Source organism: Rhinolophus hipposideros (assembly GCF_964194185.1).
Source record: "Rhinolophus hipposideros genome assembly, chromosome: 1".
In the NCBI taxonomy this organism is placed as follows: domain Eukaryota; kingdom Metazoa; phylum Chordata; class Mammalia; order Chiroptera; family Rhinolophidae; genus Rhinolophus; species Rhinolophus hipposideros.
In genome coordinates this window covers 3,359,337-3,503,515 of record NC_138047.1, presented here as the reverse complement: position 1 = coordinate 3,503,515, position 144,179 = coordinate 3,359,337, and the positions used below count along the sequence as shown (strand labels likewise).

Genomic DNA, 144,179 nt, shown 5'->3' with positions numbered 1-144,179 from the left:
GCCTGGTGCAGTCCGTGCACACCCGCTAACATGTCCTCTGACTGGGACGTGGCTTTGCAGCCTCATTCTGCAGACCAGGCCAGAAACGACCAATGATCCTGCAAGTCTCTGGGGCACGCAGCTTGAAAAACCACAGAATCCAGGTCTTCTAAACCAGACCTAAGACTGCAGATGGTCATTTCTGGCCACTTTGCACACCAACCAAATGATGGCAAACAATGACTATTCCTGACATCCACCAAATGCCCAGCAGTGTGCACGCATGTCCACGGAGCAAGAAGCAACCCAGGTCTGAGCAGTGACATCGACACAGGGACACCTGTCAGCCACAACCAGGCCGCCACCAGGAGACAGCAACACTCAGGTAAGTAGGTGGCAAGTGTTCCTGCTAGAGCTCCTTCCGCACATGCAGACGGCTGCCTTCCGCGGACCACTCACTGCAGCTGAAACCTCTGCCTCTCCTTACTGGGAAGTCTGCTTTCCACCTGTGGCTACCACCACACACGCACCGACCCAGACACACATCTGGAACCCAAATGACTGGCTACTTCTGTCCTGAGAAACCTGACAGACAAACTATGATCAAAGCTGAATTTGAATCCTCTCCTTTTCTGAAGCCATATAAAGATTTTGGGCAAAATATTATTTCTTTTATCATTAAGTACATAGGAGTGGCAGCCTGAACATCAGATTTATTCCCTTTCTCTCTCATTCAATAGCACCCAGCAAAAAAACTTGGTTCGTATTTGTCAAATATCTGAGTTAATGTGCTGCTGGGACTAAGGTTACTCCTTATGAAATGCCTTACAAATCTGATGATAAGCAGAATGGAATTTAACTGAGATAATTTTTAAAAATTACTATGCCTCACTCTTCAAATAGTTTTCCATTGGAAAACTATGAAGAGATTTATTGGATTTTTTAGACCACCATATTTCTTTCCCTGATGTGAAACTTCCTGGCACGTTCCTGCCCTTGCACTGTTTCTGAGTATGGTCATGCACGGCTTAGCCAAGGGGACATGTTCTGAGAAGGCGTCAGAGTCGGCGAGTGAAAACACTGAGTGCGCTGCACAAACGCCCATGGCCCAGCCCACGGCACACATGCACTACACGTCCACACAGCGCGTCACTGGACTGAGCACTGCAGGCAACTGTACACATGGAAGTACGCATGTGTTTACACAAATCTAAACAGAAAAGGTACACTACAAATATGCTATAAAAGATGACAAACAGCACACCGTGAGTGGAGCCTGCAGGACTAGAAACTGCTCTGGGTGAGTCAGTGAGTGAGTGCGACAGGCTGACGGCCTGGGACACGCTGTGCACAACTGTAGCTTTATCACACTGCACACTTAGGCTGCATCGACTGATAACACAAAACAAGATGGAAGCAATCACAGAAGAAATTATGCTATCAAGTGATTCCAAAGGGAGAACACAGTGATGGATAAGGAGTGCTAAGGACACAGTCCTATCTGCCACCCCCATCTGCCAGCAGTGGGAGCCAGTTACAGTCCTTCCAATGTCAGACACAAACATTTCACAATAGCCTAATCAACATTGGATACTTCTACTTTTAAATCTTTGCTAATCTAGTAAGAAAAAAATCATATTAATCATTGTTTTAAATTTTACTTCCTGCACTACCATGTTTCCCCGAAAATGAGACCTAGCCGGACAAAGCTCTAATGAATCTTTTGGAGCAAAAATTAACATAAGACTAGGTATTTTGTATTGTATTATATGTATTGTATTGTATTGTACTGTCCTGTACTGTACTATTATATTATATTATATTATATTATATTATATTATATTATATTATATTATAAAGACTGGGTCTTATAGTAAAATAAGAACAGGTTTTATATTAATTTTTGTTCCAAAGCTGTGTTAGAGCTGATGGTCTGGCTGGGTCTGATTTTCGGGAACACACGGTACCAGTGAGGTATATCTGATCTCTATATGTATATTGGCTATTTGTATTCATCTGTGAATGACCTCTTCATATAGTTTTCCAATTTGTCTACTGGTTTTTTTAAAAAAGATGGTAAAATATTTTTTGAGAAAAGCAAGGACTCAATTTTCCTTCCTTAGACCACTGTCTTAATTTATAAGGGTGAAATGGAGGCTAAAACAATTTCTCGGGTAATTCAAGCAAATAAAATCTTCACTTTGCCTTCAATTATCTGGCTATTCCACAGGCAAATTTTGGTATGAATTATCTCTTTAATTTCTTTAGTTCTCTGCTTTATTTTGTAGCTTCAGTCAAAAAAAGTTAGATTATTTCCATTGTACTTTGAAGAATGTAGAAATAAAATATCGCTTCACTTTGTCCTTAACAAAACCAAAATCTAACACTAGACATTAATTCCGCTTTCCTATTTTCAGTAGGTGTTTCTAACAAAGCCTTTCTTACTGTTTTTACCTAAATCTTCCAAGGCCTCATATTAAGCATGTTCTTTTTGGCCACTTTGGCTGAACTAATGAGTCAAGATGGAGAAAGAAAAATGGGTCTCCACTTAGCTGTTCCGAATGGCTCCTGCAAACTAACTATCCCCTCATCTTTCGGGAGGTCCAGCATGACACGGGGGGAGGAGTACAGGGCCAGGAGTGAGGGCCCAGGGGGTGTCAGCAGAGGGCAGGAAGCAAAAATACAGGACATTCCAGGAAGAAGGGAAATACAAATAATAAAAGATACAACTATTACTTCCAGAGGCTACAATTTTTCCTCTAGAAATGAAAAAATCAAATTAAAAAATTAAAATAAATTTTTGGGGGAAATGATTGCATGTAAAATTATTTGCATGTGATTATTTGCATGTGGGGGAAGTGATTGCATGTAAAATTTGATAACATGCTTATAAACTAGCAATGACTAATTAGAAAACATGGAAAGAGAGAGAGGGAGCATGTACAAGCATGCTACCATTCTTAACGGGACCTAAAAATATAAAACGTCTGAAATTTTTAAAGAAAAAGGGGAATAGCACGTGTGACAGAAACTATGAAGCATTTTTATGAGATAAGGATGGCCTTCTGTTTCTAATAATGACTAACAAAACCCTATCAGGCCACAGGCCTGCAGGAAACAAATGTAATCCCAGACACCTGACAAAAGCAGCCGTCTGCAGGATCCCAGATGAGAGGAAACCTGTGGAGTCTCGGGGAGTCCACACCAGAGGACACTTGTACGAGCCACTGCCTATCTCTGTGGTATAGTGCAGGCCCCAAGGTGCTCATAGACACGTGGCCTGCACAATCCAGGGGATCCCCAAATCCTGTTCGTGTGTGTTTCTGAACTACACATATGTGGGATGGACTCTAAGAATATCTGCTAAAGAGAGAAGATCTGAACTGACACTATTTCTGTAGCCCAAAAAGATAACTGCCTGCTAAAAACTGAGGAACGACCACCGCCAGAGAAAAGGAACAGAATCCTAAGTCTTTATAACTTAACATTTCAAATGTGCAGGATATACAAAATTACCTCACAGGCAAACCGACCAACTCCAGGGAAATGGCACCCATCTCCAGAGAAAAGAAAATCAACTGACAGAAAGCCTGAGATGACTCAGACGTTGGAACTAACAGGCAAAGATTTTAACTGATGACTTTAAATATCCTCAGTGAAATAAAGTATGTTCACGGATAAATAAAAGGACAAGAAAAAGAGAACCAAAAGAAATTTCCAAAATCAAAAAACTTAATATCTGAAACAAAATATTTACTGGGTGGACTTAATAGCCAAACGGAATGACAGAAGAAAGAACACATAACCTTGAAGATCAATAAATAGAAATGAGATAGCGAGAAGTTTAGAGAACATAGGTCAAGAAAAGATCAAATCCTGAGCGACCTACTGGGTGACATCAAACAATCTTTACATATGTGTAATGAAGAACAAAAAGGGGGGAAGAAAGAATGGGACAGAAAAAGCATTTGAAGAAATAATGGCTGAAATTTTTCACCTTATGAAAGATAAAACTTGACAGATTCAAGATGCTCAATAAACACGGAACTAGATGGATAAAAAAAGGTACCCATCATGCGCAAACTTCCACAGAAGACTAAACTTGAGAGGAACAAGAGAAACACATTAAATGCTTATATTAGAGAAAAAAAATGTTCTTAAATGGATAATCAAAGCTTACACCTTAAGAAATGAGAGAGAGGGGGCCGGCCCTGTGGCTCAGGCGGTTAGAGCTCCATGCTCCTAACTCCGAAGGCTGCTGGTTCGATTCCCACATGGGCCAGTGGGCTCTCAACCACAAAGTTGCCAGTTCAATTCCTTGAGTCCTGCAAGGCATGGTGAGCTGCGCCCTCCACAACTAAGACTGAAAGGACAACAACTTGACTTGGGAAAAAAGTCCTGGAAGTACACACTGTTCCCCAATAAAGTCCTGCTCCTCCTCCCCCCAAAAAAAATCTTAAAAAAAGAGAGAGAGAGGGAGAGAGAGAGAGCGCAAAAATAACCCAAAGGAAGTAGAAGGGAGAAAATAAAAAGATAAGAGCAGAAAACAGTGACACTGAAAACAAAGTCAGCATGAAATATCAGTAAACTCAAAAGCTGGTTCTTTGAAATAATCAATAAAATTCATAAACCTCCAGCCAATGGACAAAGATAACAGAGAGAAAGCACATGTTATGTCTTATGTGTCATTTGAAAAAACACATAAATGGGGAAAAAAGCAATAGGTTGTTTTCTTAAGTAACCACAATTACATACTATTGGGGTTGAGGGGTCCACTGGGCACTCCCCAGCTTCTCACAGCCATGGACTCAGAATGACCACCACCACCCTCATTTTGTCCCATGTTGATTTCCACATGCTTTTTATCAGAATCTGCACCTTTAAACTGGCTTAATAAAGTTATATCACTTATAGGAATGTAGTGTAGCCTGACGTTGAAACCATGATCTACCTCAAGTTCGAGGTCTGTGCAGTGTCTGATGGAATATCAGGTCACAATGTATTTCCCTCTAAACCTGAAAAATCTTGCTACACCCTATGATTTTCCTGCAACACCCGGGGAGCCCTAAGAACCACAGATTTCATCAATAAGTAAATAGAACCAACTGTTAAAAAATTTTCCCACAAAGAAAACATCATCAAATATATAGTAATGGAAGGCGAACTGACTCTGGGTGGTGAGCACACAATGGGATTTATAGATGATGTAATACAGAAATGTACACCTGAAATCTATGTAATTTCACTAACAATTGTCACCCCAATAAATTAAAAAAAAAAGAAAAAAAAAGAAAACATCAGAGCCACGAACATTTATCAACAGATTCTCCTAAACATACAAGGAAAGGTTCGTTCCAAACTTACACAAACTCTTCCAGGAAACAGAATAAAAGGGAGTATTCCCAACTTAGTTTATGAAGCTAATTTAATTTTAGTACCAAAAGAAAAAAACCTGTTTGGGTTGTGTATTGATGTATAACAAACTACTCGAAAACTTAGTGGCTTAAAAATCAAACCTTCATTCTCTCCCATTTGTCTATGATTCACGGCAGGTCCTTCTACTCCATGTGGCTCAGCTGGGCTGGCATGTCCCAGATGGCTTCCCATACATGCAGCGCCTGGGTGGTGGCAGCAGGAAGTCTGCGTTCAGCTAGAATGCACAGTCTACATGCATGGTCTCCAAACTTCCGCTGGACCACACGGCCTCTCTAGGTGGTTCCTCCAGCCTGAGGGCTCTCAAAGGTGCGAACACTGAACCTACCAGGCCTTTTCTAAGATGAATGCCCAGAACCAGCACAGCATTAATTCTGCTACATTCCAGTATCGAAACTGAGCTGCGCGACCCTTCTGCATGTGGAGGGGAAGGGCCCACACGGGACGTGAATTCTGAATGCCCCGGTTTGTCTCTGAAGACGAGCCACCTCATCATTATGCACACAGGCAGGATCCGAACAAACTGCAGCCACAGAACCCAGCACAACTTACACTGACACTAAGACTGCAAATTGGTTTGACACAGAAAATCAATCAATGTAATTCACCGTCTTTAAAGTTAACTGAGAGAAATCTCATATGATTATTTCAATAAATGAATAAATACAGTATTTAATAAAACTCAACACCCATTTATGATAAAAACTCTTAGCAAATATGGAATAAATGAGAGCTTCCTTTACACGGTAAAGAGTGTAATTTGAAATCTGTCCCATGTGTTTTTAAGAACTGAATCTGTACAAATTATTGATTAATTGCAATCAAGCTTGAAGTGAGAAAACTAGGCAAAGTTCTTGAAACTTTCTCCTTACCAAAAGGCTACAAATCTCCTTAAAGACAAGTGAGATTACAGAAAATACATTTTCTCCAAACAAGCAATTAGTGTGTATAGCACAAAGGTTATTATATTCCACAGGAAATTAAGTATGACACAAAAAGGTACTTCTAGGGAATAAATTCTCCCAGTTACTAGAACAGGTATAAATGTTAACACTAAAGGGCCTTGACCCCAACTTAAGATTTATATTCTCTTACAAATTCAATGCAATCAATATCAATATACCAATGATGCCTTCTGCAGAAATAGAAAAGTCCATCCCAAAGTTTATATGGAATGTCAAGGGGCCTCAATGGCCAAAACAACCTTGAAAAAGCAGAATAAAGTTGAGGGCCTCACACTTCCTGATGAGGCTTCAAAACTTACTATGAAACTACAGTAATCAAAACAGTGTGGCACTGGCAAAAAACAGATAGATAAAACGAAGGAATAAAGAGCCCAAAAATACACCCTTGCATATATGGTCAAATGATTTTCAACAACGGCACCAAGACCATTCAGTGGGGAAAGGAGAGTCTTTTCAACAAATGGTGCTGAAACATATGCAAAAGAATGAAGTGGGACCTTAACATATACCATGTACAAAATTAACCAAAAACGGGTCAAAAACCTAAGTGGAAGAGTTAAAACTATAAAATTCTTAGAAGAAAACATAGGGAGAAAGGGTCATGATTCTGGATTTGGCTGATTCTTGGATATGGTAAACTTTATGTTATATGAATTACACCACAATTTTTTAAAACTAAAAACTAAAGACTTTCATTCCTGGTATCTGCAAATGTCTCATAAGTACATGCGAACTTTATCCCTGATTTCCTCTCCTATTGAGTCAAGAGTCCTCATATTCCCAAAGTTCCTTCTAACAAATGCTAGCAAGAGGCTCCTAAACTCTGGCATACACTTAGTGTTTCTGGGCCAGGCTAAATCTAAGCATGTAGGACTTGTTGGAAAAGTGACTTACTGAATCAAAACATACGGGGTTTACAACTTTATTTCCGCAGTATCTCTGAAAAACTCAGCAAACTTCATAATGAATGAAGTAATGGTGAAAGCATTCCCTTAAAAAATCAGAAATAAGACAGATGACTGCTAGCTCTGCCTCTATCCAACATCGTTGAGGCCCTCACACTAAATAAAAAGCAATACAAAGGAAAACATTGTAAAAGAAAAACAAATCGTCATTGCTCATAGCTGTTACAGTGGTCTTCAAAATGGCCCTGAAAATACAGAGACACAGCATTAAAATTTGGGAGAATATTTGACAAAGTTGCTAGACATAAAATCAATGTGCAAAACTCAATTGCATTTCTATATACTAACAATATGTAGAAAATGTAACTTATTTAAAATGCCATTTATAATAGCAACTAAGAAAAAGTTACTAGCCCCCAGCACTGACAATCTTCAACCTCTGTCTGTTGGCGAAATCTGCTCTTTGGCTTTGGTGTTGGGTGTGGGAAGGCCCAGTGTCTAAGTTGATGTCATTTCTTGTATCCCTGAGCCTCTGCACCACCATACGACTGCAGTAACAAGCAAAGCATGTTACTAGATCTTATTGCTAGCACTTAAATATTAATATTTACTTTATGAACATAGGTGCACATTCTACATGTAACTTGGCAGGAAAATCTTAAGTTCTTTCCATGTGAAGTGTTGGTTACAGTGTAACTGTATATTACTGCAGAAATAAAATTCTGCAATAATTAATGAAAAATGTAGAAAAAATGTAAAAAAAATGATTAAGAGCTTCCAAATAGCTGAATAAGTAAGGGAAAAGACTTCAACCTTATAAGAATGTTAAGAGAATGCATTAGCTAGATAAATTTAGGATGAACATTATGTCATTTTTGAACCAAGAAACATTCCTCACACTATGTAATTATATAAGCACAATACTAAGAATTAGATTATGTAATTATTCTAGTCATCATAGAATTGTTTGGTATACTAGCACTCACATTAAACAAAATAATTTTTAAAACCTGCATTTAATGTTTAGTTACTTAATTTCATTTAATGAGATCTTTGAGAAAAAGTATTATTTGGGACTTCTTATCCCTCGAAGATAAATTAAAAGTGTACTGTCATGTTGGAAACTTCAAAATGTCTCTAGGGAGAAAAGATCCAGTCCATAAATACATGAAAAAACAAAAAGATGAAAGTTTAGAAAAGAAAACTGTATCACTCAAGCATCTCGCTTTGCCCTGCACCTCACTGGAAAGTGAGGGCACTGCAGACGTGCAGTCCCGCAGAAGCAGTAAGAGCTGTCCGCTGAGAACCAATGGCTTCTGCATTATAATATCAAACTTAAAATTTTGATACTAAAATTTGAGTATCAAAATTGAAATTTTTTCATAACAAATTTTTCTTATAAAATTTTACATTTATGCAATGTGCTTCTGACATTTAGTTTTCTGATATTCAGCTTTAGCTAAATACCTGTTTTGGCACTTGGTTATTTGGCAAAAATGTTTTCAATGTACTTCTAGTAAACTTTGAATATATGTAAAAATTATTTGCAAGACCATCACAAAGAAAATTTTGAAACTTATTTGAAAACCATTAAAAACTACTTTATGAAAAAATACTTTAAAATAGAGGAATATATCCATGGCTAGTAATACTCAAGATCATAATGATGTTATTTTCCCCAAAACTAATACATAGATCCAAAATAATTTTAATCAAAATCCCAAGAGGGATTTTTGTGGAATTTGATGAGTTAATTACAAAATTTCTGTGGAAGGGCAAAGAGCCAAGAATATCTCACCACTCCTGAAGGAGAGCACCGTGGGGACTTGCCCAATGGCTAGACTTCTAAAGTGATACTAATTAGCCCCGCATGGTACTACTGGTTCATGGATGGACCAACGGAACACATAAGAGAGCTCAGAAATAGACCTGTTCATATTTGTAAATTTAATTTTCATAATTTTTGTAACTTGTAAATATGAATACCTATTGAGTGGGATAAAATGTGAAATCATCTGAGATTAAAAAAATTCAGAAATTAATTTAATTGACATATTAAAGAACATACCCTAAGGGAGGAAGACTTCTAAATACTAGCCCTTCACCCCCTACATAATTGGGAAGTTGACTTTTTTTTAATCATTGATTTACCCTCTGAGGTTACTGTCCCACAAGTAAAATGCTCCCACTCACACTTTTAGGAATCCTAATAACTCTGTGTTATCAAAATACTACAGCAAACAGAACAGACCCTCTTCTGCTTGTGTTTTAAGTGGTCAAACTATTAGTAGGATTGTGGATTTGTTCTGGCTATCCTTAACAACAGGGTCATGGTAGAATTTGAAGCTAAAGCTAGGCACAGCAACCTTTTCTATGATGAGAGAGTAAAACTATCCAGCAAATCAGTCAAAGCTTTAAAAATTCCACAAAAATGATGACTCATTACATGTCTCTAATACTGTATCATCTCTAAAGAGGTGAATTTTGAGAGATCTCAGTTCATTAGTTAAACTATTTTTATAATAATAAAAATATTATTTTTATTGACTCTATTTTTATAATAATCCTTCCCATTTCCATTTCCACGCTACACTTACACAGCCGACCCACTCTGCAAGTACTTGTTTCTACGTTCTCTGCCGTTGTTCTCCAGATAGGCACACTACTTATGTCTCTCTTCCAGGTATGACTTTAAATTCCTCAAGCACAGAGACATGACCTCTATTTTTTTTGTACACAGTGGATGCAATGTCTAGGACAGCATTTGGAGTGGAGTCGACTCTACAGAGAAGTTTGGAGAAAAAATCAGAATCAGAGAAAGGGCAGAAATAGGTAAGGGAGGTGGCTAGAGCAGGGTGTGTATATATAAAGAGGTGAGAGACGGTCTCAAGACTTTAATGACATGGAAACCTATTTATGGTATAATATTAAATGACAAAAATTAGATTATAAATAGTATGTGAAACATCTTTCTTTTTGTTAAGAAACACAGTATATATACACGTACACACTCACATACATACACATATACTCATAGGACTCTATTAGAAAGATATACCATAATGTTAGTAATTTTTTATGGTGTATGATTTTTATTTTTTGTGTGTGTCTACTTGCAATTTCTAAATTTTCTAAAATAAATATATCATTTTTGTATTTAAGAAAAATTACTTTAAAAAATAAAACTAAGTTTTTCACTTCTGGCTGCAAGGGAGTAACCAGTCTCCAGACTTGTCTTTCTGTTGTAACAGCTAGAAAATTAGACGTAATATTTTAAACAAACCATCTGCAAAATAGTCACAGTATGTAATATTGTGGGTTTTTTTCCCAAGTCAAGTTGTTGTCCTTTCTATCTTAGTTGTGAAGGGTGCCGTTCAGCTTCAAGTTGTTGTCCTTTCAGTCTTGGTTGTGGAGGGCACAGCTCAGCTCCAGGTCCAGTTGCCGTTGCTAGCTGCAGGGGGCGCAGCCCACCATCCCTTACAGGAATCGAGGAATGGAAATGGCAACCTTGTGGTTGAGAGGATGCGCTCCAACCAACTGAGCCATCCGGGAGGCAGCTCAGCTCAAGGTGCCGTGTTCAATCTTAGTTGCAGGGGGTGGAGCCCACCATCCCTTGCAGAAGTTGAGGAGTCGAACTGGCAACCTTGTGATTGAGAGCCCACTGACCCATGTGGGAATCGAACATGCAGCCTTCAGAGTTAGGAGCATGGAGCTCTAACCGCCTGAGCCACAGGGCCGGCCCTGTAATATTGTTTTTTGATGTTGAACAACAAAGAAGACTGTGACCCATAAGATAATGAAAACAACGGAGATGAGTCCTTTAAGCAACCTAGACTCTGCCTGAAGGTACAAGTAGGGAAAACTGGGCCAAGAGCTTTCACTGAGTGGAGGAGGCAGAGATTGGAGCATGTAGAGGCTGAATACAGAAGAGGAAGAAGTGATACAGGCAAAGACCTCAAAAATCTGCATAAGAGTTCTCTTGAACGTCCAGCTCGAAACCATTTGCTTATGATCAAGATAAAACTTCTTAGTTTGCAAAGAGTAAATCCTAGGGGATGAAGAAGTACCGGGGAGCTATAAGCAGAGCAATTTCCAGAGCTCACACAGGGCTAGAAACAGCTCACATTCCCTACAGTCAGGCTGGAGAGACCTTGTTGAATGCATGGGCCATCAGTAGATTGCCTTAGTAGGGAAGCTAAAGTAGTCCCACAGGCAAGACTAACCTAGACATGCCTTTAAACAGCTTTAAAACAGACCCCGAAATAATCAAACAGGAATGAGAATAGCTCCAATATTTTTTTAAGGAATACAACAAAATCTAGTAAATGACCAGCTAAAATTCACAATGGCTGGCATCCAATAAAAAATTACTAGATATGCACTAAAGCAAGAAAATGTGAAACATAATCAAAAGTCTGTCAATAGAAACAGACCTAGAAATGACAGAGATAATGAAATTATCACACAAAAACATAATTATAAATATGTTCAATATGCTCAAGAATGCAATGGAACATATAAACCAAATGAGAAGAGAGATAGAAGATAGAAACAAATGGAAATTCTAGAGATGAAAAATTTTCATCTAGAGATGAAAATTTAGCCGTTTATAATAGCTAAAATATAATCTCTTTTAATGAGCTCTTCCCAGGGCCCTCTGGGGCATGCATGCTTGCACCTTTGTGCAGATGAGAATGGCCAGGGCCCACTCCCGAAACACCAGAATTGTGTAAGTGCAAGTCATGGGAGACTCTCACTACCAGGACGGCATCTCCAGCAGCCGCAGCGCCCGGCCTGGATCCCTGAGACCCAGGACAGCTGATAGTGAGAGTCCTGAGCAGTTCAGGTGGGACCTGCTGTGCCAGACACGGGTGTGCTTGGTAGGCCCTTCCTACCACCCTTCCACCTACAGTTTCTCCTGGCATCTGCTCTTCATTTTAACAGTGAGCATGTGTTACTGTTTTTATAGTGCAAGAATACACACTCCAGAAAATTTACCATCTTAAGCACTGCATGTACGCAGTTCCGTGGTATCAGGTACAGTCACCACCACCATCACCACCGTCCACCCACAGAATGTTCTCATCTTCCCAAACTCTGTCCCTGTCAAACCTCAACTCCCCAGTCCCCCTCCCCTAGCACCCATCGCTCCACTTTCTACCCCTATGAATGTGACCACCCAGGATACCAAACTCTGTCCCTGTCAAACCTCAATTCCCCAGTCCCCCTCCCCTAGCACCCATCGCTCCACTTTCTACCCCTATGAATGTGACCACCCAGGATACCAAACTCTGTCCCTGTCAAACCTCAACTCCCCAGTCCCCCTCCCCTAGCACCCATCGCTCCACTTTCTACCCCTATGAATGTGACCACCCAGGATACCAAACTCTGTCCCTGTCAAACCTCAACTCCCCAGTCCTCCTCCCCTAGCACCCATCGCTCCACTTTCTACCCCTATGAATGTGACCACCCAGGATACCTCATAGAAGTGTAATCACAGTGTTTGTCCCTTTGGTCATGGCTGGTTTATTTCACTCAGCATAATGTCCTCCAGGTCCATTCACGTTGCAGCGTGTTTAGGGCTGAATAGCATCCCGTTGTACGGACAGACCACATTGCGTTTCCCATTCATCAGCAGGCACTTGGGTTGTGGTACTTTTTTGATAAATAAAAATTATTTTCATCTTGAAACCCACATTCCATGAAGCTTGTCCCTGAGAAACTCCTTTCAGGAGTTCAGGTCAAACACTGGCTCTGAAAAGCCTGGATCCTTGACCGGTGATGGGATGTTTGACATGATGTCTGGGAAAGCGTTCTCTCTGTGAACCTGCACAAACACGCAGCTCTGGACAGCGAGCTTTTGTCACTTTTTCGTGTGCACAAGAGTGTGCGCTCTGGGCGTGTCTCCATCTGCGACATGCAGGCCAGGACCCCACAGTATTTCCTGGTCCAGTGTGAAAACGCAGTCCCTCATTCAATGGCAGGGAAAAAGTGCTGAGAAAACTGCATTGAAAGCTTTTTCTTTCTTCCATCACTTTCTCAACTCTTCATATTTTTTATTTCCCATTGTTCTGAGAAAATCTAGGAATTTCAATTAGCACGAATTTTACGATTCATTTTTATATCGTGTGATGCAGGTTTAAATGCAAATATCAGAGCATTTAGCTTGTATGCAGACGCGCACACTGAAATGACACAGTAGTGAGCTGGCTTGACCCTGGTGATGCCACAATCAGTCGTGGAGACAAAACAGCCGTGGGAGAGGGGACAGAGGGGCAGGTCCGTGCTGCACTCTCCCATCACACTTTACAGACACAAACGGGAACACAGTATTGTGTGATTGAGGACGTGCAGATGGCAACTCCAGCTGGGCTATGCAGCTTGAGTCCAGGCTCAGTGATGCTGCAGCTGCTGGATGAGCCTGCCGCCCCGGCCTCCTCGGCAGAACTGCTTGCATGGCGGCCTCTGCTCAGCAGCAGGGGTCATGCCCTTGACCCTGACCTCTCTCGCAGGCCTCCCCCAGACCCAGGTCCTGTCAGCTGGGCCAGGCAGGGGTCCCAGCCTCTCCTGTCAGTCCGCACACAGGGCTCCAGGACTGCCATCAGCACAGCTCCCTCCTCTGCCTGGTGTTGCACCCTGGAGGTACCCACAAATGTTCACTGTGACCCACGAGGAGTGCAGGTGGCAAGCAAAAGCTTCTGTCGGTTGAGCAAGTTCCCTCTCGTTCATGACAGCCCTGCATGTGACCCAGGCCTCCCCAATTTGTTCCCTGCCTCCCTCCTTCCAAAACAGGAGTCAAGGCAGCTGCTGGCTATGGGTGTCTGGAACCATCCAGAACCGCCTTCTCTCTCCAAGTTTAGCGGTGATAATGTCTCTAAAAATTGCTGCAAAGGGGCACTGCTTTCTCTGCAACATTCATACAGGTGAACCCCTCTGTCTGCACTGTTGGCTTCAAACAAAACCTTGGCTAAGAGTATGGTAGGGCCTACAATGAAGCTGGTGGCTGGCAGAGCATATCCCACCTCCAACACGTTTCCTGTTTTACACCCAGTTCACTTTCACTGTGATTCATTCTCTTTTTACTTTACGTATTGTTCTTTTCTTTGCCCCCCCACCCCATTTTTAAGCCTTTGTCAGTCTACTTGTGTAGGACACAGCTCCCTGGCCCAGCTGGTGTTAGGAGCCTTGCCGCCGCCCCCTCCTCGCCCCGCTCTATCCCCTGCTGAGGCAGTGGGTCTCCAGTCATAGGTTGGCAGCTCACAGCAGCTCACAGTGGCTCTCGTTGGCTGCCGGCTGCATGGTAGCACACACAGCAGCTCACAGCAGCTCACACCGAGCTCCGTCTGCTCACCGCAGCCCAGCTCCAGGGAGAGACACTGTTCACACCGTCTTCGCTGTAGAGGGCACAGCTCACTGGCCCATTTGGGAATCGAACCAGTGGCCTTCAGCATTAGGAGCATGGTGCTCCAACCACCAGAGCCACCGGGCTTCCCGTCTTTACATATTTCAATGTCCACATTATAGCAGCATTTATCTGTATGTGGAGTGAGAAGGTGGACAAACTCCAACCTAATTCCAGTGTAGCTGCCCCATATTCTGCCCCCTGGCCCGCACCCCCGCAAGACTCGGAGTACCATCTCATTGACCACCTGGACAGTCAGAACCAGAAGGGGTGCACTTAGCCCGCAAAAGCTCACAGTGCCACGCAATAAATAGACACGTGTCTGCTCTGCGTGAAACAGAAGGTGGGGTGGCCGTCACACCACTCCTTTCTCGCCCCTTGTACCACCAGGCAGGCGGGGAGAGTGGCCTTTTACACCTGCAGGGCTGTTCTCATGAGAGGCAGAGCAGATCACCACCCTGCCGAGGGGTTTTCACAGGGTCACAGGTGCACTGCTACCTGGGGAAGGACAGACAGGAGAGAGCAGAGCACACTGCACAGTATGCACAGAACACTGAGAAAAATCACCTGCCTAGTTCTGCTTACAGGATTTAGGAGATGGGAATTGAAATTTTGATTTTCTAAAAGAGCAGACTCACTATAGATGGGGTGAAAAGGCAGATTAAATGGGCTGGGGGCAGGTGCCAAGTTGGGTGACAAGGCGGCTGACCCATCACAGTGCTATCCAGATTTACACACGTGGACAACGTGTGGTGAGGCGTCTTGGGGAGACTCGGGGTAAACTAGAGACTTTGGTAGCATGATGTGGAGCTCAGCAAAAAAAAAAAAGTTAATTTTCTTTGTAATTATGTAGTCATGGTAAGAAAAACACTGATTTTGCATAAAGCTTCCAAATGAAATATTTTCCAAAGATCTTACTGTGCAAACTTGCTTTAGAAAACATAACTTCTGTACATCAGGATGTATCCTTAAAATGGCCACATGTAATTGCTCTACAAGACTTTCTAACAATGCATTTTCAACTCTACAAACCCACTAGCAATGAGGAAGTGCTCAGAGAGGGGACAAAAAGAATTTACAGCCACTTTAAAAGTTGGGATTTTATCTAAGATTTTTGTACCCCCACCTTTCCTTTTCCTGTCATGTGGGCATTTCTTTTTTTAATTTTTAAAAACTGTTATGTAAGAACATTTAACATAAGACCTGCCCTCTCAACAGATCTGAAGTGCACATACCGTGTTGTCACCTACATGCATGACATGTGAGGACATCAGAGCCCTGTAACTATTGATGGAGATGCAAACTGTAGCCTTTTCTTAGGACAATTCGAATAGATCTGGGAACCAAACTTTGTCTCAGCATGGAAGGCATCATTTGCAATGTGCCTGTACATTGCAATGTACGGCAGCTGGCTGGGATACTGACAGAGTAGGTAGATACAAATGAGCAGGAGAGACTTAGCCTCGGTTAGAAAGCCCCTCGCGGCAGCTCCTGCTTGGGTAAAGACCCCTTGCAGCTGTCCAGCAGGACTCCAGACTCACACATACCCCTAAGAGATGTGTTTACACAGGCCCGTAAATCGAAATGCATTGCTAAATGCCACAGAAGGGAGGTCTAGGCACCTCAGGAGGAGAAGGAGAGGTAAGAGAAAAGAGAGGGGTTTGTTGTGACTATACCCACGCACCCGGAAGGAGGGGACCAAGCCAGGTGTGCTCAGGTCAGGTGATGGGACAACACCCCTCGAGCCCTCAGGGTGGGAACTGAGAACACCCCCTGGAGCTCCTCAGGATGGGACAGGGAGAAGAGATAAGAGAAGGGGGAGAATTCTACCCATAGAAGTAGAAGCCTTCACACAATGTAAGAAGTGGCTGCTTCCCTCTCTTGGGTCAACCTGCTCTATGTCTCAGAGCATACTATCTTTTACTAATAAATTTCTTATTGTCTTATTGCAACACAAAACTCTCTTTTTTTTTTTTTTTTTCAAAGATTTTACTGGGGAAGGGGAACAGTGTTTACTTTCAGGACTTTTTTTTTCCAAGTCAAGTTGTTGTCCTTTCAATCTTAGTTGTGGAGGGTGCTGTTCAGCTTCAAGTTGTTGTCTTTCAGTCTTAGTTGTGGAGGGCGCAGCTCAGCTCCAGGTCCAGTTGCGGTTGCTAGTTGCAGGGGGCGCAGCCCACCGTCCCTTGCGAGAGTCGAACTAGCAACCTTGTGGTTGAGAGGATGTGCTCCAACCAACTGAGCCATCAGGGAGCTCAGCGGCAGCTCAGCTCAAGGTGCCGTGTTCCATCTTAGTTGCAGAGGGCGGACCTACCACCCCTTGCAGGAGTCGAACCAGCAACCTTGTGGTTGAGAGACCACTGGACCACGTGGGAATCGAACCGGCAGCCTTCGGAGTTAGGAGCACAGAGCTCTAACCTCTTGAGCCACCCGGCCAGCCCCAAAACTCTCTCTTTTGATTGAATTCATTCCTTTAGGAAGACAAAAAGCTGGGTTAACGTCATTTCCCAGTAACAGTACTGAAGGGCCGCCAGCTGCAGGGGGAAGGAGTAAGACGAAAATACGCAGGCTGCCTGCCTCCTGCCCCGCCCACGGCTCGCTGTGCACCTGGGACATGAGCTCTTGGCAGCTCCATGGGTCCTCGTCCATGCTCTGCCCAGGTGCCAAGCAACCAGTAGCCTCTGGGCTGTGCTGCTCACACGAAGACTGACAAAGCCCCCTGTCACTCAGCTGCGCACTGCCCACCCGGCCAGGTCCCCATCAGGCCCCACGTGTCAGAGGCAGGTCCGGCCAGTGAGGCCCCGCCCATGGCTCTGGCTGTCCTCCCTCGGCACTTGTCCACCTACACAGGTGGGCCGAGCAAGGTCCGAGCGGGGAGACACCCTGGTAGTGACAGCAGGTGGGGTGGGAGAAGAAGACACCTGGGTGACAGACTCAGGGACTATGAAGGGAAGGTCAGGACTGAGTCGTCATCACAGCAGGGCGTGTACACGCAACATGGCGGTCTGGAGTGAGGGCTATCAGTGCAAAACACTTCGTTTCTGAGACTTTTACAAAATAATATGAATGATCTCACTAATAATTTTATACTGATTCCATGCTGAAACGATATCATGGATGTGGTATTTACGTAAAATATTTTATTAGAGTTAATCTTACCTGTTTCTTTTTACTCCCTAAATGTGGCTGCTAGGAAATCAAAAATAACCTGAGGGGTACGTTGTGACTATAGCCACGCACCCGGAAGGAGGGGACCAAGCCAGGTATGCTCAGGTGAGGCGATGGGAGAACACCCCCTGGCGCCCCTCAGGCTGGGAACTGAAGCCGTTCAGAGGGCTCAGGATGATAACAATCTCCGAAAAGCTCCTGGCCCACTGAAGAGACTAACTCTGACAAGATTCAGCTTAGAGACACAGGCATGTTTCTGCACTGAGCCAACCCTACTGCACAAATGTGGAGGTCCTTATGATGGGCTCCCTCCCAACCCTGAAAGTCAGTGTTCTGGGAGAAGGGGCCTGCCTGGGAAAGGGTGCTGCCCACCCATCACAGCCCCTCACATGCCGATCTCTGACCACAAGCAGCGCAGGGCCCTCTTCAGGGGTCTGGGGAGGTCCTGACAATCTCTCTTTTGGTGAGTGACCCCACCCCAGTCCCAGCGCTGCCCACACTCGGGCACCAGTGACAGGTTGTGCCATCTCAGGTTCAGGGCCCTGAGCGGCTTCCAGGGGGCAGGGGCTGTTGGGGGCTCTGGGGATTGAAGCCCCCAATCCTGCCCCTGCCCATCAGAGCAGATCACAGAGCAACGACTTCATCAGACGAGGCTGAGACAGGAGAAGGCTGGTCCCGTGCCTGCGGGCTGAGATACACATCTGTAGACCCACCAACCTTGGCCCTTCAAGGGAGTCTGCTGGGTGCTGGGTGGTGGTACCCAGGTTAGGGAGCTCTGGGGAGTCTGCAGACTGCGCTCAGTGCGGAGGTGACCTTCACTCACAACCGTTGCTCCCTTTGCCTGCGACCATGGGGGCAGGGAACACCTCTGGCTTCCAGCCAGCAGCTGTAGGTGGGAGGCTCTTCTGTGGACAAAAGCTCATCTGCAGTCCCTTCATTTCAGAAGACTGCTTTTTCCTCTAGGGCCAAGTTACTCAGTTTTGGAAAGTAGAGCAGGGGTTGCCTGTTTGAAATGCCCAAGTACTGAGGATGAAGAGAAACAAAATGAATGGAGCTGTCCCCAAGAAACAGAAGGGAAAATGCTACCTGGTGCTCGAGGAGGGCTGTCACGGGTGTGGGCTCTTTCACCTAAAACAGAAGGTAGAGCCCAGGCTGCTCAAGTCCCAAGGGAGGGGGGTAGGAGGAGGGAGAGAAACCAGCTCCCCCACCGGTGCTCCCCCACCTCTCTGTGCTTGTGAATCACAGGCACACCTGGCCACACTGCAGAGTCTCACCTGGTCAACGGCAGTGGGGCCAGGCATTTCTCACAACTCCAGGTGACGGGCATGCTGCTGAGGGGACCACACTCTGGGAAGCAAGAGCATCTCACGGACTCTGTCCTCTAGCTGCCGGAGGGAGTCTCAGACCTGAGCTAGGACATTCAAGAATAGTGAGGAGGCTGGAAATTCTGCACCATCCTCTAAAGTTATTATTTCCCTCCAGTGCTTTGGTGCCCTGGGGCAGTACCCCGGCACCCATCTTAATTCTGGCTCCATAGGAGGTTTCGGTGGAGTTTGCTGACGCTAAAGCTCTTTCTGAAATGTTTGCCTGGAGGCCTGAATTTAAATTTACATTACTGCTTGGGAGGATAGCTAGAGTGGCCCTGTGTGGCTTTCCCACATCCCTGAGACTAATCCACAGGCAGGAACAATTCTCTGTGTATTTCAAGTCAACAAGAAACTCGAGTCACACACAGTAAGCGATTTAGTCTACTGAACTTTTTCATTTGCAAAATAATTCATGGAAACCTAGTCCTGAGCTTCACCCAGGAGAAATGAAATAAAGGCCCAAGTCAGAGCCCCGCCTGCTGCCTCTGGGTGGCGCTGTGGAGCTCCACCTTTCATGCGGGTCTAGTGCCTGTGGGGTCTTATCCCATCAGAAAGCATCATTCACCAATACACAGCCTGACCGGAAAGTGCATGCGCCAACCGCACTCTCCAATCAACTTCCGTTTCAAAATCACAGTCAAATACTGTCCTGAGAGGTTTAGCGGGAAGCATTTTATCAAGAAAAAGGTTATGAAGGGACAAGCTGAAAGCACAATAAGGAAACCCTTTGCTGTGCTTTGAGAATTTCTAGATACTTTTGCAATTCCAGGATCTTCCATCCATCATTGGCCTCCAGTCCTGCTGCTTTCCATTAGATAGGGAGTCAGCCGCAAGGTTCCCCCTAATTTATAAATCGGGACCAATGCTGGCCAACAGAGGCTGGGTGCTACCGTGTTTCCCTGAAAATAAGACGTAGCTGGACCATCACTCTAATGCATCTTTTGGAGCAAAATTAATATAAGACCCGGCCTTATGTCACTATAACATAAGACCGGGTCTTGTGATATGATATGATATATGATGATATGATATGAGTATAATATAATACCAAGTCTTACATTAACTTTTGCTCCAAAAGACGCCTTAGAGCTGATGATCCGGCGAGGTCTTATTTTCAGGGAAACATGGTACAGCAGGTTCCAGAGGGAACATGAGTGAAGTGAGGTCGTGTCAGGCAGAATGCAAGTGCCGTTAGAGGTGCTGCAGGTACTGAACATTCACTGTCCTTCCTCTTTAGGAATTCACTGGCTCAGCAATCTCCCAAATGTCAGTCTCACGTGTGCATGCGTGTATCATTCGTTCAGCCAATATCTTGAGTGACTTCAATGGAGCAGAGACCGGACACGGTGCTGGGCAGACGCTGCTGTACACAGCAGACACGGCCCCTTCCTCACACCTGGCTCTCAGTCAGCGGTGGCTGGTATCCAGACATGTCCCCTAATGAACTTGCTTGGTGTGTGTGCCACCTTTTGTTCCCTCTCCTTGAAGCAGGGTTGGCTCTACAACACCAGCAGAATGTGACGGAAACTTCCAGAAGCATTAGAAGCCCTGCGGCTGCCATCCTGCCCTCTAGGGGTTCTATTGTTGATACAGGAGAGCACCCCCACCGCCACTACAGAAATTTTAAGTCTCCTTTTCCCTAGTTTTTTTAGCTCCTTAGTCCTTGGTCTTAATCACTTTTTGAATCAGTTTCTTAAACTAAAGACTGCCCCCAGCCTGAATCGTAGAATGTCTCCCCCCTCCCCTCAGATAACTACCCAGAAGCCTGTGATTTAAGCTTGTTGATTGTAATCACTGTGGCCCAGCATTCTCCCCAGGCCATTCCACACCCAACGCCCAGGTGAACAATGCTACCCGAAATGAAGCTAAATGGACTTGGAGTCCTGCTCGTGGGGCCAGCGCTTTTCATCTATTAACCAAATTGATCTCTCCTCATCTAGGGGCCATCAGGATACAAGTGAGGCCCCAGAAAGGCTTCCACTGCACCCGACCAAGGAGGCCAAGGCGGCCTTCCAGGCGATGCCGAGACCCCTTCCTCTCATCTGAGAACAGATAGGGCAGGAGTTCCGGGGTTCCCCGATAGGCAGGGACAACGGCCACATTCAGCAGGAAGCAGATGCAGAAGGAAGAGGTCTCCTGTCCCTCAACTTCCCACAGAGATTCATGAGGATCACGCCTCTCAGGGGAAATGAGGCAGGCAGTTAAGAGATAGGAATGGGGTGTCCAGACATTCCTGCATGTTCAGCACTGGCTACTGAAAGCGACCGCCCAGAGACCTCCCAGAAACCTCCCCTCTACACCCAAACTTTTCCCTTATCTACCATAACCATTAACCACTATGAGGGCACTAGAAGACACTAACCACCTAACTAGACGAGCCCGGTCACCCACACCTATGCAGTAAAGGCCACAATGACCTTCATTTCACCTGTGCCTCGTTACACCATCATTATAATATCATACACATGTCCAGAAGTTCATTAATATCATTATAACAGACTGCATTCTGGGAAGGAACATGTGCATTGAAAAGATGAGGTAATAGCTCTTGTCAATCACAGGTGTCAGTCAAGTAGTCTCACGCACGGAGAGGAAGAGCCCATTCTAGAGAAGAGAAAATAAAACCACCAAGGCCCCGTTAGTTGGGGCCCTTGAGCCATCCTCCTGTGCTCGGGCCCACTCCTATCTTTTTGGAGTGTACTTTGGCTTCTAATAAACTGCTCTGTGACCACTGTATTTCTGTGTCTCGTTCAATTCTTTGCTCGAGACATCAAGAACCTGGACACCGTGCCGAGAAAGGCCCACTCTCCAGAAACACGGTGGTGAAGGCAGTTCCCACACACCAGGTCTGACCGCCTCAGGACTGCCATGCTGTGGGGAAGCCCAAGCTAGCTAGCTATGTCAGGAGACAGCGCTGAGAAAGAGGGTGCTGCCCTCTCCATGCTCCAGCCAACCCAGCCCTGTGGGGGAAGAAGACATCTTGCACATTCCTGCCCCAGTGGAGGTCACGTGGAGGTAAAGGAACCAGCTCCAGTGGAGCCAACTCAGCCAGCCCTGGAGTCCAAGCTGCCCCAACTGAGACTGCTCTGCCCAAATTCCTGACCCACAAAATCACGGGCAAAATAAAACGAACGCATTTTATGCCACTCAGTCTTGGAGGTTGTGCAACAATAGTAATCAGAGCAAGTCTGGTGGTGGAAATGAAGAAAACTAGTCATACAAACCAATGGAAGGTGGTGATTGCACCAAATAAGTGAAAGAGCAGAAGATGGTTCTCTGGGCACAAGAAAAAACCACAAAGATTTCCCTAGGCAGAGAAGTCAGGGCAGACTTCCTCAAAGAAGTGATGTGTGACATGAAATCTGAAACCAGCAGAGGGCTGGCTGGGTACAGAAGCAGGAGCAAGGCTTCAGCTGCCCGCCCACCTATGAGCCGGCAACTTGTGAGAGGCTCAGTGAGACAATGTCTGAAAAAAAGCCTGACGTTTTCTTCCTGGCTCAGGGGTAGCTCCCTGTAGATGCCAGTGGAATTGTGACCTTAGAAAGGGCGGGGTTCGGGGGACACAGGGAGAAGCCACAGGAAGGCCTGGGACCAGCATGGCCAGGGTAGTTAGTGCCCACACTGCTCTGTGAGGCCCTTTGTCCCATGTGAAGAGGTAGCTGAGTCAGGGCAGAAGCCCTCTGGTTGCCCAGTGGGTGTTGGGGTAAACCTGTTCTCGGTCATCAAGAGTCTGTGGGGGGTGAGGTGACACTGTAGCTGTAGTGTTGGTGGGGGGCCCCAAAGTCCAGCTGTAAGGTCACCCCAAGGGCAGGGCCAGGCACAACTCTGACCAGGAGCCCTAACTTCTGAATGTGAACCGTTTCTTTGATTTTTGGCTCCTTCCCAATGCAGCGCCTCTGGCGTAAAGGTGCCATTTGTACTTCACATCTACGAAGACAGTCTGTGGTCCTGGCTAAGTGCCCTGAGCTGCTGTTCATCTTGCCAAGATGAGCCTTCCGGAAGCAGCCTGGGAACCTGCATTTCAATGAGCTCTCCAGGGGACTCCAGGGCGTTGCCGATGAGAAGGCCTGGCCTGAACTCAGTTTTCTGCCTTCAACTTACTTCCAAGGCAGCAGCTGTCAATCCCAGACACAGGCCATGAGACCCTTCTGTGCTGCAGCCAGAACGGTTCCAAAAGGTTCACCCTCTCTGAGAAATCAGAGCAGTCAAACCCCACTGAGCTCGCCTGAGTACCTGGGCGAAGCCCACAGAAGGCCCAACCCGGGACGGGCAGCTCACTGCTGGGTGACTGATGAGTCAGGTGCAATGCGACTCATTTCAGCCATCAGCAGCTGCTTTCCACAGCTGGCAGGCAGCCAGGGTTGCACTCAGAGCCCGCACCGTCTACTGTCACCGTCCAGGGCTGCCAGGAGGGCGGAAGCCACAAAGCGGGTTTGTTGTGTGGAAGGCAGTCCTCAGGGTGGGCGCTGGTGCCCCATAGAACTGGGCCACCCAGCGCCCGTGTGCTGACCTGTGGCACGCAGACAGGGCCCATCACACTCTTCCTCCCATTTCCCGTCCTTCTGAGCTTTTGCTCTTTTGTTTATTCTCACAGTGGCTGATGTGTCCCTGGTATTTCAAGCATTACCACCTCGGTGTATTCTAAAGACTGTTGTCAGCACTCACCCTCTTCTTGTGGCCCCGATAGGAAGAGAATGCCAGTCTGACCTGAGGCTGTTGAGACAGCTGAATGGTACGGACTGGACACCTGTGGCCACCGGGGTCCTGCCTGTGCTGGCATCTCCCTCAGGTCCCCTGAGACCTGGCCTGGGGCTGCAGGGGTGCTCCTGCATGGAGTTGTGGGCAATGCCCTAGATTCCTGTCCCAGGGAACCCCTGGACCTGCCCACGCTGTGCAATGCTGGACAAGGCACCTGTGGTCTATTGTCACCCTCCCTGTTCCCTCCTCAACCAGCTCTTCTGGGACCACCTCCCAAATAAACTACTTGCACTTGCCTCCAACCTCAGCTCTGCTTGGGAGGAGCCCCAGCCTAAGTCATACCTCTCATGGGCTCCTGACAGAAGCAAGCAGTTTGAAGAGCCCAGGATTTGCCTGACCCAGTGAGGAGCAGTGAGGAGCAGGCAGGCTGCACAGCCATGGGGCTGATGGGGAGGGTCCCTCTTGCCTGGGGAAAGGTGAGCAAACTCCTCCCTCCTGGGAGGCAGAGGTCGTTGATTTCCCCTCTCAGGGCCCCCGGAGCAGGAATAACTCAGACGTGGCATCAGACTCCCGCTCCATCCCCAGCGCAGCAGGATGAGTCATTCCTTCCTCCTCCACAGGAACAAACCCACCAAATGCCGCCTTACCCACTGAATCAGTGCCCAGAAGTGCCATTTTTAGAACCTCGCTGAGGGCGCAATGCCAGCGAGTCAGAACTTCTGTACTGAAGTTTGCAGGAGGCATAAAGGAAGCAAAGGAGACATGCGATGGGACAATGGGCCCTGTTGCCCCGCCTCCTGAGAGAGGTGACCCAGCCCACAAGGGCGGTGTGCGCAGGACAGGCCAGGTCCACAGGAAGGGCCTGCAGGAGCCTGGCTCTGTCTGTCTTTGCCTCAGCTGACACATAAGCCAACGTGGCCACTTCGGTGCAGCCTGAGAATTGGGCTGGGGGACAATGCTCAGAGAAGGGGGGGGGGGTGTCTGGTCTCCTCTCAGAGAATCATGGGGGGGGGAGGACAAGACATGGGTGGGGCTGGGCCTGGGCTGCGTGGCCCAGGGCAGATCACTCCCTCATGGCGCTGAGCTCCCACACTGAAGCCAGGAGACCTTGCTCCCCACATACACGCGGGGTGGGGGGTAGATGGATCGAATCCCTCTGGATCCTGGCATTTTCCTGCATGATCTCCTCAGTCCTTTCCAAAGACCCAACAGGTAGGTTCAATTTCCCCCATCTGTCATCTGAGTAAACAGGCAGAGACGTCAGGTAACATGCTCATCACACAGCTACTAACCGACACCAGAATTCAAACCCACGCAGCCCCTCGCCTCCACAGGCCAGCCAGGAGCTGGGACAGGACACCTGTGTCCCCAACACTGGCCACTGTCCAAGTCCCCTGCCCAGCATGAGGCAGAGCTGGTGCTGCTGGGCCCAGACTGCGAGCTCTGTGAGCTCTGCTTGCCATGCTGAGAGAGGGGAAGCAGCTCAGGGCGGACCTGGGGTGCACTGGGAGCCCCCCAGCCTCAGACTGTCCTGGGAAGGAGTGCCCCTCTTCTCCTCGGCTGCAGCCCAGGTCTGCACATCACAGTGCTTTGACCCTGACATGCAGTGAGCACCGAAGGTCCTCAAATGTGGTGTGCACGGCGCCCTGGAAGCTATCCCCAAAGTAGCCCCACTCAGTGTAACGTCTCTTCTCAAAAACGTTTTACTGGAGAAATAAAACGGGAAGCACTATAAACGTGGATCCCCTCACATTTCATCTTTCTCTTTCACACACCCGCACCCACATATGCGCATGTGTACACACACAAAACACATCCAGATGTATGCACATACTCAAATATGCACACACACACATACACAAATACGTGCACATGTCCACACACATGCACGACATACACAAACAGGTTCACACACAGAGATACACACGTGCACATACACCTGCACGCACTCACACGTATACACACACATGCACGGATGTGCACACATGAACGTGTAGGCACGCTGCTTTCCCTACAGAGCAAACTATGTCTGCCCATAACAGCCCTCACCGGCACACAATGGCTCTTCATTTCCTACCTGGGAATTTCTACACAGGCTGGTCCTGCCTGGAGCCGATGGGAAGCAGTCTGGACACCTCTCGGGCCCCACACTGCCCCAGCCCGTCTCAGCAGAGCTACACTTTGGCTGGCAAGGGGACACCTCCGTTAGCCATGAGCCTGTGGTTTTAGACAATCCTCAGCCATGGAGAGCAACCCCAAACACACGGACCCAGTAAAGACCTATGCTGGGGGGGGGGCACTGGCCACAGGCTGCAGGCTCTTGAGAAAATGAGAGGCACTGTACGTGTAAAACACACTGGTTCACTAAGATGAGTGTGAAGAAAAGAACGCAACAGACTGCACTGATAAATGTTACATGGGTAAATAAAATGTTAAAATGAGTATACCTGTATACTTTGTAAAAAATGTGGCTACTGGGAAATTTGAAATAACATCAGTGCCTTCCATTCCATTTCTACTGGACAGTGCTGGTCTAGAGTCTGGGAAATACCACACAGAGGCCTGGTGCTGGCAGGAGGGTGGCGCTGGCCCTACCCGCCTGTGCCATCACACAGCCACAGTGGGTGTCAACACACTGCGGGTAACATTCTCAATGGGGCGATGGCAGGTCCTGCCCAGTCAGCCCGGTCCGTCCCCAATTCTCAGACTAGACTCACAGAATTATTGTTGGCGCTAGAAGGAACCTTAGAGCGCCAGTCGCTGGAGCGGGGTTGTGGGTCCCACCCCCCTTTCTGCAGCAACACCATCAGGCTGGCTGCGGCGCCCAAAGTGCGCTGGGAGGCCATGTCGCTGCTCCCACCGCCCCTGAAAGCAGCCCACGATGCCTCCTCCATCATCAGGCGCCGGAGGAGAGTCCTGTGCGCACAGGTGTGTCACACCGGGGACGCAGCATCCGGCAGCAAACCGCTTCCCAGGCCCGGCGCATCGCAGAACAGAAGGAGCCGAATCACTCCCGCGGCTCTGTGAGGCCCCTTAGTCACCATCCCTGCAGCCCACGTCTGCAGAGAGAGGACTGGAGCAGAGCAGGAGGAAGCCGGGAGCTGCCGCAGGATGACAGTGACAGCGCCTGCACCTGCCGACCGGCCTCCTGCCAGAAGCGAGACTGCAGCCTTGGCTCCGCCCAGCCCCATGTCAGCCCGCACGCTGCCTCCTTCCTACGTGCACTGTCCGTGACCCAGCGCCGCGGCTTCCGGAATCACAAGGGTGCGTGTCAGAGTTTCATTTGCCAGTCACTGCTGCAGGGCCTGGGAGAAACCATTGGCATTCGCGCCCTGGCTGCAACTCCTCTGCTTACCACGCAGCACTGTATCTTCTGTGTTTCTTCTAATCTTTCGGAAATTGACCCTGAATTTTTTCAGAGTTGCAACTGTTTGACTTAATTGCACGAGAGTGTCTTTTTCCCCCCGCGCATTGAAGGTCAGAGAATCACCCGATTACATATAACTGGGCACCAAGGGGTTTTATTTCTTGGTGTTTCGTTGCCGATTCCTTTTCTTCTCGTTTTATATTATTTACTCAGACGACTAGCTTTAATGTGCACCCGGAGAGTAACTGGCAAAACATTAGAGGAATTCATAGCCCAATAAATAGGGAAATGGTGCTGTTCGTGCTTGAAAGCTACTGCATTCAGGTGGCGCACCTCCAGGAAATGCAGCTGCCGCTCTGAGCACACCGCGCACGGAAGTGCACACCCATCGCTGGGTTTCCTACCAGCTTCTGCTTCCTTCCAATTAGAGAAATCCACAAGGAAGCTGCGGCCAAGCGAGGCGTGCATTGGGTCCCGTCACTGTAGCGCCTGTCTGGGCCATCATTTGTGCTATCAAAAGCGTCCGCGGGAGCCCATTTTAAGACTGTTTCCGTAAGGCTCCCAAGAGCAAAATTCGCAACTGCTCCCTAGCCCCGCCCCCAGCCCCAGCCCCGTCCCAGTCCCGCCGCAGCCCCCGCCCCAGCCCCGCCCCACCCCCCGCCCCAGCCCCGCCCCCAGCCCCAGCCCCGCCCCCCAGCCCCGTCCCAGCCACGCCGCAGCCCCGCCGCAGCCCCAGCCTGTTCCTCATTGAGAGGCAAGAATGTTCATTTCCATCACCCGCCACGGGCATCATTTCTGAGCGCGCTGTCGCCATAAGGAGGCCAGGTTTCTGAGATGCCTCAGACGCAAAAGCCACCGTGTGCTGCCAGGACTGCCCAGTTATGCAGAACTTTACCCTCCTTCCCACATAAAATGAGCCTCCGCTCCACTCTCTGCTGAGGCTGATCCCAGAACAATGATGGGCACAGGTGACCCAGCTGATAGCAGATACCCCCACCATGCCTCCCCCCAACCCATGTATTTGAATTTATGGGTGGTCTTTGAAATTTCAGAGCACAAAAGGTGACACCAGAGAGCAGCAGGTGGCCTGGGCCCAGGCAGCAGACCTTGGTTTCGGTCAACAGGCGAGGGAGGGAGGTGGCCTGCTAATGCAGCTGGGTGGCCTGCTCTGGGGGGCTCTCCCCGAGCCCGGGCCATCCTTACCAAGGCGGCATGCACCCCAGTGTTGCCATCCACCTCTCGAGCTGCAGGCCACGAACCAGCTCACAGCTCTGTCTCACTGTGCCTGAGGACCCAGGAGCCAGAGAGCGAGTCACGGGGCCTGGGGAGGAAGACTCCAAGTCCACTTTGAGGCGGACAACAGGGCGACAAAGCCAGCTAGAGTCAGGGCTGGGCTCACTCCTACTGCTTACAAGGAAGAAGCCTCCATTTTAGGAGAGGAAAATGTAGGGGAAAAGGTTCAGGTAAAAATATGTCACCAACATTTCCAGGCAAAGTCTGCCAGTTTCACAAGATAAGGAGACAGGAAGAGCCGGCTCCCCTGGATGTCCCCAGACCCAGCGCGGCCCATAGCTGCTCCCCTGGGGCCACCTCAGGACCTGACCAGTCCTGCTTAGAAACCATGTACACCCCAGAAATTGGCCTTGAAACAGGACAGGGAGCTGTCCAACCAGCCCCTGGCCCAGGGCACAGAAGTGCTGAGGGGCTGTCCGCCCAGAGGCCTAAGCACTGATGGAGCCCGATCCTGTAAGGACAAAGCTGAGATTTGATTTCATCTCCATGGGGACAGGCCCTGGCTGCAGCTTCAGAGTCTCTCTGCCGCCCTCTAGTGACAGAACTGGGGCGCAGACTGGAGACACATACTTTCCCTTTTATGGAGTGAAGACTGGCCAGCTTGGCTGGGTCCAGCAGATGCTGATGTCACAAGGGGTAGTGCATGACGGACTGAGCCCGGGAGGAGAAATGTGGGCACCCTTCTTCCGGCCAGCGCAGGAACAAATATTGATTGGTCCATGTGACAGGGACGGATGTTGGCTTGAGTCTGAAGCCACAGACTGCTTAGGTACAGGCGGTGCCCATGCAGGTAAACTGCCGTGGGGGCAATGAGTCCTGCTGGCCCTCCTTCCACGGGGCCTCCCTTCCATCTGATGCTCCCCTCCCTTTGCAGAGGCTAATCAGGGTTGCCTGCCGCCCTGGCGTCACCCTTACTGCCCTGTCCTCAGGGGGATCAGTGCACCGGCCTCCAAACCTGCCAGCAGCCCACGGAGGATTACAGGCCTCCAGATCATCTCAGACAGTCAGTGTGTGTGTGCCTCACACATCATTTAGAAGATCGGATCAGGAATAAACAGAACTCTGGGCAGACCGATAGGCAGTAAAGACATTGAAGCAGGAATCAAAAACCTTCGACAAAGAAAAGCCCAGGACCAGACAACTTTACTGCGAATTCTACCACAAACATTTAAAGAACTATGTGTGACAACTATACTTTAATTAAGAATTTTAAAAATTTTAAAAAGAAATAACACCAATCCTCCTCAAACTCCCCCAAAAATAGAAGAGGAGGGAGCACTTAAAAACTCATTTTACAAAGCCAGCATTATCCTGACACCCAATCCAGACAAGGACACCACAGGGAAAGAAAATTACAGACCAATATCCCTGATAAGCATAGATGCAAAAGTCCTCAACAAAATATTAGCAAACAGAATTCAGCAATACACTGAAAAGATCATACACCATGACCAAGTGGGATTCATTCTATGGTGCAAGTATGGCTCAACACATGCAAATCGATCAATGTGGTATGATACATCACATAAACAAAATGAAGGATGAAAGTCATATGAACATCAATATATTCAGAAAAGCATTTGACAAAATCCAACATCCATTCATGATAAAAACACTAGACAAAGTGGGCAAAGAGGGAACTAACCTCAACATAGTAAAGGTCACATATGACAAGCCCACAGCTAGCATTAAAGTCAACGGTGAAAAGTTGACAGCTTTTCCTCTAAAATGAAGACCAAGACAAGGTTGCCCACTTTCACCACTTTTATGCAAACATAGTACTGGAAGCTCTCACCACAGCAGTCAGACAAGGAAAAGAAATAAAAGGCATCCAAATTGGAAAGGAAGAAGTAAAAATGTCACTATTTGCAGATGACTTGATACTATATAGAGAGAACACCAAAGATTTCACAAAAAAACAAACAAAAAACTATTAGAACTGATGAATGAATTCAGTAAAGTTGCAGGACACAAAATCAATGTACAATTAGCAGTTTTGTTTCTATACACTAGTAGCAATCTATCATAAATAGAAATTAAGAAAACATTCTCATTTCAATTGCATCAAACACCTTAAAATATCTATGAATAAATTTAAAAAAGGAATTGAAAGATCTGTACAGTGAAAATTATATGACATTGATGAAAAAAACTAAACAAATAGAAAGCTATTCTGTGCTCATGGATAGGAAGAATTAACATCATTAAAATGTCCATGCTACCTAAAGCAATCTATAGATTCAACGCAATCCCTATCAAAATACCAATGGAATTTTTCACAAAAATAGAACAATCTAAAATGTATATGGTACCACAAGGCACTGAATAACCAAAGCAATTTTGAGCAAGAAGAACAAAGCTGGAGATATCACACTACTTGATTTCAAACTATACTAAAGGCTACAGTCATCCAAACAGATTGGTATCAGCAGAAAACAGACACACAGATCAATGGAATAGAAAAGAGCCCAGAAATAAACCCACACATATATGGTCGATTAATTTCTGACAAAAGAGCCAAGAATAAGGAAAGGACAGTGATTTCAACAAATGCTGTTGGGGAACTGGACAACCAAAATTACAAGACTGAAACTGAACCACTATCTTATACCATACACAAAAATTAACTCAATGAGTCAAGGACTTGAAGGTAAGGCCTGAAACCATAAAACTCCTGGAAGAAAACATAAACAGGAGGCTCACTGACATCAGTCTTGGTGATGATTTTTTGGATTTGACACCAATAGCATAGGTAACAAAACCAAAAATAAACAAGTGGGACTGCATAAAGCTAAAAAGCTTTTGTACAGCAAAGGAAACCATCAATAAAATGAAAAGACAAAGTATGATATGGGAGAAAATATCTGCAAATCATATATCCAATAAAGGGTTAGTATCCAAAATATATAAATAACTCCTACAACTCAACAGCAAAACAACAATCCTATTTAAAAATGGGCAAAAGATCTGACTAGACATTTTTCCAAAGAAGACATACAGATGACCAATAGGTATAGGAAACATTGCTCAACCTCACTAACCATCAGAGAAATGCAAATAAAAACCACAATGAGATACCACCTCACCCCAATCAGAATGGCTATCATCAATAAATCAACAAACAACAAGTGCTGGCGCAGATGTGGAGAAAAGGGAACCCTTATGCACTGTTGGTGGGATTGCAGATTGGTGCAGCCACTATGGAAAACAGTATGGAGGTATCTCAAAAATTTAAAATAGACCTACTTTATGACCCAGCAATTCCACTCCTGCGTATTTATGTGAAGGAAAGAAAAACACTAACTTAAAAAGATATCTGAACCCCTATGTTATTGCAGCATTTTCCACAATAGCCAAGATATTGGAAGCAACCTGCATCAATAGCTGAATGAATAAAGTGGTACATACATGCAATGGAGTATTACTCAGCCATAGAAAGAATGAAATCCTGTTATTTGTGACAACGTGGATGGACCTAGACAGCATTGTGCTGAGTGAAATAAGACAAACACTGTAGGACCTCATTTATATGTGAAATCTGAAGGAAAAAAAACTGAACCCATAGCTACAGAGAACAGATTGGTAGTTGCCAGCGGGAGAAATAGGTGAAGGATTCAAAACAAAATAAGTCCTGAGGACATAAGACACAACACGGTGAATACGGTTAACACTACTATACCATCGTCCGCGGAGGACACGGTTCAAGTCCCCCAGTGTATACCTGAAACCACGAATAACACTAACCCTGTATATTCTGTTTTTATCTATACGCATTTCTATACTACTGCCTTTTCACTTACAGGAAGTACTTAATGGCTTCTCTTGGGTGTATCCGAATCAGCGTCACCACTCTTGCACTTTGGGGCCATTATGAAGTAAAATAGGGGTGCCTTGAACAAGAGCTCTCTGATAGATAGCACCACAGTTGATGTCATGACTGAGAGGGCTATGAAGTGAGCAATGGGTGGGAGCGTCCACGGCGTGAGACGCTGGCGGCAGGGATGAGGCACCCCCCAAGCTGGATGGGGTGGGGGAGTGCAAGATAGTATAACGCTACTTAGAATGGCACACGATTTAAAACTGAGGAATTGGTTACTTCTGACATTTTCCATTTAATATTTCTGGACTGCAGTTCCCGAAGCCACAGAAACTGAAACCTCAGACGAGGGGGCTGTTGTATTGTACATGTACAGTGAGGCCTCAGTCACCGAGCTCGATCGGTCCCGGAAACTCACGTTACGTGAAACAACATAAGGTAGCCCGGTTTCCCCCAGGTAACGGACAGGAACACAAGTCCCCACGACATTATGTCACAGAACCATCAGCAAACGTCTAAATAGAGACCCAAACACTTCTACTGGTAAACACTGAAGTAAACCTCAGCTGCCCATACATTTAAGGGAGACGACTAAAAACAAGTAAGATCGTCATTTCCCACCTGCTCCTCCCAGCACAAGGTCAAGGGTGCCGGAGCCGTCATCGGGGGCTCAGGGTGCAGATGGGACCCAGCCTGGACAGGAAGGGACGCCCGTCCACCGCAGGGCCGCTCACACCCACACTCACTACACGGGTCAATGCAGACACCTGTTCACCTCACGCGCACGTCTAGGGGACGTGGGAGGACCCCGGGGTCCCCAGAGAAAACCCCCACAGACACCCCACACAGTGGCCCCCGACGGGAAGCAGTTCTTATCGTGAAACCACGATGAACAAAACGAAGTCACTCAGGGATTTGAAAGCTGTTAAGACAACTGTGTGTGACTATGTGAGGTGACGGAAGATGACTAGACTTGTCAGTTATATCCCACAACGTTCACAAACGTGGAATCATTCCGTCACACGCAACGGTAACACTCATCACTTGTGACTGAGAAAAGGAACCCTTTGGTTCCACCTCTTAGGAAACGGAGGGTCCCTGGGAGCACCCACCGCCGCCACGACCGCCGGGCCTGCGCCAGCCCCCATCACATGCAGGGCCTGCCCCACTGAGGACACGTGACTTCCGGTCGGGCTGGTCGCCCCCTTCCCCCTCTCGCCGCTGCCACCCCTAGGGCTCCCGAAACGACGCCATTGCGCCTGTCCCTCAGGCCGGTGCTTCACCGAATCCCCACAAAGATGGCCCCTCACCTGCCGCGACGGAGCCCGCGCCGGCCTGCTTGTTCCTGACGGGAAGGCTCGGGACACGCGGTCGCCTGTCTGTCTGTTGGCAGCTGTTTGTGTTGTTGACGGTCCAGACAGCAGGTTTGGGAGCTCCAGGCTGCAGGGCCCTGGCCTGGGGACCCGCCGCGACAAGGACTGGACTCGACGTGCGAGTGCGGCCCTGAAGGAGCGAAGGCTGCGGACACAGCCCACTGACCGCCAGGACCCGGCTGACCCGCCTCTGCGGGCCTCAAGCCGCTCAGCGCGCGCGGGAAACCTGTGCGCCTGCGTGCGCGCCTATGTCCTGCGTGCGCGTGCGTGTGCGCTCGCGAACACGTGCCCTGCGTGTGCGTGCGTGCGCAGCGACTGTAGCCGTCTCGGACGGACTTGGGCGGGGCGGAGGGGGCTCACAACTGCGTTTCACCGTGCGGTGCGGGACGGCAAGCCCGGATGCCCGTCTTCACCCGCTGGGGTTCGCAGCGAGTCGGGCGGCCCGCAGCCCGAGCTCCCGCAGCAGCCCAGGTGGTCCGACGGAACTGGCCTCGGAGAGCCCCAGCGCTGTGCCACCCTGCGACAAACGGAGCAGCGTGGTCCCGGGAGGACAGGGCAGCAATGGGCACGCGGCTCCTTGGAAGGCCGCTGTGGCACCCTAGTTTCAGGGCATGGCCCATCCACTGGCATAATCGACATGAAAACATAGAAGCATGCTTTAAATATTTAGAAACTATTTTAAACATTTAAAAACTGTTTTTTACATATTCGCTGTCGAAGGGCGCTGCAACAAGGGCCCAAAATCCAGGTCGCTCTATCAAGTTGAGTGAGGGTTACTGCGTGATGACAGCCTATATTTTCATGGGTTTCTGGTGCATGAAAACCCTCCAAAGAGGGCCGGCCGGGTGGCTCAGGCGGTTAGAGCTCCGTGCTCCTAACTCCCAAGGCTGCCGGTTCAATTCCCACATGGGCCAGTGGGCTCTCAACCACAAGGTTGCCGGTTCGATTCCTTGAGTCCCCCAAGGGATGGTGGGCAATGCCCCCTGCAACTAAGACTGAGAGGATAACAACTTGACTTGGAAAAAAGTCCTGGAAGTACTCACTGTTCCCCAACAAAGTCCTGCTCCCTTCCCCAATAAAATCTTGGGGGGGGAGGAGTGGAAAAACTCCAGAGAAATGGATAGATGGGGTGAGATGGGCTGGAAACCAGGAGAGAAACCATGTGACACAGTTGACACAGAAGTTTAGAAACTGAGCTAAAATCTGGTGTTTGTGCTTGGCTCCCTGGCTCTCTATAGTACTTTCATTTCCTTAAAGTAAATGAGTCTGAGAGCAAAACCAGTGCAAGCCACACCCTTCACATTTTAAACTGGTTTTGAATATTTTTAACATTCAAAGCTGACAGGGAGGCTCCTGAGAGAGAAGATGTGCCAGATACTCTCGGGGTAGGGCCACAGGCTAAGCAGTGTCACCAGCTGTCTGCATGGACGAGCCTTTTCATTTTCTAGTGGGCTTGTTTGATCCTGTGAAATGGGTAGGGGTGGCTGCTTAGGTTCAGTTTAAAGACAAATTCGCAAAGGCTCAGTGGGATAAGACTTGTCCCAAATCTTACTCAGCAACGGACCACAATCAGTGGTGGGGCTGGGGTCTGAACCAGCAGTGATGGCTGAAGGAAACGAAGTTCAATACACAAAAGCTAATTGTTTCCATACACTAGCGATAAATAAGAAATTGAAAAGATGTCTCATCGACAATAGCTTTGAAATATGAAATGTTGAGGGATAAATTTAATAGAAGATGCACAGGACCTTGCATTAAAGTTACGAAACTTCACTGAGAGAAATTAAGGAGACCTCAGTAACCCGTCAGGAAACTCAGTAATAACACGAAAACAGCACAGCTCACCACCGGCCACCGGGGACCCTGGGACAATCAACTTGTCCCAACTTGAGGCCTGCTGGGGCTTAGCTACAGGCCCCCAGCCCATGACAGCGTGGGCCTCTGGGAGCAGTGCTCCCTAATGTTAGGTAAATCATATGAAATCGCTGACATTCGACCAGTTTTTACTTCCAAAAATGGCCATTTCAGACGGTTTAACCAAATATAACTCAAAGAATGTATACATGTGACCAGGACTTGGGTGTGCAGACATGTGTGAGCTGCAAGGGACAGCGGTGGCTATAATTATTCCATAGGGGTAGCTGAGAAAAAGGCAGTAAGAATGAGAGCTGTGAGCCTATCATCTGAAATGGGGCTGCAGTGGCCCCAGGATCTCATCAACCACTGTGTTTGCCAGGAGACCTCATGGGGGAGGCAGGAGGCAGGGACTTGGGTCCCTTCCAAAACACCCATCAACCTGTCTAAATAAGCTGGTTCTCTTCCATATCGAGAACAACATAAAGCTTTTTGGGATGAAATTGACGAGGTTTTCACTATAGGAGGAAGAGAGACTAAGAGTGCCAAGGCATTATTTACAGCAGCAATCCTGAGTCAAAAACAAGTGTGAGAAGCTTGTAAAACCAATTTGAGCAGAGCAGGCAGGAGAAGTCCCTGGTGACACCAGCTCCCGCCCAAGGATAGGGCTGTGCCTGCAGACCCTTCCTGCTCCCTGGAAGCACTGCTGCAGAGGCACTGGGCTTCCGTTGTTTTGTGTAAATGTCAATGTGAGCTGTGGGTAGCCTACGCCCATGCCCTGTGGCTACTTGACTTGTGACAGCAGGAGATGGCACCCTGAAGCAGCAGGTATTGTGAGAAAAACAAAGCCACTGCCCCAGCCAGGGTCTGTCTCCGGCTGGGCTGTCCTCAGCGGCTATTACTGCCCAAAGGACACTGGCTATCGGCCTGAGTTTAAAAGGAAAGAGATCAGAACAGTCCTCCTGGGCAGTGTGGAGGCCAAGAAAGGGCCCCTTTGTGATGCCTGGACATGGTGAAACATTAACGGCTTTACACAACAGTGGCTGGCACCGGGTTTTGGAAGACAGAGCTGTGGCCTGGACCCGGAGACTCTGCTCCCTCCCAACCCTGACGACTATTCTCTAGGAGGAAATATTGGGCATATTTAGAACTGGTCTCATCAAGGACACCTTGATACTCCAGGTTGCCAAATCCAAGGGACACACACTGCTCCAGCCTTTCAGGGCCTCAGAGAGTCCCCTCACGCCACTCCCCTCTGCTTTCCCACTGGCTGGCCTGCCAGCCTTTCTCTGGATCTTTCCTCTGTCTTCTCTCCTCCCTCCTTGGAGCTCTGAGTTAAGGTACCACTTGTCTGTTGGACACCATATTCCACTGTGCTTGCAGGGGCCTCACAAAGTTAAACGATCCAGGACAGAACTCTTGTGCCCCACTCTATCCAGCGTGTTCCATCCACTCTTCCTCCTCTCAGTGATGTATCACCAGCGGTGCACTAATGTGCTTCAGCCAGGAACTTGTGGATTTACAGGGGGGACACAATGAACCTGACAAGCTCAGCGACTAAAAGTAACCACCCAGGATGGTGTGACAATAAATTCCTAACCGGGCAGGCCATAGCGGGGAGTCACACCCCAGGCCTGCGGCTTCTTTAGCAAAGGTCAGTCTCTACCTTAAGGAGCCCTGTGCACTGTTCTTGTAAATCTAGGATAACCTACCTCCGAAACGTCCAAGTAATTTTCTCTCCCAACCCCTCTGGGCACAGCCTCGGCACCAGAGGAGACCACAGAGCCCGTCACTGTTTTTTTGTCCCTCGAAGTGCTTGAATGTTAATTACTAGCCACCCGGCACCCACCCGTGTAAAAGAAGTGTGCACCTCTCGGATCCTCGATATTTCCCTGCTTTGCTCTCTGGGGCCTCCTTCATCTGCCCCCAGTGAATTTCATGTACCTTCTTTATACCGTCTCCTTCGATTCTAAACATATGAAACAAGCTGCAAAACTGCTCTTCCCCGGAGCAGCTGCTCAGTCCTTTAAGATGTTGCTTCCTGGAAATTGTGCTCAGTTTGCTCAAATGAAGTCATAAATTTTTACAGGTTTGCACAAAGTGAATTTACCTTTGATGACTTCCTTCCCTCCTATCTCTACGCAGTCCATCTGTCACCCAGAGGCTGTCCTTGAGCGACGGCAGAGAGTCCGGCCACGCGTCTCCACTCCTGACCCCTCCCCTCCATTCCACTTCCTAAGAGGCAGCAAAAATGACCTTCTTATAACATAAGTCGCTTCATTCAACATTTATTCACAAAACCTTTTAAAGGACTTTTTAAACAGTTCCAGGCCCTGGGGAAACAGCACAAAGTATACCCCCCAAGACCCCTCTGTGCCCTAATGGAGTGTGCATTTGAGGGGAGGTCAGCTGACTGCAAACAAGACACACGGATACATCCTGTCAGATGGTGGCTGGGACAGAGGAAAATGCAGCAGGAAGGGTGGGCGGGTGGGACCGGATCAGGGAGGCTGGGTAGAAATGAGCCTCTGCTGTCACACAGGTAACTGCAGGACTGTGCGAGGGGCGCAGGGCTGAGGCCCAGCACTAGTCCGGTCATGCCGGTCATTGCAGGAAGTGGGCCCTTGGGTGGTTCTGAACAGGGCTGAGGTCACAGGGCACTTTGGCAGCTGTGTGAGAAAGTACGGGAAGGCCAAGCATAAGAGCCACAGTCACTGCATTGATCCAGAGGCAGGTCCTGATGTGGGGGAGAAAGCAGTCAAGGGGGAGGCTCTGGTTTGGGGCCCATGGAGTGACCGGTGGGGCTGCCACCGCCTGAAGAAAACACACTAACACACAGTCAGAAATCCAGCTGTGTCATCTTTTAGACGTCCACGCACTAACAGCGAGCTCACAGTTCAAGGGAGAAGTCGGGGTCACGTGGAACTTTAGTGGTCTTCAGTGTGCAAGTAACAGTGTTTGGGACAACTGCTGAATCATCAATACATGAATGAGTTCTGAGATGCCCATTGTGGGCTGGGCCGCCCTCCAGAGACAGGGAGACAGAGGCATATATGCACCCAAGGCCCGTGGAGTTCAAGGCCAAAAGCAAGTAAACAGATGAGATGAAATACAAAATCAAATTGGACAGAATGAGGTGACTGGATGGACTCAGGTTCAGGCTCTGTGAAGGGCCCAGAAGTGAACTGGGTCCAAGGGGCAGGAGGAGCAGTCACTGAGGAGGGAGGGCGGTTCCAGGCTCAGGAAGTACCCAGGTGGGGCAGCTGGTGTGAGGGGAGCAGGCAGAGGCCCACTGCATGGAGTCATGCCAGCCACAAACTTGGGAAGCTCACGGCGAGGGGCCCGAGGCTACCTTAAACCAGGGAGCACCAGGGAACGCCAGGGAGTGCCATGTAATGCCAGGGAGTGCCAGGGAGCGCCAGGGAACACCAGGGAGTGCCAGGGAACGCCAGGGAGTGCCAGGGAATGCCAAGAGGGTCCCTCCGGCCTGTGTGGAGGAGCGGAGAGTGACGGGATTGGTTGGTGGCAGCCAGTGAGGAGGTGCTCATCTGGTGACCATGGCCAGGCAGGGTGACGAGAGGGTTGGGGCATCTAATGAAGGAAGAGGTGATAGGAGTGTTGATAAATTAGACATGGGGAAGAGGAAATGGGGAGGTACTGGTGCCAGCTGAGGGTGTCTTGTGGAAACAACGGGTGCACTCTGGGTGTAGTGAGTCTGAGATACAGACCAAATTCAGATGGCTACGTCACGTGGGCAGTCAGGTACACCGCCCTGGACTCAGGGCTGCCTACGTTGGGATAGCCACAGCGTCCAGTGGCGAGCTGGTGGTCACCGCCCTCTTCCTAACCAAGTCCCAATGTGTCCAGTGCCCACGCCTCCCTGGCCCTATCTCAGACCTAACCAGTCCAGAAGGCTGTCACTGGTTCCAGAATAGACATGGGTCCCACTCTAACCATGAGATGTGAATTTACTGGTGGCTTGGCATAATCCTAACTGCCACACAGAAATCCCCTCCTCTCGCTGGATGTTATTTAGCATGGCTACATGCAGCACCCTGCTCCGTCTGAAGACGAAACTGACCCTAAGGTGGCAGCATGGATGCCTGGGGACATGTTGAGGTTCCCCTTCAGTGACATACGTTTTGTTGTTGCTGACCCGAGGGGCTGTGGAATTAACTTGCATTTTGAAGAGGACTGGTCAGGGAACTGCAGGAGACTGCCCTGGAGGAGTGCGCAGACAGAAAGGAAGGGATGTCTTGGCCGGCCGCTGGCCCAAAGACAGAAAGCATATGGTGACAAGCTGTGCACCGCCCCCAAACAGGCCCGACCAGTGGACGCACACAAGTGCATCCACGTTGAGCCTACCGTGTTTCCCCAAAAATAAGACGTAGCTGGACCATCAACTCTAATGCGTCTTTTGAAGCAAAAATTAATATAAGACCCGGTCTTATTTTACTATAATGTAAGGTCGGGTATAATATAACATAACATACATAACAATAGTATAATATAAATACTAGGTCTTATATTAATTTTTGCTCCAAAAGATGCATTAGAGCTGATGGTCCAGCTACGTCTTATTTTCGGGGAAACACGGTACACCAGCCAATGCCCACGTATGACTATCATTTTAAACCAGTGACTTTGGGGGTGGTTATGTGGAATAGCAATGAACACATCCCCCTATTTGTCCCCAAATCTCCTAGGCCAGCACTGCACGTGGAGCATACATGCTCAATAAATATTCCATTAACTTAACAAATATTTATTGAGCAGCTACTATGTCACAGGACACAATGGTGATCCAGATGGACTTAACTAAGTCTGCCTTCATGGAGCACATTTAATCATCACTGGCAAGTCTGCAAATGCTGGGTGTGTGGCACTTCCGGTGTCAGCAAGGAAACAGAGCCGTAGACAGGACAGCACGAGAGCGTACATGGAGATGCACTGTACATGGCAGTGCTGAGTCACAAGAACGGCACATCACACATCAGGGGAAACAAGGAACTAATTAGCACGAGACATGGGAAAAAGGAACTTTCTATATGACAAAAAGTAAAGTCGTGCTCTTACTTCAGACCATCGGCGCACATACACATCAAGCAATTCCAGATGGACTGACGACATATACACATGAAAGATTATCTTTATGACTCTGGAGTAGGGAAAGACTTCAAACACAAGACCAAGACACTCAAACCAGAAAAGAGAAGACTGACAAATTTAACTACATAATAACTAAAAACTGTAAGATACTCTAAAATAAAGTTAGGGTAACTGGTAGAGACTGAGAGAAAATATTTGTAACATATATAACAGACAAAGAATAGCCGGAACAGATAAAGAATACAGTAAGAAAACGATAACTTTGTAGAGAAATGAGAAAAGGATATGAACAGGCAATTCATAGAAAACCAGTCAACTCACAACTAACTGGACCATCTGTCCACTAAATCAGTAACATTAGTAAGAAGCGTCATCCACGTCCAGCCTGTTACTACTGCTCGTGTCACCATTATTCAGGGATAAGTCAATGACTTGGGTTTTGAGGCTCACCTCTGGTCTGAAATTCACAGGTCCCCAATACCAACTGTGAGCGACTTTATGGAGACATCTCCTGAGACGTGGCCCTTTAACACAAGAGACGAGAAGCTGACGCAGGGGTGGAGACCTCTGTGGTAACTCGGGTGTACCGACGGCTGGCTCCGTCAGGAGTACGCACTGCTGTTCCTGCTGCTCTGAGGACATAAATATCAAGCTGACCAGGGAGAACCCTCACACTACGGACAAGACACACAGGCCCCGAGAAGCCTCGTGACCGACACACAGGTTGGAGGAGACACGGATTTCATTCTCATGTACACGACAGGAGCAAAAAATTGTTTTTTAAAAAGATGCATTCTTGAAGAAAACTTTAATTTAAAAAAATCAAAAGAAAAACTGAACAGTGCCTAAATCTTTATTTTTCATAACCTACATTTTTTTCAAATTAGACAGTTTTACACTGAATGACACAAAAGGAAACTTAAATTACCAATAGTTTACACATAAGCTTGATTCCAGTCTTAATGAACAAAACAGAACAGAAACAACAGCCCTCAAGAAAGCGTGCACGCCACACCCCGCGCTGTGAACTGGCAGCTGCCGGCTCTCCCTCGGTCTCCGATTGTCTGCTGCTCTGGGACCCAGCCCACGGCTCACACCTTCCTCAACTGCCGGCCTCAGGACAAACGACTACAGCTGGTGACAAACCATTGCTGCTGTAGTCGCATCAATGCGACTACAGGAGGGCCTGATCACAAACATCATGACACTAAGTCTTAAAAAGTAACTACGCTACCTGCACCTCATGTCTGGAGAAACGGGGCCAGATTCCTACATTTCCAAACGGTAAGCATCGTCACACAGTTGTACAAGTTAAAATGGCATTTGTGACTGCTGTATCTGATTCTACACCTCGAAGGACTGCTGGGGGAAAGGAAAGAGTGACATTTTAAAAAATGTACAAAAGCCACATACTACTGCTGCGTGTGACAGAGCTGCCATCTGTGTCACAGCTTCCTATTGTGCCAACCCCCATTCTTGTCTGTGAATGGAAACCTCAGAGTAGTATCAGAAAGGTGGTTTTTTGGACATTAGACAGCTATTTGGCATATCCCCTTTGCTTAATTAAAAAGGATACTGTAAGACTCACGCCAGGGCAAGGTTCTGAATGCTAGGCTGGGGCTGCAGGAGCCCTCAGGGAACAAGCTGGTCAGCGGGAGCTCTAGCTGCCCAGCACGCCCCCGCCTAAGGGAAAGAGCTTTGTCCTTCAGTGACCTGGGATGACAGAGGCGACAACATCCACTCCCCCCACCAGCAAACGTTGCGGCCCTAAGGAGTTCCTAGGCTCAGAGCATGTCTCTCCCACTCTTTACAGTGCTCACTAGTTTGGGTGGGAGAGGTGATTGTTTCTTCCTTTTGCCGGCTGTCTCCCTCGCAGGCTTCTGCGGACGGACCGTGGCGCTGTGTGCACTTGGAGGTGAGCACTTGGCTGCGCTGGGCTGAGCCCTCCCCGCAGGGTGACTTTCAGTAGTAGCTTATTTCTCACTTCCCCTGAGGATCCTGCCAATTCCTGCCTTCAGCTATACTCCGCACCCCTCACACCAGCTCTGATTAGCACATATTTACATACTTGAAGGAAGAGCGTGAACACATCAGAGGCTTTCATGAGACTGTCTGTTCCCCTTTTGCAGCAGCAAAGAGGCAGAATCAGTTCAACACACCAGTTTAAGAGGGAAAAAAACCCCAACAAATTAAAATGATACTCAAACCACAACATTTAGTTTATCTACATTCAGGTCAATAGCAACATTTATAATATATCGATATTTTGTATCAGATTTTCTCTTTAGGGTACCTTTAATATGTTCTCAGTATTTACAACTGTACAGGCGAAGCACACTCTCCCAAGTGCACACATTTAACAGCATGGACCATCTGCATCCCAGGATTTCCAACAAGCTGAGAAAAGGTCAGCTGTGTGAGATCGTCAGCTGTACTGCAAGCACGCCGCTAGTTCTCGGGTGCCCGCCGAGGAACTGTGACCCACTCACGCCAACCCAGGGCCGGTCTCCAGAGCTCTACGCTGTCTTATACAAAAGTTAAGGCAAAGTCATTTTCAAGTTTAAATAAAATTCAAGTCTTTAAATATTGGATGGAAATAATTTTTTTAAAAAAACCCTCAGTCTTGTTAAATAACATTTTGTGGAATAAACTGTATGGTTACATGTAGCATGAAATATCCTTATTTTAGTGGCTGCTGCTTATTACACTCAAAGGAGAAATTTAGGCATTTTAAAAGAAAATAATTTATATTTACCTTTATCACAAACCGCTAGCTTTAGAGCAGGCGTGTTCAGAGTGCAGCACTTCCAGGAGGGGCCGCCGAGACCCTGACCTTGGAGGTCCGGAGCGGGAATTCTCATCTCCCCCACTACCGGGCACCCAAATCATTCTCCCACAGTCAGGGGATGTCTGCACCACTCCACTGCCGACGCAGGGCGCAGAGGTTCGGGAAGGTGCCCAGGGGAGCCGGCTAACACAGGGGAGATGCAGGAGGGGGGCGGGCCCCCAGCCCTCCCGCCAGCTCGCGGAGCAAGACAACACCAGGGTACAATTTTGGGGTCACATGTCAGTGGACGACACAGTTTATGTTCTCATTTAAGTTCTATTCACAATGTGCTTTGAATTTATCTTACACAATAGCCACTTGAGAAAGGAGTGAGGAGCTGGTTACTCGCTTGCAGTGCATCAAAACAAGGTTTCGGGCTCTCGTGGAGCTCTCTGACCAGTAGATCAAAGGCAGTTGCACTCTTTATAAAAAGCTACCATCACCTGATTCTGAATGACAGTCACACTCGGGGCCAGGGTGCACCTGATCTGGCTGTCCCCTCTCCAGGCTGCACCCCACAATATCACCTCGTGCCCTCATCCCACAGTCCTCGGCCTCGCCATCAGGCTGCACATCGTTAGAGATATGCACTTGCTAACCAGGTATTTTAAAAAATGAAGTAGCACAGTTCCACTTAATTTAGAAAAACTCACTATTTATAGCTTGCATTCATAACCACATGGAGGCATAATAAAAAATATCAATTTGTTAGGATAAATGCATTTTCTATCCTGAAAAAAAATCAGACTTATGCATCACCTCCAGTTAAGCACCAACCTAAAATAAGGTTTATATTAATTAAATCCTGAAAAATAGATTTTTTTTCCAAGGGGGGGGGGAATCCGACTCATAGAAGTGACTTGCAGGCATCTCAGAGCCTCGTCTACACTGCAAGCTCCTAACCAGCGGCTCATTCTCGGCGCCGAGGGGGACGGTGCTCAGCTGTGGTGACCTCAGCTCCTCGCAGCCCCAGACCTGGCCGCTTACTGCGGGGACCTGGGTGGCGTGCTCTGTTCTCTGTGTGGACGCTTCCCTACAGACGGGCCCGGCAGCCTCCTCTGGTCTCTGGGTGGCCCCGGGCTGGCCTTGGTGGCAGGGGGCTCTTTCTCAGAGAGCTGCTTTTCTCCCTTCCCACAACCGACAGCGTTTGGCTTTTGTTCTTTCGGGGGCTGCAATGGGGAGGATGGAGGTTCTCTACTGGTCCTCTGGCAAATCTCCGCATAGCTGGGTTTTCGCAGTTCCTGGAAAAGACACAGTTCTGGGATTACAGGCAAAACATGATGTCCCAGCGGCAATGGATGAAAATACCGCTGTCATACAGTAAAGGTAACACACATTTCCAGCTACAACCAAAGTTCCACATTCAGAAGCATTTTTAAATACTTCATAAATTTCAACAGTGCAGTTTCCCCTGCAGCATAACTTCCCTCCCAAGAAACTCTAAAAAGATCTTGTAAACAGAAGTAAGACCAGGAGAGGAACTGGTATGTGGAGTGCTGACCGAACTCCTCGAAACTTGACGTGTCCGAACACTGTGGAGGCCCTGGGGATGCCTGAGGAGGCTGGGGCCCCAGGAGGCAGCCGGGAGCAACACGGCTCGCGGCAGGGCCCAGCCATCGCTGATGAACCAACTTGAAAATGCCTTTCAGAAACTTTTCACTCATTGCAAACTACAGAGGGCTGGTGGTATGGGTTCAGAGAAGGAAGACAGAATTAAAAACTCTGAAAACAAATTAACAGGGTTTTCAGGTAACTGGAGTTATGATGGCTAAGTGACAGAAGGGAACATTTAAAACTATTTCAGCTCCATGAACCATTCGGTAACTTAAATAATTTTTCTTTAAGAATTCGACCTGGTGGACAGTAAGGGTTTAACTCCGAATTTAAACAACAAAAGCTCACCCAAGATCAATGGGAGAACACAACAAATCAGAATGAAACGGGCTGGATCCTGCCAGGGGAGGGAGTGACAGCATGTGCTCAGCGAGCACGGGTCCTCTGGGAACAGAAGCTGGAGTCTCGTGACTACTCAAAAGGACAACCTCGCTCAACTGACACTGACACGGAGAGCCCAGGGCTGCGGCAGCAGAAGTGACTGGGCACTGGCAGAATCACTGAGATGCCCAGGCGACTGGCAAGGTGCACATGCGAATGCCCGCCCACGGCTGGCCCGAGGGGAGCCCAGCGCCCTGGTACCTACCGGGCTGACACCGTTCACCTGCACCGATTTACTGGCGGTGGCAGTCGGGGCGGAAGGGAGTCTGTCCGCACTTGGCGCTTCCCTTGGCTTCTCCACCACCTTGGGGTCCCTGTGAGAAGGCCATTGACATGTGAATGTCCCACTCATCGGCCATGCCAGAGCGTCAGGATGCAGCAGCAGGACGGGTACTTACTCAGGCAGGTGGGCAGGGGAAGGGGCACGCTCGTGGGCCGCCGACAGGGTGCATGGGGCCGGTCCTGGGGGCTCCCTGGGGGTCGCTGAGGGAAGAGTGCTCACACCAGCGTCTGTGCTGAGGCTCTGAAAACAATGGGAGTCACAGTTTCATGGTTGGGGAGAGCAGCGTGCATCACACATGTCACTATGATGTACAACATGGCAACAACGGTACTGACCGCCCGGCCTGTCCTCCTCCGCAGGCCCTGGGGCGCCGAGTGGGCAGAATGCCAGCACGCTGGCAGGAAACGACCCAGGTCTGTCCTCCCTGCAATCATGTCAGTGGGCCTGCTTCTGTGCTCCCATCCTATTATCTGCAAGCTGGTTTTCCCAAAGGAACAACTATCAAAACCATCTATTCTCCCAACACCCACCCCAGTCCCCGCACAGCCTGCCACAGAGCAGACATGCAGATATCCACTAAATGTGGAATTCCACACAATCAATGAAAGGCAGAACTATCGACACCTCCAAACTGGCAAAGTTAGGAGTGTCTTGAGGTGGGTGGCAGGTGCTAACAGCTTCCCCACCTGAATTGACACACCACTTCTGGAAGCAATGTGTTGTTAACTATCCCAATTCCACAGGGGAGGAAACTGAGCTCAGAATGTTTAAGTTAATCATGTGTGGCCACAAGGCAGAGACCTGACACCAGATGTCCCCACTCCAGTCACCGACCCCAAGCAAAGTGATAGCTCATGCATGCACCGTCTTCTTCATGACGTGTAAGTAACAAAAATGGCAGGAAAGCAAATAAATAATTGGAAGTGAGACTGAGTACAAAAAAACAACATTCTTAAAATTTTACTTTTCAAAGCAAACAGCTCAGAAGTGAACCGGAGAGCTGCTGGGGGAGAACGGCACCACCTAGCATGTTTCCCCGAAAATAAGACTTAGCCGGACAATTAGATCTATTGTGTCTTTTGGGGCAAAAATTAATACAAGATCCGGTATTATATTATAACATTATAATTATATTATATATTATGTTATATTATTATATTATACCTGGTGTTATATTATTTATATTACATTACATTACATTACATTAACCTGGTCTTATATATTATATTAGACCCAGTAAAATAAGATCGGGTCTTATATTAATTTGTGCTCCAAAAGACGCATTAGAGCTGGTTGCCCAGCTAGATCTTATTTTCAGGGAAACACGGTACAGCCCTCAATGACAACCCTCGGCGGGAACCCACGCGTGTCGCCCCAAGAGGCAGCACCTACAAGAGTTCCTGCTCCGGGTAATGGGAACATGGGTCGGGGGCCAGACCCTGGCAGGCCAGGGACCCTACACTCCTGCACAGCCGCCTCTCCCATCCCTGCCAGCCCTGCAGAAGCTGCTACACGTACCCCACCAAGAAGCAGTGACACAGGCGGGGACCTGGCCATGGAACCAGCCTGACTTTGGAGATTAGCAATTCTTTCTCCAAAAGAAATTTTACAGACACTGAAAATGTAAAAAGCAGTAGTTGCTGTTTTTAAAGAGCACGGAGGCTAGATTGTTCTGCCCACTGCTGGGGGGAGTAAAGTCAGTCTGAAAACTAGAATTCATGACCTTTAAAATGCACTGACTCTCCCACATCACTCTATGAGGCACTTATAACTCAGAAATGACTGCACCAGACAAGCCGAATTTAATGTGACTGCTACCATGGCCTTGTGGGTTACAAGCAGGAGCAGCAGGTACAGACCAGCATGAAGAGGCATGAACACAGGCTTTATAAAGCCCATGTGAGCCCTGACCAAGGCCCCTGAGTGCAGAGTCTGGGGGCATCCTTCCTCACTCCAGAGGCTGGATATTCACTCCTAGAGGTGGCAGCGGTGGATTTCCACAAGAAAAGACACAGGGATTACTGCTGGCAGCAGCACACAGCCTACATACCACGGTAACTGCAGCGGACCCCAGAAGGAGCATTGGTAACCACGCCGGGGAACCACCCCGGGGAGTAAGGCAGCCAGTCTGGCAGCCTAGAGTCCACCAAAAGCCGCTGGTATCATAGGAACGTTACCTCAGGCTTCTATGCTACTTCTGGCATAATTCAGATTTCTCTGCTTTAATCTTCTGACTCATAAAATAAAAGCAGATCCCAAAGAGCAACAGTGAAAACGCAGCCTGAGTTTCTGGGTAAGAAACTGTCTGCACTGCTCACTATGGCCCACATCTGTCTCTCTGACCTTGGCAGGCAGGGAACTAAGAGACTACAGCCTGGGTTCAACTCAAAATCTGTGTGGTCTCTGCAAATCACTTACCCTCTGAGCCTCTTCTGAGTGAGGAAAAAACCCACGTGTGTAAAGAGCTCGGCCTACCGCCAGATAGGAAATCGACGCCCAGTGATGTTACTGACCACTCGGCATGTGACATGGGTCTTACCCTTTCTTTGGACGCGCCTAGGAGCAAGCTAGACAGCCTGTTCTCAAACAAGTCATCGGCCTTCAAGTGGCCCGCGGCGCCGGGCAGCGGGGGGAAGTTGGACAGCCCCAACTCGAAGCTCGGGGATGGAGGCTTTGGTGGCGTCGGAGACTGAGTCTGACTCCTCTGAAAGAGAACAACACCGCAAAGTCGCACAAGTGTAGGCAGGATGGTGCTAAGACACACAGCAGAAGCAAGGCAGTCATCTGTTCGCTAACTGGTTTCTGCATCTGTCTTAAAGAAAGAATAGGTAATCCGACCACACCAACACTTCACCACCTAATCAGAGGTCCCTGATGAGGCAACTTCCACCACCAAGAGCAGAGCCCCTACCGTATAAAGCTTGGCCCTCAAGGCTGCGACTGGACACCGTCACACAAGCCGTGCGCACCTGCTTTCCTACCACCTGTCGCCCACCCAGGCCGGGTAGGCCACAGTATGCAGCTGAGAGCAGCAAAGGGTTACGCAAGGAAGATGCTGCTGAACAACTGGCCCACGCTGTCAAAACTGAGAGCAGCCCGAGTCTAGGCATTAACCTGTTCATGTCCAGACAAGTTTCGTGGTATCAAAGAATATTTGTAATCTATGAAGTATGATAAAAAAATACGGTGAATGTTTAAATTAAAAAAAAAAGTATTACAGTGAAAAACACATTGCCATTAATACCCCTCACAATGTTCCCCCTTGCTTCAAACACACTTATCCCATCGTTCTTGCCACTTTCTGAGGCAGTTCTGGAAGTCCTCTTTCACGAGTGTCTTTAGTTGTGCTCTTGTGGCTGCCTCGATGTCCTGAATCTATTCAAAACATTTACCTTTCATGGTCATTTTGATCTTGGGGAAGAGCCAGAAGTCGCACAGTGCCAGATCCGGTGAATAAGGTGGATGAGGACACACCGTAATGGTTTTGTTTGACAGAAACTGCTGTACCAGAAGCGATGTGTGACCGGGAGACTTTCCGTTGTGATCACAAAATATGGTGACTGCTGCTGCTGAGTGCCACCCATCGGAAAGGCAGGGATATTCAATATGGGAAGTGGCGTGTCAAACCTTAGTAACAGTATGTGACAAGTTTCATCTTGTTTGGTGCCGTCAGTAGGGTGTGAGCCATGGTTGAGAGAAGGTGTGTTTTAAAGTGTGCCGTAAATCATCCTCCATCATGACAACGCTCCAAGTCACACATCACTTCTGGTATACGGCAATTTCTGTCAAAAACATTACACTGTGTCCTCATCCACCTTATTCACCGGATCTGGCAACATGTGACTTCTGGCTCTTCCCCAAAGTCAAAATGATTCAGGACATCAAAGCAGCTATGACAGCACAACTAAAGACACTCACAAAAGAGGACTTCCAGAACTGCTTCCAAAAGTGGCAAGAACGATGGGATAAGGGTGTTTGAAGTGAGGGGGAGTATTTTGAGGGGGATTAATGGCAATGTGTCTTTTACTAAAATAAATTTTTTCTAATTTAAACATTCACTGTATTGTTTGATCACACCTCGTAAAAGAAATACAAGCCATAAAAGTCCACCCTGGAAACACTTTGTATTTTTAATCACTGTGTAAAAAACACGGTATTGGGGGCTGGCCCCGGGGCTCAAGCGGTTAGAGCTCCGTGCTCCTAACTCCGAAGGCTGCTGGTTCGATTCCCACATGGGCCAGTGGGCTCTCAACCACAAGGTTGCTGGTTCAATTCCTCGAGTCCCGCAAGGGATGGTGGGCAGCGCCTCCTACAACTAAGATTGAACATGGCACCTTGAGCTGAGCTGCCGCTGAGCTCCCAGATGGCTCAGTTGGTTGGAGTTCATCCTCTCAACCACAAGGTTGCCGGTTCGACTCCCACAAGGAGTGATGGTGGGCTGCGCCCCCTGCTACTAGCAACGGCAACTGGACCAGGAGCTGAGCTGCGCCCTCCACAACTAAGACTGAAAGGACAACAACTTGAAGCTGAACGGCACCCTCCACAACTAAGATTGAAAGGACAACAACTTGACTTGGAAAAAAGTCCTGGAAGTACACACTGTTACCCAATAATGGCCTGTTCCCCTTCGCCAATAAAATCTTTAAAACAACAACAACAACAACAAAAAAAAAACCACATGGTACTGGATAAGAGATTATCACACTCCCTGACTTCAAGAAGGTAAACTACAGAACAACATCCAAGTGTAAACCATAAGCCGAAGATCGCAAGAGAAGGGCAGTGATATAATTTTACTGGAAAACTATAGTCAACCTGCTTCAATAAGCCAGAAGTCATTCTGTAGGAGTCCAATTCCTTGGCTGAAGGAGACAAGGAACAGGGAGAGGATATGAGTCTGTACTGAGGTGGAACACAGGTATTTCTCTTGGCCACTCTGAATGCAACACTCACATGGGGCTCACTTAATTTGGAATGGCTGACACTTACACCTACATATGCAAAAGCAGAACCCAGAGAAGGTCTGTTAGAAGTGAGGGAAGAGCAGACTGGAGATGGCTTGAGGCAGCCACACCACATCTCCTCTGGGCACCTGCCAACCCATCCTTCATTCTGGGCAGGTGCCCGAGTCAAGCCTGACTCTGCTCAGTACCAGCCCTTGGAACAAAGCCTGCACTATCCAGTAGTGGCCGTGGGGTGCTGTCACCCAGCCACACTGTCACCCAGTTCTATAACCATCTACGGTTTTCTGAGGTGAACCCAGCTTTTCAGAGCATTTCTAAGGAGAAAATTTACAAAATCTCTATATTTAGGAACAAAAATAACTGCCCAGTTATAAAATGACAGTTACAAAATGACAGCACCTACAGATGGGGTTTGATCTTTTTTTGTGTATTTTTCTCTTTTTTTTAACATCTATTTTGTCATGATGAGGTCTGATGTTAACATTTTAAGATCTGACAGGCTTTAGGTGGGGTGGGCATGCTGCCCCTGGTACTATGGGCTTTGTGGGGCCGATGCCCATGTTTATCACCATCCGTGCATTTCTGAAGTCACAAGAATGTCCCAGGGGAACAACAGGTATACTCTCTTTACTAATTAGAACCATGTCATGTGCCTGGGCTTCTACGTGGTTCCCAGGTAATCAGGAACACAAATCAAAATGAAAACAGAAACGGCAACGAGAAAAAGTGTCACCTTTGAAGGTGACATAGTGAACAATGGGAGTACTTCACGTAAGGTAACTAGTATCTGAAGCGAGATTCAAATGACAGTCTTGTTAGGCCAAATGTTATAGGAACTCATTAATTCTGACTGGAATCAGCCGACAGAAACTGCCTCACCAAAGGGTTTCCCAACAACTAGACTAGGCTGATCAGTAAGGCAGAATTATGAGTGTCTGTTCACTGCTAATGTGTGCTTCCTAGGTCCCAAAGAAAATGCGTTTCCTGTAACAAGACAGCACTCGATGGCTCAGGGGGCTGGACCTAAGGTTTTCCCAAGGTCTTCCCTGCCCCCCGTGTGGAATGCATGCCACACCTGCCACTGCAGAAAATGCCCTTCCTTCCACTATGTCTCCCACATAAGCTAACTCTGCTAGGAAACTCCGTGTGCAAATGCATCATGTCTCGCTCACCAAACGCAGCAGAAGCACTGCGCAGAGGAGAAAGTGCCATCCCATGTAGACAGGCCGCCTCACGCACCTACACCACACAGACCCACCCTGCAAGTTATGCAGGGGCAACAGCGCTTTCCGCACAGCGACGAGCTACTTCCTGCAAGGGAGAAGTTTATGCTGCCATCAAACCTAGTGAGCCAGCCATTTAAAATTACAGATAAGCCCCGTATAACACGGCACTTCTATAACACGGTTCGAGAATTGGGGAAAACCCTCGTAACAACATGGCATCCTAGAACACGGTTTCACTCTAACATGGTTTGAGAATTGGAGAAATCCTCGAACCACACGGAACTTAATGAGAGCTTTTAAGAGCAAAAGAGATCTCATTCGAAATTAGGGACATCCCCGAACAACATGGAATGCAATAAAAGCTTAGTAGTGATGACAAAGAAACATTATTTAATACATACTAAAACGTTACACTTTTGGTAAAAATTGCTTTAATAAAGCTATTTCTCTTAATTATAAAAATATAATAATATGTTGTTTTAATATTTGGAACCTAACCCCTTTTTTGTACTAGTTCTTTGTTTCGTATAACACGGATTTGCAGAACACAGCACTTTTTAGGAAACTAACAAGTGTGTTACACGGGGTTACCTGTGTACTGCGTGTCACCCACACGGAGGAGGCCCGTGCACACCTGCACGTGGACAACAGCAAATGCAGTGTGCTCTTGGCTGTACCTACTGCACAGCACAGACATGTACCAGAGTGACACTCAGGAAACTAGCCACCACCTCGTCCCCTTCAGCGCAGCAGGAATGTCACCTGTCACTTAATGGATCTCACGTTAAAAGGAAACCTCTTTTGAAAGACTCATTTCGTCTGAACTTTTATTCGTGTAATTGTATCTCAAGTTTGCTTAATATAAACTAGATTTAAATGTCTTGTAACAATGACACAGGCTTGATGTACTCACTGTAAACTTCTCCTCCCTTTTCTTCCGGTAACCAAAGGAATTTTTCCTAGAAGAGAGGAAAATCAAAGACTTAATTTTCTCCCACTGTGAACATTTTTCACTGAACACATGTCAGAGCACATTATTCAATCTTTATGGCTTCGTAATCTCTTACAGATGACTTTTGATTCTCAAAACCCAACCTTAGGAAGTAAAAGCAACACAAACACCTTTAACAGCAAAGGACTAAAACTGATGTTTAGATAGGTAGATAAAAATAGAAAAACAAGCAAAAAGAAAAAACACAGTGAAAGAATTCAAATGGCTATTTAGAATTTTGCTACATCAACCCTTGAACATCTGTTCAGTTGGAATGACAGGACACGTAAAACCTGACACTGAAGCACACAGGTGAACCGTTAGAGAAAGGTAATGAAATCAATCAGACTTACCGTCCAAATGCGAAGACCCCACCCAGTAGCCTGGCTGGCCTTCAGACTGCCGAGTCAACAGCCTGCGCGTGACCACCGAACACATGAGCATTTCTAACCTTCAACTACTGGGCCTGCCTGGCTGTTAGCTGCGAGCCTGGGGATCCAGGACCCGCAGGCAACAGGACCAGGCTACACATTACGGCACATGACAACGGTGACCACCGTGGGCCCTGAGGACACTAAGACACTTTCCCTGCCCCGCATGGGAAACATGGCCTAACAACTTACATACTGTTCCAATTTATAATTTCATTTTTATTTACGTGTCCCCTTGTCACTTCACCTAAATGGGAAGACTTCCTGGGGGACTTGTACTATATAAGCTGGAATTCAGAAATAATCTTGACAGATTCCTTGATTCCTTTTTTTAATAGAAAATCTATAGGCAGTCTTGTCCAAGAAGGCCCAACTAATTGGAATGAGCTTAGAGCCCTCAACTGTTTGCGGAGGACACCCCCCAGGAGAAGCAGAACAAACCACACACCTTCCGCTGTAGAATCAATTCCAGACATAGCTTCTGGCTTTCACCTGGCTCCCAGCAGAGACGAAATGCCCAACTACAGACATCTGTGACCATGGCCTTGAGCTCCCTGTCATGATGGGGCGCTGAGCCACGGAGATGGGGACACAAGCCCCAGCCCCAGCCAAAGCAGCACGTCAGGCCCAGGCCCCAAAATCCCTGCATCACCCCCTTGCTTTCCATCCACAGCTGCGGCCTTGTTGGGGAGCCCTCAGCATGCCGACCATGGGAGTTCCAGACCTGGATTCCTCCTGTCCATGCAGTGCGACCGCCTCACCGTCACACCCCAGGCAGGAGTACCCCTAAAATTCAGTGTGCAGGAGTCCCTCCCAGAGGCCAGAACTGCAGGCAACATATTTGCTGTCCAGTGTCTGGACATATACTGGACAAAGTACGAATTTACACTGGTTCTCAAGCAGGGGGGCTGAGGATATGGCTGGACAAATACCATGACTCAAAGTCTAGTGACAGGAGACCTTGGGAGGGGGCCTGTGGAGGGGACAGTGTGAGGCCTACGTGTTGAAGCCATCCACGTTAGAGAGACCCCTGGCAGCCTGGTGAAGAGGTAGCACCTGCCTCTTCACTGTCACCCCAGGTGTGCAGTAGGCACACTCGGGGCCCTCTCGTGCTGAGGCGAGCATCTCTATAAGCCAGAGAGCCCAGCCTGGCCTGGGGTGCCAGCCCTATCCCTCTGTCTGCCACACTTGGCAGCACCACGCAACTGCCTTCACAGCCTGGGGCCCCTCCCTCTGCAGAGGAAGTAGCATGCACCCCCACTCTGGGCAGCAGACTGGCCAAGCAGAGGTCAGCTGCAAGGCAGGGCCGGCAGCCTTCCCAGGACAACCCCGACACAGGGGAGGTGGCACGCATGTCCAGGCGCCAGAGCACCCCAGTACCCCGACAGCACAACTCTGAATTCCGCTGGGTTCCTCCTGCCAGGGAACTTGACTGGGTGACCGCTGGCAGAAGGTTGGGGAATCACGCATGCGCCAAGGGGGGTTCCCTGGGCTGCCTCATGTTGCTCCTTACACCCAGTGGACAAAGTCCATGGAGGACAAAACAAAACCAGAAAAAAGGGTGCTGGCGGGAGCACAGCTACTGTGGTCCAGGTCCTTCAGGACTACCGTCCAGCTGAAGAGCCCTGCACGCCGCACACCTTGTGTGGAGAGAAAGGACACGTGAGGGATGGGGAAGGGACCAGCGCGGGGTACAACCAGGGCTCTCGGCCCAGCCTCCCGAGCTCTGTGCACACAGGTCTCTGGCCCAATGCCTCGTAATTGTGGCCACAGTCCTCAGGGACAGACTATTTAGGTAGGAGTCTCCATGGCTCCTGGGCAAAGGCGTGAATTCGTCACTGCTGTCATTGGGACGTTCAACTGCTGTGGAAGGATTACATGTGTCTGTGTGGCTGGAGGGGAGCTGCACTGGCCAACCCCCTGCTGCCCTGCTTCACACAGACAGTGCCCGTGTTTGCATTGCTAGGACATTTCCTGCTGAGCTTTCCCAACAGGAAGTGTTGCAGTGGGGGAGACCTGTCTTCCGGGTGACACTTTTCTGCGCTGTCCCTTTAGCCGTGTGGCAAGCAGGCCCTTAGGTCTGGCCTCAGTTCCATAGGCCCTGCTCCAAACCTCTTGGTCTGACAATCCCAAACTCTCCCGATATCCCCCCACCCCACGGGTGAGCTGCTTCCCGAAGTCACTGCCTTTGCATTTCCTGTGTCCTCCTTCACTTTCAGCCCTCAAATGCCTGTCGAGCCAACTGTATATCAAATTTCCTGATGCCATGCAGACCCATGGCAGCACCGCAGCAAGCGTGCTGCCCTCAGCCACACCGACCCTGCCTCACACCCTCCAAGGCCGGGCCATGTGGACTAACGCCGACGAGTCCCACGGACTGCTTCTGGGCCCCCACACTCCAGCTGCACTGTGCCAGGAGAAGGGGATCCAACATCAGCAAAGCCTAGGCCAGTCACTGTGCTGCACACTGTGTGTGGAGCTTACAAGTGTGTTCACCTAAAGTGTGCCGAGTGGGTTTTTTAACAAAAAGCCTAGGAGGTTGACCTAGTTATCTTTCACTGGGATCTCCTTCCTGGTAGCCCACATGGAACGAACCACAGAGAGAACGAACTGGGTAAAGCCGGGCTCAACGTGCCAAGCCCAAGCAGGACTGAATGCAGCCCCGGGACTCAGCTCCACCTCTGTAACCTCTCCTCTCTGCCCAGTGTAAGTGGCAGAAGGCAGGACAGCAAGCCGCAGCAAAGACAAGGGGGCAGGTAATGACCACAGACACTGTGGGACCAAGGGTGCCACACTGAACACCTGGGGAAGGAAGTCCCCCTAAACGTGACCAACAGGCACCACTTAATCATGACCACTTTCATTTGTAACTATAGGACTAACAGAATTTGAACTCTTGTCTGCCTGGCTACACAGATCATTATCTGCCAACTGTGTGACGGCGGCTAGAAAAGTAGCGAAGGTGGGGCAGAGCACAGGGGCCACACGGCAGGCATGGGGGAGAGGGAGGGGGGGCAAGGCTTCACAGACTGTGTAGGCTGCTGTCTGTCCAAATCGAAATTCTCCACATATAACGACTGAGACCCAACAGAGTGCCACTCTATCTACACTTGTCGTTGAACAATTTTATAGTATAACAAAGATGACACCAGTTAGGTTTCTGCTCTAAAAGTAACTCCTCTGAGCAATTACCAAGGGTGCCAAAAAAAATGTATACACGTGACTTGTATTCATCTTCTGTTACTGGTATATATTGAATATTACAATTTTAATCCAGTTTTTTCCTTTCTTAAAATGTGTATACATTTTTTTGGCACCCTCTGTATATAAAACCTTTGATGGTCCATAGCTTTCAATTTGAATTTCTGTGATGTATTTGAAAATAATGCTTAGAAGACATACATAAATTAACAAACTTGGAAAACATTAACAGTTTATACGTATGCAGGCCCCATCAGCCCACATCTGAGTGACTCACCTGCCTCTGCCTAAGCCGGGAGAGGACTCGAGGCCGCCCGGCTCCACCCGCGGGGCCCCGGCGTCTCGCTTGGCGGAGGCCGGAGGGTTCTGGCCACGGGCCCTGGGCTGGCCTGTCTGCCTTGTTTGTGGGCTCCGGACACCATTCATCAAGCGGTCCGCAGTGAAGTTAAATATCGAAGGACTTTCTAGCAGCCCAGGTCCTCTGTCTGCACTGGGAATGGCATGGCGCAGGTGGGATTTACCAGGATTCCTGCAAATGAGATGTCTGTCAAGGCAGTTATGAACAATCAAGGCGTATGAAATGAGCGCACTAACACAGGATTGTCTAAGTGACACAGGCTCTCGATGAGAAAACGCAGGAAGAGCAGTTAGTGCCTGGCACGTCGGACAGCACTGCCACTGCACACCTGGCAGTGGCGTGTCACGTCCAGGTGCGTGGCAGACGTGCGGCTGCCCCGGAGCCTGTGTGCGGAGAGCCCGCCAGCGTGCAGGCCCGCAGTCCACCTGCCAGGTGAGGCTGCGCTGCAAGCAACCCTGTCCCTGCTGCTCGTCACCGGTGCGACTGGCAGCAACGGCAGCTGCTCAGGCAACAGGACTCAGGCCCGCGGTGAGGGCGGCCTCGGTCTAGCACATCTTGGTTCCTTGGCTTTTGAAGCACACAGTACAGCAGTGACCCCTACCACACCTGGGGAAAAACAGCACTTTCGCCACGCGTGGTACTTGCCTGCTTCTCGGAGGGTACTGTCTGAGTGAAGTCAGAGGCGATGTTGCGGGTTTGAAGGTTGGAGACGTGAACCCATTTATAAATCCAGTATTTGGAAATGGAGTCACCTAGATTCATTAAAAACAGACAAGTCAAAAAGCCATAACTGTTCCAGTTGGTGACCACTGCCTGAATCACAGCAAGCCCAGGCGGAGGCTCACATAGCAGAGGGAAGCCTGATCCAGAACCCCCGAGCTTCTCGAGGTCCAGGGGTTCACTCTGCTTCACTGTAAACCAGCCCCCATTTATTCCCAAGGCGCCGGGGCACTGGAAACCGTTCACCCCAATGCACGAAAGGGAACCCCATAGCCTGAAAGCGGCAGCCTACTTACAAGTGTGTCACTCGTGGCAGAACTAGGTTCTCTGTGTACTTTTACACAGAACTCAGCCCTGATCTAAGGCACCTGGCCAGCAACAATGATTTAACAGAACTTGCTGAGGACTAAGGGGCCCCATTATCTCATCACTCCCGCTCGAAATGACACGTGTGTTTTAGAGCAAGCAAAAGGGCCGCACACACCAGACGAGGAACCGCCCCAATGGCCAGGCAACTGATCCAGGGTCCCCGTGGACCCCACTCTGGACAGGAACAGGTGTGATTAGAGAAATCAGAAAAGCTACTCAATTCAAGAAATTAGAAAAGCAACTCGACTTGTCCTCAACTAAACTAAAGTGAACTGAAATATATGGCGGTTAGCCCTCTCTGGAGAAATTATTCAACACGAATTTATGGACGCTCTACGGTTCTCCCATGATGTGTTAAATATATGGCTATTGGTACACTTTTACAGAAGGTAGTAAATACTTCAAAAAAGCAGTACATTTCCTTACGACTAGGATTCACTCAGAAGACACAGAAACAACGCATGTGTCCGCACCGTCCTCCCACGGAGCGGAGCAGCTCCAGACATCTGCGGGCTCTGAGCCATGAGGATCTCTCCTGACTCGTCTCTCCCCAGCTGCCCTGCCCACATCCCACAAGCCACACCGGCAACTCCACACATCTCGGCACATTTAAGAACCTGCAGGCAGAGCTTGCCGACCTTATCTGCCAGCCCCCACCTCACCTATGCATTAATCCAGAACACTCGTCCTCCGCAGCTGGCCCAGGCGCCTCTGCGCACACCGCTCACCATGCAGCTTCCTCCCCTTCCAGCCTCTCGAACTCACTCCACTTAGGTGACAACACGACCCCCAATGAACCCCTAATTGTAACTTTCAGGACACTATGTCCCATTTTTGCAGTACCACCCACTTGATACACTTCTCTTCTCCAGATGGCTCCTTCCTGGCCACACACCTTCACATTCTGGTGCGCAACAGGCACCCACATCCAGCTGAGCCAACACGCCTTTTCGCGGCCTCAGCCTTTCCAGTTACCAAGAGCCTCAGGTGACTTCCCCACACAGCTAGCTGATGGACCATCCCAACCTTCCCTGACATGGCCCACAGACATATCCTCCAAGTTTCTAACTCAATTCCTGCTTTCTGACCACAACCTTACACACAGTCTACCCTTCCGTCACTACGGTTCCAACTAAAGCTGCTGGCAACCTGCACACCTCCCGTCCACCAGCCCCCTACCTTCCCAAGCGGAGCCGAGTGACCACTTCTTTTGCTGCCGTAGATTAGCCCTGATTCTCATACCCACTCCATCCCACTCACGCCAGGGCTCACCCGATCTAATATCCGCACTAGCAGAGCTGGAGAAAAACAACTGGATCCATCACAAATCTATGAATTCCAACCACAGGCCCCAACACAGGCCCAAATCTGTAAAGCTTACTCATGCTGGTGTGAGAAATAAAACTTACAGGGCAGTGTGTCTTCTACTTATCCTTGACTATATGAAACACCGTTCTCCTCCCCCCACCCTCCTCTGTGCTCACAGCACCCCAGACAACCGGGGCTCACATCACACTGTTTTACTAGGGCCACACAGCTCAGGAAACGATGGCAGGCCAACTGGGCAAGGGTTCACAGTGTTTGGGTTTTTTAATGTACATGGCTTCACATTTATCTCCCAAATAAATGTGAAACCCACCCCAGAACCAGTTCTGTTTTTCTGCAGCAAACTGCAGACATATGTGCCTCACCTACCAGACAAAGACCTTTACCCTCGAAAGCACCCAGTGCAGTGTCCACAGCACAACCTGCAGTTACATGAGACAACACAGGACTCACCAAGGGCGGGTCGAGATAGCTGTGTGTTGCTGACCATGTCTGGGGGGCGACCAGGCTGTACAGAGGGAAGTGCTGCTGAGGGCTGTAGACAGGAGGTAAGTAAAAGGACGCTGTGTAGCGGTGCTGCGTGTAAAGGCTCATGTCCAGGGGCCGAAATCCATTCTTTGGCAGAAATGTGTTGATAGCTATTGCCTTTGCTTTTATCCGCGCCTGTGTGGACATACACAGTATGTGTCTGTTAGAATACTTCAGAATACTGCCTTGCAAAATAAAGTATACCAATGGTCTTGCTTACCTTAATTGGTTTTCCTTGAAAAGTTTTGACTTCTTCTCGCAGATATTTGTAAGCCTGAGGGCAAAATCATCCAAAATACCATTGTGTTAATCTTATAAATAAGATGAACTGACAACACCTCAAATAAGCAATTATATAATTAAAATACAGTGGACAAGACCTGGAACAGCAATTCCTAACCTGGGCCAGATTCCTTAAAGAAATATGGCAAGAGCTACAGAATCTCCACCCAAAATTGCAATAGACAACATGTGTATACATTTTGTAAGTACTGACAACACCATGAAAGCCTCCCTGAGACCACGGGCTAAGAATCCTGACCTAGGAGTTTCTAGGAATAATCCCAATTAGCAACTGGGATTACAGTTTGGGAAAGGAAAAGACTAGGATCACAATAGTCAAAAGTCCTTATTCTTCCCCAGATCCTGCCCCATAACACTGAAGGCTCTGAGCCACCTGTTACCTGCTCTTCCAAGCCCGGCCCGCCCCCACTTCCATCCAATTAAAGCCCATCTTTCAGCTTCTCGTTTCTCTCTTCTGAACACTCTGCAGGTTTCCTTAAGTTGCTGTCTCACCAGGGAAAGTCTTCCTTTAAGGGCAGGAGACCATCCTCACACCTGCGCCTCCTCCCAGAGCCTTGGTGCCCTTTCAAGTAGCTTGTAACACGCATGATGCCGAGTGAACGATAAGGTCAGGTTCAAATTTCCCCAAACACTTGCCAAATAGTAAACCTTTCTCTGTCCAGATACAAGAATAGAACTAATTTCCCTAGGCTGCTTGTCTTACACGTCCTTAGAAAATATTGTCACATGCTTTTCATACTGCTACAAAAACTGTCTACACAAACGCACTATTTAAGTTTGTACCACTTGATTTCCTCTGCACTTTACACTCAAACTTAACCCCTCTATGTGATAGTAATCTCAATGCCCAAATTTAGTCCCACTACGTGCTAACTGTTAACTATTGGTAAACTCTGTACTTCTTGGGGGAAGGGGGTGCTTACCTGCTGTGCATCAGCTTCTGTTTCAAATGTAATAAACCAATTATCATTATAGGCAAATTCACAGTTTATAAATTTTGGTAAATTATCTCCTTTAAATAGTGCTTCTACTTCCTACAGGAAATAGAAAGGGTAGAAATTAATTCGCAACCATGCCACCTTCTGTCCTCACCAAACAAAACTGACGCATGCCCTTCAGGACAGACCCTTAGACACAGTCCAGCACCCTGATACCTAGTAAATCTCTCCTTTAACACGGCTGAGGAAGAAGAGTGTGGCTTCCAGAACTGGGGCCCCACTGCCAAAACTTACTCTACTCCCAAGATACCATTAAGCTAAATCAATATGAAAATATCATTTCATTTTACCAGTAGGTGGGGGGGAGGGGTACAATTTAAGAAATTTAAAAATTAGCTGGATTTTTGCTTTTGGCCAAGATTTACCCTTGCACTTGAAACAATTAAAAACAAAAGACAAAAGACACAGAATAACGGTTTTCAGACAGTGGACTCAGGCCATGTGGCACAGGTGAGCTCGACAATACCCAGCTCATGCCTGCAGTACCCCGGCCACAGGACAGGAGGGCGAGCACAGTCCGGCCCAGCCACTCCAGAGCCCTCAGTGGTCTTCCTTGGGTTCAGCAGGCAGCAAACAGCCACCTGAAATGGTCAGAGGGAACTGCCCAGAGCTCACCGGGTGCCAGTGTCTTCCCACCAGCCAGGGTGGGAAATGCTCGTAACACACAGGACACAGGAGAGCACGCAGAAGGCACTGTCTCAGGCACATGGGACAAACAGCTCCAAAGGGAAGCTCTGCACCCACCGAATCAATACCCCTAAGGACGAAGCTGCTCCAAAGTCAGTCAACTGAACCCCAGAACAAAGCTCAAGAATATTCACAGCAAAGAACACAGAACATTCAGCACCCAATAAAGTCCAAAATGCCTGGCATCCATTCCAAGTTTATCAGATACGTATAAAAACAAAAAAAGAAAATGAGAAAGATGACCTATAATGGGAAAAGTCAATCAAAATTAGAGCCAGAAATGAAAGAATTAGTAGCAAAGGAACTTAAAATAGTTATTGGATATATATTCTATATTCAAAAAGGTAAAGACTGAGCATGTTAAATAGAGACAGAGAAGATTAAAACAAAAAGAAATAGGGGCCAGCCCTGTGGCTCATGCTCCTAACTCCAAAGGCTTCCAGTTCGATTCCCATATGGGCCAGTGTCCTCTCAACCACAAGGTTGCCGGTTCAACTCCCACAAGGGATGGTGGGCTGCGCCCCCTGCTACTAGCAACAGCAACTGGACCTGGAGCTGAGCTGCGCCCTCCACAACCAAGACTGAAAGGACAACAACTTGAAGCTGAACGGCACCCTCCACAACTAAGATTGAAAGGACAACAACTTGAAAAAAAGTCCTGGAAGTACACACTGTTCCCCAATAAAGTCCTGTTCCCCTTCCCCAATAAAATCTAAAAATCTAAAAATAAAAAAATAAAAATAAAGATCCAAATTGAACTTCTGGAGATGAAAAATACAATGCCTGAAATGAGAAATATGCTAAACAGGATTAACAGCTAGTTAGAGACCTACAGAAGAAAAGAAGGGAGAAGAGAAAGAAATGAAGAAGAAAAACTTAGAAGCAGTACATCAGTAAGCTTCAAGTACAAGAAACTTGAAAGCAAATTTCCAGTTATAAACTGAGTAAATCCCAGAAATGTGATGTACAGCACAGGCAACAGTCAGTAAGACCGCGATGGCTTTGTACTAGCAGGTTACTAACTAGATTTGCGGGGTCTCCCCGTAAGTACAGTGATGTCTAATCAGGTGTTGTACACCTGAAGCTAATGTAATACTACACGTCAGCTGTACTTCAACTAAAACAAAAGACTTTTCCAGAGGGAAAGCTGAGGTCGAGAGCGAGAGCAGAGTGGGAACGCGGACCGCCAGCAGGTGGGAGGCCCCAGGCCCAGCCGCTGTCACAGTCCCTGCCCAGCAGGCTTTGGCCACTTTAATGGACCCATGCCACTGTGGGTCATTCACCTTCTTTCCAGAACTGGAGTTTTTCACGCAGTGTTATAGTTCCTACACCAGGGGTTTGGAGAGCAGCCATAACTTATGCTTTAGTGTATTGGGTATAAAGCTCTGTCTCCACTGGACAAAGAGAACCAAGCAACACCAAGAGATACGAACCTTGAGTTAGAAGCAGCGATTCTATGAGGTTCTGAAGTTGTATTTCCTTGAGACAAAACTCTTCTATGCATGGGAAAATGTTCTGGGTGTTCATGGAGAGTAGTTTAAATTAAGGAGTAGACTGTGACTTAAAAGAAACTTGAAAGCCACATGGAGGTGCACTGAAATCAAACTGCTTAAAGCCAATGATAAAAACTTCAGAGCAGCAAGAGAAGGGGAAGACTCGGGACCCAGTGGGAAGGGACAAAGGGACCGACACAGGCTGTCCCGCAGAGACAGCACACGCCAGCACAGGTTAGATGCCTTTCAGATACACAAAGGAAGACTCCCGGCAATCCGGAATTCTATACTCAGGGAAAATATCTTCCATAAATGAAGGGGAAACAAAGATTTCCTCTAACATATGAAAGCTGAAGAAATTCATTACCAGCAGACCTAATATTTAATAAAAAATATCAAAAGAAAATATTCAGGCAGAAATTATGCCAGATAGAAGTCGAGATCTAGACAAAGGAATGAAATGCACTGTAAATAGTAAATATTAAATGCATTTTTCTTACTTTTAATCTCCTTAAAAGACAATTGATTTGTTTAAAGCAAATGTAACAAAATGTCATGGGGTTAATGACTACGCAGAATTAAAACAGCAGAAAGGTCAGATGTGGAAAAATACCTTTGAAAGGGGAAAAGTATTATATAAAAGTAGTATTATGTTAATTAAAGGCAGACTTTGATAAATTAAGGATGTCAATTATAAACCCTAAAACAACCACTAAAGCAAAACAAGACAAAGAATTATATAATATCTAATGAGCCAAAAAAGGAGATAAAAACATTTAATCCAAAGGTGGGGGGGACAAAGAAGAGCAGAGACAAATAGAAAACAAACAGCCTTATTAATCACTTGAACGTAAATGGTCTACCCTCCCAAGTAAAAGGCAGAGATTTACAGACTGGATAAGAAAAACCGACACAACTCTATGCTGCTTACAGGAGCCCAATTTAAATATAAAAACAGACAGCTTAAAAGTAAAAAGGATGAAAAAAGACGTGCCATGCTAACATTGAGAAAAGAAAGCTGGAATGCCTGCATCAATACCAGACAAAGTAGATCCCAGAGAAAATAGGGTCATTTCATAAGACTATTAGCTAGTCACATTTCAAAAAGTCCTAAAGGAATTAACCAAATGAATTACAATTTAAAACTTTTCTGATCACTGACAAACACTTCGTTACATGAAATGAGAAAGAACTTTCGGAATACTCCCAGCCTGTGGTCCGGAGACCCCGGAGAATGGCTTTTTACTATATAGAATGTTCTGGAACTTACTGTCCTTTTCTTATTCAGAGTGGACCACATTTTTCCCCTTTCCTTTCTTTTTCAACTTTTAATTTATCATAGAGGTTCCTCTAAACCTCTTCAGACTTTCATCATTCGAGTTTTACAACAGACATATGTGTGCTGTTTACAGTAACAGAAATATACTAAGATCCATGTCTGCAGCTAAAAGTGGAAAACTCTTCTTCTTGGTTGTAGTCTTTACAAATGTCTCAAGTGTTGAAACTTAGGATCTATATTTTAAATACTAATGTCAGTTAATAAAGACATCTAGATTAGTAATAAAATATATGTTGATCCTTCATATTGAGACCCTTAATTAAAAGACAAGGAAAGAAAATACAATCCTGATTTCTTTTTCTTCATATATATTATAATATAGAAGTTGTAAAAAGAGCCTAAGTTGAGGAGAAATTAAAACTTTCTAGAACAAGGCCATACCCAAGGATGCTGTAGCTTCTCGCCGCAGGACTGCTGGAATCCTAGCCTTTGTCACCCTCCACAAGATATGTCTGCACCAAACCCGCACATACACTCACCTACTTCCTCCACAGAGCAGGCATTGAAAATATGCAGCACGAGACCTGAAGCTTAACTTACAGAAGACCTGAGACAGACAATGACCTTCCTAGGCTCTTCTAGTCCGCAGAGCACACAGACCGACCTCTGGCGTGTGCTCTGCAGGAAGACTTTTCTGCATTTTCTCAAGACAGGAGAGAAGGATTCGCTACGCGATGCAACTCAGCTTGAACATTTGGACAAGTCAGAGATTCTTTAACAGCAGGTTACTTTTCACGACAAGTTACCAAGTACTGTTTTCCTAAAATTACTGCCTAGGTTAGTAGTTCTCAGTTATGATCTCTAGGCTCCATTTACTGAAGAAAAGATGTCTTGCCTTTTTGGTGACCACATTTGCACTGATGCTGTCCACAAGCTACTGGGGCTTTCCCAGCACTCTTCGCAGTACCCCTCTTGTCATGACAATACTTGTTCTGAAAAGTTATGTTCTTTATTTTAACTTGTGTGTTTATTTTTTTATTTCCAAGTGAATAAATATTTGAACCTTTTCTCACTTTTAATTTCTAAAAACTGAAATTATCATAAACCCTTTTCTTAATGTGAAGAGTCCTGAGACCAAAAAGTTAGAGAACCATTCTTACAGAAGAGACGAGGCACACTGTAACTATCAGAGTGTGTAAATCCTGTGAGGAAAGGGTTACTGTACATACGGATTCTTTGAAAGACACTCTCCAAAGCACACAGAAGTAAAGGATCAAAACCAACCAAAAAGCCGACCACAACAAAACGTCCAAGTTGCTTTCCGAGGAGACAGGACTTACTTCTACTGGTGTGGATTCCGGGATCTCACGGAGTATCACTATGCAACGGTTTTGATTTGGCCTTACTTTTTCTCCCTTCTCATCCACTTGGACTAAAGGTAAAGCTACGGAGAGAAGAAAAATGAATGGTAAAACACAAACCGATCATTTAGTTCTTTATGATAGATACAGATACTCCACAGGATGTTGTTATCCTAAGGAACAAAACACATTGAAGAAACCTGTATACAATGGGTAAGCGATCAAAGGTTTTAAGCTAATCTTGCATGTTCCATTTCTCAAAACTAAGGCACATGAGAATTTAAAAAGTCCTGCATACACTTTAATAAGTGTAATACTACGAAACAAAGATTTAAACAGCTCAAAGGACTAACAATTACGATTCAGGGTTAACAGCTTTTCCTGTCTACAAGTCCCTAACATAAAATAATGCTCTGTCTTATTAAGACTTTTTATTATCTTGAATTCACAGAAGTGTTTTTAGCTTTAGAAAGTCTCTGGCGTTTACAAGTGAGTCAGACGGAACTAAACGCTGACACATAACATAGGTTTCTGTCTTAAATGGACCCCCACAAAGCAACACTGGGAAGCACAACATTCTCAAGAAATAGTGGCATAGTTTTCAGGATTCAAACTTCATGGTCATGTTTGCCAGTGTCTTCATTATCTGCTGCAACAAACTAATGCCCTTAAGACTGTTGCCTACGAACAGAAAATAGAGAACTTTTATTTGTGAACAGAAAACCCCACTACGTTTCTAAGGTAAGATGACCATCTTACCTATTACTGTTTAGTCAAGCGCACACAAGACAAGATCTTCACTGACTGCCAGCAGTACAAGTAAGCTGGCGAGAATCTGTAAACACTTGTGCATAAGAGTCAGTGATGGAAAGTCATAGCATTGACTTAAAAGAAATGGGGCTTTAATTCAGACACAGCAATGTCCCACTGTGTGCCTTGTGAAGGAGACCCGTGGGAGCTGCTCAGTAGAACAGGCGGGAGGAGGGAGACTAGAGAAGTAATTCACCTGATACTTATAAGCCTTATTATAAAAAAGTGAGTTTTTATAATTAAAAACAATCACATTTTTAAAAGTCCAACACATCATACATTTAATATGAAACGAATCCCCACTGAAGCCATCCTGGGTGGGAGGGAAGGGACGGAAGTGTTGCGAAATGCACCAGGAAGCTCTGAGCAGTGGGGGACACGTTTGTGACCTTGACCGCAGTGAAGGTTTCACTGATGTACACCTATGTCCAAACTGATCCAACTGCACAGTGTATGCACAGCTCACTGTATGGCAATTTTGCCTCAATCAAGTGGATTTAAAATAAATAAATAAATAAAATGGCGAGAGTGGAGAAGCCTCAATGAGCAAAGCAAACTAAACCTGTAACACAGCAGGTCCACACTGCAAATGCCCACATTTCCTGATTCTCCGCAGGTGTCTAATGTACCGTTCCAACCATCCTTTGATGTTGCCAAATGTCCAAGAAACACCCCACTCACAAAATACGTTTAAGGAAAAATGCAATTTCACCAAAACTTTAGCAGGAAGGTGACATTTGAAAGAAACTCCTTTCGTGGCTAGAATGCTAAAATATATTCTACTTTACCCTCAAGGCCATTATTTTACTTTTCATCCATGTCACAGCTTCTTTCATCTCTCCACTGGCCTTTTCCACTCCCTGGACCTAAGAATGGGTATGGAGCCCATGAACGCCCAGTACCACGAGTGCACCACCAAACACGGGGGCTGGTCAGAAAGGCCCAGAGGCAGGCACACTCCATTTGCCATCAAGGACCGTAGCACTGAATAGCTATGGATCTACGGGTCACCACCGGGTAGGAAGCAGCCCAGACTGCCGCTCACTCACATCTCAGCACTTCGACAATCAAGTGCAGGTCGGTGCTGAGCTTCTTGATGTGGTCCAGGTTCGCCACCGTGGTGATTGGCACGTACTGATCACTGTCCATCTGCGATATAAGGTACATGTCACTAGCAAGATTCTCCCTGCAGAAAGAAGACAAGCTCCCTTAATGAGTAAATACTTCTTTAAAAGGAAGCCTCGCAACGGTCCAAGCGTGGCACAACAGTGCTTCAGTTAGGTCTGAGTTCCAACCCGTTATTTGCCACTTCTTTGACCTTAGGTATATTTTTTTTTCAAAGACATTTGGTTACACAGAGAGAGCAAAAGTAAAAGTATTCTGTGCTCTATACAATCAAAATTAAACAGCAAGTCTTTAAAAAAAATGTATTTATAGCTTATCTTCATAATAAAAAGTGTTTAAGTAGCTTATAAAAACACAAACAACTTTTTTAAGTAAGGAAATCCAGCTGAAAGAACAAGAAAGTAAGAGAAATATGGAAAGAACAGGAAAGATCAGTGTCCCAAGTGCTCACTGTTCAGTCTGAAACACTGGCCAGAGAAGTGGCAGGCCCAACCCTGGCTGCCTAGCACTTTCCAGAAGCCAGGATTAAAAAGAAGGAAGCCTGATCACAACATGACCCTGTGCGTCACAAGGCAAGCCATAGATAACCAGTAGTTTGGGCAAAGATGAGCTACTTCCTGGTATTTTGGCCTATGATGAACCAAAATGTGTTAAAGCAGGCCCAGTGCAAAACGTGGAAAAATCACCATTACTGATGGAAAATGTTACACATGCCAATCAGTTATCCTCTTACTCAAAAAAAAAAAAAATTACATTTAAGCTAATCCCATCTTCTTGTATGCCCATCTCTTTTATTTGAACTTTAAAGGTTCTATTCTACTTTCAATACAAATGGTATTATTCATGGGGTGGGGAACAAGTAAAAATATGAGGGCTACATCATTAAAATAACCTGCTTTCACAGTGTTTGGCATACTTTGAGAAGTAGCATAGGAATTTGTTCTCAAACTGTAGTATGCTGAAAAATGTTTCTAAGAGATGGACAACCTAAGGCCACGCCCTCAGAGTCTGATTCCATGGGCAGGGGATGGGGCCCACGAACACAAATTTCAAAAAGCCACCCCAACAGCCACCACCAAGATGAATTTGTGGACAATGGTGGGAAACACAGCCTACACTATCACACTCAGTTCTCCAACAGGTCAAAGGTTAATCAATAGTCTAGATCTCCTATTAATAGACGTCCACGGACATTAATATTAACAGACACAGACTCCTATATAAAGTGTCACATCTGTATATAATAATCAAGGCACAATACCACAGGTATTAGGTACCAGAAAAACCACTGCCATCCTTACCTGGATAAACAGAATTCCAATGTTTTTTTAAGTACTTCTCGGGGGTCTTCCTGGCTTTCTGGTTGAGACTCATTTCCTCCTACATAAAAGTAATGATCAACTCAGAGAAAATGACTTAAAATTTACCAAGCAGATGATTTAGTACAGCAATTCTAACATTTTCACTACACATATCAATTCATCTAGTGTATACAGAATATAAGGAAAATGCTATTCTACTTCCAAAAAAAGAAAATCCCCTTTCCCCCAAACAAAAACAATACAGTTTCATAAAATAATCTGAGCATAAGATTTATCAGCAAAGTTTGGCCGATGCTTTTTATCACATAAGTGCAAGCTTATTTAATGCTTTGTCTCAATTCTGAAAAGGATTTTCAGGTAGCCTACAAGAATACAGATAGGGCCAGGCCAGTGGCTCAGGCGGTTAGAGCTCCGTGCTCCTAACTCCGAGGGCTGCCGGTTCGATTCCCACATGGGCCACTGGGCTCTCAACTACAAGGTTGCCGGCTGTACTCCTGGAGTCCTGCAAGGGATGGTGGGCTCTGCCCCCTGCAACTAAGACTGAAAAGGACAACAACTTGGAGCTGAGCATCACCCTCCACAACTAAGATTGAAAAGACAACAACTTGACTTGGAAAAAAAAAAAAGTCCTGGAAGTACACTGTTCCCCCAATAAAGTCCTGTTCCCCCTCCCCAATAAAATCTTTAAAAAAAAAAAAAAAAAAAGAGGGGGGTGGGTGATGAGGGTAAAGGGGATCAAATATATGGTGATGGAAGGAGAACTGACTCTGGGTGGTGAACACACAATGGGATTTAAAGACGATGTAATACAGAATTGTACACCTGAAATCTATGTAAATTTACTAACAATTGTCACCCCAATAAAATTAATTAAAAAAAAAAAGAATACAGATAAAAGCAATAATAAAATACAAAGGACAGAATAAAAATAAAGATAAACACAGGCCAAAAATCAAGGCTGGGGATATTAAACACACAGGCTGTAAGGACTACACACAGTGTCCACACTAGAGCCTTCTAAACGTGCCTTTAAAGTTCCAGGTAGTCAAAGTCACAAGTAAGAAATTGTGGAGACACAAGGATGCTACCGAAAACCCTAAATAAACAGATCTCCAAAAGCAAACTTTACAGGTGAGAAACCTAATAAAGCTACTTTAGCCAGGTGGTCAACATCAACAGTGATAAATCATGCTGATACTATGTACCCTAACAAGAAGGAATGAAAATGGCACTTCCCTCTGTGGTCTTCCTGCCCCGAAACCCAACACTGGAATAATGACAAAAACACCAAACAAATTCCAACAGAGTACTATGCAAAACCCCTGCCCAGCACCCCTCAAGACTGTCAAGGTCATTGAAAACAAGGGAAGCTGAGAAACTGCCACAGACAAGGGGAGCCTAAAAAGATGTGACAACACCCAGTGGTGTTCTGGGACAGGTAACACACACCAATACTGGCTCAGTAATGGTGGCAAACGTTAAGTGTTATAAGAACAGAAGAAACTAGATGCTGGTCTATGAGGACTCTCTGTACTCAATCCTCCCAATTTTCTGTGAGCCTAAAACTTTTCTAAAGTAAATAGGAAAACAAAGACTCAAACCTAACTATATCAATCACCACAATAAATATTAATGTTCTAAACACTTGCGTTAAAGGCACAGAGCATAAGATTTGACTTTTGTTAAAAAAAAAGACTCAACTGTTACGTGATCTACAAGAAGTGTACTTTATTAAATATAAATATAAATGTACTTTATTAAATATTTTAACCAAAATATGTTAAAAGTAAAAGGATGGAAAAACATGTACCCTGCTAACACTAGTCAAAAGAAAGCTGAGGTAACTATATTATCAGAGCAAAGAAAGTGACCAGGGATAAAGAAGGTCGTTTCCGAATGACAGAGGAATCAATTCATCAAGTGGCCATAGCAATCCTAAAACAGAGCTCCAAAATACATGAAGCAAAACCTGAGAACTAAAAGGAGAATAGATAAATCCGAAAATTGATAGAATAATGACTAACGGAACAAGTAGGTGGAAACTAGAAAAATATTGGACTGAATATTTATCACCCAACTGGACCTGACTGACACAAAACGCCCCCATAATAGCAGCAAAATAGTTCTCTTAAGCGCAAAAGGGGATATTTACTAAGATGGCCCATACTTTGGGCCACAGTATGTCTTAAATTCAAAGGGATTCAAGTCATACAAAGTATGTATGTCCTTTGACCACAATGAGATTAAATTAGAAAACAGTAAAAGAAAGTTCCCTGGAAAATCCCCATGTTTGGAAAGTAAATAACATACTTCTAAACTACCCAAGGATTTACCCCAAAAAAAAAAAAAAAAAAAGCTAAGAAGGAAATTAGAATTTTGAAATGAATTTGAAAAGAAAAAAAAAAATCGCAATTTATAAGATTGTGCTGAAGTATTACTTAGGAGGAAATTTATAGAACTAAATGGCTATACATATTAGAAAACAAGAAATGCTTCCTACCAATGAGTTCACAAAATAAGCAGAAGGAAGTATATTATAAAGATTAGAAGAAAAACCAGTGAAACAGGAAGGAATAAAACAATTGAAGAAAATCAATGAAACCAAATACTAGTTCTTTGAGGTCAATAAAATTGACAAATCTCTACGCTGATTAGGGGAAAAGGAAAGACATGAATTACCACTAACAGAAATGAATTATGTGACATATTCTACGGATTAAAAGAATAAATCAAATATTATGAGCAACTCTATACAATCACTTTGACAATTTAGATGAACTGGACCAAATGTCTAGAAGAAATATGTAACCAAAGCTCCCTCAAGAAGAAACAGATATATAAAATGACAAATTGTGGCTGAAAATTTTCCCACAAACAAAACTCTAGGCCCACGTAGCTTCAATTCCTAAGAAAGAAATAATAAACTCACCCAAAAAAATTGAACAGGAGGGACTACATCAAAAAGAAAACTACAGGGGCGGCCGGATGGCTCAGTTGGTTAGAGCATGAGCTCTGAACAACAGGGTTTCCGGTTCGATTCCCGCATGGGATGGTGGGCTGCGCCCCCTGCAACTTGATTAAAAAACGGCAAATGACTTGGAGCTGAGCTGTGCTCTCCACAACTAGACTGAAGGACAACAACTTGGAGCTGATGGGCCCTGGAGAAACACACTGTTCCCCAATATTCCCCAATAAAAACTAAAAAAAGAAAAGAAAACTACAAATATTCCTCATGAACAGGGATGCAAAAATTCTAAGCAAAACTTGAACCAATCTAATCCAACAATATATCAAAAGTGTATTGTATCATGACCCAGTGAGGCTTATCCCAGAAATGTAAGCTTGGTTAAACATTTGGAAAATCAATCAGTATAATTCATCTTAACACACTAAAAAAGAAATGACCATCACCACAGATGGAGGAAAAGCAGGACAAATTCCAAGAACCATTCCTCATAAAAACTTTCAGGAAATCATAAGAGTAGCTGATAAAGAAGCTTATTAAACTGGTAAAGGTCTTATATGTGAAACTTACTAACATTATTGCACTCAATGGGGAGACTGAACGTTCCCCCTAAGATCAGTCAGCTGTCCACACTCACCAAGCCCGATCACCTTTATGACAGAGAATCAATCCAGTACAATCAGGCAAGATAGAGAAACAAGAGGGGCTGGCCCGGTGGCTCAGGCGGTTGGAGCTCCGTGCTCCTAACGCCGAAGGCTGCCGGTTCGATTCCCATATGGGCCTGTGGGCTCTCAACCACAAGGTTGCCGGTTCGACTCCTTGACTCCAATAAGGGATGGTGAGCTCCGCCCCCTGCAACTAAAATTGAACACGGCACCTTGAGCTGAGCTGCCGCTGAGCTGCCGCTGAGCTCCCGGATGGCTCAGTTGGTTGGAGCGCGTCCTCTCAACCACAAGGTGGCCAGTTCAACTCCCGAAAGGGATGGTGGGCTGTGCCCCCTGCAACTAACAACGGCAACTGGACCTGGAGTTGAGCTGCGCCCTCCACAACTAAGACTGAAAGGACAACAACTTGACTTGGAAAAAAGTCCTGGAAGTGTACACTGTTCTCCAATACAGTCCTGCTCCCCTTCCCCAACAAAATCTTAAAAAAAAAAAAGAGAGAGAGAGAGAGAGAGAGAGAGAGAGAGAGGTTGTTTAAAAAAAAAAAAAGAAACAAAAGACATCAGACTGGATAGGGAATAAAACTGAATTTATTCAGATAAATTCATGTCTATGCAGAAAACCCAATGGAATCTACAAAAAGTTCCTAAAACTAATAAAGAGAGCTTAGCAAGTTTTCAGCATATGATGTCAATTTATAAAATTTAATTATTATTTCTACCTACTGGTAACAAACAATTGCAAATGTTTAAAAATCACTTACAATAGCACCAAAAACCATGAAATATTTAAGGATAAACTGGACAAATGATATGAAAGACCAGTACATGGAAAACTAAAAAACACAACCACGAGAAATTAAAGACCTTAACAAATGGAGACATACATCTTGCTCATGAGTATTGCACTAAAATGTCAATTTCCTCTATTGATTCAATGTAATCCCAATAAAAATCTCAGCAATTTGCTGACAGTGACCAGCTCATTTTAATTTGTATGAAAATGGAAAGGAACTTGAAAAGCCAAAATAACTCTGTAAAAAAAAAACACAAAGTTAGAAGGCTAACACTACCTGTTTTAAAGAATGATGTCCGTGCGTCCTATTTGGGAGACCACCTCAGGGATACTGTGGATGCCTGATCATGGCTCTGTACACCAGAAGCTAAACATTAATGAATGCCAACTATAATTTTATATATATAATGTGATGGCTCGGTGTGAGGTCGGAGGGATAGTGGATGGGGGGATTGGCGTTCACAGTGTGAGGGGTATAAATGATGAACGCCTAAATATTACCTTGTCTTGTACACCTGAAACTAATAAATTAAAAAAATAAAAAATAATAAAAAAAAAAGAATGATGTCCAGTAATCAAACAGGGCAGCACTTCCATCAAAACAGATCAAAGGGCAGAAGAGGCCGTCCAGAGGTAAAGCCACACCTGTGGACAGATGGCTCTGACGAAGGCACACAGGCAGTGCAGTGGAGAAAGGAGCCTTCCCAGCAAACAGTGCTAGACCAGCCACAGAGCCACTTGTGGGGAAGAAAAAATTTTGCTCCATACCTCGCACCATATATAAAAACTAACTTGAAATTGTCATTGGCCAGAAAATGTAAAACTTAAAACTATACAACTTCTAGGAAAAAACCTTTGTGACTGGGCATTAAGCAAAGATTTCTTAGGTAACAACACCAAAGGAAGATCCATAAGAGAGAAAACTGATAAACTGACTATATAAAAAAATTTAACTTGCGCTTTTCAAGAACAAAAAGACAAGCCACAGGCCAGAAGAATGTATTTGCAAATCACACATCTGATAAGGACTTGTGTCCAAAACATAAAGAACTCTCAAAACACAATAATCAAACCCCAACAAGAGAATGGGCGAAACACTTGGACAGAACCTTCAGCAAAGACACATGCATATGGAAGGGAGCTTCCACTACTGTCATTAGATACAAATGAGAAACACAGTAAGGTCTCAGGGCTACCTTTCGGAATGGCTAAGATGAAAAGACCAGCCTCACTGATGTTGGTGAGGACGTGCAGCAACTCAAGCTTTGAGCCACTGCTGGTGGGAGCACCACGGGCCACCATGGGACACAGCTTTGCCATGTCTCAGCGGGATACACATGCCTACCAGATGATCCATCTGTCCCAGTCCCACGTATTTATCCAAGAGAAATGGAAACATATGTCCACACAAAGTCTTGCTTATAAATGTTCAAGGTAGCTTTCTTTGTAATAGCCCCAAACTGGAAACAATCCAACATTCACCAGTAGATGAATGGAAAAACAAGCTGGTGTATCATGGTACGGAAAGAATACTAATCAGCAACAAAAAGGAGCAAGCTGTGCATGTCACTTCGTACGTGAACCTCAGAATCAGTGAACCAATTAAAAGAAGCACTCATCTTGCTTGTGGTGATGGTTTTACGGCTGTGTACACATCATCATATCAAATTTGATACACGTACACCATATGAAATACAGTAGAGAAATCAATGAGGAATGGAAAAGTCAGCAAATCAACTTTCTAAAGCACTGAATCTTGGCCTTTAAGCAAGAGAAAATAAAACTTGCACAAAAACTTATAGATACACTTTAAATAAGTGATGCTTGCTATATATCAACTACACTTCACTAAGCTCTATACCCAAAAGTGGAGAAGAGGAGGAGAGAAAACAGAAGTCCTGACACAGCTGCCCAGGAGCGAGACCTCCCTGGGCCACCATGGGCCATGCTGAGAGCCCGCTGGAAGCCTGAGACCATTCCACACTGCGATACAGTGACATGCAGCTACACTTAACTATCTGCTCAGGAAAAGGCACATAGGAGGCAGAGAATTATATAGGAACAAGTTGGAGGCATAGGCTGAGCACCTAGATAGGAAGTCATAAAGTGATGGTCTGGGTGACACAGGGAGTGGCAGTGACACTGACAAGTACTAGCCAAATCAGCAGCAGAGCAGACAAGGGCTTCATGGAGGTCACCTTCAGGGAAGAAACACAGGCGGGACGCCCAGCACTTACGAGGTGCTCACTGTGTATCTCTCGTACATAACAGAACGCAACCACAGAAGGGGCGGGGGTGCGTTCTCCTAAGTCAGGCGTATCTCTAGGAAGAATCACCTGGACGGCTGAACTCACTCCACCTGCATCTACTCTGTCCTGTTCTTATGAGCCAACTTAGGGGACCCATTCTTTCAGTCAAGCGCCCCACCTGACAGTCAGTAATGGCAGTGCGGCCTGCCTCGGGTCTGGGCATTAAACGGACTGCTCTTTCGGATTTTGGCAGAAATAAACTCGGACGTGAGCTCAGTGCCCCAGGACCCACAGGCGCATCTACACCCGCCCACATCGGGACCCCCAAAGAGCGCTGCTCTCTTCTTGTTCTCGTCTTCCTCTGAAAGTAGCTTTAAATACCCCCCTCAAAAGAACCGTCTGTTGGGCTCGACCCTCAATTCCACATTAGCGGCCCTCGTCTGTACCCTCACTCTGCCTCCCCGTCCAGTCAGGTTCACCTCAGGGGGCGGCCGCCCGTCTCACACTGTCCACGATGCCTGCCCGACCCGAAGGCCTCATCTCTGTCCACACGGGAGTGAGTTTAGAGTAGAATCAAAGGAAGCAATGACAGGCACATTGTTTAGGGAGATTTAGTGCGCTGAATTCTACAAAGCAACAGGAGAGAGCCCTGCCACTACATGAAAATGAGCTCATAAAGCAGCGTTACCCGCATCGCTGCTTTCAGGCGGACACTCGTACTCCGAGTGGTCCAGAGCCACGGTGCTCATGGCTGTCTGGTCCGACTCCTGTACCTCTGGCAGCGCTGCAACCTCATGACTTCCGTCGCCGTCGCCATTGGCATCCAATTCTGTAATTAGGAAATTTTACCTCAAAAGGCAGGGTTAGAATAACTTTCTCTTAACACAAAATAAAAGCTTATATTGCAGTTACTTCCATTTTTTAACTTGATGGTGAAAAGATCTCCTGGCTCTTAAATATTGTCACAAAGCAGGACACAAATCTGAGTCGACAGTTTCTTACAAAGCCTGAGCACAACGCCGCCCTGGTGCCACCGGCTCACACTCACCTCCCTGGCTGCAGTCAGGCCGACGGCCGGGCGTGTCCTCCCAGGCGGCGCACACACCGCTGTCCGCTGCACTACCTGCCTCCAAATGTAACACAGGTGTTCCCCACACTTTTGCATTGGGGTTTAGCTCCGAAACCTTGGCTGCTGGTACCTAAGAAAATGTGATATATGCATTTGTATCCAAATTCCAACCCAATGCAGTTTTACTTATTAATTACGAGTTAAAATGGATCTGTGTAAGATAATCTATGTTAGAAAGGCTGAGCCTATCTACACGTACTCGGAGATGAAATTGGGTGCAACAATAACAAAAGCTGATGCCTTCAGAACTCAATTCACCATGACAGTGTGTTCCCACGAAGTACAGGCTCTCTAGACTAGACGTGTAACTGATAAAAAAGACTGCTGGTCCAGTCAGCATCTCTGCCCTTGACTACCCAATACAGTTCACAGATTTGGAAATGCGTATTGAACAAGATGGATAAAACCTGAAAACAAAGTTCAAACACTCAAGGAAGCAAAGGACACAGAAAAGGAAAGTTCCTCCAGGAGCAGGTCCTCTGACAGGTCTATCAGAGGGGTACCTGGTAGACGCCTCTGTGCCCTGACCTGCTCATTTCCAGGACTCCCGGCTTCCTGCTGTCCAGACACAGCAGGCACTTCTGCTCTTCCTGCTCCTTTGGCCAGAACAGTCTCCCAGGTATCCACAGGGCTCCCGCCTTTACGTCCTCTGGGCATCGATGAGGTCTTTTCCCATGTACCTTATTAAACCCACAACCACCACCCCATTTTTCTCCTGCTCAGAAACCTTGAGCGGTTCCAGAATCAAAAGAAAAGCTGATGACCCGAGAGCAGTTGCTCCCCAAACTAAGTCCAGTTCTGTCACGACACTTATTCAGCAAAATCATTCAGCCAAATTACTTGCCTTTTCCCAGGTACCACAAGCCTGGACCCCACTGTGCAGGGCTCAGAGCTTCCAAAGGGAGGGAGGAGAGTCCTGGTCCCCAGAGCCCTTGGGCAGTGCCAGGCAGGAGCTCTGGGCTGGGAGCAGCCTCGCTGCACAGCGCCAGAGTGGCATGGGTACTGCCCAACGCTGTCCCCTCATGTGCACAGGGCCTGGATAAGCCACCAAGGAGACAACATGGGATTGACAATCTTAGACAGACAGAAAATTCACTGTGGCTGGGGGATTAAAGCTTGTGGTGAACAACTATTTTTGAAATTGAGAGTCGAGGCTGATGTGGTTAAAACTACAGCATGTATTTTGTTCATACCTAGGAGGCAACAGTAATACATCACGCCCACAAAACCAGATGTCTCCGTGAGTACCTATCTGGAATTCTCCTAATCCTTTTAGGTAATGGTGAAAGGCAAAGAATAGGGTTCCCGTTCTCCTTCAAGAACATTACACTCAAGAAGCACTGATTCTTAAATCTCTCTTTTTGCAGGACGCCTACACTTCCAGTTCATCTGTGGCCTCGGCCTCTGCAGAGTGTTTGTCTAGTGTCTCTCACCCACCATGTCCCAACAAAGGTGTCCCAAATGCTAAGGGCCAGGTACCACTCTCAGCCTTCAGGATGGAAAGGCAGACCCAGCGCTGCTCTTGTGAGCAGAAGGTGCTCGCCATCTAACAGACACCCTGCTACCTTCCTCTACCTTCCTCAGCATTTACACCTTTCCTTCCGCCTTTTTATTTTTGGTTTTTGGTTTTTGGTGACTCATGTCTCTATTCTTTCCTTTCCTAACACTTGTGTAAACCACTGTTTCTAATTAGACCTGGGCTCTCTTTCTACCACACAACAACACACATCAAGTTTTCCCAAGGTAGTGCTATTGCACCCAGAGAACTGCCGCCCCTTAATTCCTAACACCCCTAACACTGGTCTTGTCCCCTTTTAGCATCTTTTGCAGCTGACTGTACTCCCTCACCTATATACACTTTGTAGGTCACACTTCCCCCCACGAGGTAAACTGCAGTAAAAGAGACTGAGAGCTGCAGGCCCACGCGGGCTCGTGTCCCACAGCGCCTGACTGCCAGATGTGCCTCATGTCCCCACGAGCCCACCATTCTGTTCATCACTGCATCACTAATTCCTGCCAGCACTTCTGAACTCAGGACACGGGTGCTAGGGAAATACTCGCTCAGAATGAACGTTTAATAAAAGAGTAAGACAGAAAATTGCATTTTCCACTATTTGACAACTTGTGCAAGATTTTCTGCCACAACTGAGTAGAAGCCATCCTTACGTTAATTTACTACTTCTTAAATAGTAGACACTCAAGTCCAGGTCAAGTGTTAGAGACGCCACAATTTTAATCAGTTAACCACTATTCAAGAGATACTCTGAGATGTGACAAAGGATGAAAGCAGGGAGACTTATCATTAGGGGCTAGTGACATAACAGTGGACACTGGGGCCTGCTAGGTGCCAGGAGATGCCGCGTACTTACCTGTACTGAACCATGAAAACCCTGTCAAGTGCTGGTCATCACTGCCCCCATGTCACAACGAAGAAAACCAAGACAGAGACGGGTTACATAACGTGCCCGAGAAAATGACGGTAATGAGAAAACAGTGCTGTAACATCAGCAGAAAACTAAAACATTTATCAAGAGTTCGTTAACTTCTTATAATTCACATGAGAAATAACTTGCGTTAAACTTATTTCTTTGAAATGTGGTTATTCTCTTATAGTCATACGAACTCCAATCAATTATCAACATCAGTTTCACCTGCAGGCCACCTAAGTCGTATTTCCCACCGAAAACTCACAGCTAGGCCATAATTACTAGAACCAGAAGTAAGTTGACCTTCATAGCCACGCTCTGAAGCGATTTTATATAAATGGCCAATGTTACTCGTTGACAGACAGCATCCCCAAATGCTGATGCTCTAAACTCTTCTACACCTCCCCCAAACAGAACGCTCCATTAAAAAAAGAACAAAAAACCTAGCAATTCATTAATTTGTGATTTCTCAACATTAGACAGAATGGTCTCACTGACAAGTTACTGCGTAGGAACTAGAGTAATTAGTATCAGAGGAAAGGGCAGGGCAGGTGGAGAAAATAGATGAGATAAAGGGGGAAAGAAACTCGCATTTTTCATTTCAAGTTAGCATGAACTATTCCTGGATTTGCCACTAAGTAAGTTTAATTCAGAGCAAATCACTGGCTTTAGTCATGAAGTCTGCGTACCTCTGGTTCTTGATTTGTAAAACAGAAGTAACAGCTGCTATATAAGGTTACTGAAAACAGATGTCTGTCCAAGCAGTTGGAAATCTAAAGTTTTGAAAAGCAACGCACGACCCTTACGTGAGGTATGTCAAATGAGAACAGTGTTTGTGCGCATCTCGTAAGGAAAGGCTAACTCAGAAAAGTACACAGGTGTGTCACTGCGAGGGGTCACCAGGACAGCGCCAGTACCCACTGCACTCTATGCGAACTCCCAAGCACTGACATCAGCAGACAACTGTTAATCAGGCCCGCATATGGAAATGATTATGCGCCTGGGACTTAAAGGCCTAATTTCATGGTGTTTGCCTCCACAACTATTTAAGGAACAAAACCGATCAATGAATGTTAACTCTGGTACAACTCCCAAATGTGGGCATGGAAATTTGGAAAGAGGAGAGGTTAATGGATAATTTCCTGAACTACAGGACTTAATTTCTACTTGTTTATTCCATATAATAAGCATTAACATTTAAGCTACATCTATCTCCTTACTATTTATTACCAATCATTTTTCTTACCTAATGCAATAAAAATCACTAACAGTAAACTATTGTTTGAATAAATGAGATTTGGTATTAGCAGTACGCCCTTTCAATCACACACGTGTCACCTAGCTCCATTTCTCCACCCTTCATCCTTTTAGAGCAGACGACCTTCCCATTTGTGGAATGTCTGAATTTGTTACAGGAAAGGTACCCGAGCCAGCTGCCCACTGAGGAATCACCTGCGAAGGTCCTTCCAAAGGGCAGGCCTGCGGGCCTGAGCACCACGGTGTGAAGGGCTCCACAGGTGCTTCTCACACAAGGGAGACGCGGCAAGATGTCACTGCCTCAGACCGTCACCGTGCAAAGCACGGGAAGCACTGCTTAAGGCATGTATAGTCTGCAAGTAGAACCTTTTAGAAACGACTTTACACATCTAATGCATCAAATGGTTGTTCCGTCCCGGCAAGGGGCTGGTGGGCTAAGAACGAGCTGGGCAGGGCAGCCTGCACAAGCATGTGCACAGACAGAGACGACTGCGCGAGGCCACGTCTGAACACCAGCAGCACAGGCTTTAGTGATGGCAAGAGCTGACACACAAACTCTGGTTTAAGTACACGAAACAGTGAACTGAATTCAGAGTCTGCAATTTAGAAATAGTTAAATCGACACTAGAGTAACTCACAGGTTTATACAGAGATGCTAAGAACTGCCCATTGTTTGGAATGAATCTTCGTTATTTTGTAAAAAGCAATCAGGATGAAAGATTAGTATGTCACAGCACCATAATAAAAGCATACTTACTAACTGTGCACCTCCATTTTGCCATCCCCAAATAACTTCACCTTCGGTCACTGGTAGCTGAGGAGGGGGCCTTCCCATCCAAAAGGAAGCCATCACAAGGTCCTGTGGCTGAGTGCGCAGGTCCCCACCAAGCGTGGGTCCATCTCCCAGTGCATCTTTCCCAACTGCGTTGGCCAACACGCAGCACACCGGATATCCACAACCATCTGCCAGTCGTTCAGACAACATGTGACTGGCCAACCCTCCCACCAGGTAACAGGAAAGTTCACTCACACACTGGGAGTTCAATTCCTCTGGGAAGCCCAGCAGGGAGCCCTGAGAAGGGTTTTCACATCTATTTACACTGTCTTCTGAGAGCAATAAAACCTCGTCCTCGCTACTTGGTACTGCTGTTTCCTTGTCGTCACCCGGGATGACAGGAAATGCGTGCAGCACATCCTGAGGAAGAACTGTGTGTCTGTCCACTCGGGCACGATCCAAGCAGGAATACCCTGCAAGAGTGTCACATCGCTCCATTTCTCCACCATTCATCCTTGAACTTCCCACAAAACCCACTTCACCATGGTTTAACGTGGGTCCTTTAGCTGCAGCTGTGGCATGTGTTTGTTTGCAGCAGTATGCTCGTCTGCTTGTCCCACATGGACTCCCGCAGTCACTGCCGCTGGACTCACTGCTGTCTTCTCCCCCGTGAAGCTCTTCCTCCGTGCGTCCCGCAGCCGGCCCAGGACCTACGGCCTCAGAGAGCTCCCCTGAGCGTGCACACACCTGCTCTGGTCCCACAAGGCCTCGGGGGCCACCGCCATCACCACAAAGAGAGCATGTCTCCCCAGCACCGGCCAGTACGCCCCAACTCACAGGTGCTACGAGGGGGAGCACATCCTCTCTGCAGTCATTCACGCCGCAGCCGGCATCGTTTTCATCTACTTGATCTGTTTCCAAAGCAGCGTGTTTTGTTACACTAGACCTAGCACAAGCCAGTGGATCCTGACCGCGCAATGCCTCGCATGTTGGCGTATTTCTTTCCCATTCAAAGACTGTTCTGGAGTCTGACGTGACACTCTCTGTGTCATTTTCACTTGCCTCTCTGTGATTAGCCTGTAGTGACTCTTCCTCATCATTTTCTAATCTGTGAGTGTCACCCCCTGAACTCTTCCCACACAGTTCACCTTCCGTTTTAAGAGTCCAGCCTGCTTCACTCTCTTTTTCAGCGCAGGTGAGAATAAATGCAGAGGACATAAGGTTACTCTGAACATGTGTGGGGCTGTTCAGGGCCGCTTTCTGTGAACCTCTGGAGCCCCGGGGGGGTGTCCTTTGCAACATGCCCTCCACGTGTGCTTCCTGCATTGTACAAATTAAGTCACAGGCCTGGGCCGGGGCCTTGCAGGCTCCAGTATCTGCACACAGACCTACCTGAGTCAACTGTCTCCTTTCCAAAGCCTTCCTACCATGACCCTCATCTTCAGAAACACTCATTTCAGCCTCATCTTGATAAGACAAACGATTGTCAGGTTGCAGACACATTTCTCCTTTGCTCCCAGTTCCCAGGCTGCGGTCACCGCCGTGCTGTCCTGACATCGCCGTTGGCCCCAGCAGCTCAGGTCTGGGGTCATCGCATCTGTGAGGGGCTGCTTCTCGAAAACTGGCGCCGACAGGAAGACACGCACTTCCAAAGCGCACTGCCGTGCTACACCTTTCCAAGTTTAAATTCATTCCGCCTGGACTCAGGGAAGGGAGACGCCTGTCTGATCTGCTAACATCTAAACTGGAGCAATCGCTGTCTCTCAGAGGCTTTACAGAGTTCCTGTCTCGGGCCTTTTCAGAATTTAAGCTCTGATCTACACTAGTCTCTACAGCCCCCAAGTCACCATTTGGTTCAACACTGGCAATGCCGTTAGTTCCATTAACACGTGGGTCACCCATGGGACTTACTGGTGCTGAGCTGTGACTCTCTCCTCCGGGGAGGGCACACACGCATTCTAATGAGTCAGTGTCTATGTTAGTATTTGATTCAGGTATTCTGCCAACATTATGTAATACACTCCTTTCTGGGTGATCTTTAGGGAGCCTGGTATAAGTGTTGGCCCTGAAAGACTCAGCCTGCCTGTCTCCAGTGTTTACCTTCCAGGGTGGGTCACTGTCAGTCAAAAGTTCAGAAGCAGGCTTAGTGTTCTCATTAGAGACTTCCTTCACTCCACTCAGACCCGGCTGGCTGCATGGGGACAGCTCTTCCTGAGGCCCTTGGGCAGCGCTGTCTGGAGGCCAGGCCTCTCTGCGAGTCCTCTCAGATGTGACAGCTGAGAGACTCTCTTCGGCGGCAGCTGCTCCATACACATGAGCACACGGCTCATCTTGTACGTCTGGGCCACCAGGATCTACAACACAAATACTGTAAAACTCGCTCACTATCGAATTCCACTGTCGTTTGTGATCCACACCCTTCGGCTCTCGACCAGACGTACTGAGAGCGTTATTCTCATGACCACGACTGACGTGAACATTTACCATTAACTCGCCATCTACTACAGAGCTATTACAAGTGACAGGGTGATGGTACACAGGGTTATTTCCCAGGGCTCCTTCCTGCACGCCCTGGTCAGAAGGCCCCAGGGCATATGAAAGACACTCGTCCCCTTCAGAGAAAGCTCGTGTCCTGTCAGTGCTCACACATGGAGGAGTGCAGACACTGCCACCAGGCTGCTCAATGAAAGCTGTGTCTGAATTCTTGTCAGGCTCACCCAAATTGTCACACCTAGCTGGGGACTCACTCACTGAAGAGGCAGTGCAGTTACATGGCGGCCTTGGTCTGCAAGCCTGCGTGTGCCCGGACCCCGCAGACACCCCACTCCACACGACAGCTCCAGCAGCTGGCCTGCTGGCCCCCAGTTTGACACTGTGAAGCCCCTCACCCTGCAGGGAACCGAATAACGCAGACAAAGATTTACTTATCTTGTGCTCCGGTTCTTTCTCCTCCACAGATTTTTGTAACAGGCCAGTTTTTTCAGTATCATTGTCACCACTTAATTCTTTGCTGAAGCAACAACCCATGTTCAATAAAAGTTCAAACACTCACATAACAATGCCTGTCGCTTTCTGAACTCCACAAATGTACCTCACACTAACTCTCTATGGTTTCTGACGAGAAGCCGACACCCAGACACCAAAAATAGCCCCTTGCACAGATGTCACATGTCCCTGCCACTCAAATCCAAAATCCTAATTACAACAGCCCTTGCCTAACACCATCCTACTCTACACACTAAAACTCAAATAGCACACAAACTCAAAGACCCACAACAGCAACAAAAATTTTCTTATTCTTCTTATTCTCAAACTCAACAACAACAAAATAATTGAAATTATTATCCCAGCCAAAAGAAGGAATTTCAGAATTCTGCTTTTTCTACATTGTTTCAGCACTCTGAATTATATTTCATGAGATGGTGGCAACCAAAGAAGTTAGCTTGTACAGTCCCCAAAGGGAAACAATCATAAAAATCTGGTCTTTAAAATGTATAAGTATTTATCATTGTATCTAATTTTCTGCCTTTGAGAAATAACATCTGTGGATGTTTAGGAATAATGGTGCTAGGCACAAAATTGGAACGGTGTCCCTTAGAGATCTTTTTTGAAATGTTTAAAGTGAATGGCAGGTCATCTAGGGTTTGCTTTATTTAAAGAAGTAAATACATCATAACTTTTTTTGAAGTGTGTGTATAGAGGGGAGGAAAAGGCAAAACAAAGTAACAAAATATGAGAGTGATAACTTCAAGTTCATGATGGGCACACAGGGGTTCCTTTTATTCTCTCTACTTCTATATATGTCTGCAAATTCCAATTAAGAAAAAGAAAGAGGAAGAGAAAGAAAGGAAATCTACACTCACCAATCCCACACTGGGAGTCCCTCAGAAGCTCCCAAAGACCTTCACCGGTGGTGAGCAGTCACCGGCTACAGGCCACAGTTCCTGCCCTCATGGGTCTTAAGACTCCCAAGATAAAACTGACACATTTGAAACATTTAGTAAAATGATATAGAACGTAATTTCTTAAATACATTTTACTAAACAGTTACAGCCAAGAATGTCCTTGAAGGATGTAAAAACCTATGTGATGGTCAGAAAGACAAAAACTACTAGAGTTGACTTTATTCTAAACCGTAACTCATTATTTGTTAATTGTACACCCCTAACCCACATATACAGTAGTAGCTTTAATAGTCTCTAGAGCATAAAACACCTATTTGTTTATTTCAGACACGTCTCAGGCTCTGTCTGCCACCGAGGCCCCACTGGCTCCACCTGCCCACCTCATGGCTTTCATTTCTGCCCTGTGGATTTTCATTACTTCTTCAGTTTTTTTCTATCTCAAAATAAATGAAGCCAACATCCACAAATTGTTCAACTATCCTTGATTTCTCTTTCCCTCACCCCAACATCTATACCATCCAGTCCACACACTGGTGTGGTTGAACCCACCTCCAAGATAAGTGTGAAATCCACTTGTTTCTAGTCTAAGCCACCGGCAATCCTCTCCATTACTCGATAATTTATTTGCTTTCTTTTCTTCCTTTTTTGACTCACTATAATCCATTCTCTTAATATTATAAGGTCAACATAATCTTCCTAAAATATAAGTCATGCTATTCCTCACCTAAAATCCTCCAGCTTCATCCCATATTAATTTCAACTAGAGACAACGCAAACAGTTGCCAAATGGCTGACAAGAGCTGGGTTTTATTTTTGGTTTTGTTTCTCCTTTTAAATGAAATAACAGACGCCAAAGAGGAAGTATCTCATCTTGAGTTTGGACTTTAAAGCCAGGTTGCCTGGGTTCAAATGCTGGCTCTGCCATTTTCCAGTTGAGTAATCTTGGGGAAATTACTTAAGCCTCTCTGGGTCTCAGTTCCTCTAGCAAGGATCACTTTTGCTATTCTCCGATTGGCTAGGCTTGTAAATAGTTACTCCTCAAAATTTTGAGGAGGAGCAGGGAGCTGTAATAAATATGATTGCTATTACCACTGGACCAATGCAAACCTGCTCCTGAATTACTCACATTTATTTGGCCATCACTGTGGCAATTCTCCTCCAACTCACTCTACACCCAACTCTGGGGAAAAGACTAAACCTTAAGAAGACTGGTTCCTAAACCAGTCTGCTAAACAGACTAACTGCCAATTATACCAACTGCAGACTACTGACCATCAAGGCCTCATCCACACATTTAGGTGTGACATAAATAAATGCCAGTCAGAAAAATGTTCTGGAAAAAAATAAACAATTCAAATGTCCCCAAAACCCAAATGGCTAAAGATATAAAGATATAAAGATAAACCAAATGGCTTATCAACATACGAAAACACCACAGAGCAAGTCCATGGTGGTGTAGACAGAATCATGCGATGTGGAAAAAACGAGACCGATACGTACACTGATTATAAGTACATCAAAAGTGTGTACTCTTTAAAGACTTTTATTTTCTGCAAAGCTGTTTAAACTTGTTATAAATACAGTTTTAAAGGTCATACATGTTGTGAGCCGAGACGCTCTCTTACAGAAACTTCCGGCTTAAGTATTTAACAATCCAATGAAAATCTAAGGTATGCAACACCCTGTAAAACTGGTAAATGCTACATTCCCCAACTTACAAAACCTGGTCAGAGGTGTGGTCTGCCGGGGACACTAGAGCACTGAGGAGCAAGGCTGGACAAAGCATGCACCGCATAAGACTCTGTCATAGGATGTTGACTCTTTTTAAAAACAAAAAAAGAAAGCGCATGTAGGTAGCACTAGTGGCAAACTCTCCACAGAAGTGAAATATTGAATTCAGGCTCAAGTGTTTCCCTTCTTTTCTAGATAGGTCTTATCTCAATTCTCACCCACAAAGAAATTTAAAAAACAAGCAAACCCCTCCAACCCCTCTAACCCCAAACCCCCTTGCACAGAATCTAAAATCTAGACTGCTGAATTCTTGTATTTGGATTTTAAATTACTTAAAATATTATAAAATTCATTTTAAAAAATCAATGTAAAATATAATAGGCAAAAAAAATTCCTACAAATATAACAGAATAACAACAACAATGAAATACAATGATTTGGAGGGGTCTTTCATTTTTTAAAATTCTTCCTCATTAAAAGGAGATCAATAATCCAATCCCCCTCCTTTAATTCTACACGAACTGCTCATAACTTGGGTGGATAGAGAAGGCCTACTATAAATTTTGTGAGATTACTTTTAAAATTTCACTTTTACTTTAAAAGAAGATTTAGTTTGGGGCGGCCGGATGGCTCACTTGGTTAGTCTGCAAGTGTTCAACAGGGTTGCCGGTTCGATTCCCGCATGGGATGGTGGCTGCGCCCCCAGCGACTAAGATTGAAAACGGCGACTGGACTTGGAGCTGAGCTGCGCCCTCCACAACTAGATTGAAGGACAATGACTTGGAGCTGATGGGTCCTGGAGAAACACACTGTTCCCCAATATTCCCCCCCCAAAAAATTAAAAATAAATATAAAATAAATTAATTTTTAATTTTTAATTTTGTGTAGGATTTGCAAGACCACTTACAAGACTGTCAAGCTAAATCTGGAGTGGGTCCAAGTGCACGACATTCACAGATGCAAATAGTGTAAAGCAAGATTTAAAACCAACAGATCTCCATTTCCTTCTTTCATTAATCACGGCTAAAATGGGAAGCCAATTTTCTTATTGCTTACTATGACTTGTGTGCTCTAAAAAACACAGGCTATCAACACATAAAGCTAATCCTATCCACACAAGATTATCAGTGAACCATTAAAACACTGTGATGCCTATCTGACAGCAAAGGCAACACAAGGCACACTGCTGTCTGCAGAAACACACACACACACTCACACACACATACACACACACCACAGGACATGCTGCACTGACACTGCCGCCCACTGGATCCGGCTGGCCCCGCCCCTTCCGGGAAACACCAACATTTTCTAATTGTTCTACAATACTTGTTGTAAGGAGATATATGTGAGCCTCTGCTGTGATTTATCTCAGAACTGAATTACCTGACTCAAAGCTGGGATGGAGCTTGTCTCAGAAGTGGTTTGAGTTATGGGACCATTCATCTGTAAAATTGAAAACATCAAACACACCATCACTGCAACGTAAAGAAACATATTTTCAAACCACAGTAATTAAGCAAAACAAAACCCACTGAGAAAAGCATGTTTTTACATGACAAAGGAAATTCAGTAAGATATTCAGAACTATGTAGGAGCTTTGAAATTTAAAATATTTTGAAATTTTGACTGAATACCATAAGTAAAACTACTTGTATTAATAGTTTCAATGTTGAAAATTAAGAAAATCTACTTTTCTGAAAGGCATTGAGAAACTTTTAAACATTAACAGGATAAAATCTTAGAATAAACAAAAGCAGTCAAAAGTTTATATTAACCCTAATTATTTAAATACATACCACTGCCATAATTATAATGTTTTAAGAGTATTTAAAAATCACGGTATCTTCTTGGTGATTTACAATCCCAAGCTTTAAGTATCTAGAGCTATTAAGTAACTGTCATTTGTTTTCCTTATCATCTAGTACTCAACCCTACACATAAGTTTATCCAGAACGTAACACCTGAATCTAGGTCCTGAGACGTGCTAGTGTGCGGCCCTGGTTTCCTTATTTAGTCCCATGGAGACTCCCATGGAGTTCTCAGAAGGGGAGACGCACTGCCCACCGCCCGAACACACTCACCAGATGAGCGCTGTCTTTCCCTTCCTGGACTCTCTGGCCCTGCGGTTCAGCCACAACCTTAGCGTCCTGATCAGAAGTCATGAGCTGTTTACTTTGTGGCTCCACGGGGAGAAGTGTAATATCAACTGTAGGGTGCTGTAAAATGACAAAAGACAGTAAATCGGTAACTCCGAGTACAGGGTCTTAAAATGAAATTCCTAAGAAATCTTAGAATCCTCAGGTTTTCCAGGACATGTGTTTATTCCTCTGGAGTCGAAGTAGTTTAGAGACATGTACGCATAACTTAGACCTTCCGCACCCAAGAAATACCTTGTTTAACAAGCTTCTTCACATAAATTGGTGACCGTGAGAACACTTTAAGACTTGGAAACCAACACACATAAACCACGCGTGCCCAGAACTCATTTTAAAAACAGAAAATTAAAATTAATAGAACTCCAATTTGGAATTTGATGAATCCCAATTTATACATATAGTTTTTGACCAGCCTCATTAGTTTCATTTTGTTCCAGGACAACAGGTCTCAGGAGAAATAAATACTAATTGGTTATAAAGGAATCCCTGCACAATCCTGAACCACAGAAACGGAAAACAAGCTGCCACTGCAGGACAGCTACAGCAAAGGCGCCTCTGCTCCAAAGCACTTGCTCAACTTCCTGGAAACATCTCATTCGTTCTCCCAAGGGCTGGCGAAGCTACTCTGGGTCGGGAGGGTGACTGTTTTCCTGATTCTGCATTAGGAGTGTCAGAAGCAGAATTCCTGGACACCCAGGTGCCATTCAAGCTACAATGCTTCACACCAAGATGAAAACCTGCATTGAACCCAGTATCTTTTCAGGCTCTTCTGAAACACAGTATCCGAGCGCCTGATACAGAAATGTAAAAGCTAGCTATTTTTGTCTCACTAGGTAACCATGTAGGTTTTTAGTTGCTATGATGATGTTCCTTCTTCTCAATAACCTGCTTATGATAAACTCTCAAAACCCTTGTTAATGAAATAATCGATGATCAAAGGCAATCTCATCAATTGTCATGTGTATCATCAATCACAAAGGCACAAAATCTCTCCAATGCTGTAAGACAGGTTTGGAAACGCAAACCACTGCTGGTGAACCACTAATGACTGAAACAAATTGAATCCGTCTCACATAGGTGTTTTCCAAAATGAAGGGTAAATGACAAATATGTTAAGTTGTAATAGAAACCAACATCAATTCTCACAAAACCATCAAATCTAGAAAATAAGACACAGGTTGATACTCAGACTGACAAGTCACAGAAGGTGGTACTGTAGATGCTTCTCCCACTATTAACTTCTAGATTTAATTTCAATATTCTCAAAGAAAAAAATGTTTTGGTTGAAAACAAGATATTATAGCCGAAAGGGAAAAAAATCAGCTAGAAGGGCCCTTTATTATAGATGCTGCCTGTAACTTTTCGGACACTTAGACTTAATGCCTCTCCTGATGGCAACAGCAGCACCAGAGAGGGAGCGGGGTTGCAAAACAGCAGCAAAGCCCGGATGTGAACTTACTACAGACTTAGGGCAAACGCAGGAACACACAGGTTCTGTGACATGGGCAACTACTGGGCAAGCAGCCTGGCTTCTTCCACAGGAAGTGAGGCAAGTCACAAAGTGGCCAAACTATGCCTTTACATGATCCAAACAAATAAACACAAAAATAATCGGGGAAGTGATACTGATGGGATATTTGATGATATTAAAGAGTTACTATATTTTCTTAGATGTGATAATGATATTGTGGTTATGTTTAATAAGAAAAGGGACGCTGCCTTTTGGAGCTGCATGGTAAAATATTCATGAGGACATAACACAACGTCTGGAATTTTCCTCAAGGTAGTATGTGAGGCAGAACTGCGAGGGTCCACGACCATCCTCTGGGAGAAGGTGTGAGGTGAGGAGAGGTCCTGTCCACCGCGCTCTGTGAATGCGCTTTCACACAAGGCTGCAAAGGTCAGTACCCAGGGCTGCATCTCAGTGGTCCTGATCTGACCCGTGCATCCCGTCCTTAAACAAGCCATCGTCACATCACACCACTGTGCCTCTTAACTGCTGACTGACACACATAGAGCTTTTCAAAAAAGCCCTACACCCAGCAAGCTTGCCGATAGAAAGGGTTATTGATAGTTACCCCCTTTAAGTAGTACAACAGACACAAAGCATCAAAATTAGACTTTATTATCAGATGTCCGAATCTAAAATAAGATTTAAAGTATGATGCTGCAAGTCCTGACAATCCTTCCAATAAATAACAATAACTTTTTCATTATTTGTTCAAGACACCAAAATCATTTTGAGACTTAAACTACTGCTTCTTGGCATGGCCAAAAAGCAGGTCTGTAGGTTGCAAGATGAAATATGTCATGGGAAATCTGCTGCCAAAGCCCACAATACTTGTTGACCCAAGACCTGGTAGTTTATTAACAGGAGGTTCAGAGGCAGCCTCCACAGAGTCTTCATGAGCTGAACAAGGAGTCACCTCCCTGATTTGATTTCATCTCTCTCCCCAAGAAAAAGCAGAGAGGACACAAAGGGCCCTCCTCCTGTCTAGTGGTCCTGGACTAGCAGCACATTTCTCATCTCACTGTCAAAGCCACCCTGAAAAAAGTTTGATCAAGCTTAGTAAATCCTTGGGAGAGTAGAGTTCTCTTAGCTCTGATTCTAAATAATTCTTTTCCATATGTCAGAAATGTGTTTCATAATTAGATATTTATTAAGGTCTTTCTAAACACTCCAAGCAATCCTTACAAATAAATCAATCTCAAACTTAACTGTATGTCAAGGTGGTGCCATGACTATTCAGAGAACTATTGTAAGTGATTTTAAGACAGCATTTGCATACAAGAGCCTAAAAATGTACCAAGACACCTTGAAATGTATTCAGTAGGAGTATTCTTCAGGGGTAAATAATGGCATTATTTTGAAACTATTTTAATTTATATGTTATACACATTATAATAGGATAGTGTAAGAATTACATTAATGTTAGGTACTCAGACTTTTCAGCATAAAAAAGATACAAACTTAAAATCAAATAAGCTAAGTAAAACATCATCTGTTGTTTGCTTTTTTATTAAAGATATGTAACTTTTTAAATTACACTATAAATTTTCTTTGGCTTTCACCAGTTTTTCTACTAATGTCCTCTTTCTACTCCAGAATCCAATCTAGGCCCCCACACTGCATTTAGTTGTCACCTCTCTTTAGTCTCCTCCAAATTGTGACAGCTCCTCATTCTTCTCTCATCTTTCATCCACACTTTCCAAGAGTGCTGAATTCTTGTGTAGAGTGTTGCTCAATTTGAGCTGAACACCTAGGACACATGGGACACCTTAACATGAAAGCAAGGTAGCTATCAAAGACTCCTGCGATCATGTCGCAGGAGCAACAGTAGAGGAAGGGGTGCGACTCCTGCTGGCAAAAGAAGGACAATGTGAGGATCAGAAAGAATTGACACAAACATGTAAACGTCCGTGACAGTCAAAGCACCGCCACCACAGTGGTCACCTCTGGAGGCTGTTGACACCAATCATTTTTCTGAAGATTAATAAAGGGAAATAGTAATTAGCCTGCCTCTCCTGGATGATTACTTCAGCATAACCAAATAGCTGATCGATGCAACTTGTTCTCTGCACGGGAACCACAATTAATAAGTGGAACGTGAAGGACAGAATTAGAAAATCAAAACATTGCAACATCTAATGAAATAACAAAAGTGCTGCTCCCTGAGCTCTGCTAAAATTAGGTGAGCAGATCCAGTGGGACCTCACACTGGCTGGGTCAGACGGCTGTTGACTGAAGATACTTTTCAGTCTTACCACTTAACGTGGAATGAGGGAGTACACTCTTCTGATGGGATGACAGGGTACCATCTATGAAGCAGTCTTGCCAAAAAAAGAACCTTATTTAATCAAACCTTTAGACCTGACTCCCAATTTAAAGGAAATTCTAGGACAACACATGTTAAATAACACCAACACAAAGCTATTAGATCAATTCAAAACGTGGGGCATTCTACAAGACAGACGACCTCATTTCTACAGCAAATGTGAGACACGGAAAACTGAGGGAGAGCTGTATTTCTACAACAGGCAAAAGCTCTAATCAAAATAACCTGATGTAATGTGAGAACTGTATCTGCATCCAAATTCAAATAAATTAAGCTTAAAATGATACTTTTGACAGGAAAAATTAAATGATGCCTAGGTAATAAAGGATATTATAGAACAAGTATTAAATTTGTTGAGTGCAATTAAGGTGCTGTGGCTGTTTATTTTTAAGGTCTCATCTAAAGACTACAGATAAAATTATATATCTGGAATGTGCTTTAAAATATGCTAATTTTTATAAGTGTAAGTAAAGAGAAGAAACAAAAATACAAGAAGGCAGCAAGTTGATGGCAGCTGAGAGTAAATAATGGGTACATTAAGGATTGCTTTACTAGCCTCTCTACTTTTGTCATTAAAATTTTCCATAATAAAGGTAAAAATGAAAATCTAACTAGGATATAGCATCAATAGACATCTAAAACTTCACATATTTACTTCTATCAAAACTACGAAAACCATTTTATGAACAACGTTCAAGGCAGTTTTAGCACATTAAAAAAGAAAAACATCTAACTACAGAAAAGAAGAAACTGATGTAATATATTATAATTATTTAAAATATTCACAAAATTACATAAAGAAAAAAAGCAGGATGCAAAACTGCAGACAGTATAATTATGTTTTAAAACTTCACATAACTTTGTGAATATTTAAAAGCAAATGAAACTAGAAGGAAATACACCAGATGACTAACAATGTGTAAGAACGCAAACGCAGGATAGTGTTTTACTTTGTTTCATTCCTGTATTCTCAACTTTTTGAATAACTTCCTACTCTTACAATCACACATACTTAAAACTCATCCAGCTTACTGACACCATGTCTCCTAAGCAGCCCCGTAACCCTTTAGGCCCCATGGTGTGTTTCCTAGAGAAGAGCCAAGAGCCGGTACTGACCCAGCAACAAAAGCATCCAAGTCCCTTCCCAGATGTTTATTAATACAAATGGTACAACTGTCATTCAGTCATCACATTTTCTTGTGAAACTACACTACACAGTCTTATTCTGGGGGTGGGGGGACTCTAAAGTGTGGTGTAGGCTCAGTCAGGGGTCCCTTTCTGGGGTCCAAGAGGTCAAAATGATTTTCATAACAATGGTAAGATGTCATTTGTATTTTTCACTCTCATTCATGCCTCACAAAAGTGCAGTGGAGTTTTGGTGCAATATCAAAGAATATTCAAGGTTATATGAAAAGACTCTTAAAATACTCACTTTTCCAACTACGTATTCGTGTGAAACCAAATTTCCTTCTCCTACTTCAACCAAAATAACAGATCAAATGCAGAAGCAGTAAGAATCCAGCTGAGCTTCCACTAAATCAGACGTAAGGGGATTTCCAAAAATATAAAACGCCACTCACCCCATTAAATTACTTTTTGCTTTAGAAAAGATGACCATCTTTTCATAAACAATGTTATTTATAATAACATGTAATGGTTTGTTACTAAAGAAAAATATATTTTTAAAACTTCGGAGCTTTAATTTTTAGAGCCATATGAACAAAAGCTCTTTGGGATCCTGTATGTTTAAAAGTGTAAAGAGGTCCTGAGACCAAAATATTTGAGAACTGCTGACAGAAGGCAAAACTAGCTCTGACATATAAGACAGTCAGTGAGTGTAGACAGGGGACAGGAGACATGCTACTCTTCTGATGGAGCAACCCTCCCCAGTTGGGTCTACAGCCTCAATGCAACCCCTAGCCAGAATTACACCTGCCCTTGGAAATCATCCCAAATTCCTATGGAAATGCAAGGGACCCAGAACAGTCAAAAGAGTCTCAAAAAGAACAAAGCTGGAAGAGTCACACTTCCTGATTTCAAACTTACCACAAAACTACAGCAATCGACACAGTGTGGTGCTGGCACAGAGACAGAGCTCAGTGTGACCGAACTGAGAATCCAGACATGAACCCTTACCTTTAATTTTCAAATGGGCGCCAAGACCATTCAATGGGAGAAGGGATAGTCTTTTCAACAAACAAGCGCTGGGACATCAGGACATCCATATGCTAAAGAATGAAGCTAGACGCCTATCTCACTCTAGTTCAAACACCTAAAACCAAGACCTAAAACTACAAAACTCAGAAGAAAACATTACAGTAAATCTTTGTGAGCTTGAATCAAGCAACTGTTTCTTAGGACACCAAAAGCAGAGGGAACAAAAGAAAAAATAAACTGGTCTTTATCAAGATTAAATACTTTTTTGCTTGAAAGCACATGTCAATAAAAAAGATAACCCACAGAATGGGAAAAAATATTTGCAAATTATATATGTGATAAGGAACACATATCTAGAATAAAGAATTCCTAAAACTCAGTTAATAAGAGACAAAAATGGGCAGAGTCTGAACAGACATTTCCCCAGACATACAAATGGCCAACAAGCACATGAAAAGATGCTCAACATCAGTAATCATTAGGAAAACGCAAATCAGAACACAGGATACCTCACACCCACTGGGATGGCTAAAATAAAAGTCAACAAGTGTTGGTGAGGATGTGCAGAAGAAATTGGAACCTTCATACATGGCTGGTGGGAACTTAAAATGGCACCTCCACTTTGGTAAACAATTTCAAAATGTTAAACATAAGGGTTACCATGTGACCCAGCAATTCCACTCCTAGGCATATACCCCACTCCTAGCACATTCCCAAGAGAACTGAAAACACATATCTCAGCTTGTATGTAAATACTCACAGCAACATTGTAGTAATAGCCAGCAAGTGGAAACAACCCAGAGAGCACTACCAGGCACCGCCTCGCCTACAGACGGTCCAGTCAACCATCAAGTCCCATAAGATTGTAGTAGATTTCACAAAAAGTTTGTTTGCGATGTTTAAAGAAAAGCCTGAACCTGACTATGGAAATGCTGAATTTACTGCTAGCTCGGGTTTATACAGACCAGGAGGCTCAGCCTGCTGTCTACCCACCCTGCGCCCACCCACTGCCTGAGGCCCAGAGTTGTGGGGGGGGAGGGAGGGGAGAGTCTGGGGAGGAGGGGCCCACACCAGCTCCTGCACACACGCACACGTGCACACACAAACTCATTTCCCTCCTCTTAGTTAGTCTACCTCTTTCCTCCCAGTCTTACTCCTGCCCTCTCTCCCCCCTCCTCCTCCCTCCCCCTTTTTCTCTCTCCCCCTCGCCCTCTTCCTTCCCCCTCTGCCTTTTATTATTTTTCATCTCAAGCTTTGTCTCTCTGGTCTTTTTAAATCTCTGCTCACCCTTTCTTTCCCCTTCTCTTCCTTTCCTCTCTCCTTCCTTCCCTCCCTCCCTCCTCCTAATAACTACTCTCTCTCAAGGGTGCCTTCCTCCATAGCCCTCCCCCATCTCTCCAACTGGAACACACACACACACACACTATCTTTTACACTGTATTTGCACTGTACCTTTTCTATGTTTAGATACACAAATACTTATTGTGCTACAATTGCCTACAGTACTCAGTATAGTAACAGGCTAAACCATACAATCTAAGTGTGTAGTAGGCTATACCTTCTAGATTTGTGTGTAAGTACACTCTATGATGTTCACACAACAACGAAACCAACTAACGCCTCATTTCTCCATCATTACGTATGACTGTAAACTACTCAAGGTTATTAGAGGTTAAGAGCTTTATTTTCATACATATGCCTGGCATACTTCAGTGGATTTTCAAATAACAATGATAGAATCATAGTTTGAGAAATTTCTAAAACAAAATATATAATTCTTCTAAACAGCATGAAATTCCTTTTTTTGGTACAAAAGGGTGTTGTGGAAACAAATCATTTATTTGTCTCTGGATCAGAAGAGACCAGAATTGGATCTCTGAGTTTATGGGACAAAGTGCAAGCAAAGGAGATGGACAGTACAAAATGCTAGCACACACTCGTGTTCTAAGAATTCCAGCCTAACTATTAGGGTCATCTTACAAAAAACAGTGAATGAACATTCAACTAGATAAGTAAACAGTTTGACTAAAAATGGAAAACTAAAGATAGAGACCGCCCAAATTAAGTACTCTATCTCTTTTGAGAATCAATTAGAAAAGTGAAAATTTGTTACTTTTAATGTCTAAATATAACTTTGTAGAAAGACAATTTACCTTCCAGACCTGTGAAATTAAACAAATCCATTGGATAAAACAAAGATGATCAAAGAAGCTAAATCAAATCATTAAAGCACAATTATAGCATTTTGGGGTTGGAAGGACATGTTCATAACAGCAACTTTTTTTAATGAATAGGAATTACAGTTCCTCATGCATGTGCCCGTGCTGCTTGTTGGGTTACTGCGCACCTCGGAGCTGTCAGTAACCTCTGTCATGTCCCAACGCACATCCCTGCCTCACAGCACAGTAGGACAGGGCAGTCTGGACACCTTCTGCAGCACCTTACACAGATTATACAGTTGACCTTGAACAAGGCTGGGGTTGGAGTGCCGACATCTGCGCAGCCAAAAATCCCAGTATAGCCCTTGGAAAATCCAACAGCCGCCCTTGGCATCAGCAGATTCAACCAACCGTGAATCCAGAAGAGTATTTGCCATCCACGGTTGGGAATATGAAAAAATAATGTTTTCAATCCAAGGTTGGTTAAACCCACAGATGCTGAGGGCCGACAATTTATTGAAAAAACTATGCAGAAGTGGACTCGTGCAGTTCAAACCCGGTTTGTTCAAGGCTCACCTGTATATCAACTGAATTTGTAGGCTTGAAAAGGGGATATTTACACAGCAGTAAATGGCTGTCTCCAGATGTTATCCCAGCTCTTTGTTTTTAAGACTCAATTTCTCCATGATAGTTCATTCTTTCCACTGAGTCTTCTCAGAGTAAATATGTCACTCAAAAACACTGACAAATGAAAGAGAGGAAACCAATCTCAGTTGTTTAATTACACATCTAAACTGGCACCCAGTTCAGAAATACTCTTAAGCAGATGCTGCCAATAAACTTCAAGATTAATTTTTTAAATTCCCTTTTATACATGTTCACCTGAAAAAGGTCCCTTCCACCTTTAAGACGACTTATAATTAGTTCAAGACATTATCTTGCCTTGGAGAGAGCAATTCTTTGGAAAATCATTTTAGCTACAATTCTTATTAAAATACAAAACACAAGAGTTTAGATCACCTCATTAACCCTCTGGCTAGGAGAGAAGCATTTCACCCACAAAACCTCTGAGGAACACCAACCACTCCAGTACTTGGTTAGAAAGAAGCCTAAATGAAATGTCATTTGAAACAGTGAAACAATATGACGATAAAAGACCCTATCTCTTACTTTGCATTCAGCTGAAATGGTTACTTTGTAAAACTAAGTGCATAGAGGAGTAGGACTCACATCCATAGAGACAGCCTTTCTGCCCTCAAAGTATAATTGCTTGCTCTCATCACCAGTGATTCCTTTTCCAATGGAAGAGCACCCCCTGAAGCAGCCATTCTTTTCCACTTGAGGGAGAAGCAATGGAAATGGTAATGACTACCGACCACCTTAGGTGGGTCTTTACAGAGGACACACTTAGCTAATTCGCACGCCTTCCTGAACACCACAGGGAAGTGCTCGGCCCAAACCTGCAGACTGCACAGAATACAGTACAGCATGTCTACCCAGTTTAACCTAAAACGGAAGGAGTAAAATATAAGAAATACGTACTTTTAACAAAAATGTTCAGCTACACAGCTGAAAAGCTAATTGTCCTGAGTGCAGCCTGTTTAGAATGTATTCTGACCTCCATTTGTCTATTTATCATTTTTTGATTAAGAACTACTTCCCATGTTGGAAATGACAACCCGAGGCAGCAGCACGCCACGCCAAGAGCCAGATCTTTCTTGCCTTAGTGAGGTCCCCTCACTCCTACCCCCAAGTCTTCTCACTTGCAGCAAAGGCACTTCCTGCTGAACTTCTCCTTTTTATGCCATCTCTTTCCTTAGCCACACACGAACCGCCCTCGATGGCAAATAAAATGTATCTAGAGTCCAGAGTGGAGAGAAAACAACTTCCTGCTGACATCTCAGATGTAGTATCACCTTTTGGAGAGAGTGCAAGACTGCCGGGGTCAGTATCTTCATTTTTTCTCATTTACATATGAAAACAAAAATTGCTGATGGCCAAATATAGCATTAGCATATACCTGTACCAAGACGTCAGAATCAATACCACAAAAGCCTTAAGAGGCCAGAAGTTCTCTTCAAAAAGGAACTCTGCATATAGGACACTGTTCAATTCTTCACCTCACCCTAACGAATCCTTCATTTCTTCAAGGGCTGCCGATCACATTCTGTTGCACTTTTTACACATGACTACAGTTTTTCAATTGAAAGAAAGCACATAATACTTGGAGTAAGATGGGTGGTGAAGTCAACTTAGAACCCTACATTCCAATGAATGACAGAATGTCACAGCTAAGAAGCAGCTTAAAGCCGCTTTCACCCTGTGCCGCTGAGACTGGGCACACGTATCCCTAGGAGGGCAGCAAAGGACCAGAACTAGAGGTGGGAAAACAGAAGTCCTGGAACTACATATAAATTTATTCAGTTAAAAAAAAACTGCACACCTCACTGATAGCATATTTTCACTTCATCCTGTAACAGACCACCTTCTTTAACTCCTACCAACATGCCATTTTCCAGTATGTTACATAAAAGCTTTGCTAGGGCCAAGGCACTTCTGATCTATATTAATCAAATGCAGCAAGAACATCTGGAATGTGGAATGTTTCCCCAGGTAAAGGACAGTGAAACTCAGTTGAGTCGTGAAGAAAGCGCAAAGGGCTCTCCCTTAGTGAGCGCTGCTGTTTGATGGGACAGACCTGGGAAATGCAGCACCTGTCTTCCTCAATCCCCGCCAGAGCCCTCCAGGGTTCCCGAAATCTTACTACTGGACACGCGACCTCCATCCTTAAAAATTAAAGGCCACTAAACAGCTTTATAAGTGGTGATAAGCTATGCCTCGTTTCAAGACCGACATTAATGAGTAAGCACTCTTCCTTTCTTGACTTAGTATTCCTAAGAGACACACATTTCTAGCACTTGGGAGAAATGGAAACAGCCCTGAACAATCAGAATCCTATACAGCTCTTGAAAACCAGCCCTCACAAGTCAAGGCAAGAGACCCAAACACAGCCTGGACATAAGACAACTTGAAAAAACTTCATGAAAATGAATGAGTTTTTCTCAGCAGTTTCTGCATCACAGGAGTTCGGAGGAAAAAACCACCTGTTCACTGATCCATTACCTGTGGTGTGGATCCCATTCCCTCCTCTCGTCCTGTGTTGCCAAGCACTTCCTCCTCGTCACTGTTTAACATGCCCAGCCTTTGCTGCCTCCAAAGACAGAGCCACAAGGGAGGGCCAGTAGGGAGCTGCAAGAAGCAGGGACAGGCCAGGACAAAACCAAGAGGCGGGAGGCCTGCCACAGGACAGTGCAGTGCCTCCACAGGTGGCCAGTGGCCTGCTTGCTGCTCCATCTGGTGGGCAGCGGGCTGGCCTCTACCAACTGCCTTCCTCCTCCAGCGGCACACGCTCACTCACACCCGCCTGCTCTCCTCCACGCTCACCCTGCACTCCCATGCTCTCCTCTGCCGTGTGTGATTGGAAGTAACTGTAAAAGTAAATCGAAACAGGCAATCCTACAAGCTGATACCTGAATCCTCTCCCACAGTGTATACGCTCCTTCACGTGGGCCTTTTTCCTGGCTGGAATCAGGCTTATCTCTTTCTCGAATGAACCACACCATAATGCTTCGCCTAAGACTTTCACTTTGTTTCTTTATAAAGTACAACTTAGATACTTAAAGAATAATCTGAATGGTATAAGTTTTCTATTCCTCCCCAATTTTTAAAAATTGGAACAATCTATAATTCTAACAAAAATACAGTATGGAAAATTAGTGCATTTGAATCTTCCAGATGAGACAGTTCACACTAGCAGATTTGCGTTTTTAGCACATTTGAAAAGAAATATTCAGAATGAAGACAAGTAGCAGGCCAGGTGACAGAGCGCTTCCTCCGACTCAAGGCTGTTCAGTTCCAGAACAATGCAGGCATTCGGTGTTTCCTCCACACTTTGAGACTGCCACAGGCACACACAGAGAATGACAAAGGTGGGCACTGAACTCAGAAGTGGTGGTTTGAAGGTCGAAGAGAAGCACTGAGACAAAAGGAAGATGACAGGCTGGCGGAAGAGGTCACAGGCTGGTCCACAGGCGTTGCCAGCCAAGGTCTTGTCCCGAGCGCCGGCGGAGGCAAGAACTGGGCGGGTGTGATCCCGCTCCATCCTTCTGCATAATTACTGAGATGGTTTTCCCAGCTCGGTGAGTTGGCTTCAAGCCTGTTCTACTGATTTGGGGTGCACTGACTCACTCTGCGGTCTGACAGGCGTTTCCAGAGGCACTTTCTATGGCCTCTTTCCAATGCTGCTCACCTGTCAACAAAAGCCATCTATCAGGCAGCCCCATCCGAGGGCCAGCTATGGGGACACCCTGACAACAAGCAAGGTAGTCTTTCATCTTCCCCCATCAAACGCACCTGACTCTCTCATTCCCTACCTTTTCAGAGTTGCCTTACCTGCATACGGAATTCAACAGCAGTGTTCCTAGGAACTTCCTGTTACAAGACTCTGAAGCTGTGAAACCACTCTCCTAAGAGTAACGTGCATGCAACCACTGTATCAGCGTGTATAAGTGACACTGTATAACCACCCTACCGAGCACTCCTGGCCTGAGCAAGTGTGAGGACACGCTCAACCAGCTTTTGTCAGCAGAACTCAACTGGGAGGAAGAGAGAAAGACAGAGTAGAGAGTGGCTCACAGTCACAGGTCTCACCCTGAGAGCATCACACCTGGGGCCTCAATTCTGCTCTTCCATCCGCGGCTTTTCACGGCTCCAGTTAACACAGGTGCTGAATTTCAGTGCAACTAAGCAAATTCCTGGCGAGCAATTTTTGACCTACAGATTCCTCAAATTCATTCCCACCCCACTTCTCTTTTAAAACAAATAAATGAGCAAAAAATGACAATCAATCCATCTCAAGGAAAGATAGCATATCATCTACCCAGCTGCCCAAACCAGAAACCTGCAAAAATACACTTCTAACAGAGCTCTTCCTCTCAAATAGGCATGCATCTCCCCATCTGTCTTGTCTAAATTGCTCAGATAACCATCATCTCTGAATTATTACCCCAACTTCTTAAGACCCCTTAACCCCACGAATCCTTGCACAGAATGACCTTCCTGAAACACCTTTCAGCTTACATCCGAGGGCCAGCTATGGGGACACCCTGACAACAAGCAAGGCCAGCTGAGATGTCATTCCCAGCCCCCCCCAGTCTGGGTCCCAAAACCTTCGTACCCAGTGACACAGCATATCAAGTGATCCCGTGGCTCTGGTGCTGCGAGGGCAGGACCCTGCCTACTTCTCAGCCACTGTATCCTCACACAGTACCTAACAATCTCAGCACATGCACGTTGAGTAATTTTGTCTTCTGTGCAATAAGCATGTGGGAAGAAATTCTAGCCTTCAATATATGAAGCTCAGAAAGTGTGATGAGAGCTCAGGTCTGCTCTGCATATTGCAGACGATGTGTTACTGCGGGGAGGCAGTCTTTTTAGGTTAGGGTAAAATGGCTTGGAGTTCATCTTCGTTTTATTTTAGATAGTCTCTAGATTTTTGGGTATGTACACATGCATGCATATACGTAAGTGCATTGGGATCCCAACATATACAACAGTTACATACAAAGTCAAGGTGACACTAAAAAATTATTATTTCATCATCAAAATAACAATAAATACTTGAAGAAGTTCCTAAGTGGCAAACACACACTAAAACTCTTTTATTTGTACTGAAGGGAGAGGTCAAAGATCCTTTTGAAATCTGCTGAAAGCTAGGAGCCTTTTCACTGGAAAAACAGACAGATCTGAAAAATGTTAAACACTGCCTCAGAAGTTCAAGGGCCCCCCATCCCTCAAATCCATCTGTGAACAACAGGCTGGGAGTCGAAAGAGGAATTTAACCCCAACTCCCCACTCTCCAGGTGGTGACGCAGGTGACACTCCTGTTTTACCTGTTGTGGGCATTTTTAGGGCATGTACAGCACAGAGAATGTTTTTAAAAACATAACCTTAACTGTAAAAGTAATCTCTACTGTTACTAGAGAAAGACAGACCAGAGCTGGACAGTCATGAACTCCCACTGCGCCCAAGCACATAATCTAACCACAATCCTCAAAATTACATGCGACAACTGAATGCATTTTCCCTTTTCCAAATGACAGTGCAAATCAGTTAATATTAAAACTCCAATGACTACCTCTAAGATGAAGTGTTCCTTACAGAAGTGGTACTACATTTAAAAAGAGAATTAAAGTTCTACAATAATGAATGAAAAACTACACACGACTTTGGATAATCTCAGTTTGACATTCCAAAGGCATAACACATCTCCACTTCATAAATAACTGGATCACAATCCTACGCCAGTTAAGATGACAGTTCAGCAAACGGTGATCTTAATTACACCTCCATGAAAGTTCCAAGCAAACTATCAGAATCAGCTCCAAAAATGCCAAGCTCCTGTTTGGCGTTGAGGTGAGATCTGCTGGGCCTCAACGATCAGCAGTTTACAAACTACTATTAAAACGTTCCGATAAAAGCCAGCATGCCTGACACTTAGCTATGCTGTGTGGCCAGCCCTCACCTGTTCCAGTTACCGGGAGCTGTTACATAGGACTAGGACATCCATGCTTTCCAGTGGTGCAATCTGCAAAAGACTTGGAAGTGCTTTTTCGTCTCGGCTGTCGACATGCCATCCAGACTGAGGAAGACCCGGAAACTTAGGGGCCACGCGAGCCACGGCCACGGCCGCATCGGCAAGCACCGGACGCACCCAGGAGGCTGCGGTAACGCTCGTGGCACGCATCACCACAGGATCAACTTTGACAAGTATCACCCAGGTTACTTGGGGAAAGTTGGTCTGAGGCATTACCACTTAAAGAGGAACGAGAGCTTCTGCCCAACTGTCCACCTTGATAAACTGTGGACCTTGGTCAGTGAGCAGACACGGGTAAATGCTGCCAAAAACAAGACTGGAGCTGCTCCGATCGTTGATGTGGTGCGATCGGGCTACTACAAAGTTCTGGGGAAGAGAAAGCTCCCAAAGCAGCCTGCCATCGTGAAGGCCAAATTCTTCAGCAGAGAGCTGAAGAGAAGATTAAGGGTGTTGGAGGGGCCTGTGTCCTGGTAGCTTGAAACCACACAGGAAGTTCATTAAAACTCCAACGTTTTTCTCTTCAAAAAAAAAAAAAAAAAGACTTGGAAGAGAGAAGCTAGACGGTTTCCATGTTCTGCTCTTCCCTCATTTCGTGATGTAAAGCAAGCTATCTCTAGGCCTCAGTTTCCCAAATAGTAAAACAGGTGTTCTGAAGAGCAAATGACAAAAAAATAAAATAAAATTTAAAAAAGGCAAGGGTTTTGGATTCTGTGAATTATAAGCCAACACACTATTAGGGCAGAACTATTGCAGCCTGCAGTGCTCCTGGCTTCTGTAGGAGAGATACAGGCTGTCACATGGTAAGTCAGCCGGCAGCGAGCAGCAACAGTCATTGCGGAGGGTGGTAAACGGACGGCCCAGAGAGGTGGCACAGTGCTCACAGCATCACTTCTCTCTACAGAAAAGAGACAGCATGGACAGAGGTGCTGACTGCCAAGGCCTGAGCGCCGAGCGCGGCCTGTGTGGTGGTGAGGTTGACGGATGACAGCTTCAGGAAGGGACCACTGGTGACATGAACTTCTCTTAGCAGATTTCTCAGAGAAAATATGTAGTAACCGCAGTCTGAATCTATGAGACAAGCTGGAAGACCTGTTAACACCTTCCTAAATGGACTAAAGTTAATAGGTTAAATTACCTAAAATGGCAAACAAAACCCTTAATTTTCCTGGAACAAATACTTTAATTCAATGCTTAAAAAGCACAGTTGAAGAGCTGCTTTAAGAATCTGCTTTAAAAAAAAAATACAGTCAAATGCCGACTTAAAGTCTATAGCAATAAGTTAAGACTCTCACCAATTTCAATTTTTCTTCTGAAAGTACATTGTTAAGAGTATACCCTAAGAAGTATTTTATGTGAGTTCCATAATTATAGTGCAACAGAAAACTGAACTTGGAGAAGACACCAAAGTTATAGTCTTCACTCTGCCACCAGCTAACTGATTTCTAATTAACTTTACCTCTGTGGGCTTAAGTTTCTGAAATCCTAAGACTACAACTGCAACATTACACTATTTTTCTGACCATTATATTCAGAAACTTGTTATCAAATCTCAGTTAAAATAATATAGACCAAAACTCAGTCTCAGAGAATGTCCTACTTCAAAGTGTTTCATTCACACCAAATACTACATGAAAAGTCAAAAAGAATTAAAAGTTTCCCTCTGGGTCTTGTAATTCCAGGCAGGTGATAAAAACAGGAATAAGCTGATAAAAACAAAATACTCCATGCAACTGGATTAAGGCTGATTAAATGTATTTCTAGTTATCATCAAACATTTGATAAACATATTCTTTACAAATTACCAACAAAATTCCCTAATCTCACCCCCACAGAGCAAATTGTAAACTGCAAGTTAATGATCCAGCTTTTATTCACCTGCTCATAAAATTACCTAGTAATACAATTTGTGGCAAAATGATGACTTTGGGAAAACATCTGATCTTTTTATCTTGAGCTGTAATCTCGTGATTTTACAAAAATTTATACTGAGTTACACATTAAAAACCTCCACAATGACAATCAAACGAGCTCTCAATATTCTGAACTTGAAAGGAACAGTAAGCCCAGAGTTGTGGGCTTGACTTCATTACTCAAACTCATGGTCATTTAGGATCTCACAGCACTCTTTGGTGATTCTGTTCTCCTTCCAGTCTTTCACACTGAGGTTTGACTCTCCAGCACTGAGCCCTAAAAGATCATGATTTCAGCAGAGTACAAGAAAACTCATGAACATATGAAAGAACTGGGGAGGAGCCTTGAAAACGTAAGGGTGCAGGCAAGACAGCAACTGCTATCAACTGCCTTACTCATTTGTCCTTTGGTCTTCACTGATTGCCCTTCCCCTCCCTAGATATGTAAGGTGTGAAGGAGCAAATACTGCTGATTCATCATTACTCATTTGTACAATGGCCTGTACTCCAAGTGACCCATTGAAGGGAAACCAGAAACATAGCGAGTGTCACTGAAGATACAGATATTAGTCAAAAAGGAACATAGACCTTACAATAATGCCAATGAAAGTTTCATTCAAAAACGGATTCAAACTAAGCTTCCACACTAAATAACAACCAGCATACTACCAATTATTTGCATGTTTTTATTTACCTGCTAAAAACACAAGAAAAAAATGCTTTGCATTCCAAATGTCTAGATTTTTAATAGGTATCTTTCCACAGGAACTTCATGTCTGCTTTTAAAGGTTCCTGGTATTATCTCTGACTATGTGGAGTTGTAATAAGCAAGGCAGCAATGGATTACAGTACTACACAGTCTGTACGGAATTTCGTGTAAGTGGTAAGGCAGAAATTATACAGATGGTAAAATGTCCACAATGAAACAGACACTATAATGTAACCAACAAAAAGAAAAGAAATGTTCAGAAAGTTTTTAAAGGACTTGATATTTTCAGAAAAAAATATTTGAAAAGGGACCATTTAACATGTTCAGAGAGGTAATACTGAGGCAACTTGTAAAGCTCTATCAAATTGGTCACTATGTTTTTACTCCTGTATTTTGAGCTCGGACAATAAAACAAAGCTTTTTGAATCCTGGAAACAAAATGATCTCATTTTTCAGGTTTCTAAAAAAGGAATCTTGTTAATTAGTCTGCCTTAATAAAGGCTGAAATAACAATTTTAACAACCAACAAATGCTAGCAGACTTAAGGCATATTTTTAAGGTATTTTTTTAAACACTTATGAGTATGTGTAATACAAATGCAGCGTTCTGACAGGCTATTCCTCAATTAGACCAGGGCTGTCCACCTTGGGGCCACGTGATACCTGTCTCTATGTGCTCATTCCTCCCCTCCACGCTGCTCTCCATAAAGCAGAATCATCACGTAAAGAAGGCAATTCTGGCTATGTAGCGCTCCTGTTTAAAACACAACACTGTTCTGAGGATACAGAACAAAACTCATTTCCGAGGACCTCCTGAATCCAGGAGGACCCAGCTCCACCTCTGCCAACCCTTCTTCCACAGCTTCATTCAAATCAGCTCCTCCAAGGCGCTCAGCCCCTCCTCAGCTCAGAGTGTTTGCATACTTATCCTTTTGGCCGAGAAGAGCTTGCAGTCCCCCACCCACCCTTCCTTAGGGAAGGAAACCTCCTAATCTCTTAGGCCTAGTGGTCTCCCAGCACCGCATACTCTCACACCTGAGTATGTGACCATCTACCTGTCTCAGTGGACAGCAAGCTCCAGAAAGGTGGGCAATTTATCCCTTTTGTTCACCATCGTAATCCTGGGATTTATCCGTAAGTTATTTAGTGCATACTATGTACCATTCTAAGGTCTGGGTTCATATCAATAAAGTAGACAGAAACCCTGGATCTATCTCATCAAGTTTACATTCAGTATAAGACAGAAAATACATAAAATACACAAATTACATGGCATGTTATAATGTAACAACAAGTGATACAAAGAAAAATGCATGGAAGGGAAATGAGGGGTGCCTGCCACAAAATATATTATAATAAATGCAACTGTCATAACAGGGCTGCTCCAGGAAGCGTGGAGTTGACAAGCAATCAAGAAGTTTCATGCACAGAAGCTTGGAGAGTGCAGGTGCCACTCTTCTTTCCTTCAAAACAATTCACTTTCCTAATTTCTTCTAGACCACAGCTTTTAAAGAAAAGCTCTGGTACCATTCATCATTGTACTGCTAGTGTCTGATTGATCAAAAACAGGTGCTCAAGGAAGGAATGAATCATATTCTTTCCTCTCAGGGGCCCACCTCCAACCAGGCCTTGCAGCAATGATGTTGGGGGGGGGGAGAGATCCACTTAAGTTTAAAAATACATCCGCTTGTAATTGCTTTGTTTTGGGGTAATAAAATTTGCATTAATTTTAAAGCAAAATAAAGAAGGTAAGAAATGTACTGTTATCAAAGGGGGCACATTTTTGAAGACTGAACAAAAGTATAATCTAGGTCATGTAGTTAATTACTCCACCGGAAACAGTACTGTATACACAAGATGCAGCCATCAAGTCAGTTAACACTTTATAAATGCAACTTTTACGCACTTTCTGTTGTACCTTTTCCTAGTGAAAATCTTGTTTGTTTATGAAAGCACGCAGATGTACGATCTTTAAATAATTTCTCAAAAACTGAGGTGGGAGGTGACTTTAGGTGTGCCTTTACCTCTCTAGTTGAACAAAGTTTACTAAACGTCTATTGTGTACCTGGCCCTGGGCTGGGCAAAGAGGTTACAACATAAAAGGATCTTGCCCACAAGGAATTTCCTCATTAATTAGATGCTATGCCTAGGGTGCTATGGACACAGGGAAGCACCCATCAAGACCTTAGAAATGAAGGAAGAGATTTTTGGAGGACTCCTGAAAATACATTTATAAAGATGGGTTAAGGAGTTAAGTTTTTTTAAAAAAGGACATTATTCAATTTCAGGCAAATAAAATACAGAGAGCAAAGGCAACACCATGGTTTTTGGGTTAGGGTAGGGGAGAGGGGGTCAGCGGCCGGCGTTCCTTGCCAGCAAGAAGGAGGCAGAGATGGCAAGGGCCCATGGGGCCAGGCCTGCTGTGCTCAGGAGCCTGGGTGCTTCTTATTTAGGCAGTCAGGAGTTTTTTAAAGGTCCTAATGATAAGGATATACCTTTAAAACAACCTCTGGCTGTATTATCACTAAAATGGTTTGTGTAAATAAAAGAGAGCATTTTATTTTTATCACGCAAATAAATATAATCCCATCCTAACTTATCAGTTTTTAAGCCAAGACTTTTGCATATCAGATTTCATAAAGAACATTTTCAGTGACGACTAAGTCTTGTCTCAATGATTATCAAACTCCCACTACAAATTAAGTAGCATGCTTTCAAATTCGAGTAAATACCAATTGTCCTCCGTGTTACACAATGCGCTCTGTGGCCCAGGTCTCCCTAGCAGGGAAGGAGGGTGACACTAAAGAAGGAACTAGACCCTGACAGAAGGCAGGAAAGGCGTGGCATCATTCACCTGCAGCTCATCATGATCAAATAGGAGCCACACAGACTCACCAGAAAAAGGGTAAAGACAGTTCATAAAGGTATGGGGTGAGGGGTAGGAAACACAAGCTAATTTTCCCTGTTCTGGAGTAAGACATTTACACTCAGGAAAAATAAACCGCTAGAATGTTAGGGGAAAAAAACTTCCGTGTTGGAATTATCATCCTTTTAAAGAGAACCTAATGGCTTTCTACCTTAGAATTCCATATGTCAATAAAGAAATTCATTTTCTAATCATGGTAACTCCAGTAGAGTAGCTCCAAAGACATCAGCCAGTGCAACAATTAGGAGCAAAAAGTGCAAATTGAACTACACTAAACTAACAGCAGGTCTGGTGAGTTTAACCCTCTCAGAGGCAGTGCCTCATTTACTGTATACTGTAAAATTAGCTTACAGAAAAAGGAGAACTCTTTACAGGAATAAAGTTTTACAAAAGAGCAAAAGAGCATAAGCAACAAAACCCCTTCAGCAGTGTCTTTTTTAACAATGTATTTTTTAAACACAACATCTGTTTATTTTCTTGTCTCCATTAGCAGAAGGTCAAGACAATGGTGTCATAGAAGGAATTACAATATACTGAGATTTTCTTGCATTTACCAATCTAAAAACAAAGTCCTTAAACATGAGAACCGCAAGGGTACAACCATGTGTTAATGAAAGCATATTTAAAACTTGTGCCTTTAACATTAGGACAATAACAAATGAATTTAAAGTAACATATCTACACATCTTTTTGCAATCTCAAGGAACCATTATAAAGATAACATGTTACTAAAATTAGACCTAGATTATAATCTTAGTTATCGCTATGAAAAGTATGAAGACCAGCACGACACTGAAATAAAAATGAAAGGAGTCTGTCGGCCGCTTCTTGGTTGCTAACATCAACCACAGGCCTAGCACTACAAAAACTTGTAAATATTGTTGCAAATCCATGCAGAGTGGGCTAATTGCAGGCACTGTTTATTGTTGTTATCATCAACAACGTGATGTCCCAACTTGCACTTAAGTATTTTAGAATTGTTTTATGATATAGAAAGACTGCTTCATAAAAACAAGTGACTAAGTAAAATGTTTCCATAAATTTTAAATATGTATTTGTCAAAGTTTGTGCTTATTTGTAGAAATCATATTAAGTTCAATAAATTCTCCAAATCTCATCTTTTTTAAAGAACGCAATCCCTAGGAACATTAAATAAAATCGAATTTCTTCCTGAATGTGCTGCCATTTAATTTCAGCCACTCTTCTACAAAACATGTTTAAATGAGTGCTAGGACACTTTTGTATCCATATTATCACCTATTTTCGTTCTGGCTCCTACTCAAATATAGCATAATGCCTTTCTCTACATAGACATTCTGTCCTCAGAACCTGATTTCTCTGCCCAGATACAGGTGATCAAGCAAAAAAAAAAAATGTTTTTTCTCTGTCAATTAAAATTGACAGTCACAGAAAGAATATTGAAAATAGTAATAAGGTAAGCACCATTTTCAAAATTCTTAATAAAAACCTCAGTAATTAAAAAACTAGTAAAAACAGCCAACATCAACGTGTCACAACAGCCATGAGGCTGATGTTATTATTCCCCTTTTAGAGATGAAGTGAAGCACTTTCTAAGTAATTTCTAATCAATAAAAAACTATGACATTCTTTCATGTAAACAAGTCATCTCACAGTAACTTTTCAAAATACAGGATGAAATTTACTCCTAATCAAACACAAGTTTCAAAGAGAAGTACACAAATCAAATGTATGGTTGAATAATAAACTTGCTAATCTGATGTGTTTCAGAAAGTATTTCACTTTAAGCCAACTCAAGCAAACTTTGCTCTTGTGATTTCTCATAGTTTGACTATAAAACTGCCTTTCAGTATATTAAATACAAAGAAAAGTTGAAAAGCCACAACCATTCCGACTTCTGTCAATTACCCCGACTGTAAATTAGAGGGAGCCAGGCAGGTGGGGAAGCCTGGAAATTGCACAGAATACCGGACCACTGCAGACAAGGGAACATCACTCTTCCCCCACCTCCCCGCGGTCAAACTACAACTTAGCACCTATTTCAAGTGCGTTTTAAATACTTAACACAACGTAAAAGACCAGCCAAATATCAAATAACTTTCAAAGGGAAAATAACTTGTCTGCTTACTTAACAACATTCGTCTTCAACTTGGCATTACATGTTTTAAAAACTCTCACAATTAAAAGCTAATTTCCGTACACAGTCCAGGGAAATCTCGTTCCTTCAGTTATCCAAAACTTCAAACTTCCACTTAAGATTAGGGCACTTAAGACTGGACTCGATCAAGAAGCAGGTGGTAAGAGATTTCCGACCTGTCCCTTTCTCCACTGTGTCACCTGGCCCTGTTTCAAACACAGGACATATTCACATTTGATTTTTCTAATTCCTTCAGAATCTGCTTATGCAAGCCTATCTGAGAACGGGAGCTTCCCAGACACACTCCGAGCAACCAGATCCCCACTTCCTGGTCCGAATGACCGCGTCCCCTCCCCGCCTGGCCGGCAGTCCCGGACTCCGGGGCGGAGGGCAGGGCGAGGCCGCCGCAGTGCGGGCCGAACTCGCAGCGGGGACCGGACCCGGCCCTGTTCTGCCGGGGCCCCGGCCCTGCCCGGACCCCAGTCCTATCCTGACCCAACCCCGACCCTGCCAGGACCCCGGACTGCGAGCCCGGTTCTGCCAAGACCGCCAGCTAAGAGCCCGGCCCTGCCCCTGCTCGGCCCCCGGGCCTGTTCTGCCGGACCCTAGGCTGGGACCCCCGACCTGCCCCTGCTCGGACCCCAGTCCTGCCAGACCCCGGCCCCGCTCAGCACTCTGGCCCTGCACCCCGCCGCCGCCCGGCTCTGTCCGGCCCGGTCCTGCCGGCCGCGTCCTCCGGGAAGATGGCGGCCCGTGACAGGCGGGCGCGGCGTGGGTCCGAGACGGAGGCCAAGTAGGTGGGGGGACGGGGGCAGGGACAGGGCCCGGGAGCAGCCCAGCCGCCGCGCTCACCTGTCAGCGCCGCCGCCGCCCGGCCGCCGACCGCCGCAGCCCCGGTGCCCGGCGACCGCGCCACACGCGGACGGGCCGTGAGGGAGGGGCGGGAGCAGGGGCGCGGCCGGCCCGGACGAGCGGCGGGGGGCGGCACGGCGCGGGCTGGCGGCGGACGGCAGCAGCTCCTTCCCGTTTCGGGCCTGAAAATGTCTCAACCTCGCGACTCCGGCGCCCCAACGTTCCTTCCCGTTCGCATGAGAACACACAGCTCCCGCTTCCGGGACTCGGCGGAAGTCCCGCCCCGCGCGCCCGCGCGCCCGCGGACTCACCGGCCAGACCCGCCGACTGGCGCTCGGGGCCCGGGAGAGCCTGACGTCATGGAGGCGCGGGGCCCCGATTGGCCGTGAGCGGCGTCCGGCCCGCCCCTCCTCACGGGCTCTCTGCGCGCGCGCGCGCCCCTCCCAGCGGCGCCTGTGATTGGCGCGGGCGCGCACGCAGCCAGGCTCCGCCCATTCCGCGCACGCCGCCCCGCACCACCCAGTTCCGCCGCCCCACCGACACCCGAGGCGGCAGGCGATCACCTGGACCTCGACGCCCGCCCCCCCTCACCACGGGACACTGACCCTGTCCCCCTCGGGACCGCGCCACCCCTGTCCCTGGAAAGCGACCCCCAACCCCCTCACCCAGGGCCGCAACACCCTCCGAACCGTGACGATCGCCCCCCAGGACGGCGACCCACGTCCGCCTCCCTCACCCCGAGACAGTGACAGCACCCCGTGACCGTAACCACGTCCCCCTCAACCCGGGATCACTCATCCCCTCGCCCCTGGACGGCGCCCGCTGTCCCCGCCCCGGCGGTCGGCCGTCCTGGCGGAGGTTGCGTGGGAGAGCCCCCCGAGTGCGCTCGCTGCGGAGAAGGCGGTCGGGTCGCGGGTGCCTTCAGTCGCGCGTCGCTCCTCTGGCACCTGCTTTCTCAGAGATTCCAACGGGAGTGCTTGAGATCGGGTATCTTCCCAAATACAAAATATGTCACCCGCCCCGACCCAATTGATGGGGGGGAAAATCAAAAGTATGTGCACCTTTAAGCTTGCTGCCTGATTGTTTTGTATACCCGCTCCGATCGATTATCGAGGGTATGGACATATGTATGAATTAGTCCAAACTGTAGGACTTAACTCTTGTTATAAAGGTTTCCTGGGTCACTCTGTCCTGGCTCACGGTGCACCGGTGCTCATTATTAGTTCCTCCTGAGGGTATTCAAATGACAAGTGTGCCTTGTGGGCTTCCGTGTGATGATTGGGAGGAGCACCTGTTGCCGTCAGTGTGGGTGCCTCGTGCTTTGTGATGTGTTGTCATATCCTAGCTCTAAGACACTTGTAAGTTAAGATATTCATAACACTGTCTTTAAGGATAATAATCACGTAAGACTGAGATTTCCTCTAACACTGAGAACATGTATACATTTCAGAAAAAAATCAGCATTGAAAGCTCACTTTCCGAGAGAACCTACTTGTTGGGTATGCTGCAGAGCCCTTCTCGGGTGCCTCATTTATGCCTACGTCCACTTGTAACTTTTCAGACCAAGGCCCCTACTGCTAGCCAGTGACATTATCCCTGGGCCCAGTGACGTGCTCTACCTTTGAATGATCAGGAACTCTCCAAAGTTAGTGGGTTAGACTTGTATCTTTGTTGTTTGTGTCCACATTATGGCAGACATTTTGATACACAAACAAGTTCCTAAACTATGAAACAGACTCATAAATTAAATGATAGGAGAATACTTATGGTGAAATGGCATGTCTTACTTTCTGTTCACGTTATAATGATCCTTCCTGAGCAATACTGGGCTTTTTGTGCCCTTATGATTGTGTGTGTGTGTGTAACATCCATTTTCACCTTAGGATGTGAGGTTATAACATAAAACACATTTCTATGGCATTTCTACTTAAATAAGATCAATTTTAAAAAATGATTTTGATATAAATGTCTCAAACCACAGTCACCCACACTTACCTTGTCAAGCAGTTACAAGGTCTACCTACACTCCCTAAAAACTCTTTCCTTCTTCCTCCATGGATGGTTTTGCTCCTCTCCCAACAGTTTTAATAGCTTGGGGGCCGAACTCTGCTTTCAGAACTTCTTACCCCATCACTCATTGTGCCAACGACATTTCCTTAAGAAGCCTCCTCGCCATCCCCTGTGAGTCAAGACCTGTTGTCTGCTCCAGAGAGTGACGTCCATGTTGTGTTCCGTGGTCTAGAAGGCCTGCCCCAGCCCGTCCCTTCCATCTGCTTTCCAGCCCTAGGGTCAGACATCCTAACCTTCCAATCACACTGACTTAGCAAGCATTTTGAAGTCACCGGGGTAGTTGCTGGGTGTAGACAGGAACAACACACAGGTTTTACACTCTAGGACCTACCATTTACTGGAAGGTATGTCAACTGACAATCAGCACCTTGTGTAGTGAGTCCTGCTAAAGACCAGAACAAAACCAGAGCATGGGTTCCCAGATGTTTGCTGCTCGTGAAGTTGAGTGTGAGGCGTCTTTTCATTCCTGAGCACTGTAGTCCTTGACTGTCCTTCATCTGTGCTCTTCCCTCTGCCCGAAGCGTCCTTCTTCTGCTTCCACTTCTGCTAAAGTCTGGCTTATTTTTTAAGTTGCTGCTCAAATGTCAACCATAAATCTTTTCCTTTTAGATAGTCAGTTTCCCTTCCAGGCCCTCTTAGCGCTCTGTTAAAGCTGTTATAATTTTCCACTTACATGACTGTCTGCCCAGCCAACGGTCAGGTCCCTAAGGGCGGAGACGACCCAAGTGATATCTGTCTGTGTATGTGGGGTGGGGGGTAAATAGTTCCTCCTTAAAAATGTCTGTTGACTTAACCAATGAAAGAAGCAAGACATTAGTCTCTCAGTAAAGGCCAAAATTTCAGCTGGTATCTGAGAACATTCTTTTCTTTCATTCTCCCAGCTTTCCTGTGAAAAATAAACACTTTCTCCACAGTGTGTTGTCACTGGAAGTGACCTGACCTGTATGTTAGCAAACTCATTTGCACCGTTCAAACTTTACTCCTAATGATCCAGAGCTGAACACTCACCAAGCCCCTACTGAGCCGCGAGGGCCGTGCTGAGCACTGAGGAGATAGCACGCAGCAGAGGCAGGCGAGCAGACAGGCGGCGCCCAAGAGAAACAAGGCTGACCAGCAAGTGTGCACAGAGGGCACATGGGAGGGGCTGCAGCCTGCCAGCTGGGGGAGGAATCAGAAAAAGTGATGACTAAGCCAAGGCCAGAGAGCAGAGTGGAGGGGCTGCTGGCAGACCTCCCACGGGGAGGGAGAGGCCGGTGCTGGGTAAAGGATGGCAGTGTTTGAGCATGGCAGAGCCTAAAGCCAAGGTGGTGACGCGGGGGCACAGAAGCCCAGAGGGGTGAGCAAGGCAAGGACCCCAACGGTCTTGTGTGACACTTAAACGTTTGGCTTTGATAGTGAGTCGGGATGTTATGAGGAGTCAAGAGGGGGCTCGTAAAAGGTTTGAAGCTCTGGAGGATCTCTGGCTCCAAAAAGCCACCAAATAGAAATACAACAGGGAACTAGCTTAGTCAAATTAGGTGGAAGTATCAAAATAAATAATGACAATAATGCATTAGAACACATTGAATAAAAAAGAGTGTATGAGTTTGTACTCAGAAATATAAATAAAGTATGAGTGACAATGGAGTATAAGTTGCCACCGCAGCCATTTTATAGACTGGGAAAGTGAAACTCAGATATAAAGCCGTCTGCCTGAGATTGCTGTGCGACTGACGGCCAGCCAGACTCCAGATTCGGTGTGTCCCATGCCACCACGCATTCCGTGTTCTCTGACAGCACCATGGAGGGCCCATTGCAGAAATTTCACATTTTACTCAGTGGAAATTTTTTTGCTGTACGTTGCTTAACATAGCAAAGTGGAAGACAAATCACTTTCTATATAAAGACTTAACCAGACAATACATTGCTCCCTGATAAAACCCAGTCAGCCTGTGACATCTGTGCTCAGAGAAGAATTGCTTCAATTCTCCCGGAAGACATTAGCATGTCCTGCGTGTCCAGGTCTAGTTATATAACCTTTGTGAATGGAGATAGGAGTTATTTTAGTCCACCTGAAATCAGAATTCTTTCAGTCTTAAGGTTTGATCCTATAACCATATCCTAGTGTGTTTGCTGAATGCAGGTGAACATGGCTCTTAATATGTTCCCCCACCCCCAAAACACAGTACTATTCAATAAACACCTATAAAGTCCCTATTTCGATCTTGAGCATGATGTTGTTTGTTAAGGGATATACAACAAAATGCTTATTTTTTTGTAAGTAAACAGAAGAAATGCCACATGTAATATGGGCTGCGTTCTCAAAGATATTGCAGTGTTTGAGGGGGAGATGCGACATTTATGAACAACAGTGTATAGCAAACAGTGCTATAACAAAGTACTATTCTAACAATAAGTGCTGTGGGCACCGGGGGGTAGGAAGAGGACTTAGCTAGCAGTGTTGGGACTTCAAGGCCTGACGGGTTTCCCTCAGTGGAAAGAGAGGAAGAAAGTATCTGGAACAGGAGGACAACACGAACTTGGCATTTACGGGGAACAGTGAGGAAACTGGACTCCAGGTCAGAGAGTACATGACAGGGAGAGACAGCACGAGAAGCACGGGCTAGGCCCAGGTGGGCTGACCGCACCAGACTGAGGAATTTGGGCTGCATCCTGAGGCAATTGGAAGACTGTGGAAAGATGGTCTCAAAGCGTGACTTAGAAATTGAATTTAGGTGGCAACTAGAGGTTGATCTAAATATTACAGAGAAAGTATTGAATGTTGGGTGGAAAGTTGGGCCTTAAGATCATGACTGGACAGAATCATTGGCTCAGGAGGAGAGGTTTATGGAGGCTGAGAGGCTGAACCCTGTTCCTCTCAGGCTGAAGGGTGCTCAGAGTGGACCTGCAGTTCAGGCCATTTGCTGAAAATGAAGTCGACTGGCAGGATGGAGCCATGGCAAGGTCCGCAAAAGCCGTTGTGCGGAATGTGCTTGGAAAGAAGTGAATGTTGGAGATGTCCTCTTGGCTGCTACTCACGCATACAGATCTCAGGGCCTCAGCCTGCTTTTCCTCCAGTCCGATTTCGTCACAGGTCCTATTGATGGAAGTCCTTCTCCTGCCCCCGTCTGAGAATGGATGGACAGGGACAGGCCCAATCCCCCACGGCCTTGCTATTCCATCTAATGATTGCAGTTCCCGTTGGTGTTCCTGGAATCCAGTATTCCGTAGTCCCTATTTTTGCTTTCATTTATATTTCTTATGTTAACTAGTGTGTTTGAGCACATTTTCATGTTTGTAGTCATTTCTATTTTCCCTTGTCCAGTTAGATCCAAGTTTATTAATTAGAAGTATCTGATGGAGACAGATTAGAAATGGAAGCAGGGGGAATGATTACATCAAGAAAAATAGGAGGGTATAATAGGGGAAATGAGGAGATAAAGATGGAGAAGGGGAGGGGACTTACCAGATCAAACTCCTAGACCCTCCCCAGAGTATGACCTCATTTCTTCCAGGACCAGGTTCCACATACTTCTCCCACCTTCTTTTCTTCTCTCTAGACCAGACCTATTTCCCTAGGTCCCTATTCTTCCCACATAATTTAGTTTAACAAGGATTTTCTTTCCCAAAAATCCTATTTCCACACATTCCAGCTAGAAGGTCAAAAGAGCCTTCATCCTGGAAGTCGCTTCTGTTTCGGATGGACCAGCCTCTGCAACGTGTAGAAGATGGTGGGCTACATACATAATAGTAGGACTATTATTAGTACTCACCTTTGAATGAGTGGGGAACCCCTACAGGATGAGCCTCATAAATATGGGAAGTTGTGATCATTTCATAACCTAATGACATTTTTAGAACCATGGTCACTCGCTCTGAGGGAGGCCAACTGACATATCTTCAAGACAGGCCAGCAGCTGTGGAGGGGTCCCTGTGGGGAGGAATGAAAGCCCCTGGGCAGTAGTCCTCCAGCCCCAGCTGCTCCTAGGCTGAGTCTCACGCGATGCCTGCGTGAGAACCCCCAGCTGAGCCGTCCTGCATCCTGACTCTGTTTGAAATGGGAAGCTGGACCTTTGCTTGTGTGTTACTCTGACTGTTGGGCTTAAGCAGCCTCCGTCCTCCTCTGACTCCATCTAACTGTGTGATGCGTGTTGGTGCCTTTTCCCAGGAGAGCACTTGGAACACACACGAGAGTGTGACTCAGAAACCAGCTTTCAGCCTTCCTTCTGAATGGGAGTGATTTCTGTCAGGTTTTCTTTTGAATGCAAGTGGACTGGTTGAGCTAAGATCGACTTTATAAAATCTCTCTTTTTTCTTTTACTAACAAAGCTGTGAAGGAGAAGTGGGCAGTGAGGGTGACAGATGCAGGACGGTGTCTGAGACACTGCAGAAAGCAGGAGGACGGTGGAAGAGCCACAGCATTCATGCCCTAATGGTGGTTGTTTCCTATCTTCCCCCCACCTCCACTCCCCACCCTCCGGGGACCTCCATGACAGCAGGGGCACTGCTAGCCCTGGCACCTGCTATCGCAGGGCTGTGTGACAGCCCAAGGGAAGTGGGTGGCTGGGATCTTCAGAAAAGTTCGCTCCCCGACATTCTTGGTGATAGAGGGAGAGCACTGAGGTGAGGAGTGGGGCAGGAGGAGAGAGGAGAGATGGGGTGCAGGTGAGGATGTGTAGGCACCCGACTCCAAGGTGAAGAGCATGACCAAACTCGTCTCACTGGTATGTAGCGTGAGAGTCAGGAGAAGTGGCCGACAGGACAGCACTCTGACATCCGACGTGGTTGCTTTCCATTGCGTTCTCAGTAAGGTTCTGAGCACTGGGGGCTCCATGTCACTGTGTCACTAGCCTGAACTTCAGATCTCACCTGGAGACTGGCACATATAGTGATGGTGGGCTGCTTCACTATAGGAAATCTATCATTGTGTTAATACAGTTGCACCAGAGATCGGCCCATCGCACCTCGTCTCTTGGGACGCTGGTTGGTTAGTTTTCAAAACCAGGAGAATGTAGAAATCTTGTTCAATATCATGGGCCTGAGGTTATGAACCTTACAAAAGGAGGGAGGGGCGTGGGTCTGAGAATGAGCAGATTTGGGTTTGAATGTCATTGTCTGCGTTGGCCCTTCCCCATGGCCCCTGACCCTACTCCAGAACCAGACAGAGACCTGTCATCCAGCCAGTGCTCTGGGGAAGGCCAGCCTCCCTACCTGCCAACTCCTGTGCTATGTGTTGTTGTCCCTGGCCCCTCATGTGGGGCCGGCTAGCCTGCCCCTGGACTCGGCCTCTGGCCACGGCTGACCGTGCACTTGACCCTGAGCTTCATGTACCGTGTCCCATCTCCAAGTGCCTTGCTCCGTTCCAATGTCTGTTTCTGGGGCTCTTCTTTCATTTCTCTAAAATCAGTCCGTGAACAGTTTGTTAACAGTGTCTAAAGGTTGAATCTCTGATGCCTTAAGCCTCGGGATATGTGAGTCCAAGTTGTCTGCACAATTATTGTCGATAATATTTAACAAAATGCAAAATTCAGTACACATTTTTTCTTCTTATGTTTATGGATTTTTAAATGTTTCCATTTTTCATGTACTACAAAATATAAGTAAGCATATGTCATAAATTATGGTTATAGTTCATATTTTATATGCTATATTTTATCATAACTTAAAGATATCTTAGTATTACTGTGTGTTATGGACTGAATGTTTGTATCCACCTCAAATTTATATACTGAAGCCCTAATACCGAGTTTGATTGTGTTTATAATTATTATTTTTATAAATAAAGACATTACTTTTCTGATAACTTTTAGTGTAACCACTATGGTAGTTTCTCCAGTTATTTAAAACAATCTTAAAAGGTTAGGAAAATTAACATTTCCTTTCACATTTATCTTCTGATTCAGGGTGGTAGCATGGTGGGGGACAAAATAAGGGCAGAGTGGCTGGAACCTGGGGACCCCATTTCTGTCTCTAACTTTTAGCAACTTAGTTAAGCTCTTTGGGCCTTGTTTCCTTCATGTGGTGAATCAAAGGATTGAACTGGAAACTACGCTATGACTAAACAGAGCAGATAATATTGGACAAAGAAAACCAAACCTCAGAGAATAGTCATTTTCTTTTTTGCAAGTGTTCAGGGATGAGGACTTGGGTCACAGCCAAGCAGAAGGTAACCACTGTAGCTTTGACTCACGTACGCTTCTCTGCTGAGTTTCAGAAGTGAACCTACGTCGGGGTGAAAAGGAAGCAAGAGCCAGCATTTGTTTGGTCATCAAAACCAGTAGACCTTGCCAGTTCTTGCCAACCAACCAACCGTTTCGTTCTGCTTCTTCTGGGCATGGGGAAAATGTGACTGCGTTCTGTCTGGTGGTACGGATTGCAAGCGTGTTGTGGTTGTCTGGGCAGCAGATGGTCAGTGAGTGACCCACACCCCAGGCGGGGCCACAGTTAGTGGTGCACAGTGTGACAGTGGGGACGAGGGAAGGAAGCCCTGAACCTGTGAGAAGGAAGCACTGTGGCCTTGGCAGAGGAGGTTAAGAAGTCCCACGTTTTTTGATTGATGAATAGTGGCTTCTTCAAATGTAAAAAGCTGCCCAGATCATGAAGTTAATTACACGAGTTTTTTTAAATTAATCAGTCAAATAAGGTGGCTTAAAACTTGCCAAGGTTCAGCTTCCGGCAGTGTGGTAGTGGATGCAAGCCAGGTAGGAAGACGTCAGGAGGGAGTGGTGTGCGGCGTCAGCAGACAGGTCTGCTCTGCGCACTGTGCCGTATCGTGGCCTCCCGATGCCCAAGGCAGGCTGCCCTGTCGTTTTCTAATTAAACTTTCTGACTTGAAGTAAAGGCAGCTTGGTGTGCATGTAGGAGAAATAGTACAGCGAGGCCACAGCTCCCCTCAGAGCGTCGCCCAGTGGTAGCATCGTGCACAAGGTACCAGGACACTGACAACACATCCAACAACACATCCAGGACCCTGACACTGACACAGCCAAGACACAGGACACCTGCCTCGTCCTAAATCCCGGTGACTGCTGCCAGCTCACCAATTCTGTAAGTTTGTCATTTCGGGAATGTTCTATGAACAGAGTCAACAGTGTGTAACCCTTTGGCTTCTTTCCTTCAGCACAGTTCTCTGGAGAGTCACTCAGGGTGTGTGTGTGTGTGTGTGTGTGTGTGTGTGTGTGTGTGTGTGTGTATCGTTTGCTCCTTTGTATTGCAGAGTGCTGTTCCATGGTGTGGATGGACCACAGCTCACCCATTCGCTGGGTTGTTTCCAGTTTGGGTCATCACATGTAAAGCGCTTGTGAGCATTTGTGTGCAACCTTCTGTGTGAGCTACATCTTCTCGGGAGTACGATCACTGACTGGGTCGTGTGGAAGCGGCATGTTTAGTTCCTTAAAGAACTGCTAGACTGCTCCCCAGAGCGGCTGTACCACTGTGCCTCCCCCCTGCAGTGAGTGAGTGAGCCAGCGAGCCAGCGGGTTTCGCCCCAGCCTCGCCCCAGCGCCCGGTGTTGCCACTGCTTTTTATTGTCCCATTCTGGTAGGTGTGTAGCAGTACCTCACTATAGCTTTAATGTGCATTTATTTCCCTGATGGTTCATTATGTTGAGTGTCATTATGTGGAGCATCTTTTCGTGTGCTTATTTGCCATCTGTATATCCTCTTTGGTGAAATGTCTTTTCAGGTCTTTTATCCATTTTCTACTGGGATTGTTTGTTTTCTACTCTTGAGGTGAGTTTTGAAAGTTCTTACAGAATTGAGACACTAGTCCTTTGTTGGATATATTGTTTGTAAACACTTTCTTACAGTCTGTAGTCTCTTTTCATCTTCCTAACATGGTCTTAAACACCTTCCAAAAGGTTTTATTTTTGATGAAAACCAGCTTATCAGTTTTTCCTTCTATAGACCATGTTGATGGTATGAAGTCTAAGGAATCTCTATTCAGCCATAGACCCCAAAGATTTCCTGTTTTTATCTAAAAAGTTTATGGTTTTGTGTTTTACATTTAAGTCTGTGATCCATCTTGAAATTAAGTTAGACTGATTCCATCGCTTTATTCTTGTTTTTCAAAATTGGCTTAGCTATTCTAGTTCCTGTGTCTCTCTGTATACATTCTAAAATTTTTCTTTATTTACAAGATATCTTGCTGGCAGTTTGAACAAAAATTACACTAAATCTGTATATCTGTATTATACCAGTGTGGGGAGAATCAGGATGTTTACTACGTTGAGTCTTCCAATCCATGAACTCCCTACATTTCTTCATTTATTTAAATCCTCTTTGATTTCTTTCACTGGCGTTTTGTAATTTTCAGCATACAAATTGCAAATGTGCTTTGTTAGATTTACTCCTAAGTATTTCATTTTCTTCGGTGATTTAAATTACGTTTTATTTTTAATTTTAGTGTCTATTCATAGCTAGTATTTACAGATACAATTAATTTTGTAGGTTTTCTGTGTATCCTGTGATTCTGCTAAACTCTCTCTTGGGACTTTTTTGGTTGATTCCTTGGGATTTTCTAGGTAGACAATCACGTCATCTGCAAAGAGGGACAGTTTTCTTTCTTTCATTCTCATAGCATGCCTTTCATTTCCTTTTCTTTCCTTATTGCAATGGCAAGGACTTTCAGTACCATGTTGAAAAGAATGCTGAGAGCAGACCTCTTTGCCTCGTTTCTGGTCTCAGGGGGAAAGCACTGGCTTTTACCAGTAAGTATACAGTTAGTTGTCAGTTCTTTTACATGTGTTTTATTAAGTTGGGGAAGGATCCCCTTTATCCTTATTTTTCTGAGAGTTCTCTTTTTTTCTTTTTACCATGAGTGGCTGTTACTTTTATCAAATTATTTTTCTGCATCAATTGATGTGCTCTTTCTTCTTTAACCTGTTAATGTGGTAGATTACATCCCTGGAATAAACTTGGCCATGGTATAGAATTATTTTCATATATGCTGAATTTTATTGACTATTTTTTACAAAGTTTTGTGTCTATATTTATGGGGATGTTGGTCCATAGGTTTTTGTGGGGTTTTTTGTACTGTCTTTGTCTAGTTTGGTATCGTGGTCATACTAGCTTCATGAAATAAATTGATAAGTGTTCCCTCCTCTTCTGTTTCCTGGAAGAGATATGTAGAATTGTAGTTAATTCTTGAAATGTTTGGTAAAATGCTGCAGTGACATGATCTGGGCCTGGAGATCTTGATGTTTTGGGCAAAGTACTTGCTGTCTATGTATGGTTCAATGATATGTCACTGAAAGTCACTCATAAACAGTGAATCATATAAGTTGGTACATATTAACTTGCTGAAACTCTAATAACTTTAGTATTTCATATAGTGAGTTAGTGTTTACACATAAATATTTCATTTGACCATCATATCAATGTGATCAATGAAATCAATGAAACAGGATTATTCTCATCTTTTAATTTTATTTCAGTTAAAAAACATGTTGCCCTGTGGTGCTGTGTGCACGTTCCCTCTCAGGGTGACAATCAGCCCTTGGGTTCTGGGAACTGATCCTGTATGAGTTCACTCCTGCCCAGCCCAGTGTGTTGGGTGCAGGGGCTGGCTTTAGGCCCACTGATGTGCTTGCCCTGGGCGTGCCCATGACCCCTTCATTCCTAACCTGGCTCTTCTCACTTCCTGTAATGAGGGCAGAACTTTTAGGGAGCAGGATGGCTTGTGCTTGAAACGGTGGGAGCTTATTGTCTCTCCACCACATCATATGAACATTCCAAACCAACTGAACGTTGAAGGCGCGGCAATAACTCTGTATGGCTACCACCCATGTCCAACAGTTTTATTAGATACTCTCTTGAATGACTTGTATGAGCTTTACCTCATGTGTACGCCTCTTCTTCAATTAACAAAGTAGCACAAACGAAAACACTCATAGGGAAAGTCCTAAGTCCAAGGGCTAGGCCCAGGCCTGGCACCTTTGGGTGGTGGGGGCAGGGCTCCTGGGCTGCAGCCCTCCAGCCAGGCGGGCATGCTAGCTCCCCTTGGGACCAGCTTCCCTCCTAGCTTCCTGCTGGAATCAGTCTTGCCCAGAAATCTGGTCTACAATTGGCTAAAGCCTTCACAACCTTTGCCCCTTTGCCCCGCTCGCCTGGTCCTTCCCCTCCTTTCCTTCTCGTCCTGGAATATGTTGGTACCTCCCTGCAACTCTGAGTATCATCCACTGCTTCTTTTTTCTGCATGACCCATTTTCTTGTTGCATTCATCCAGGAAGTGCGTTTCTGTCTAGGCCAAGTCTGAACACTACATATGAGACCGTGGGGCCAGCCCTGTCCTCTGGGTCAGCACCCACCTCCGTCACCCTGCTTTCTTCCCGTCCACCCTGCCTAAAGATCCAGGGCCCTGTGGTCCCAGCAAGGATGGTGGTGGGTGAAAGTCGCCTGGTAAGTGTCTGTAAGCACTGTCCATGTGGCCGTGCCACGGCTCCTTGAATTGTAGCTATCTAAAACATCTGATTTTCCTTACTAGGTTTTGATCTCTAAGTGGAACAGATGCTTTCTTACATGTTTCATGTCACCCATAGTGTCCTGCATAGGAAAAAGTGTTTATACACTTCCTGAATTTATTGAATGAATTTACTGATGTGACAAAAGGAAGGAATAATTGTAGTAAAGTGACTTAGAAAGACTTGAAGGTATTGGTGGTGCCCTGAATTTAAAGTGAGGCCGCTCCTAATGGGGGGTAGGAAGGTGGAAGGCTCTGGGAATAAAGTACAAGCAGACGAGCTTCCTGCAGACTAGGTCTGCACGCACACACCAGCACACATGCAAATGCAGGTGTGCTTGCTGGGGGCCATGGTGGTGCCTGATGGAGCCTTATCAATAGGGAAAGGTCAAAGTGCGAGGACAGGTGATGGAGCATGAGGAGGTGGGGGAGGGCTCTGAGGTGTGGGCGAGTGTAGTGTGAGCACGGTGTGTTTAGAGCACAGTGTGCGGGATGTACACAGTCAAGGAAGGATGAGGATTTGTAGCCAGTAGTATTCATGTTGGACTCTGGTTTCTTCTCCTGACACTGGCTTGGAGGATGGGAAACTTCAACTTTTAGTTTTGGAAAGAGAAGCCAGCTTTTTAAGTCAGAAGTTTGGTATGTGGTGGATGTTTTTACAAATGCTTCTAAAGGTAATCAGAAAAAAAATAAAAATGGAACCTCCGATTAGGAAGGTCTTAGAGCAAGACCACTGTTTCCAAGTTTCCTTCCTGGAAGTCCAACTGTTCCAGCAAGATATATGAATTGGCCAGTACCACCATTCTTTCCACATTCCAGAAAGTTCAAGAATGTTTTTACTTAGAAAATCACTGGGAAATCTGACAGCAAGTCTGTGACCTGAGTTCCTCCCAGGCTTTTATGAGTGTGTGCTTTTTGCAGGAGTCCTGTGTCAGGCCTTCTGCCTTTGTTCCGCTGGATTACGTCAGTGTTCCTGCTATCCTGAATACTGACGGTGAGAAACACTCTTTCCTAGGTGAAGGGATTTGGAGGCAGCTGGTGACCACAAGATGGCCTCGGGGTTTTTTTTTTTTTTTTTTTTTTTTGAAAATTAATTTGGGGAAGGTATTCTATAATGTTGTGGAGATTTTGTTGGGTATCCGATGGGCATGCGTCCTGTTTGGGAGACCACTTCAGGGATGCTGTGGATACCTGATCATGGCATTGGACACCAGAGGCTGGACATTAATGAATGCCAACTATAATTTTATATATATAATGTGATGGTTTGGTGTGGGGTCGGAGGGATGGTGGATGGGGGGAGGGGGGTTCACAGTGTGAGGGATATGGATGATGAACGTCTAAGTATTACCTTGTTTTGTACACCTGAAACTAATAAATAAATAAATTTATGAAAAAAAAAAAGAAACACTCTTTCCTATTTCCTATTGCTCCCTTCTTTAAAAACAATAAAACTTCTTTTGTTTCTTGACTTGAGAAGGTCTCTCTTCCTATACTGTTGCCCAAAGTCCAGAACAATCTTTATACATGTTCTCCAACCTCTTTTCTAACCTTCAGAGAGGATCCTTGAACTTGGTTCTTGGGTAGGTCCACACACAGGATATCAGAAACTAGCAGGTGTGGCCTCTGCAGTTACTGCAGAGCCAATGACACTGAGGCTTGGGCTCCGCTGACCGGTGACCATGACCTCGCAGTCTGCTGCTGGAGAGGGACTCCGCCAGCAGTTCCTTTGGTCCATGGAGTTGCAGGCTCAGTGAGTGTGAGTCTGACACATATGAAGCCATGCTCCTGTCATGTGAGCGGCAGTAAGGTGCCTCATGCTCAGGGCTGCGCCTCTATGTGGGTCTCGGCATGTTCCTGGGTGCAGAGCTCTTTCAGAGTTTGAGGGAAGTAAGGGACAATTTCCCTAGGAAGATGCCCATGGAGTTTTGTCATTTGGGGCTACACATTAGATCGAAGGCCCTTGCGTAGAGCCATAGTGTGAAGCCACCTTAGGGCTTAGACAGTGGCCTCCTTTGATCCACACCCCAAGGTGCCCATGACAGTGAACATGCAATACCCACTCAGCGACAGCAGAGTCAGTGAGCACCCTCAGTCATCATCCTTGTCCAAATAATGTTGAAAATTCCAGGAATAGTTCCCTTTTCCCATTTATTTGTCATATTTCAATTACAGCTCAATGAGCCCAGGGTTTTATGTTCCACACCAGACCTAGAGAGGTGACTGGCTCTGAATACCTCAGGCGCTGTGTTCTGAGTCTTTGTGCACCGTGGAATCTGATTGGCCCCTGCCCCCATCCATGTCCTCACTGACTCCTGCTGCCACAGGCCCCTTCTGCTCCTCGGACCACCAGGCTTTGTCCTGTCCCTCTGTGCGTGCTGTCATCTCTTCTGAAATATGTCTTCCTGTCATCTTTCACCCGGCAAAAGCCAGGGAAACAGGGCAGCCCCAGCGCAGGAAACAAATGGCCAAGGGAAAATAACAGGGCGCAGGTGGCATGGTCAGGGATGAAGGTCTCCGAGGTGGTGACATTTATGCTGAACTTGAAGGGCTTCAGGCAGAGGGCACAGCCTGATCAAAGGCCGTGTGAGAAAGGGCCGGGCGGCACCCCCAGAGTGGAAGAAGGCTGCTCTAAGGCAGCCCGGGCTGCCCAACAGAACACACACAGCTGGGGCCCTTGATAACACACATTCATTTCTCAGTCTAGAGGCTGAAAGACCAGGGTCAAAGTCCCAGCAGATTTGGCGTCTGGTGAGGACCCACTTCTTGGTTCACAGACAGTGTCTTCTTCTGTGACCTCACATGGAGGGAGGGACGAGGGACTCTCAAGGTCTCTTTTATAAGGTACTGATCCCTTCTTGAGGGCTCTGCTCTCATTGACCTAGTCACTTCCCCAAAGCCCCACCTCCTAACTCCATCTCTCTGGGCGTTGGGATTCAGCACATGAATTGTGGGGACATAGGCAATCAGCCCACAGCACTAGCTGACAGTGGGTGACTGAGAGGAGAGCTTGGGGCTGTGGGAAGTGTCTGGTCACATGAGGTCTTCAGCGTCTCCTGGTAAAGAGTTTCAATTTTATTCTGTATCCAACAAGGTAAATATATTCTATATCCAACTGAGCATTTTAAATCAAGGCAGTGAAATGATCTGATTAGGATTTAAGAACATCGCTGCCTCATGTTTCTTCTAGATAGAAAACGGACTGGAAGATTTCGACCCCAGAAGATATTTGGCAATGCCTGGAGGTGTCTGGCGGATGGCGATTGCTGGAGTGGGGGGCCGGGAGATGCAGGCATCGAGTGGGAAGGGCCAGGAGTGCTGCCCACACTTGCACGGGAGGCCCTCCCCACGCCCCGCCCCCGAGAGAAGGTGTCACCCAGCCCCAATGTCAGCAGTGCTGCAGCGAGCCTGAGGAAGGCAGCAGCTGTCCAGGTGGGCAGAGGCAGAATGGTGGACGGCTTCACTACATCGTGAAGGTGAACAGTAGGACTTGCTGACAGATGGCAAGTGTGGGGACAGGAGGCAGAAATCAAGCCAGAGCCCCAGGTTTCTGAGCAACCAGGCTAATCGTGGTTTTATGCAGATGGAGGAAATTGGGGGACTGTGTGGGGTGGCGGAAGCAGAGCTGCCCGTTTGGACGTCTTTGGTTCGGGATAAGCACGAGGCATCCAAGTGCAGATATCAGGTCGGCTCTGTGAAGCTCAAAGAGACATGAGGACTGATGTGAACATGGTGGAGTTTTCAACACACGTAAGTCTTGGGAACTTCAAAACCAATGTTGCTAGGGGCGAGCAGAGAGAACCGGAGACGCAGGGTCAAGCCCTGAGCTTCACTGATATCCACTGGATGTTCCTTTCTGAATTGGTGCTGACCAGAAACATTCTTCACACTCCGTGATCCTCAAAGTTGACAAACACTGATATTTACTACATTACAATCAATCTTTTTTTTTTTTAATTTTAAACCATTATCCTTCTTTTTAAAAGCTGTACTGTGATCCTCTTCACCCAATTTCTAATCCTGGAACTACTGGCATTTGTTTATTATCAGAATGAGCATGACGCCTCCTCCACAGCATGTAGGGTACGTGCCCTGGGGGAAGGTGCCGGGGGCTGAGGTGGGGCTGGTGTGGTTGGAGGAGAGTTTCTGAAGCAGCACATGGGCTGGAGCCGGCTCTGGTGCTCCCGGGCCTCAGCGGGCGATGCGGTCACACAAGGGTGCCACTGCCGTGGACACTGACACCTCGTACGTGAAAGGGGCTTGGCACCATCTGGTGCGTGTGGGGTCAGCACAGCCGTGTGTCAAGACTCATTGACACCCCTTCTGAATCATTGTACATACAAACACCCTATGTGGACGTGTAGCTTTACCCTGTTGTCTGAAGACCTCAGGCTCCAACTTTATGCCTAGGAAGTGCAGGCTCGCGTGGTACTGGAAGCGAACTAGGCCATAGGGTGTTTGCGTGACTCGGAAGGGGTGCCTGTGAGTCTCGACACACATGGCAGTGCTAACCCCACATGCACCGGATGGTGCACGAGGTACCCACTGAGAGATAAACCGCATCTGAAGGGACAAGCGCAAAGTGGAGCGAGTGTCCCTGAGCAGGAAGTGGAGACTTTGGTGCCAAGTCAGGACACTCGCCTCCATAGCACCGGACCGCTTGGTTTGCGGCTCCATGGGCCCTGTTTAACAACACCTCACTGGACTCTGAGAGCAGTCGGTGTCCTCCATGGTGGCCCTGTGGGTCCAGCTCTTGGGCAGGGCAGGCTGCAGCTTTTTCTATGATGATTGGCAGGCAGCCCCTGGCTAGAGAGCCAGCTTAAAGATGGTGCCTGCCCTGCCTCTGATCCAGCCACCGTCATGGACCAGTGTGGTTTGGTAACAGAACCTGCAGTTTCAGAGAAAACACATGCAAAATACCTCAGAGTAATCGTTCCTCCCCCACACTTGTCCCACTTGTCACCTGGGCACACTGCTAGCCATTGCACCAGTTCAGGGACCCTGTTGACACACAGCTGCACTTCTAAGAAGGTTCAATCCACTCCTGAAGGGGAAGGAGACACTTCTTGAGAGGGAAATGGAGCACTTTGGGGAAGGGACAAGCGTGGCCAGTGTGGAAGAGGGGTCTGGGACTTCTCTCCCACAGCCCCTGTCCCCAGGCCCCTACGCTGGGCTGGGAATACCCACAGAATACCACCTGCAGCCAAGCAGCAAGGGTGTCGGGCAGGGCCTGTCTTGCCAGTCACAGTGCCCTGCTTGGCATCATCCCTCCACTGTGAAGTTGACTGAGTTGCTTACCTTTTCTGAATCTCAGTGTGCTCAACTGTAGAATGGCAACCATGACATCTCCCTAACAGGGCTGCTCGGAGTTAAGTCACTCATTAAATAGGAGCTCTTGCTTGTTCATTCAGAAAGCCACTGTTATTCTCGAACTCACTAGCCGTAACCCATCAGCACTGCACAGTGGCTGTTTGGTGCGACTTATGCACAGAGATAGTTTGGAAAGACTTAGGATTCACTCCACTTGTGTTTGGTGAGTCAGCTGGAAATTGAGAGCCCATTAGTGACATTATTCTGCATATCATATACATGGATTAGCCTTGGGACTGTGACTTATTTGTATGGGACCCCCAGAGCAATGTGTCAGGAAACGCCACCTGCAGAGGTAGAAAGCCTGAGAGAATGACCTCGGTCCCTCCTGTGTGTCAGACGCTGTTCACACCATGGGACACAGCGCTGTGTGAAGTGGCCGTGCAGCCTTCTGCCCTGGGCCCTGGCGGCGTCCAGAGCAGAGTGACTCACCAGCTGCAGAAAATGTTGCCACTTGGAGTTTTGTGACGGCCACTCTGGACTTTCCTTCCTGAAATGGCATTTCATTTCATTCTAACATCATAGTAAACCATGGTGTTTCAGAGCATTCACACCCAGCAGATGCATTTATATTTCTGTAGTCAGTGGGAACTGCTTGGAGAAGATACCTGGTATTTGCTTCTAGGGTTCTTGCAGCTACAGACAAACAGCACTGCTACTTAAAGGCCCTGAAGTTGGCCCTTCAGCAGGGTCTCCTTGCCTCCTCAGCCAGGTTTTCCAGTTGGCACGCACCCGTCTTCCCAGAGAGTAGGTGGTGTAAATTGTGGGTAATGTGCGAGTCTATTGCTCCTTCCTGTTTATACTTGCGAGCTATGAGTGTGTTTCTTAGTATTCCACCAAAGGAGAGAAGCAGTTAGCTAAGAGAGACAGAATACAGAACTAGAATGTAAACACAGACTTGTTCATGATCCAGAAACACTTCATTAAAGCACTGAACTCGAATTTGATCTTTGGGCTTTTTCATCTGTTTATAGTCTCATCTCTGCTGTAGTTGATCTTAGGACTAGTGGAAAGTGACCCTCAAGACAGAAGTTAAGGCTACCCTCTGAGACTGGCATGAGTGAAAGTGGAGACGGCAGGTGTGACAGAGCCACACGGCTGAGGGGGACCCCACAGCAGCTCCAAGTATCCTAAGCCTCGCTCTTCACTTGTAAACCTCCAGGTTTCCAGGCACCTGCGAGGCCCCTCAGATGTGTCAGGACAGAAGGGCCACAGGCAGACGAGATTGATCCACCCAGAGGTGATGGTGCGAACTCAGAAATAGGCAAGAACTTTTTTTTGTTTGTTTGTTTTTTTGTTTTGTTTTTTGTTTTTTGTGTTTTTTTAAGAACTTTTTTTTTTTAATTAAAGTTTATCGGGGTGACAATGGTTAGTAAAGTTACATAGGTTTCAAATGTACAATTCTGTAATAAGAACTCTTTAAAATGTAGACGAACAGAGAGCCTGGGACAACACTCAGGACAATATCGTATCCGTGAAATAGGACTGGACTGCCAAGGGGAATGCCAGTGCAAGAAAGCATTGTGGGGAACGTAAAACGTGGCTTTACTGAAATGAATTACAAAACCCAAGGGCCCAGTGAGTAACAGGACAAATTTAAGCGTGTAACCCACAAGGCTCATCGGAGGAAGTCTGGACATGTACTCAGCACAGGCAGGACGGATGGGGAGAGTCTGACCAGAATCAAGTGAAGAAGTAGCACGTTAAAATCTCCTGGAGACCGTCCAAGGACTGGACAAGACCAGTGGACAGATGGGACCCTGCTGCAGCTCTGAAGGTGTTCACTGATGGGGAAGAGGGGCTGAGACGACGGAGGCCGCAAGGGGAGCCGCTCGCTGACCATCGCAGGGCTGAACCCCAAAGTCTTGGTGAGCCAGGAGCCATCAGCCCTGCAGAGGCTGCACCCTGGCTGTGCGGCTTTGGGGGCCCAGGGCTGCATGACCGGTTTGGGTGCTGTGCCCTCCAGAACACAGGCAGCTCCTTTGCTGTGTCATCTGTGTCGCTTTGCACACACAGGATGAGTTGGGGAGCTACAGCACAAGTGTGTCCTCCACAGTGGTTTTTATTTTTGTTTTTTGCTACATTTGGCAACTATATGTGAAAGCTAATTACACCTGTTCAAAGTGGGACTAGAACAAAGAAAGGATTCAGCTGCTAAGGAAACTGCTCCCCCAGCATTGTGCTGGGGTGTGAGCAGTTTTGCTAGGGATTGTCAGGTGATCCTGTCACAGCGAATTAAGTATTTCCTCTGTGCCAGAAACTTAAAGGGTGGCAAATAACTGCCAATCCAGTGGCCAGTGGCCACCTGCTTTCCAGAGCCCTGACCAGCATGTCCTCCCTGTCCCGCATCACTTCACTGCTTTTCAAGTGAAAAGTACATGTATTTAAGGTGTACAAGGTGATGCTTCGTGTACGCACACATTGTGAAATGATCACAATCACGCTAATTAACACCCATCGCCTCACGTAGTTACCATTTGTGTGTGTGTGTGTGTGTGTGTGTGTGTTGTGAGAATATTGAAGAGCCATCCTTTTAGCAAATTTTAAGTTTACAATATTGTTACCTATAGTCAGTATATTGGATCTCCAGGACTTACTCATCCTGCATAATGGAAACTTTGTACCCTTTGACCAGCCTGTCCCCATGTCCCCTTCACGAGCCCTGCTAACCACTATTCTATGCTCCGATACTGCAAGTTGGACTTTTTTAGGTTCTATTTGTAAGTGATACCATGCCATATTTGTCTTTCTGTGTCTGGCTTATTTCACTCAGCAACATGTCATCCAGGTCCATTTATATTATAGCAAATGTCAGGATTCCCTTCTTTTTTAAGGCAGAATAATTTTCCATTGTATGTGTATATCACCTTTTCTTTATCCACGCGTCTGCCAACAGACATTTAGGTTAATTTTGGCTACTGTGAGTAGTGCTGCAGTGAACACAGGGTGCTGATATCTCTTCACAATACTGATTTTATTTCCTTTGGATAAATACCCAGGAGTGGAATTGCTGGGTCATAAGATAGTTTTATTTTTAGTTGTTTGAGGACCCTCCATGCTGTTTTCCATAGTGGCTGACCCATTTGCAATCCCACAGCAGTGCACAGGGTTCCCTTTTCTCCACAGCCTCCCAGCACTGTTTATTACTTGTCTCATTCATGATGGCCATCCTGACAGACGTAAGACGACACCTCATTGTGGTTTTGATTAGGATTTCCCTGATGATTAGTGATGTTGAGCATGTTTTCATGTACCTTCTGCTCATTTGTTTGCCATCTTTTTTGAAATATCTGCTCATATCCTGTGCCCATTTTTGAATCAGATTATTTGGGGTTTTGTTTGTTTTGTGCTATTGAGTTGTGTGAGTTTATTGCCATTACATTAGATATTAACCCCTTATCAGATATATGGTTTGCAAATATTTTCTCCCATTCCACAGGTTGCCTTTTCACTATGCTGATTTTTCCTTTTTTATGCAAAAGCTTTTAGTTTGATTCAATCCCACTTGCCTGTTTTTTTCCTTTGTTGCCTGTGCTTTTGGTGTCATAGCTAAAAATATTATTGCTCAGACCAATGTCAAGAAGTTTCTGTTTATGTTTTCTTCTAATATTTTTATGGCTTCAGGTCTTATGTTTAAATATTTAATCCATTTTGAGTTTTTTTTGTATATGCTGCGAGATAAAAGTTCAATCTCATTCTTCTGAAGGTAGATGTCCAGTTTTCCCAACACCATTGATTAAAGAGCCTGTCCTTTTCCTACTGTGTGTTTTTGGCACCCTTGTGAAGATCAATTGACCATAGGAGCATGGTTTTGTTTCTGGGCTCTCTACTCTGTTCCATGGATCTATGCATCTGTTTTTATGGCAGTACCACAAAGCTACTGTAGCTTTGTAATGTAGTTTGGAATCAAGAAGTTGGTGCCTCCAGCTTTATTCTTTTTGCTCAAGATTTCTGTAGCTATTTGTGGTCTTTGTGGTTCCATATAAATTTTAGGGTTGTTTTTCTGTTTCTGTGAAGAAAGACATTAGGATTTTCGTAGAGATTGTATTGATTCTATAGATCATTTTGGGTAATATCAGATTAATATGGATATTTTAATAATATTAATTCTTCCAACCCATAAAGAGGGATATCTTTCTTCTTTAATTTCCTTCATCTGCATTTCATAATTTTCAGTGTATAAGTCTTTCACCTCATTGGTTAAGTTTGTTTCTAAGTATTTCATTTTTTCGAGGCTATTGGAAATGGGATTGTTCTCTTAATTTCCTTTTCAGATGGTTTATTGTTTGTATATAAAAACGTCACTGATTTTTCTATATTAATTTTGTATCATGCAACTTTACTAAATTTATCAATTCTAACATTTTTCTTTGTACACAAAGTCTTAGGGTTTTCTACCTATATGATCACTTCATCTACAAACAGATGTTTTACTTCTTCATTTGCAATTTGGATGCCTTTTATTTCTGTATTTTGTCTGACTGCTCTGGCCAGGACTGCAGTGCTGTGCTGAATGGAAGTAGCGAGAGTGTGCGTGCTTGCCTTGTTCTGGATCTTCGCGGAGAAGCTTTCAGTTTTTCTTCATTGACTATGATGTTAGCTGTGGTGTGGGCTCTGGCTTTCTCTGGCAGCTGGAGTCCACTTCGCCCAAGACTGTGGGGGTCCGTGGCAATGCAAGGGCTGCAACGTCCTCAGTGACAGAGGCTGCTGGGGTCTTCCTGCTCTCCTTTCCCTGGGGGACTCCACTTGGCATTGTGACGTGCTGGTGCTGTCGTAAGGAGTCCTACAGCAGGCGACAGATGTGCTGTGTGGTGGGAAATTTGACAGGTAGCAATTAAATAAGAGCGTTGACTCAGGGGATTACCTTTTTAATGAAATGGTTTACTTCCTAAGTAATGTGTGTCTTTACCTGCTGCCAGGATACACGGCTCATGTCTTCTTACTCCACAGATCTAAAAGAACTGTTCTTTTAAAAGTACGTCTGCTGGACGTACTGCAAAATCTGAAGATCTTAGTACTTCTTCTGCTTTAAGTTGTAGCTGGAAATAAGCAAAGTAAACACTATCCTATTAACTGGAATAACTTGAAATTGCACTGCTAATTTTTAAAAATATAATCCTTTGAAAACCCTGGCAAGAAGGAAACTAAGTGAGGGTGTTTGGAAGCTCAGGTCTTAATGTCCCCTCTGAATCTTTCCTGACGCAGACTGTTTCTGGCTGGCCAAGAAGTCTCTCCCTCCGCACTCTGGTCCCCACGGTACGCCTCTCTCACTTCATGTACACACTGTGCCTGCTCGCAGTCCCACAGAGAAAGGGGTCACACATTCCCTCTGCAGGAGGTGAGGCGCCAGGCCGGACTTCGGGGCTACCCACCTGACCAGAGCTGTCTTGGTACGGCTGCCCTGGGAGCTGGCTCAGACCAGCTTCTGACCACATGACCCTGACAGACTGAATGAAATGACGCATGCGCCAGTCCCTCCAGCAAAGAGTACTGGCAGCTTGGAGCTTGACTTGTACCACAAACTACAAACTGTCCCAATGTTACCAGAGCAGGGCGGGGTCCCTTCTGCACACCCAAGGCTACACCGACATTCGAGTGGCACTGAGAGCACAGTCTAATGCAGAAAAGCTCTAACTTACAATTTTGTTCAGCCTAAAATGACAAGAACTAAGCAGGTTCCAATTGGGCTGCTTCCCCACTGATGGTGGGCTGTGGGCTGCGGGCTCCCAGAGCTGCTTGTAGCCAACAGGAAAGTCCGTTCTGGGTCTGGGAGTGTGGCTTGGAGCTAGATGTTGAGGGTCAACAGGAAACGTTCAGATCCTCTTTATTTGGTAGGGAAATCAAGGAATGTGATGGAATGAGACCATCGTATAGACAATTACTGAAAGACGAGCTTGACATTTCTGAGATCCTGGTGTCTACATTCTGTCCTCATCTGTAACCTGAGCTGTCATCAAGTTTTCCTCCTGAAGAGTCTGTTATTTTGTGAAGAGAATGAACTCCAAATCAAAATACAACTAAGCCCAAAATCCGAAGCCCCTGTTTGTAGACATGTTGACATGACAGAGTAGAGGTGGTCCTTCTGGCGAACCTGGAAATGCCCCTTGCCTCAACTGTTGTCTATCCCTGTGCTCGCTCCTCTCCCCCCACTTGATCTCCAGCATAAATCAGCACATTGGCCCCTTGACTAGGACATTTCCTCCCTTTTCTCAAAGCGCTTTTCATTGGATTTTTCTGATTACAAAAGCAGTTCATATTTATTGTCATTCATATGGAAATAAAGAAAAGCTCAAAGCAGAAAATAAAAACTTCCTATCTCCCCACCTACAACAAATACACTCTTTAGTTGTGGATATACGCCCTGCTAATGATGTGTGTGTGTGTGTTTATAAGAGTGGCATTCACTGTGTGTATAATGCTTACAAAGTAGCTTTTCCACTGTCTCTGATAAGCAAAGGTGTATAAGTGGGATACATTGAGTGGCAGTTTCTGGAAGCTTTTTGAGAATTCCACCTTGGACCAGGAGGACGAGGCCACCCGCTAAGGATGGAGAGACAGGAGGGAACCTGGGTCACTGAGGGTTTCTTGGGGCAGTGGGTCAGCCTGGACTGCCCACCTCCCTGCTTCTCCAGCAGAGAGAACCTGTGGGTAGCTGAGACCACTCTCACTTCACATCTAACCCTCATTGTTGCTCTGTTGTACTTGCTGTCAAACACACAGGACAGCTGTCCCCAACCCCTCAAATATCTGTTCGCCTCTTTTTTTTTTTTAACTTATCCAAGAGATCTTTATTTATCGTCCGCTTTTGTTCATTGCTGCCCAAGGCCCTGCGGACACTGCAGGGAGCAAGACAATCAAGCTCCTGTCCTCATAGATTTCAGTTCTAGAGCAGGGGACACCATGTAGGTGAATAAGCAAGATCATTTGATGGTGATAAGTGCTGTAAAGTAACCCAGGTGGGGTGTGCATTATTTTCTATTGCTGCTGTAACAGACTATTGCAGATTTGGTGGTTTAAACAACACAAATGTATCATCTCTCAGTTCTGGAGTTCAGAAGTCCGAAATGGGTCTCACTAGGCTGAAATCAAGGTCCTTTCTGGAGGCTCCAGGGGACAATTCCTTTTCTTGCTTTTCTAGCTAATAGAGGCCACTGCATTGCATTCATTGGTTATGGCCCCTTCCTCCTTCACAGCCAGCAATGGCAGGTGGAGTCTTTTTCACGTCCCGTTCTTCTGACACTGACCCTCCTGCCTCCCTCTTCCACTTTTAAGGACCCTTGTGATTACATTGGGCTCACCTGGTAATCCAGAATGATCTATTTTAAGGTCGGCTAGTTAGCAACCTTAATCCATCCGCTACCTAGATTACCCTTTGCTTTAATGTATAATATTATAACACATTTGGGGGTCTAGTATTAAGAGATGGACATCTTGGGGGCAGCTATTCTGCCTACCATAGGATAAGTGACAAAAGAACCTGGGGATGTCCTGGGCATGTCCATGAGGTAGCATGGTGAAGGGAGACTTCTCTGAGAAGCTTCATCCTGCTTGATGAGAATGCGGAGGTCTAGCAGCGTTCTAGAGGAACTGCATACTAGGTGTAGGGCACAGAAAGAGCAGATGCCCTGAGGCTGGACTGAATCCTTCTGTATTGGGGGACAGAATGGAACTGTGGGTCCAAGGAGCATTCCAAATTTGGGGGGAGAAGGGCAGAGGGTCCAGGGATCCTGTATTTATTCTCTGTGGAGTGGGAACCTATCAGGAACCTATCAGGGACTTTGCTAAGTCCCTAAATTGACATCATTAGATGTGCTATTTAAGAATCACTCTGTTGCTGTGTAGGTGGCCATAGAGTAAGTCAGGAGAACCATTAGGAAGGTGTTGCAGTAAATGAGAGAACATTGACTTAGAGTTGTACCTTTGCACTTTGTGTAATGACAATGGATTCAGGATGTATTAATGACAGAGGCCACCGAATTTGCTGCTGGTTCACTATAGGGTAGGAGGAAAGAGAAGAATCAAGGATGAAGCTTGGAATTTCGGTGAGACATGGGCTGGCTGATGGGAGCATTCACTGGAAGGCAGAAAAGTGGATGAGAAATGTATTTGAAGTAGGAATCCAGAGTCTGCTTCGGCTGTGCTAGTGTGAGGTGTGTGGCCGAGTTCTCCCTGGAGTTGTGAGCCTAGCAAGTGTGGAGTCTGTGTAACTCTGCTCGGACTGCCATGGGGCATGAGGCACTGACCAGCTTACACAGGAGGCATTTGTTTTCTCACAGTCTGGAGGCTGGAGTCCAGAATCAAGGTACCAGGGCTGGTTTCTGGTGAGCAACCCCCTTCCTGGCTTACAGACAGCACCTTCTCACTATGACCTCTCAAGGTGCTTCCTCTGTGTGAGTGGAGAGAGAGGCCCCTGGTGTCTCCCCCTCTCTTATCAGGGCCCCTTATGACGTCATTTAACCTAATCATCTCCTTAGAGGTCCAGCTTCCAAATACAGTCACACTGGGGACTAGGCTTCAACAGATGAATCTGGGGATGCAATTCAGTCCATAACAGAGGCAAATGAGAGAGCAGAACTTGAGATGTAAATCTGACCTTCCTTTACACTGCATATGACCCTCCTCCTGTATAATCCCCTCCCATTGATGGTGGGTGGAACCTGTGAATGTGATGGCATGTAACCCCTATGATTATGCTACACCATATGGTAAAAGGAATTTTACAGATGTGATCAACCAAATCAGTTGACTTTGAGTTAAAAGAAAGATTACCCTGGGTGGGCCTGACCAAATCAGGTGCACTCTTTAAGAGTAGATGATTTTTTTTCTGGCTGGCCTCGGAGGAAGAAAGCAAAGACCTGTGCAGAGAGGTCTCTTCTAGGAGCTGGGAATGACCCACTAGCCAGTAGCCAGCAAAACCCACGGACTTCCGTCACAGAGTGACAAAGAAGTGAATTCTACCAGCAAGCTGAATGAGCTCAGAAGAGGGTCCCGAGCTCCAGGCAAGACCACAGCTTGACTACAGCCTTGCAAGACCCTGAGGAGAGGACCCAGCTAAGCCATACTCAGACTTCTGACCTACCAAAGCTAAGATAATGAATGCATTTTGTTTTCAACACGAAGTTGCAGGTAAGTTGTGAAGCAGTGATAGAAAACAAATGCACTCCCTCACCACCAAAGCCATATCCCAGCTCCATTATTCCAGCCCTTCTTACATAATCTGTTCTCCCCTGCCCTCATATCCTGCATCGCCCCCGCTTATAGAGACCTCGGCCCAGGACTGATACCACTGCTCCCCCTGCCCCTGCCCCATCCTGCTCCAGGGCTGATGCAGTGTGCTGGTGGAAGCCAGTGGCCTTGGAGACCAGAAATACAAACCCGACGGTCCCCTGCACCATACTCTGCAGCCTGTCACTCCCCCTATTCTCCATGACATTCGTCACACCTCCCTGCTCCTCCTCAAACCCCTAACTCCCCACAGACAAGGTCACCTTCACTTGCAGAGAAAATAGAAGCCACCACACAAGAACGTGTTCTGGTCCCTGGAGACTGCTCACGTGAGCCTGCTGTTCCCTGGGCATAGGCGAGGTGTGCCAGGTCAGGCCGGCACAGCTTGGAATACTCTTCTACGTGGTCACACTAGCTCCCCTCTTCCTGCCATCCTCTGGCCGATGCCTCCCTGTCTGTAAGACTGCTCCTGCTGCGTTGCTGGCCACCTCCCAAAGAACAAGGCCGTCACACAGCCTTCAGCGCTCGGCCTGCGCTGACCATGGCCTCCTCTGAGCAGCATCTCCCCTGGGACGCAGTCTCTGTCCCTCTGCCAGCCCTTCTTTGTTCCTTTCCTACGGTCCTCTTCCTCTCTTCTCTAACGTCTGCTGCCTCTCAGGTGTGTGCTGTGAACCCTCACTCTGCCCACTCTCACTGGGTGATTTGCTACCGCCATCTCTGTGCCAGTTACTCCCAAGCCAGCCTTCATGTGTATATATCCTGAACTTAAATTCTGTGTCCCCAACTGCCTACTCAACACTTCCTGGAGGGCTGAAGAAAAACTCACGTTCAAGTCCACAGAATGAAATTCTGCCTCTGCCTATTGACAAGCTCTTTACCCAAACCAGCTGCTCCTTGTTCATAGCCAGGCTCCATGAGAGTTGCGAGTAGCCCGCTCTGCCCCTGATGACCACTCAGTCCTGCCACGTCTCTCCAGGGGACACTGTACTAGTTACCAATCTACTTTCCTCCCCCACCTGGTCGCTAAAGCGAGCTTTTGCTTGCTCTCCCAGTATGTGTTCTTGCCACACTCTGGAGCAGTGTCCCTCAGCAGACAGGGAGAATGCTACCACACCAATCTGCCCAAAACTCCTGTTGACTTGGGTGGGGAGCATGCAAAGTCCTGTCTGGGCCCCCAAAGCCCTTCCTTCTCTGGTTCCTTTTCTCGCCTGACACCCCCACTGCCACCCCCTGCCTGGAGCATTATACTCTGTCCACACCAGACGATTCCCATCCTTCAAGTGCTCACACCACAGCTGGGTTTCAGACTTTCACAAAACATTTCCCTGCACCAGTGATGCGTTTTCCCACCTGCAGCCCGCACTGGAGGCAGCAAGGCCAGGAGAGCCTCCCGGGCCTGAGCCAGCTCTGGGGGGGTGGACCGGGAGGGGAGAGCCGGCACAACAGGAACGCAGGGAAGCAGACAGCTGCTTGGAAGACGAGGACAGTGCTGTGGCCTTCAGAGACAAGGGCACTTGCTGGTCAGGAGCGAGGTAAGAGGAGGGGCTGGCCCCCGCAAATGAAGCCCCACATGTCTGGCAGTCAGCCACCTTCCCTCTGGAGCCCGCCTGCACTGCGTGTTCGTCCACCACATGCATGTGGTGTGAACAGCACTGACGGCTTCTCTCCACGTTAGTGTTTCTCATGTAGGAAACGGCACGTGTGCTCCGAAGCAGTCAGTGCAGTGCTGCGTGGTGTGCTGTGTCCTCCGCGTGTCTACCCTCCACCCCCGTCATCCGGCAAATGTATCGCAAGCGCCTGCACCGTGCCAGCCACTGCCGCGGAGCTTAGCATGAGCAAGAAGACACCAGCAGGCAACGAGCGACCAGGGTTCCTGGTGAGCATGCCGACTGGCTGCTCAAGTGACATCAGATGAAAGACATGAGCGGAAAAACCCCACGAGCTTGATAAAGATGCCCCGACCCAGGCCTGCCTCACACATACGAGGTCTGACAATTAAGTTCACGAACTAGTTGCACCGACGTTGCTAACCTTTTTTTGATATCAGAAGCATTATTCATTACAAATTTGTACCAGCTGGACAAACAGTTAACCAAGTTGACTATTCAGAAGTGCAGAAAAGACTGTATGAAAAAGACGAAAATGGCCTGAACTTTTCTTCAACAATTCATGGCTCTTGTATCACGACAATGCACCAGCTCACAGGGCACTGTCTGTGAGGGAGTTTTTAGCCAGGAAACAAGTAACTGTATTGGAACACCCTCCCTACTCATCTGATCTGGCCCCCAATGACTTCTTTCTTTACCCAAAGATAAAGGAAATATTGAAAGGAAGACATTTTGATGACATTCAGGACATCAAGGGTAATACGACGACAGCTCTGATGGCCATTCCAGAAAGAGAGTTCCAAAATAGCTTTGAAGGGTGGACTAGGTGCTGGTGTGGGTGCATAGCTTCCCAAGGGGAGGACTTGGAAGGTGACCGTAGTGATATTCAGCAATGAGGCATGTACACTTTTCCTAGGATGAGTTCACAGACATAATCGTCGGACTGCATACACACAGAATCACCTGCACAGTCTACAAAGACGTACTGCATGAGTTCTGCAAGTGAGTCTTCCCTGTGCGAAAATTTAGTGACTCCTCTGACATCTGAGCAGAGGTGTAGGAAGCATAAGGAGGACTACGTCATGGTCCCCAAGCTCCAGGCGTTCACATCTGCCCTGACACAGAAGAAAAGATGCACAGAACAGCCACATGAGGGGAACATCCCACAAAGGAGCCAGAGGAAATGAAAATTCCAGTGCCCACATTTATAAACTTATCCATAAGACAGGAGGGACTTGGTTAGTTGTTTAAAATACAATAATTTCAGTAACTTTTATTCCGTGCTATGTTTTTGTCATGGGCTGACCACAAGTCCTGGAAATCTGTGGATTAGGGCCAAGGACAGATGAGATAACCTGAAACCTGGATGGCAAATATTTTGCAGAAAATAATTGATTTGAGATAAATAAAAACTGGAAGTCACTGAAGTGAACCAGAGGCCTGGCTCAATAGACAAGACAGAAGTCAAAAGCCAAGTCAGGGTTAAAGGTCATGGGCCACAGAACGTGGGGTCAAGGTCCAAACCCAGGGGATTTCTAGTTTCTAGGCCCCTGGGCAGCAGCACTGGACCGTGATGGGGTTTGGAGGTACCGGTGACCGAGGCTGGGCTCCTCCTGTCGTCTGGAGCTGGGCCACAGTCAGAGCTCAGGAAGTTCAGCTCTTGGAGAGGAGTGGGAGGGGAAATGACCACAGCGGCAGAGGGCGCACTGCAAGCTCTGGAAGTGAGGGTTGTGAAACACTGGCATGCACTCGGTGTGGACGTCCCTGCCTGGAGAGGGACGCCAAGCAGAGCTTCCACACCAGTGCCCTGCCTTCCCTGCTGAGCCGGAGAGGCGGCGACTATGAGGGCCAGAAGTGACAAGGGCCCCAGACACACTGAGTGGACGTGTGTCACTGCGTGTCACCCATTGCCCCACTGTGCACCCACGCCCTCCTTGGTCTCGTCTTGGTGGGAGGGCCAAGGCAGGACTGAGGGAGCATGCGAGATCCAGGGACAGTGGGCCGTGGTGTCGGGCACGTCTGTGGCAGATCGAAGACCAGGTCTTGTCTTGACGCTGAGCCCCACACGGTCTGGGCTCTGATCTTTCCTACCACCTCCATCTTCCCCACGTGGCTCGTGCCACACGGGCCTCGACGATGGCCTCGAAGATGCTCCCTGTGCTTCCATTTCCCATTATGCGATTCTAGGACAGTCCGTGTCTTCCAACAGCTGAGGATCCAGTCAGAGACCATCAAATGCAGCATGTTGCAGATACTTGTATGTGAGCAAAGCAAACCTAAGAAAAAGGAAGAAATGTGTCATTCTGAGATGTTATCCACCGACCCGTTGTTGAATGAGGCCATTGTTTGTTCGCCAAGTTGTCCCACAGACAATTGTCAGACACATACTCGATGCTAAACCCCAACGATACAAAGGAAATATGGAAATGACTGCTCGGAGGGATGACCCTCTTTTGGAAGAGACTGGTTTGTCTGCTAGGAATGTAATGAACTGTTACAGGAGCTTGGAGCTCAGTCATTCCGAACTGTCTACTGCCTTGTACCAAGTAACCAACAGAAGGAATTAGTGTGGACACTCCAGCCCCTCCAGGCCTGGATGACAAAGGCTTCCTGGTGGGTCCATTCGTTCTTTTCATTTGTCCCTGAATTTGGGGCATGATGCTGTTTAAAAGGTAGAAAGGAACTTGGGGGGCTTGGTAAACTGAATGCATGGTTTTTCCTTTGTTCCCATCTGAAATCTCTGAAATGCCCATAGATGTGGAAAAGGAAGAGAA

At 46.0% G+C, this 144,179-nt stretch overlaps 2 protein-coding genes across 2 annotated transcripts; one reads left to right on the top strand and one right to left on the bottom strand.

Moving 5' to 3' along the window:
• Positions 1-41,564: 41,564 nt before the first annotated feature.
• Positions 41,565-113,005, bottom strand: LARP4B (La ribonucleoprotein 4B). The gene is made up of 18 exons (XM_081055156.1): positions 112,697-113,005; positions 89,303-89,437; positions 88,605-88,664; positions 77,044-77,194; positions 76,684-76,824; positions 69,304-69,382; positions 67,927-68,063; positions 66,047-66,150; positions 61,173-61,283; positions 60,167-60,220; positions 59,872-60,081; positions 57,649-57,755; positions 56,923-57,174; positions 52,936-52,981; positions 48,372-48,536; positions 45,948-46,072; positions 45,755-45,863; positions 41,565-44,795 (listed from the first exon to the last, which is right to left on the bottom strand). Exons 2-18 carry the CDS (start codon positions 89,381-89,383, stop codon positions 44,538-44,540), a joined length of 2,190 nt encoding a protein of 729 aa, XP_080911282.1. The 5' UTR covers positions 89,384-89,437; positions 112,697-113,005; the 3' UTR covers positions 41,565-44,537.
• Positions 104,218-104,658, top strand: LOC308505489 (large ribosomal subunit protein uL15-like; the record flags this gene model as incomplete). The annotated part of the gene is made up of 1 exon (XM_081067787.1): positions 104,218-104,658. The coding sequence occupies one exon, from the start codon at positions 104,218-104,220 to the stop codon at positions 104,656-104,658; it is 441 nt and encodes a 146-aa protein (XP_080923913.1).
• Positions 113,006-144,179: the final 31,174 nt, after the last annotated feature.

Coding starts and splice junctions, on each gene's coding strand:
- LARP4B (XM_081055156.1), bottom strand. CDS start 89,383: ATGACTTCTGATCAGGACGCTAAGGTTGTGGCTGAACCGCAGGGCCAG. Junction 69,383..76,683: donor GCCTGAAAGCAGCGATGCGG/GTAACGCTGCTT, acceptor ACTTTTATGTAG/GAGGAAATGAGTCTCAACCA. Junction 60,082..60,166: donor TTCAAGGAAAACCAATTAAG/GTAAGCAAGACC, acceptor ATGTCCACACAG/GCGCGGATAAAAGCAAAGGC.